The 135,880-nt window shown below is 41.4% G+C and overlaps 1 protein-coding gene across 1 annotated transcript; it reads right to left on the reverse strand.

The window, feature by feature from the left end:
* Positions 1-7,374: 7,374 nt before the first annotated feature.
* On the reverse strand, positions 7,375-119,216 carry rau (RA domain-containing protein rau). Its single transcript, XM_065224910.1, has 5 exons — positions 118,205-119,216; positions 54,879-55,052; positions 21,053-21,162; positions 20,775-20,921; positions 7,375-8,673 (listed from the first exon to the last, which is right to left on the reverse strand). Exons 2-5 carry the CDS (start codon positions 55,050-55,052, stop codon positions 7,605-7,607), a joined length of 1,500 nt encoding a protein of 499 aa, XP_065080982.1. The 5' UTR covers positions 118,205-119,216; the 3' UTR covers positions 7,375-7,604.
* Between the last annotated feature and the right edge of the window lie 16,664 nt (positions 119,217-135,880).

Raw genomic sequence — 135,880 nt, forward strand, 5'->3', positions numbered from 1 at the left:
CTGAGCCGAGCCTGAACCCCGAGATACTGGAGAAGCAAGCGGTTGGCCGATTCAAGAACCCCTTGCTTCCTCCGGTAAAGATACTGGCCGTTCATAGAATGAAGTCAGTATCGCTCAGCGAGGGTAAAAAGAGTTTTACCCCCACAGACTCGTTTCGGGTGACCTTTTCTGGATCTGCCCTTCCTCAATACATCGAGCTGGGAAAACTTCGTCTTCCTGTGCGGTTGTTTGTACCTCGGGTCATGAACTGCCAGCATTGTAAGCGGTTGGGACATACGGCCTCTCACTGCGGCAACAAGGCACGCTGCTCCAAATGCGGGGAGAAGCATGAGGATGGCGCCTGCGCAGCTACTGCACCAAAATGCGTGTACTGCAACGGAACTCCTCCTCATGCTCTCTCGTCGTGCCCGGCGTACAAACAGCTCGGAGACAAAATGAAACGCTCCCTTAAGGAACGTTCCAGGCGGTCTTTTGCAGAAATGCTTAAGACAGCCACGCCATCGACCAATGACAAAAATCCCTTTTCTCTTTTGTCAGATGACGAGACTGACTCTGACTTGGCTGAGGAGGGAACTTCTTTCAGTTTTCCGGAAGGTTCTGCACGGAAACGAAAGCGCATCCGTTCGCGGATTGTTGCAAATAAAGAACCCCAAATCAGCTTGCCCAAATCAAGGAGTGGTGGAAAAAAGGAGACTTCTACTCCTCCTGGATTCCGCAGAACTGATTATACCCAGGATTTTCCACCTCTTCCGGGGACATCCAAAACCCCTGATGCCCCAATTTTAAGAACAGAAAGCCCTTCTTCATCTGGGCTGTTCTCATTTGATGACATTGTGGACGGTATTCTCAAATACCTCAACATTTCTGATCCTCTGAAAAGCATTGTCCTCACATTGCTTCCCACTGTGAAATCCTTCTTGAAGCAATTGACTTAAAAATGGCCCCTTCTTGCAGCTATCATCTCCTTCGATGGATAATTTTCCAAACGAGGTCGGGGATTTGATCACTGTTCTACAGTGGAATTTTCGAAGTCTTATTCCGACATTAGATTCGTTCAAGTATTTAGTCCATAACAATAATTGCGATGCATTTGCCCTCTGTGAAACATGGCTCTCTTCAGAAATTGATCTCCCTTTTTATGATTTTAACATTATTCGATTGGATCGTGAGGATTCACGTGGAGGAGGGGTACTTTTGGGGATCAAAAAGTGCCATTCCTTCTATAGAGTGAATCTTCCCGAATTCCCCGGTATTGAAGTTGTCGCATGTCAGGCTACCATTAAAGGTAAGAGCCTTTGTATTGCTTCTGTATATATTGCTCCTAGAGTCTCTGTTAATCGCAAACAACTTTTCGACATATGTGCGGTACTTCCCGCTCCATGGTTGATCATGGGAGATTTTAACTCCCACGGTACAGGCTGGGGGGAGCTGTACGATGATAACCGTTCTACTTTGATTTATGATCTCTGCGACAACTTCAACATGACAATCCTTAACAATGGAGAAGTAACACGTTTGGCTGGTCCATCCTCGAATGGTAGCAGATTAGACCTCACCTTTTGCTCCAATTCACTATCGTTGGATTGTACTTGGCATGTAATCCAGGATCCGCACGGTAGTGATCATTTGCCGATCAAAATTTCGATTGCCAGTGGGTTCAACTCATCAGAATCCGTTAACGTCGCGTATGATCTAACCCGTAACATTGATTGGACTAAGTTCCGCGATAGACGATACAGTATCGTCAGTGGAAGAGCTTCCGCCGTTGGAGGAATATAATTTCCTCTCTAATCTCATCGTCGACAGCACACTTCAAGCTCAAACACGACCGGTGCCGCGATCGTCAATCCGTAAGAAAACACCATCGCTCTGGTGGGATCAACAATGCACGGAGGTTTACCGTAAAAAGTCCGACGCGTTTAAACTTTTTCGGAAACGCGGAACACGCGAGCATTTCGACGCATACACATCTCTTGAACGCGATCTCAAGAGCCTCATCAAGGCCAAAAAACGAGGTTACTGGCGGCAGTTTGTAGACGGATTGTCGCGCGAAACGTCTATGAATACGCTTTGGAGTACGGCGCGAAGAATGCGTAACCGGTCTACTAACAACGAAAGCGAGGAATGCTCGGATCGATGGATTCTTAAATTCGCGCGAAAAGTGTGTCCGGATTCCGTGCCGTCGCAGTTGATTCCTCGCGAAACCGCGAATTCGGTAGATGAAATCAGTCAGCCTTTTTAAATGGTGGAACTTGCACTCGCTCTCCTTTCGTGTGGCAATTCTGCCCCGGGATCTGATAAAATCAAGTTCAACTTGCTGAAAAACCTCCCAGACGTCGCTAAGAGGCGCATGTTTAACTTGTACAATCAGTTCTTGGAGCTCAATATTGTTCCCGACGATTGGAGACGAGTAAGGGTGATAGCCATTAAAAAGCCTGATAAACCCGCGTCGGATCACAATTCGTATCGGCCCATCGCGATGCTGTCGTGCATTCGGAAATGGATGGAGAAAATGATCCTTTTTCGCCTCGACAAATGGGTTGAGACGAACCACCTTCTTTCAGATACTCAATTTGGTTTCCGTAGGGGCAAGGGAACGAACGACTGTCTCGCATTGCTTTCCTCGGAAATTCAGTTAGCTTTTGCTAAGAAAGAGCAAATGGCTTCTGTGTTCTTGGATATCAAGGGGGCTTTTGATTCAGTATCCGTTGAAGTTCTTTCAGAGAAACTCCACGCTTGTGGATTGTCTCCATTAATGAATAATTTTTTGTACAATTTGCTGTCAGAAAAACATATGAGCTTTTCTCATGGAAACTCTACAGCTTTTCGATTTAGCTACATGGGTCTCCCCCAAGGCTCATGTTTAAGCCCCCTTTTGTACAATTTCTACGTTAGAGAAATTGACAATTGTCTTGCACGTTTAGACAACTTACAGATGACGGAGTAGTGTCTATGACAGGGCCCAGAGAGGCCGACCTGCAAGGACCCTTACAGGATACCTTGGACAATTTGTCTACTTGGGCTATTCAGCTAGGTATCGAATTCTCCACGGATAAAACTGAGTTGGTCGTTTTTTCTAGGAAGCATAGCCCAGCACAACCGAAGCTTCAACTTTTGGGTAAACCGGTCACTCATTCCATGTCTTTTAAATATCTCGGGGTCTGGTTCGATTCCAAATGCACCTGGAGATCCCACATTGAGTATCTGAGACGAAAATGCCAACTAAGGATCAATTTCCTTCGATCAATTACTGGAACGTGGTGGGGAGCCCATCCACAAGATCTTCTGACGTTGTACCGGACAACGATTTTATCGGTTCTAGAATATGGTAGTTTTTGTTTCCAGTCGGCAGCTAAAACGCACATCATCAAGCTGGAACGGATCCAGTATCGTTGTCTTCGTATCGCGTTAGGATGCATGCACTCGACTCATACTATGAGTCTCGAAGTGCTGGCGGGCATGTTGCCACTATCCGTCCGTTTTTCAGAGTTATCTCTGAGGCTCCTCACCCGTTGCGAAGTAATGAACCCACTGGTGATCGAAAACTTTGAGAAGCTTCTGGAGCTAAATCCTCAAACATGTTTTATGACTTTGTACTACCTATATTTAACACAGGATGTCAGCCCTTCAAGAAATATTCCCAATCGTGTAGTCTTCTCCGATTTCGGCAATTCAGTGAATTTTGATTTATCTATGACGCAGGAAATCCACGGAATTCCAGAGCATCATCGTCCTATGATTGCTCCGTCATTATACTCTGCAAAGTTTGGCCATGTTGATTCTGCAAGAACGTTTTTCACAGATGGATCTCTAATAGAGGAGTCCGCTGGTTTTGGTGTATTTAATGAATTTCATAGCGCCTCTCGAAAACTTGAAGCTCCTTGTTCTGTGTATGTGGCTGAACTGGCAGCAATTCACTACACTTTGGAAACTATTGCTTCACTTCTTCCAGACCACTACTTTATTTTTACGGATAGTCTCAGTTCTGTCGAGGCTATCCGTTCCATTAGGCCGGTAAAGCACTTCTCGTATTTTCTCTTGAAAATACGAGAACTGCTTAGTACTTTATCCGTGCGCTCTTTCATCATCACCTTCGCACTTGGCACTGCTTTCGGTACAGCTCAATACTAAGCATGGATTGAGGTGTTCAGAGTTGAATACCCCTTTTTAGACCTTTTTGTGTTTTAAAATAAAATAAGATTAGGAAAAGTTAATTAAACGGAAAAGAATTGTCACAAGTACCTATTTTTATTTCATGTGTGCTAGAATGTATGAGCTAGAAAGAAAATAACAAAACATACCCTCCCCATGGAAATGGAGGTTGACGGTACTGAAGCAAAGGGTTATGTTTAATTTCTTTATATTTGCAGCGATGATGATTTCCTATAGTGACGAATATCACCTTCTTAATGCTTCAGTATGCCTCAAACGATTAATTCTTGGTTGTTAATAGAACTTCCTTGATGCAATCGGCTGCTTCATGCAGACTAAGCAATTCTGATTATAGTATCAGATTTGTTCTGTTTACAGAGGAATTGGGAGGGCTTATTAGAAACTTCTCACCAATAAAGTAATGATCTTCTAGTAAATTTTGCATATAATTTTATTAATATTTTATTTTATTTAAGCATATTATTTTTGTTACAGTCAATTAGCATTAGCATACGATACAAGGGATTTAATATTACTTGCTCGTTTTTGCGTAAAATAATCAAAATTTATTTTACTTGTAATTATCTTTGAAAGTTTTTTCAAGTTTTTTTATGTGATCTGAAAATTTTCCCAGTTTGGTTAGAACCTTCGAAGCTAACGCATGTCTACAGGCCTAATAGAAAGATAGGCAGACAACTTGCTATAGATGAGTGATTTTCGGAGTTTTTAATTCGTTAGATGTTGTAATGGGGATTTGTGTTGTTGGATGTGGGAGGAAATTGGAGGGCGGGTGTTTGACGCATGGAGCCTGTCAATTTTGCTTTAAGAGTGTCACAGTCAGCGGTTTTATGATTCGTGAGCGCTCGTGATTCGTAGAATCGTTGATTGTGACTGCAAGTGGATTTGGCGGGTTTTGTGTGTCAGACGCTTGCTTTTTGGCCTCTTCTTGTGTCTTAAATGTGCAAAGTATCATTATAGCGTCTCATGGTTTTGAGATTCCTGGTTGCAAAATATATTTGTGAGAATATCTTTTTGAGATTTTAGTAGTCACGTTTTGTTTGAAGTTTATATTTCATTTATTTCATGTAATTATCGTAAATAATAGTTATTCAACAATAGATAGTGCATCCATATATTCGTACTTTGATGCGAAGCGCTGTGGATCATGAGATGCTCGATGACCCTGGAGGGATCGTTTTTGCTTACTGAGCAGAAAATCATGAGTTTAATCCCAAGCTCTCCGTCATGACTCTTAAAATCCATGATCACTAAACAAAATGAATATGTTCTTTCGATAGCCGGCTATCGAGAGATTAAATAAACAACAAATAAACAATACATCCTTTTGGTTGCATCGCCAACTTGAGGTGAATCCTAGCCGAATACCCTACCCAACCCTCCAACTCCGTAGCACTTATGAGGGTGTCGCTAAGTCGGTGGCCTCTCGTTAAGTAAGTACTACATCAACATTTCCTTCCCTATCCCTAGTAATGGTAAAGATGGGCGTGGCCGGGAATAGCGACAGTCATGCTTCTGTTACTCTTGTTTAGATTGGAACCAATGTTTACTCCTCAGCATTATTCCTGAAAGTAGTCTAACTGAGAATTTCAGAAGAGACGTGAGTGTCGCTAGTATCCAATCTATGAAGTATATCATAACAACGCTAACGCTAACGCTAGAAAGAAGATAACAAATCATAAGGGGGGGTTAGCAAGAAAAAATAGACCAGGGGTGGTTAAGACGGCTCTGGTGCCGCATGATGGGTCTGGCGCGTTTCAGGTCGATTCTAGTCTCACAACTTGTATATTTGCTGTGTACTGTGCACTGATTAGAAAGTAAAAACGCTAAAAGGCACAAGATACCTAAAACTTTTCAAAATCGTTCAAGTGAACATTAAAAAAAAATCCCAGAACAAAAACGACCATCACTCAACGACAGGCGACCCACCAAAATTCCTCACAACGACAAACATAATTGAAAAGTATCCGTGCAAGTTCCCTCCTCCCTGATTTACGGAAAGTTAAAAAGCCATCGGCATCAAAATATTCATCCATCACTTCTGGTGCCCTTCGTCGCCCACTGTCTGCTGTTATGCACGGTTGGCACCCCAGAGTTCAAACATATTTGCCCACCAACCGGAAAAAAACGGACAGCGACGGGAGAAATATCAACCGGAAACTTTTCCACCGCCGCAAAGATCCTCGCCTCCGGGCAGTGGAGAATGAAAATTGCAGGAAATTTCGGACTTGTGTGTAGAAAGAGTTAAAACTCAGGACACGATTTCATTTTCACTCAATCACTTTTCTATATTTCTTGGCGAGATATGTTTGACCTCATCAATCCTAACAGCTACCGTTCGTTAGTTCTGTTTGCTCGTATAAAATTGTTGTAACGTGAATGTATGCTCCTTCATACCTGTGCTGTGGAAAATCTCATCAACGTGAATAGCAAAGAAGAAGAAAAAAACGTACGGTCTTCTCAGAATATAACTTCGAATTCAATACAGGATAATATGAAACTGACTACGTGGGATATGTATGTATTATTATGCTCATGTCCACCGCAGTGGAAAGTTGCAGCTGATTGACTAACTCTTGTCTATTGGATGTAAGCGAACTGTAAATATTTGGTACAACGGATGTTCGATGGATATACAATAGCCTTAAAGAATAGCAATGGGAAAATTCAATTAGGGACAGGATCTCTTAATATCTACTCGATTCTTTGGCATGTAGCGCTTCGCTTCGCTTTTCAAAACGACTTGTCGCAGCCTGATAGTCATTTATCGCTTAAATTACTTTACAGATTCGATTTTCTCCTGCACAATCACTACGTAGGTACCCTATCCTATCTGTCTAGTAGCGAAGGAGGAGAAAAGTTACGTTGATTGGGGCGAGAGAAAAAAAAATGATACACCTTCTTACAGTCGATTGTCTGAGGAGTTTTTGATTTTATTTGGCTTGAATTACTTGAATCGCTTTGTTCTATTTCATTTCTACATTTGGAGATGCTCGTTTTTTTTTGGGTTTGCGCTAGTTGGAATAATGCCATTTGGTATATGACCTTCTATGTCAAAGTATCAAACGACGTAAGAATTATACCAAAAAAACGGAGGGATTCGCAGGACATCCCCGGTCGGTTTGGAGAAAATAACCTCTCTTTGATTGATCTTCCAGCGGGAAAAACAATACATGTATATACGAAAAGCAGCAAAAGGGGAAAAAACATCAAATAAAATCGATTTAATAACATTAATAACGGTGACTAGGACGAAACAAATGTAATAATAAAAGTTGTCATTTTGGCGCGCCATTTCGATTTCCCCCGAATTGGTTGGTGTGCGTGCGAATAATCGGTGACAAATAGCTGTTTTGATCGTTGTTTTCGATTTGTTCCCAGGCAACGCCGCACCGCAGGGACTCATCTTCCGCATTAATTCGATTGCCGTTCGTTCAGATATAGATGAAATTCCCCACCCCCTTCATGGGATCGGTGTTGACGGCCTCCTTAACGACGGTACTTCTCGTCACATTCCCCGTCATGCTGGCCGTGCTGGTCCGGGAATCGATCCGCTCGATATCCACCAGCTTTTTGTCGATTCCGAGTGATGAGAACGAGTTACACACGGTCCTTATCTCACGGATGTTGTACACCGGGCTGTACGAAGGTGCGTTTGGGGCCATCAGCAGCGATGAAGGCAGCAGCGAGGCTTTAGATGGCCGTGGCGGTGCCTGTAGGCACCGGTCGACGTTGCGGGCCTTGACTGCTGGAACGGCATTGGCATCGATGGCACCGTCAACCACGTCCACCGATCTACTGTGTTCGCACTGCTGTTGTTCCCCGCTGTATTCGCCTGCACTGGATTTGCTGCACTGCAGGCAACAGCTTCGTTCGTCGTTGTTGTTGTCTTCACTCGTTCGACTACTACTACTACTCGAACTGCTACTGCTGCTGCTGCAGGACGAAGACGACGAAGACGAGGACGCGGACGAGGACAGGCAGGATTCCCTTAGGGCCAAGCTTTTCGACTCCTTCAGATTGCTCAGTGAGGAAACTCCATCGACAATGTCCGAGATGAGGGTGTTGGTCGGAGTGGTGACGGCACTGATCGGGAAGGTCGACGAATGCAGCGATAGCCGGTGCTGCGTCAGCGACGACGGGCCGATGATGAAGTGTTTGTTGGACTCGGAGATGGGTGCTAGCATTTGGCGCCGTCGCGGGTAGTTCGGGTTCCGGCGCACCAGAAAGTGCATGATTTCGTTCTTCTGTTGGCGTTGGAGTTGCGTCTTCAGGGGGAGATCGTCCGGATGGAGCTTTCGTTGGTATTCCTGACCGGGGCACACTTCGTACAGGCTGAACTGTTCGACCGGTTCGATCGAGTTGTAGCAGGACAGGAGCAGCGCGAGCAGTTCATCCGAGGTGGTTTCTTCGGAGATGAGCAGGGACTTGTACTGGGAGTTGGGCTGCAGGGCCGATGTGTGAACCCGAATTAGACCGCCAGGTTTTTGTTGGAGGCAAAATCTGGAATGGGAGAAAATGAAAGGGAATGGTATTAGAAGGATTGTTCAACGGATTGCTGCTACTGGGGTAGGTGTACCATGCTGTACGTTCATGTTATTCAGAAGGACTACGCCAACTGACGCATCGGGAAAAACTTGACCTCTCCGATTTGCATGAAACTTTGTATAATTGCTTATTATGGGCAATGATGCACATTTTTGCTAAAATACGGCCATTTAGGATCTTGTAAACTTGTGTTGTTTTAGTTTGAAGCGAACCCCCACCCGGATTGCAACATAAGAGCTGTCAAACTGATAGTTTGAACGCCAGTTACCACAGGGAAAACGACTAGGTTCGAACCCGAACTTTTTTCGAGGTTCAGCAGTTTCACGCATAAATTCAAAACTTAAGGTATGGGTGAAATGTCAAAAAGGTAAACAACAAAGAATCAGTCAGTCAGAAAATAATGAATTGATATGAACTTCTAGATAAACAATTTACCTTACGATGGTATTCGGGTCTTTTTCGGCCCAAACGCGCTGTTTAAATGACTGTATCTCTGAAGCCAAAATCTCGATGAACTTGAAACTTGGCAGTCTGTAAATTCACAGAAATGTCTGTAAATCTGGCATCTCTGCGCCAAATTCACACCCTAGACAAGTCACGAATGACCCAAGAGCGTTAAAGTGCCTATGATAAAACAAAAACACATTTCGTTGTTCAACATTTGGAATATTTCTTTTAGCTTAGGTTCCTGAAAACCTCTCATGTTCCAGAATCTTGGAAAGGTCTCCATGTCCTGAATATTGAATCTAAAATAAAACTTCTTGAATATCTAGCACATCTAGAATTTTAATCTATTTTTAAATCTCGGATCTTAATTAATTGTTCTGCGTCCAGGATCTCGGAAAATATCAATGTTTGTGTTGGATGAGTTATTTTAGAAATCCTTCAAGCGAATCCTTTGATTTTGGGTTGGAAAATTGCTAAAATCTGATAATATATTTAGTACACAATTCAATAGACACATTTGCCTATAATTACATCTAGTTAACCTCTATTTCTCTTCAAATACAATTCTTAGTTGTATTAGTTCTACTTGTTATGTAATAGTAATAGTAAGAATGTATCCAATTCATTGAAGGGTTCATACATATAAATTGTAAAGAGATAACTTTAATAAGTATACAAATTCACTAGATTTCAACTGGTAATTTAAGGAGTAATACCAGTGATGGAAAAGTTCATCAAAGTTCTACTAAACGATTGTCTTCCTGTCAACGATTGTCACATTATGCCTCTGTACATGACTTACGATCAGGGCCCCACAAAGTCACTTTCAATCGAAAATCATGAAGTGACGATGAAGCTGTAAACCATCACTTTCAATTGAAAGTCATTCTGTCTTCTCTTCGAGCAGATCCCCGTCAACATCAACAGAACCACTTTCGATCAGTTTTCATGCTGTTTGTTTTGGCTTGACTCGTGTTCATTTCTTCTTTCATTGTCAAATGAACTTACTTTTGCATTGAAGCAAAACTGTTAGGTCTAAATTCGCGCAGCTTTTATGACTTTTGTTGATTGTTCACTCGGTTCATTTAAGTGTATGCACATAGATCTGTGCACGTTGATGTCAAATTTTTCACTGTCGGGTGGTTTGTTTACCCATCAATATGGGCATTTTTTTAATCGGTGTGACGTCTAGGAATCGAAAATTGATATTCGACGCCATTTTGAAATCCAAGATGGCGGCTTCCAGTTTAATAAAAAGTGGTAAATACTATCAAATTCCTATCAATAAAGGTATTTTTGGAATCGGGATGATGTCTAGGGGATGAAAATCGATATCCGTCGACATTTTGAAATCAAAGATGGCGGCTTCCGGTGAAAAAAAAGTGGAAATACAGTCAAATACTCATCAATATTGATATTATTGTAATCAGTATGAAGTCTACAGATCGAAAATTGATATGCGACGCCATTTAGAAATCCAAGATGGCGACTTTCGATTTCAGAACATATGGGAAATATTGTCAAATTCCCATCAATATAGGTATTTTTGGAATCGGGATGGCGTCTAGAGCCTGGAAATCGATATCCGACGCCATTTTTAAATCCAAGACTACGGCTTCCGATTTGCGGAAAAGTGTCTAATAACCCAAAATATGGTTATTTTCAGAATGGGGATGAGACGTGGATGCCAAAAAATGATGTCACGCCGTCTTTAAATCTAAGATGGCGGCTTTGGTCTAGTCTAGTCTAGTCTACACATACACAGCCAGTACTTGAAAGAATCCTGGAAATGATACATCTATCATTTTTCTTGTCATTATTAATGCCTGCTGCACATCAAGGATGTGAAACAAACAATAAAGCGGCCAGGCCTACTGTGTAGCGTTTAAAAAAAATCTAAGATGGCGGCTTTGGTTCAGAAAAACTGTGAAATACTGTCAAATACCGATCAATGTGGTTTTTTTTTTGGAATCGGGGTGACATCTAGAAGCAAGAAATCGATGTCTGACGCCATCTTGAAATTCATGATGGTGGCTTCCGATTTCAGAAGAAGTTTTAAATGGCCTGCAAATGGCATCGAATATTGATTTTCAGCATCTACGCGTCGTGGGAATCGTTAAGGTCCCCGTTCTGAAAAATACCCTGATATTAGGGTATTTAACACTTTTAATGAAACCTAATGGTCGCCATTTTCGGTATCTACACGTTGTCCCCATTCCGAAAATACTCATATTGTAGGGTATTTGACGCTTTTTGAACCCTGATGGCCATATTGGATTCCAAAATGGTATCTGATACCGATTTTTCACATCTACTCGTTGTTCCCGTTCCTAAAATACCCATATCTTAGGGTATTTGACACTTCCAAATCCAATTGTCACTATTTTGAATTTCAAAATGGCGTTGGTTATCGATTTTCAGCATCTACGCGTCATCCCCGTTCCGAAAATACCCATATTGTAGGATATTTGAGACTTTTCCTGACACCGATGGCCGCCATCTTGGACTCCAGAATGGCCTTGTTAATTTAATTTACGTTTAACATAAAATAATAAATTATTACTATTTATAATCCGGATGCCATCCCTATCGGCAACCGATATTGTGCGGATACTATATTTTGTTGCTTGAAGACGCGATGAGTGAAAAATCGAATGAGCCCGAATTGAAGTGAAAGTGGAAAAAACGAAGGAAGCAGTGTTCGAGTCATTCGTTGCATCAATTAAAACAAATCTTTGTTTCAAATGAAATGAACTGAAGCACTTGACGAGCGAAACAAGCGATAGTCAAATAATGTTTGAAAGGAGTTATGTTCATCGTGACTCGATAACAAGAAACACAATGACTTACACGAAAATGATATTGCTCGAAATGAAGCGATTCGGCGGTGATCAAAATTACGAAAATAGTGACCAAATGGTGATTTTTAAATAATAAATAAGTAACCAATAGTGGCATTTGGTTTGATATTAAAATTAGTTTATTATGTCATGCAACTTAAAATTACCATTTCATAAATTCTTCTAATTATATTGAATCTCACAAATGAATTTCCTATTAAGAGCATTTGAAGTGATTTGAATAATTTCCTTTTGATTACGTTATACATGATGACTAACAAATAGCACTTTCCGGATTTTCCCGGATTTTTGACGTAGGACTACGTCTTTGATTTCTATATGGGGGTACACTTTGTGAAAACCGAAAATGGAACATGTAACAAATTAAGAAAGATTTTGAACGTTAATAACTCAGCTGCCCCTGGTCCAATTTCATTAATTTTATCACCAATCGATCAGAAATATGGCTATGCATTGATAACAATGCTTTCGAATGTTGATTTTCAACAAGAAACTATTGAAAAACTGGTAAATGTCCAGCATTGTCCAAAAGCGTCGAATTAACTAACAAATCCACCAATTACCTACATGCATATGCTGCTTCCCCAGCACAGTCGTCAGAGAGAAGTAAGTAGACGAAACAAGTCGAAGTGGCATTCGCCTTAGATCCTCGGGCGCGTGCGAATAGGGAGGATGGAATTGCGTAATATTTTGCACACTCATCGCCATATTCAGAACCAAACGAAAATTCTTCAAGATAACCACCATCCGTTGTCTGGCTCGCCGTGGCGGTATCTGACGTATCTCCAGTTTGATTTACGAGGTGTGCTGAAGGTGTTCCTGAAAAATGAGATCCGTGATGCTGTCACCTACACTAAACACGCCAAGCGTAAGCGGCCATGGATGTCATCTACGTTTTTGAAGTGACAGAGACGCACTCTGTTTGGTTTCGGAGGTTAAATCATCACCAACATTGGAAACAAAACGGTTCTTTTCAGGGCCACCAAGCTTATTACAGTAAAGAGTAGGAATAGAATTCATCTGCCTGTTTGTCCATATTCAGAATCACTGACCACACAAAATGCTCATGTAATCAAACTGGAAGCAGGGATACAAATTATTTTGATCAACCTTGATCAACTTTGAATCGCCACGGCCGGATATTTTAGATGGAAGGAGCAACAATCTAGCATCTAATTCGACGAAGACGGCAGGAAACATTTCTGGATCAACAATAGAATAGGGCCCATCAGCATTTGTAAGCAAACCGTTCCAAAGTCTCACAAATCAAAGGCCGCTCACACAAACCAACACCAACATCTTGTAGGTAGAAGTTTCCCCTATCCAATGATGGTGTTGGTTTGTGTGGGTGGCCTTCGCTTTGTGAGTAAAGGGCTTTGGAACGGTTTGTTTACAAATGCTGATGGGCTCTTTTCTATTGTTGATCCAGATTTGTGAAGTCGAGTTATTTACGAGTGTCGATGAAGAGAATCGATCAATGTAGATAGGACCTATTGAAAAGTGACGCGAGATTTGTTTTCCGTACTGAGCTCCAATGCTACCGACGCCAGGGAGGCAGCTCCCAGAGATGTTATGCCTTAGAACATGCCGGTGGCGCCGACTGAGATTGAACCCAGGCCTGCTGGGGTGAGAGGTAATCATGCTAACCACCGGTGCCGATATCTATCACGGCGAATAAGAAAGACCCAAATTTGAGTTTAGTTATCTCAGAAATAAGAAATAAAGTACAGGAGCTCAGCGATGAATAAATTTGCCTCATGTTTTCCCAGGTTTTTCCAGGATTTTCCAGGGAAAAACTCCCGAATTTGAGAAAATTAAAGGTTGGATTCCCTCAGTCTATTGGTACTACTCCGAGACTGAATAAAATTTTCGTCAATTTCCTCATTTTGTGGCAGACTTTTTAGGTTTTCCACAGGAAATCATGAGTCAAATTTACTCATCGTTGAATTCCTACACTTTTGGCGATTATGAGTGAACTAAACTCAAATTTGAGTCGTTCTCATTCGCCGTGTACGCAAAAATAAAATAACCAGTGTCGCAACTTGATAGAAAACTACTCATAATGGGAGGAGTCTTTGTAGCTTTTATACCACTTGGTTGCACATCATTCTGCTTTAACCTGAAAAGATATAAAGCAGCGCTGCTGTCTGGTATCAGCTCATTTTCGCTTCGGACGGCGTGACAGTGTCTGGCGTATCTTCGGTCTGATCTACGAGGTGTGCTGAAGGTGTTCGTGGAAAATGAGGTCCGTGATGCTGTCACCTACACTAAACACGCCAAGCGTAAGTGGCCATGGATGTCCTCTTCAATGAAATGGCCCTTTTCAGGCCAGTAAAGAGTTGGAATATAATTTAACTTTGCTTGTTTGTCCATATTCATAACCACAAGCCCCCAACGATCATACAAACTTGGAAGCAGGGGTGCAAGTGATTTTGATTGATTCTCGTAATCAACTTTCGTTTTGAAAAAGATTACTACAAATTTGGTACCCCTACAATTCAAAAACGGAAAGAGTTGAGATAATAGATATTTGATCAATTAAAAGAACTTAATGCTCTTCACATTTATTCCGTCCACTAGCGGTCCTACGTCAAGCTTCCGTTCGTGCCCCTAGGCACAGACCCTTCTACTTTTTTTTTTTAAATTTTACTGGTTGTGCGATATACGTTTTCGTTAATGTATAAACCAATGAAGCCGCTAGCTTAAATAGGGTTAAAGAGATCATTACAATGACAGCATTTTTTGTTTTCGAAGATCTTGAATTTGATGCTACGTTCGAAATATTTAAAATTAGAGGTGAATAACTTTGATAATTCGCTAAGATTTTTTCACAAAATTTCTTCAGAATGATCTCAAAAACTGTTTTTTGAATCATTCCCCCCTCTTAAACTTGTCTCTAAAATAAGCTTAACAAAAATAATGTTGCATTCTTGAAATCCCTTGCAGAACAATTAATAAAATTCTTGTAAATAGATTATGTTCGTAGATGGAGATGCTTAACGTCAAATATCAGCCTTAAAGTGGACATTTTATACGATAGTTGGGGAGATGAAAGTATGGAGTTGATAGTTCCGTTAGGGTACGGCAATGTGAAAATTGTATAGAGAAAGTAGAATGTGAGCAAAGGTCAATTTTGATAAAGGCACGAATCGGATCGAGCATGATTTTTACCAAACTCACCCGTTGATGGATGGTGAGGGGTATTTCCCCCCGCAATCACTGGCAAAAGGGATGATCGCCGATGTGCGGAAACAGTTCTATCGATTGTTTCACACTCAAGTCGCCATCTGACATGCATCTACCCGATTGCTTTCCTCAAAATTGTCCTTTACTCGTTTTCTACTTTCTATATGCAATTTTCACACTGCCGTACTATATGGAACTATGAGCTCTATACTTTCATCTCCTCATCCATCGTAAAAAAAATGTCCACTTTAAGTCTGATATCGATAATTTCACGCATGAAGTAATGAAACATGATTGGTTAGAGTATTTTTGATTTTTTAATGATTCTTCCAATAATTCCTTGAAGGTTCTTACCATAAATCCATTTTAAATTTACTTGAACTCTTCTTAAAATGCCTATGCAATTAACCACAGAAATTTAATAGTTTTTTGCTAGGTATAAAGGGTGATACGGTCAAAATTTGGTCAAGGGAAAACGCGTGTAAATCGGTGAAATCGTTTATTTAAAAAATCAAATTAAATTTCTTTTTCAAGTTCAATTAGTATAAAATTCAGGAAAAATATTCAGTTAGGCTTCCGCTTTTCCAAATCCGAATTGCCGGGCCTTACGCTTGACCCCTGCCATCAGATTTTGTACAGCCACCTTGTCCACCTTCTTCGCCGCAGAAAGCCAGTTTGCCTTGAACTGCTGCTCGCCCTTAGCAGTTTTTTTGGTCTTCTTTAGGTTCCGCTTGACAATAGCCCAGTATTTCTCAATTGGGCGGAGCTCTGGCGTGTTGGGAGGGTTCTTGTCCTTGGGAACCACCTGCACGTTGTTGGCGGCGTACCACTCCATGGCCTTTTTACCGTAATGGCAAGATGCCAAATCCGGCCAAAACAGTACGGAACAACCGTGTTTCTTCAGGAAAGGCAGCAGACGTTTATTCAAACACTCTTTCACGTAAATTTCTTGGTTGACAGTCCCGGAAGCTATGAAAATGCTGCTTTTCAAGCCACAGGTACAGATGGCTTGCCAAACCAGATATTTATTTGCGAACTTTGACAGTTTCATGTGCTTGAAAACATCTGCTACCTTTCCCCTTCCTTTTGCCGTATAAAACTCCTGTCCCGGAAGCTGCTTGTAGTCGGCTTTGACGTAGGTTTCGTCGTCCATTACCACGCAGTCAAACTTCGTCAGCATCGTCGTGTACAGCCTCCGGGATCGCGCTTTGGCCGTCGTATTTTGTTTATCATCGCGATTTGGAGTCACTACCTTCTTGTAAGTCGATAGTCCGGCTCGTTTTTTGGCTCGATGCACGGTTGTAGACGATACACCCAGCTTATTTGCGGCATCTCGGAGAGAGAGGTTAGGGTTTCGCTTGAAACTACCGACAACTCTCTTTGTCGTCTCAGTGGCTTCCGGTTTTCGATTTCCCCCCGATCCAGACTTCCTGACTGTCGACAAACGTTCCCCAAACACTTTAATTACATTTGTAACGGTTGATTTGGCAACTTTTAGCGATTTTGCCAACTTTGCGTGCGAGTAGCTCGGATTTTCGCGATGCGCGAGCAAAATTTTGATACGCTGCTCTTCTTGCTTGGACGGCATTTTGACAACTGAAGAGTGAATTCCAAAATCAAAATAGGAGCAACATTCTACACACACACACCTTCAAAATGAGGGGTGTTCAGGTTTTTTAAATGCAAAATTGAAAGAAATACGTCAAGTTGATATTGACCAAATTTTGACCGTATCACCCTTTAATCTTGGAGTTCTCCCCTGAATTCTATTGTAAATTCAATGCGTATTTTCCTCAGAATTCCCATGGTATTTTCACAGAGTTCTCATACGTCAGAATACTCTTGAAACACTTATCAGAGTTCCTTTGAGATTGAACCCTCCAAATTCGATGCCTATGGAATTCTTCTCGCAATTTATTTCGAACTCTTTAGATTTTTCTTGGAAAAATCCTCAGAAATCACCCCAGAATTATTTTAGAAGTATCAGCAAAGATCATCTCTCAGAGCTCCCTTAAAAAATCAGAACCAACTTTGAATTATTATTAGAAGTATACATAGAATCCTCATCCAATCATCATAGAATACTTTCTATAATGCACATATAACTCTTGTTTCAAGTATATTGGAATTATTTCCAAAATTGATTCGGAGCTGAATTTAAACATTAATCAAAAGCGGCACTCGTATGTGTCAGTCTCAGGGGCGGTTTTTTCAACTTCGCTTAAGCCTTGACACAGGTTTAACTGTATTGGTAAATCTGATTTAAGATTTCGAGCGGAGGTGAAGAAATCGGCCCTCAAAGCACTTAATTTTACATGAGACTTTCGTAGTCTGTACTTTGGTATTACTTGCAGTCAACCCTAGAATTCTTTTAAAAGACTTCTGAAGATCTAGCACAGACAAATACCATTTAAAAGTTTCCAATGTTTAGAGTTTATTTTCGGGGAAAGGAGGTTTATTTCCCCGGTTCGTAATCGAAATTGAAGGCATTTCCCAGTATTTTTTCCTGGTTTTTTAAAGTCCCTTGAATGTTTGCAGTTCACTGGCCATCCTGGTTAAATAGATATAGGGGAATTTACGTATTCTCGTCAATCTAAGCAGCGTCTGCACTTCTACTAGCATTTTCTCAGCGTCACGCACATATATGATGTGTCTGTTTGTTTACATTCATCTGCTGCTTGCTTTTCTATCCATTCCAATCGACAGAATTTTTCAAAACGTTTTGAAAGCGTTTTTACAACGCTCCAAACTTCTCAGGTGAGTGTGACTATTGTCGGCAGCCTCTTTTTCTTCGGCAACCTTCCCATTAGAACTGCGTGTTAACCAGCTGTTCTATTATCGGCAACTCGAAATCAACCCCATTTTGTAGTGCGTATGCTTTATTTGAAGAAAAATGTAGCATTACTGGATTGCTCGATCGTTCAAATATAATCAGATTGAAGCTGAAAGGCTAAACAATCGTTTGGACACATTCAGGGAAGTGTGTTGATGGGAAAACATAGTGAAATTAACGTTTAAATTTTTGTTGCCGAAAACAGTCAATGGGTGCCGAAGCCAACATTTACCCTACATAATTTGTCATAACTACTGTAGATTTTCTTAGTGCCAAGTAGTCAATTTAAACATTTCGTTGATATTTTAAATTTCACTCTATTTTGGTTGTGAAAAAGAGTCTTAGTGACTATTTTTAGAGAAATAGTAGCTTTAGTGACTTTTTGGTTTAAAAAATGACTGTTTAGTGACTGACTTCAAAATAGTGACTAAGTCACTAAAAAGTGACCTGCTACCAGCCATGGGGGCATATCGGCAAAATTAAAAAATTTCTTGCATCAGCCTGTTTTCCCACAGTCTGTCGATCCTTTTCAAGCAGGAGAGAAAACTCGTAGAGTATATCCCCATGCATACCCCATTGCTCGAGACTATTTATCAATAATGATAGCAAGTGTTCCGTCAGAGAGGCTTTTCTCTAAAGCTGGTGAAACCACACAGAATCGATATCGGCTCAATGCAAAACGCATGGCTCAATAAGTTTTCTTTGAATCCCTCTCGGATGAGTGTTCGCCCTAATAAACGGGTACCATACTCTAACGATATCATAGATGGTACGACTATCCCACATAAAGTTGGGATGATATCCCGAATTGGTGGTTAGGCGCTTCTTATGGTTCTTGTTTATGCGGGCGGGTATCCGAATTAAGTACACTCCAACAATCTAATCGTTTTGTTTCATATGTTAATCTTTCGTCTTTTAAATCGTTCATTTAATACCAATATTATAACGAAATTCACACGACTATTATAACCTGTTAAATCATTCACTTAATCAAGAATCGTGAGAAAAAACTTCAGCATGTCAAAGGGGCAAATACATATTTTGGCCCGATTTGGCCAGCTGCCACTACTCCAAGGTGGTTCTGGAGTGGTATGCTGCCAATAAGATCGATTTTGTCGCCAACCTAATGAATCCTCCGAATTGTCCGGAATTTCGATCAATCGAAAAAATACTGGACAATTTCAAAGCAGCGACTTCGACGAAGCGGCGGTTCAGTCAAGGACATCCAGCAAATGCGGGCAAAATGGAAGAAATGCGCCGATTCCGTGTCCGTTTCCACTGTGCGGGCGCTGATGGGCTGCATCAAGAGGAAGGTTCGAGATTTCGTTCGAACTGGAGAAATATGACCATTGTTTATGCCGCCATACCGCCAATGGCGGTTGCCTCCAGCGCCCGGGAAAGCACCAACCGGGAAGGATTGAATTTCACTGCCTTACCCCGTTGGACGCACGTTTGGTCGCGGTTGCTTTGCTCACCATAGACAGTATGAGCAGATGTGTATGAATGGAACATGTTCAAGGCTTCCACCGGAATAGATCCCAATTGTGTGCATAAACCATGTAAATGGTTTTTGGCGTAGGACTACGTCTGTGATGTACGGGGTACACTTTGTGAAAACCAAAAATGGAACATGTAACAAAATTATGAAAGATTTTGAACGTTAATAACTCAGCTGCCCCTGGACCAATTTCAATAATGTTATCACCAATCGATCAGAAATATTTCTACGCATCTGTTATATTTAAGACTTTCATTTCTCAAAATGTCACTATTGAAAATTGCACGAGTGTGCAACTGTTGTTATAACCATCTAATGCTGTAACTTTGAAGTTTTAATAAAAGTACTGTAAAGCAACCATTAATGGACCTTTTAAATTTATTACATCATGAATTACAGGTCTTTTTGTGCGTACCAATTTACTTTTAGTCAGCCTTTAGTCTAGTCCAAGAGCCTCGAAATTTTTTTTTTCCAATTTGGCATCGAAGTTCACGAGTTAATCGCGATTTATTTTTCCGGTGACATCGAGTTTCCGTCATTTTTCGGTTTTATCGATTTCTCGGTTAACTGGTCAGTGTGTTTTACAGTTGAAACTGTACTCCTCAAAAGTGCGATAAAAGTGTACTTTGATGATGTATCGTCTTGGTTTCTTCTGCATACTTCTCGTTCGTTAGTTTACTATACTTCCAACTAGATAGCATACTGTCGCACTGTAACAACTTGTATTTATTTTTATCTTCAATGTAATTGAATTGCAGGAATGTCGAATTCGGGTTCCAATAAAACGCATGGGAAAAAAGAGACCATCGATTTTTTCCAAACCGACCCATGGGCTCAATTTGGCCTGATTTGGGGGGCGCAAAATCGTCAAAGTTTGAACTTTTTGTCATCTGAAAAATCTCTCAAGGTAGGATACATTAAATTTCTTATATCAAATTTTGTTTTGATGTCAAATGATCCAGTGTTAACTCGATTTTTTTTATCATGCATAAACTTGCAGGAACTGATTTTTAGCAAGAGCATTTTTTTTACAGATAACACTAGATCTCGCCGTCACCTCAAATTTTGCAAACGGTCTTTTTTTCGAGGCAACGTACATTTTGTATACGGTCGGTTTCAAAAGTTGATTATTGGCACCCTAATGCATACATTTATCAAAGAAAACACTTCAATTTACATGTATTCAGACAGGCTCAGTCACATTCGGATTAAATTAAATTACGATTCCTACCTGGAGTCCCCCTTGGGATGGCACGCTTGCAGCAGCGCCGGTCTCGCTTCGTCGTCCAGTTCCAGTAGCGATTTAACGCCGGGCCTCCGCACGGTCACCTCCATCGTCAGGTAGAACAGCCGCGGATCGCGATGTCGCATTTTGCATCTTTAAAAATTGAAAACGAAGAAAAGGAACATAAATTCCACCATCCCCACTTCGCGAGCTTTAAATTGAGCGAGCATCCACTAAGCCATTTAAGGCTGCAACTAGATATAGGGGATTCAATTTCAGCTTACCTTCTGAGCAGCTGCTGAACGACGCTCTTGCTGGTGGCGTCGTACGATATGCCGAGCGTTTTATACTCAATGTCCTGGCGGAGGCATGCCGTATAGATTTTGATGGTTGTCTGTCGGTGGAGAAAGGACAAGGTAACAGATTAATTTACAAGTTATTACAATTTCCCGTCGGTCGTGCTGCTGAATTGGGATGGAGAATCAAGTGGCAGCGCGGTCGCGGTGCGGCACGTACGGTGAGTCTAATTTAAAAGGGGGTTTAATTTAGATGCCCCACGGGGTTTGCACCTGCTGTTACTTTATAGCCGCGGATTTGGGAACTTGTTGTAGTTGGCAGTACGGCAGCTTTGAATTATGTGCTGGGAATTACAATCACTCCGCAACATTTCATTAAAACTACCTCCAACGCCATTTGCACATTTCCTTTCCAGATCCAATCTGTTAAATTAAAAACACTCATCCCGAAGTACCCGAACCCAAACCCGTCACTCCAGCAGAGTTGAACTCAAACTGCCACCATCTGGTTGATGAATGTGTCCCGTCTTCCTCGGAAAGAATAACATCAACCAATGTGGAAGGTACTTCCTCCCCCACAAGCTTGGCAGCAGCAGCAGCAGCTTCTCGTCGTTCATCGTCGTCGTAGAACATCTGCTTCCTCGCATCATTGGCTTACCGTTTTCCGCATTGCGAAATATTACCCGATTTTTTCTCCAGCTTCTCAAAGCAAATACAAGCAATTTCCTCTCTCATGGACCCTTCGCTGACCACAGGTTCTGCGCAAGATGAACCGAGCAAATGATGAAACATAAATCAACACTTCCCTGCTTCCTTGAAAGCCGGATCCCAGGAACAGGACCTTTTTGGACGCGTGAAAAGGAAGCGAAAAAGAATCGCAGATAGATGTAGTAGAGATCAGCTCCGTGGAATTTGTACGTTGTTTGTCGTTCGTAAACAGAGGAAGGTACTGATGTTGATTGAGGTCCGGATCATCTCTCTCCGTCCATCCGTCCGTCCGTCAGTCCGTCCGGTGGCGTTATGGCCAAAGGTCTACGACCCCTTCGAGTCGCATTATTGTTCAATAAGGTTGGATTGATTGCTTTCCACATCAAATTCGACAGCTGATTGCAATGCTAGAATGTTTACAAGTCAGAGCGTTGCATTTGGCCATGCAGGCGGTGAAATCGGATCGCCACACGTCCAATAATGGACATGGCCAACACTCTGGCCAGCGAAGTGGAAAGCCGCTTTGTGGTTTACGCGCACTAGCAGCGCGGTTTTTGGACAGCATTGTTCTGTGTCGGGCGGTTCTTTCGTCTTTCGCTAAAGGCCTCCGTATCGTGCCGCCACCGGCCGGGGGTCGAAGAAGGAGGTATGCAAATGTTGTTCTGCTGTAGGTCGAAAGTGTAGAATTTCTCTCTCTTCGGAGAAGCGAGTGCGGTGAGTGAAGGGATGCGGAAGATGGTGCAAGTGTTGTGTTTTTGTTTATGCCGCTATACCGCCAATGGCGGTTGCCTCCAGCGCCCGGGAAAGTACCAACCGGGAAGGATTGAGTTTCACTGCCTTACCCCGTTAGACGCACGTTTGGTCGCGGTTGCTTCGCTCACCATAGGGCAGTATGAGCAGATGTGTATGAATGGAACATGTTCAAGGCTTCCACCGGAATAGATCCCAATTGTGTGCATAAACCATGTAAATGGTTTTTGGCGTAGGACTTTGTCTGTGATGTACGGGGTACACTTTGTGAAAACCGAAAATGGAACATGTAACAACATTATGAAAGATTTTGCACGTTAATAATTCAGTTGCCCCTGGACCAATTTCAATAACGTTATCACCAATCGATCAGAAATATGTCTACGCATCAATAGCAATGCTTCCGACGGGTGATTTTCATCAAGAAACTATTGAAAAAGTGGTAATATGGTAATGGGGTCACTGTTTTTAAAAAATAAACGTTTTTCCCAAACCCAAGCGCCACAATCGAGTGCTACTTGGTTGCACATCATTCTGCTTTAACCTGAAAAAGATATAAAAGAGCGGTGCTGTCTAGCCTCAACTCATTTTCCCTTCGGACGGCGTGGTGAGCAGGCAGCAGAAGCAGCAATAGCAGCAGTAGGAAGATGGTGGCAGGTTAGGTAGTCCATTATTCTGCCTAACAAGCAACAATGGCTGGTCGTGGCAAAGGAGGAAAAGGTCATGTGATTTTGATCGATTACCTTCATCTTTCGCTAATAATTGCCCTTTACTTTGAAGGATTGGCATTGGCAAACCACGCAAAGGGAGAGTGTCGCTACTTGATAGCAAACTACTCATGATGGGAGGAGTTTAAGTAGTTTACCGGTGGGTGCAACAATAAAGGCAATCAAAATTTCATTTTGTAATTGTTTACCAAACACAGACATCATATTCAAACACCATCGTGATTATGCATTGTAGTATTCTCTGTATATTCCAATTGGTACAGTGTTTACAATCCGCGTTTGAAGTGAATCAAGTGTTTATTGACAAATTCTGTAAAAACGTTCAAAATATCTCAACACATGGCTGCAAAATAGCTCCGCGATTATCGAAAGCGCGTGAGAGACCTGGAGGCAGGGAAACCTGCAAAACAGACGCGGACCGTTACTGAACGCGTTCAATTGTGTCGAGCCAATAAGAAAGCGGCCAAAGGTAATCCTAATTCTAGGATTTATTCAATAACCGTCCAATTTCAAAAAAATTAATAATGAATTGTTAATTTTGGAGTTAAGTTTCTAAACCATTTATTTTATTATTAATATATTAGTGAATGGAGCATCAAAAACAATCTTGTAGATCTACGTCAACAATGCGGTCGTGCTTTGGACACAACCCTTAACTTTTTTTTAAATGTCTCTATTAAAAATTGTACAGCTGATGTTGAAGAAGGTGACAGTCAGCAATGAAGCGGATTTGTAGGAATATTTTGAGGTCATCTGCATATGATAACCGAGGAGCTTCGATGACCAGATGCACGTCGTTGAAGTAAAGTATAAAAATCAACGGTCCCAGTTGGCTTCCTAGCTGATCTGCAATCTCCTTCGGCAACCTTTGGTTGGCGACCGGTAAGATATGATCGAAGATTACCGCATACACTGAGTCTGCCGAGTTTAGCAATCGCAATGGCATGGTTCAACTTTTCGAATGCTGCGGTTAGGTCTGAATAAATAACGTCCGTTTGAACCCGATACGACACGCTTTCGGTTATATACGATGTAAGACACAGCAGATTGGTGGTCGTAGAGCGGCCGACACTAAACCCATGTTGATCAGCACTCAAATACTGCTTGCAATGGGACAGCAACGGTTCCATAATCACTAGCTCGAATAGCTTCGAAAAGGCACTTAACGATGTAAATCCTCGATAGTTATCCACAGCTCGTTTCCTTCCTTTTTGTGGATGGAAATATGCCACTAGAGACATGCGGAACAGGCGATGAAGCGGGATTAACAAGCTAACAATATGTCTCTTCAAAAATACAGATGAAACTCCATCAGGTCCAGGATTGAAGAATGACTTGAGCAGAGTCGCGTCTTTAGAAATCATCTCAGCCCTAACATGGCAGCCAGGTTAATATGGCCGTCAGTTATTCTATCATTAGTGAATACACTGGCAAACTTGTCGGAAAAAAGGCGGCATATATCCTGAACGGTGGCAGCAACTTCTCCGTTGAATCCCATAGACGATGGGAGACCGGATTCCTTGCGTTGCTCGTTCACGTAGTTCCAAAAGGATTTCGGGTGTAGCTTAAGTTTGCACTGGATGCCTCGCTTTCACGACTGACTCGCTGGTACATGCGATTCAGCCTCACATAATGTAGTTTCAGAGGAAACGTGAGATACTTCGTAAATCTTCTCAATGCTGCTCTCTTGTTGACTTCAACCTACGTAGCTCTCTCGTCTGCCTGGGAGGGTGAGACACTTTGTAGTGAGTTCTTTTCGGGACGTGTCTATCAATGACATATGCCAAGACATTTGAAAAGGTTTGCGCTACAGCCTCAACGTCATCTGGATCAAGGATGTTCTCCCATACCAAGCTAGACAATACATCTATGATGCTATGGTGGGCAGCTTTACGGAATTCATAAGAAACCGTAGCAAGATAATCGTCTAAATCACGCACGACTTTGTTCTCAACAGTGACAATTAGAGGATGGTGATGTGGAACTAGCTTAGTTAGTGCACAAGGAGCCAAGGAAATTAATGGAGCCCTGTCCTGTATGCTCACGAAGCATAGGTCCAAACTACGATCATTTTCGTTAACTACATGCTGCGCTGTAGTTGTCGAGAAGGCTAATAGCTCCTGCGTGAAATGTAGAGCTATTCGGATCTGGATACAGGAATCCGCTATGAGGTGGACTCCACGAAATGCCTGCCAGATTCAAGTCACCCAAAATGAATATCTCGTCAACTGGAGTGGCACTTTCGACAACTGTGAAAACTGACCGACAGTGAGTATCGATGAGTTCATTGTCCTGGACTCGATCAGGTGGAATGTACAGAGCACATAGAAATAGTGTGCAATCACCCAGATCGATGTCCTCCAAACAAGAACACCTCCACCAGTAGATTTACGGCTGTTGTTAGGATTCCGATCGCAACGAAAGACCTCGTAGTCAGGACCGAAGGTTTGAATGGAAAGCGTTCGACAATCAAGCCACGTTTCCCACAGGACAATTACATCGTAGCAACAATCCGATACAACTAGGCGGTACTCTTCAACATCAGAATTCATTCCACCGGCGTTTTGGTAGAAGATCACGACGTCCTGCTTGCGGCAAGGAGTCGAACGACTGCTCTCCCTGGAAATCATAGATACATCAGGCAATAACTGACCATCACCAAATAATCACCAAGCCCCCTAACTACCCGATAATCGCCCTTTTTGCGATAGTAGGTAAATATAGGGTTTCCTAACTTTATATCCGTCGTACATCAGCCTTATATTGCAAAAAGGGCGATTAGCGGGCTTGTTGCCTACTTGGGTCATGAAGTCTAATTGAATACTCGCCATAGTGAGTGGGTTGGAAGACCCCCTCTCCACTTGCGACAGCAAATCCAGAACGACTATGATCAATGAATGCTGCTGATGTTGTTCTAAGATTTCAAGAACCAATACGCCAGCACAGAGAAGTTCGAGAACTTGGCCGTTCCTTCCCGACTCATCGCTCGTCATGCAAGACTAGACAAAGACTTTGCCATGGTCAGTGTCATCTCCCGAGGAATATTTGAGTTCAGTAGCGTCCTGTTCCGTCATAATCCGCAATCCAACGGACAGGCAGAGCGCTTCGTCAGTACAATACATTAAGCAGGCAATCCAGAAAATTAGATTTTGGAGAGGAGACATCCAGGTAGCTTTCTGTTAACCAGTCGTACCACACCCGATTCCTCAACTTCTGATAGTAAAGCGCCACTGGAAGTAATCTTCGGACGACCAAAACTGCCTGGAACTGGTGCGTCCTTCAGCTGTTCAAGTAGAGGAAACCGACGAACAAGGAGGCAAGCTACGATCGTTCAATAATGGAGATCCGGTGTACGCCAAAGTCCACTCCAACAACACCTGGAAATGGACGCCTGCTGTAGTTTGACTGTGGTGCTCGAACGGATTGGAAGCACTATTTACAATATTTGAGAACAGACGGCTGTTGCGGTCCCAACTAGCTACGAAGTCGATCACCCTCAACGAATACCGCTAGTCAGTCGACGGTGCATCCTACCAAGTTTGTGGAAAAACTAGTTCCTCTGGACGTTCATTTGAGAGAATGAAATTTGCACCTTCCAGAAAGGTCAGCATCACTATAAGCAACAATCATCACATAGTGAGTCTACCCTATGTGAATCACCAATACAATCAACACCACTGATGAATTCTACCGGTGATAAAAAACGAAAAACCGATCGGCATGAGAGTTCCGCAATTCTGTCGTTTACAAACTCATAGCTGCATCCTGCACTTCCAATTTTAGGACAACGTCATCGTAGTTCCAGAGCACTTCCGAGCGCAGTCCAGCGGTGCAGCTACCAAGACACTTTTTGAGAGTTTGAAGACAGCCTCAGTTGTCTTAGAAGAGGAATGTTGGGACCGAGCTGTTTTTTACCGAATTTCAAAAGTTTGAACTGAATGCATTGCAAGTTTAAGACTATTCATAGCAGATGTTTCCTTCTTTGGGGGAGAGGTAGCTCATCAAAGCAAATAGCAAAGGACCCTGTCATTGAACGTCGTGTGAAAGTGGAACTTAATGAAGGCCTAAGTACTTTTTCGTAGTTTTTAGTTTTCGGATTTGAAAGATCGTCGGTAACCGTGGCCTGTGGCCTGCTTACTTAGCAGAAAAACGCGGTCCCAGGTCCTTACATATCAAAGAGATTTATGGTAAAATCGCTTGTGTATCGTGTATCGAAACTCGTTGTTGTCGTTGGTTCCGGGTTTGAATGGATACAAAAATTTGAGCAACGGTATTATGTGATATGAAGGGCTCGGTGGCCTTAGAGCAACCGTTTTTGCTTACTGATCAGAACATCATGAGTTTAAACTCAGGCCCATTCACATTCAAGATTCGTCAATCGTTTTATTTATTAATATGACTACATGTTAATAACAGCAACTCGGTGATTAAAAAGGTGCTCGTCTGCCTAGGTGCAAACGTTTTTGCTCACTGAGCAGAAGACCGTGCGTTTAGTCCCAAGCTCCTTCGCGTTATATGATCGTTAGGACATCAATTCAACTTATCGTTTACCAAAACGAACCCTGCTGCAAACCCAACCCTCTTATCCAACATCCCAGTGATTCCTCGTGGAAGTGCAGAGGTGTTCTCGGCTACCATCAAAGCGAGTGTCATGTCAACACAATTCTTCCCATTCCTTTCATGACCTGTGTTCGGGCGCGGCCGGCGCTGGTATTGCCTAATTTAAGATCACCAGTTTTTCCACATTGAGGATGATTGCTAGTCCCAAGCATCGTTTATTGGTTCTCTGTGTAATTACAGCTGGTCTGGCAATAACAGAGTAGCAACCGTGGGCGGTCAATCAAGCTCAAGCTCAGATGTTTCCTTCTTTGAATCATGAGAGGTTCTTTCGGGGTGTATATCAGCAATGATTTTTTTGAAATTCAGTGCAGCAAAGGGTCACTTTTAAACACTGTTTTGAATAACACTTCTACTACTACTAAGCACTACTTTTCGACACTCTCTTAATTGCATAAAATGTCGTACGTAACTCGTTGCCAAATTCGATATTTTCAGCACTCGTCGTAAATATCCAAAAAAACAAGCCTCGTTGGATAAACTACGACTCATGCAGAAAAAAATCTTCTTTTTGCAACTTGTACCACAAATATCTATTATCATCTTGGATCAACAATGCATCAGCTTTTGTTAAAACAGAACAATATAGAAGCGTCATGATGAAAAGTGAACAACTATTAATATATCGGCCTAATGACTCAATTAGTCCCTTGACCCATTTGGCCCAATGAAATTCTGTCTAATGGCATTCGGCCTAATGATACTGGTGGACTTCAGAAAAATTAAAAGAAATTTGGAGAAACACAAGGTATTTCATTGTAGTTTAGAAAGTCTCATCTAAAGTCAAATTTTCCTAAGTTCCTTGGAATAATTTAGAAAAATTATAGAAAGACAGTGTTGATAAAAATCATTCCTTCTACACTCAACATAGCTGAAAATGAAGACAACCTTAACAGATAGGCCAACTACCTGCATGAATCTGAATTTTGACATAGCAACATTCTCTTGATCAAGGCAACCTCTGAGGATCGAACTCAACATTTGTTTTTCTTCATTCGTGGTTGGATGTTCATTATCGCCTCCGTTGTTGTCAATATTAATATTCGTCTTCATCTTGGTTGCGATGATTTTCAGGATCAAATGCAAAATGATTATTTTCATTTTACTCAAGTATAGCACTGAAGGACGTGTCGTGTTAGTTTTTACACACAAACCGATGGCAAATGATTGCCTCAAGCTGAACTGATGATAAAATCCCGGTTTTAGGCTCTGGAGTCGACAATATCCAAAATGAATTTGATGTTTTTGCTTTTGAGGATCATTTCTGATTTTTACAATTTTGGGTTGGATAATCAAGCACTGGAGAATATCAACAAACGCGTACTCGTTGGTGGATAATGAACTCATTTGTTCATTTCGCTCGTACGTAACAGCGAAGATTTTCAAAACAAACGCAATTCTTCTACACTGGGTTGAAGCGATACTCCTTGCGTGTGCTGGTAAATGATAAAAACAGGCACTGCCCTTAAGACAAACTTGTGAGAACTTCAGAGAAATTTAAGCACCTCAGAAAGGCCAGCAATTTTTAAGGTAATTTGCGAGAAGTTCAAATATACCATTGAGTGAAAAAGGATTCTTCGAAGAAGTTTGACGAACTTCCTAGGGGTACTCAACACATGCACATATCAATCTGTGCCGAGTACAACTTGTCGAAGTGTGGTAATCAAGCTGTCGGTCTCAGTATTCCATGAGTTTGGCAAGCATTTTTAGTGTCCATTGTCAAGTTCTCATCGATGGTTAAACGAACTATTTGTGTGCATGAGAGTGATGCAAAATTTGAAATTTTCGCTCCACAATACTTAAACGATTCCAAATCGGATCCTGATTAACCTTTCAAAATTTGAACCCATTTGGTGAGAAACTGAGATGGCACAAACCATTTGAAGTTTGTATGGGAATTACTATGGTAAAACCAAGATTTTTGTTCATGTCTATCAAATAATTCACCATATCGGTCTGCTTAAAAACCTTGCTCAAGACCTTTTTTTAATTAGATGCAAAGATCGAAAGTTATCAATGGTTCAATGCGCTGATGTCTAATGATCATGCTCAATCAACTGCTCAGCAGGCAACATTGGTGTTTCTGGGGCGTTGAATAGGACACAAAAATCATGGCTACTATGTCACACTGCAAAATACATTGTTGCCTACAGAGCAGCTGCTTGATCATGTCATAAGTTTACCAATCTCTTAAATAATTATTAACTTTTTCCTGTCTCGGTTTAACATAGAAACGATCTTCAGCAAAATTGTAGCTGAGAAAATTTTCTTTAATAATGGCTATCGAACTGTTTCGCAGCTCAATATGGAAAAAGACTAGAAGGCAATGAACAAAAAGTTGAGATTTCCCATAGTAATTTACATGTAAACTTCAAATGGCTTGTGCGAAGTCTGTTTCTAACCAAATGAGTTGTAACTTTGGGAGGCTAATCAGGACCCGATTTGGAACCATTTAAGCACTGTGGAGCGAAAAAATCAAATTTTGCATCAGTCTAGTGTGCATATTGCATAGTATATACGAGGATAATCGCTGTGCCGGGCCTGTTTATAAGTAAACTAGCATCAAATAACACGCATGAACATTCATTCCTCTTGGTTGAACGATGCCAAACGAATGAGAAGATTGACATACGCTAAATCGTCGGCCACTACTGGAACTGTTAGCCAGTATACACTGACCGTTGAACCTCGAAGTTCAACCCCTCCTCGGTCCATCTATGAGAAGTTAGTTCGATACCGGGCGGCATTCTGGTAGACGTGCGCCGAATCCTGTATCATAAATACTCAAATGGCGAGTGGAAGATGTGCGTCTTAATTATCAGCATGATACCCGGGCAATGATACAACCTAGAAATCAGGAAGGTTTTAACCTAAAATTCCTACCGGCGATAGTCGAAGCAGCAATATACCTTCAGTAGCTTCCTAATGCATTCGCTGTTGGGTACTGAATTCGTCTAACTGAGCTACACATTTTTTAGTGAGATAGGCAAACGACTGCATCCGTTGCAGGAGGCACAAACCGCTAAGATTGGCTAGTATTGCTCTTCTTCTTTCTCATGGCTCTCAACCTCTTACTTTTCAGCGACTAATTTACAACAGCATCTTAAGGCTGGTCCAGGATCTTGGTACCAGATGCCAACGTTTAATTACTACCTCCTCTTTGTCTCTGCTTGTTGTTCCTTCATATGTGCCATCTTTGCTTAGACTCGCCGGAATTGGCTTCAGATTCAGATTGGCTCCGTTACCTCCGGTGTGGTTACCTTTACAATTATGTAAGCAGAATCCTTTTTAATGCTGCTAATATGGGATCCATTAACTCCACGAGCCTCCACAGTCATTCGAATCTCCGAGATCGTTCAGTACATAGAATGAGCTGTACGGTTGACTGACTGGTGGACCATCAATCGTACCGAGTAGTTATCCAGGAGAAGCTGCTGCGGTTCGGATCCTATGGCCATCTGGGGTTAATACGTAAGCAGGCCTATTCTGCGTGGCATGGTGACTCTGACTAATTTGTTTAGGTTTCTTTAGAGGTCCATCTTCCAAAACGCATAATGGCACGGAGAGTCTCATCAATTGTGCAATCTTTCATTATGATTTGGGATAACCTCACTGGAAAATCGACAAAACAAATTACACTGGAAAACAAAAACTTCCCCCGACAGTGTTCACTTGGCTGTCGACAGAAGTAGACGACTCTCGATGTGTGTCACGCGATCGTCTGTTTACTCGGCAGCAACCATTGTGTGGTCCTCCTCATTGTTCTTCATCAGCAGTTCTTTCGGTCGATGCGTCGTCGACTTTGTAAAGCAACCGTTTCGTGATGAGTGTGTGAGTGATTACCACGTTTTGCCTCCATTGCTAGAATGGAAACACTCTATCCCCCGTTGGAGATACTGCCATACAATGAAATCGGCACTGTGTGCAGAGTTGATTACCCCTTGTAAACTTCAATATTTAGTTTAGGAAATCTTAAAATTGCTTTGAAATACTATATTAGGGTCTAAGAAAATCGCAGCAAATTTAGGGAAATAAATTTAGAAAATCTAATAATAACGTTGTGAAAGTTCGGAAAATTCTGGAAAAGCTCAATATACGCTAAAATAGGTTCATCCAGAATTTCCAATAACTTCTTGTTTATTTTTGACGTAGGATTACGTCTATCGGCAACATATTGGGGTGCAATTTCAAAAACCAAAATCGACCGCATTACGAAAAGAGATCAGATTTTGACCACATATAACTCTGTCAATAGTAGATGGTTTTTAATTCTAAACAAGCCAAACGATTGAAAATTTATCTACCAATCTGCTAAAATGAACACTTTTTTAATTTTCAATAGGCCACTATTGAAAAATACACAAATGTCCAACTGTTGCAATGGTGAGTAAAATTATGAGCGATTGCATGCAAACAGCGCATTTCCTAATACAGATTTTAAATCGAATTCGATCCTGTCTCACTGAACGGCGCTCATTCAATCACCGTGTGTGGTGGTGTCCGATCATCGGTGTCCGCAGCAGCAGCAGCAATGCTTTTGGCGTGTGGCGTTGAACATTGTTCTCCAGTACTCAACGAAAGGCAGCCTGCAAGCTCGCTAGCTGCAGAGCCCACATGAGCATTCATAGAAGGAGGAAGAAGCCGCACCGCTATGGATCGAAATCACTTTTCTCGTGAGTAGCTGTGGGTCATCAATGCCAAGCGCGTCAAACTTGCTCCAAGCAACATACAGATCGCCAGCCTAATCCGTGTTGAACACCCTAATTGCTCAGCATTACTCAACCATTACGGAAAAACGGTCGTTTTTAGGATCACCATAAATTATTGTTGTTTTAGAGTTCATTTCCATTGAACGTTCGTTCGCCTTTCTGACAGCCACATCACCCTCAAAGCACTTTGATAATGTACCCAGCAAACGTTTGTGGTCAAATGCGTAACAATATTGAAGTAGTGCATACATAAATATTCTCGCAATGACCGAATACCACATGACCTTGTCAATTAACCAGAGATACTTTGTAGGGTTTTCTGCAGGACGCTCGAATTTGTATGATTGATCGCGATCGGAAAAATTTGAGCAAGAAATTCGTTCTACCAATATTCGCTTTTTTATTATCTATTGAATGAGCATGAGCATGATTGACCACCCACGGTTGCTACTCTGTTATTGCCAGACCAGCTGTAATTACCTGTAATTGCCTCCCTTAGCTCAGTCGGTAAAGGCGCAGCTACAAAGCAAGACCATGCTGGAGGTGGCTGGGTTCGATTCCCGGTTCGGTCTAGGAATTTTTCGGGTTGGAAAATGTCTCGACTTCCTTGGGCATAGAAATATGATTGGACTTGCCACGCAATCATATCAATGCAAAAATGGTACAGGCATCAAAAGCTCTCCTTTAATAACTGTGGAAGTGCATCTAGAACACTAATTGAGAGCACGCAATAAGCTAATCATGCAATGTGCAATAAGCTTGAAATGCGAAGAAGAAGAAGAAGCTGTAATTACACAGAGAACCAATAGACGATGCTTGGGACTAGCAATCATCCTCAATTTGTAAAAACTGGTGATCTCGAATTAGGCAATACCAGCGCCAGCCGCGCCTGAACGCAGGTCAAGAAAGGAATGGGTTAGGAATGTGTTGACGTAACACTCGCTTTGATGGAAGCCGAGGAGTCCTCTGAACTTCCACGAGGAATCACAGGGATGTTGGGTAAGAGGGTTGGGTTAGCAGCAGGGTTCGTTTTGGTAATGTCCTAACGATCGTATAACGCGAAGAAGCTTGGGATTGAACCCACGGTCTTCTGCTCAGTAAGCAAAAACCTCCTCCTTTTTAATCATTGACGAATCTTGAATGTGGATGGGCCTGAGACTAGACTCATGATGTTCTGCTCAGTAAGCAAAAACGGTTGCTCTAAGGCCACCGAGCCTCTCATATCACATTATACCGTTACTCAAGTTTTTAAAACTATTCAAACCCGGCACCGACGACAACGATATGTTTTACAAAATACACGATAAACAAGCGATATTTTAATATTTTTAATATGAAAGGATCTGGGACCGCGTCTTTCTCCTGAGTAAACAAGCCACCGCAAACGGACGATCTTTGGAATCCTAAAACTAAAAGCTACGAAAGAGTACTTAGGCCTTCATTAAGATCCACTTTCACGCGACGTTCAATGTGAATCAATCAAAAAATTTGTGCGTTTTGTGCACGTAAATGCGTAATTTTGTCATCAGAAAACGAGGCGTTTCCGTGATGGAAAAGTGGTTTCCCTAACACAGTCGCCAAATATTGATACCAAGAAGTGAGCATGCCAGACGGTGCCAATCTTTATGCATTTCGGTGCAAATATTAAGCCCCTCCTATAAGGAGTATTAAGCAAAAAAAAAAACTCTTAAAAGAAGGGGCATATAATTTGCATAAAAAAAATATAAACGTTGGTACTGCCCGGTAGACTCAGATTCTGTGGTTGATGTGTTTTCTCTAATAGGGGAAATGGTTCTAATGTTGGCCTATGGATCTTAGATTGGGCTCATCGCTAAAAATCAGCTATTTATCAACTTTATCTAGATGAACGCGTCATTGGGACGGTACTAATGGATATTTTTGGTCGTTATTAAAAAATTTAGTCGATTGCTGAATTTATGTATGGGCCAAAATAAGGGACATTTAGGCCGACATTACATGCATTTCCCCTACATATTTCATTTCCGCACCGCTATCATTTCCTAAAACATCGAGGAAAAATTTCCACAGTATTGTTCTGAACTAGCTTCCAAGCTTCCAACCCATCGGTCCTTTTCAGGACCACAAATAAAATAAAAGAGTAAACTAAAGAGTAAGACCTTGAATCCAAGACCAGGATTGGCTTGTACTACATGAACATCGACAAAGTACCTTAAAAACAGAACTCTCAAATTGCTTCCGAATTTCAACCTATCGAAATTTTTCACTGATAACGAGTTAAGCAATCAATTTAATATTTACTATACTTTTGCTATGACATCATAGCTGCCTTTCATAATCCTACGTCAAATCTACGGTCGTGTCTTGGATAGAACCTCTTACTTTTTTATTACGAAGTCTACCCTGTTTTTAAACATAAAAAATAATCTTTTCGAAAGCGATCAAATTTCACATTGGTTGGTATCACTTTTAGCTGAAGAGAACTGTCATAATTTTGATCAGTTGTTAGCTTTTTTCGAAAATTAATAATATCTGCTTTAGTGCTCTATCAAATCATTAATCATTCCGATAAAATGATAAAAAAAACTAAAAGCATCTTTAATTTAATAATATATTCTAAAATTAAACCGTTTTTTATCATATAACTCGATCTTCTATATCGAGTTAAAGAAAGTTAACTGCAAGATTTTTTTCCACTCACTTTGCTGTAAACAATATTTTCCTATATAAGAAAAACATTATATGTTATAACGATTTTTTGTTTTGTTCTTACAATTTACAGAAAGAGGTTGTCAAGTATGTATTTGACACATAAAACCTGTTAATTTCGGTGTCTCTCTTTACGCTCACATACTCGCTAATTGTGACTCTTTGAAAGTGAGCTTATGATTTCTTATTTCCCAAAAACATGTTCTATAGTGAAGTGAGCCCAAAGAACATTGGAAGCAGATTAAGAGCTTATTCAGGCAAACATATGCTTTTTCAGCTAAAACATGACCTATCAAGCCTCTAATCAGAACAAACTGTTTGTTGGGAGTGGAAGAAACATTAGTTAATTGTATATAGATAAACTGATTTACAAATGAAACTGGCCCTTCCGTAGAGTCTGAAAGTTATTGGGAGAAATCTCCTATAAATTCTGTGATCCTCCAAAACTCAAGATGCCGGTAAAATATTTAAAAACTTTAACAACATTATCAGAAGTTCCCTGAGATTTTTTTCGAACCTAGGTGAAGTCCTCCTGAAGTGCTCTGAAGTTCACAGAACCTTTCAGAAATTTATCGCAACCCTCTAAATCATGCTTTGGACCACATAAATCCATTGTGCCTCTCTGTTTTTCGAAGCATCATCGTTTCAGTAGCTTTCTGATCCTTTCAAAAGTTTTCTGAGAAGCTTCAGAGAAGTTTAAACATATCAATCTACAATGTTCAGGGATATACAAACAATCGGTCTTGTCCAAATACTTCAAACCTGTCGTATTTTCTGTGCTTTTGTGTATTCGGTACAGCTGTTATATTCTCACTAGTTGGGCTGATGTTTCCATGTAGAATGGTTATGGGTGTTATTTGTTTTTCTTTAACTTTCGTGGCTACCTTTACAAGAAAGTTTCTGATCTCTTGTGATCCAGACCATATAGCAGATAACCGTCATCGACAACGTTGTACAGGTGACCATTTCTTCCAGTGGACTCTTTAATTGAAATTCCTAAAAACGTGCACTTCCCTACCAGCTAAAAATAGAAAACCTCCTACATCCAACTTTCATCCAGCTCCCCTGTTTTGGACGCAAAACCCATTATCGGTAAAATCACATCCACTAAAATCCATCAAACCGTGTAGCGTTACCACTTGAAGTTTTTCCCTCCGAAAAGGGCAATCCAAACTCCGGCATCTCGAAAAGATCTATTCGCCCTCTCGTACAAGTCCCCCCTCGACATCCGGCCACATGTATGCGCATTCGGAAAACCTTTGCCGCACGTGTTCAGAGAACTCATCAGCACAATCATAATCACCATCGGAGCACACGCGCATCCAAATATGGCATCCAGCATTCATTCACTATGCCCGGTACCTAGAATAATGTTTTAATTTCAAACCCCAGCTCATATTACTGCGTCGTCGCCGTGGCTGCGCTTTTCCTTCCAATGGATATGCATATGCGATGCGGCCCCCACAAGACCGGAAGGACGCTTCTTTTACCATTATTAGTTCCATTCGTTTTCCACACAGAAATTTTACGACCCGAGAAGAAGGATTGGATTGTTGTAGTGTTTTAAAATCTGATTGTACTGCGCTGCAGAAGGGTCTTGCTCGAGGAGGGCTACCATCCGGAATAATTGTAAACATGCACGATTTGGCAGATGCTGCACGTGGTTTTCCGCTCGCTGGCTGGTTGATTTCAATGGTTGGTGCGTGCCATTGTCATTTCCTTTCGCAGTCAGCGAGCTGTTCGCGTGCCATTCGAATAGTCATTCTTTGTTTCGGTGGCCAGCCCAATAATGGATGGAGTCAAGCGTGTGCCATGCGACCATTAAAGCGTGTCCAAATTAGTTGGTGGACATCAACCTAACCCGCAATGGCAACAACAGCATTGTGGGGTGATGATGATGATGATGACCGGCGCTGAGGTTGGTTGGTTTGGTGGCTCTCTCATTTTGGCATAGCGCCACCACCACCACCAAGGCTGGTGGCTAATCTGATGCATATTCATGAGCTGGATGATGTTTATTTTTTTCGGTGAATTTGTTGAACGAGCGTGCTTTCTATAGCGACAGCACTGCTACGGTGAACATTCGTCTAGTTCCTGGAGCCGCGGAGAAGCAGTCACTTTTAATTCAATAAACTAATGCTGACAGATGGCGGAAGCTGCTACTCTGACAGGAATTTCAATTAACGTTTGACCTATGACTACCCGGCCCATTTGCTCTGCGATGCACTTTGGAATCACCGTGCCCTCACGATTCTTCCTATCTTTCGCCCGGCTTGTTGAGCTGATTGGATTGATTTGTAAAATGAAAGAAAGCCGAATGTTTACCCTTTTCGGTGAAATATGAAAAACGACAGAAACTTCAATAGTGTTCATAACTTCCGGTCGAATCGCTGACTTTTCTCCGATGTGAAATGTTAAGCGACCGAAACGGCATTGGAAACCAATTAATTATTCGCTAATGTCTGCTTAACAAAAGTGTCCCCGGAGGCAATCAAGCCTGTCGCTTCATAACACTGACTGCGACGACGCGACGACAGTGTGACTAATTCCAGTGAGACGAAACCCATTTGAGGCATTTTCACTTTCAACGGATGCATTCCAAAACACCGGCGGCCGTCGCCAAGTTTTGATACGCAGTTCGCATCGGTAGATACCTGCCTGCAAGTGCCAATCTCTCGATACGGGTGGCAGGTATAGGGCAACTATTTTCGGAAGAAAGTAACCGCAACAGCCAATAGTGGACACAACACCACGCAGAGTGGCGGTTGTCGTCGGTGGAGGGCTTTTGATGATGGGCTACCCATATTTAAGATAATTTCGAGCAAACTCAAGGAATGCGGCACTCAGACCGATAGCAGGCCGTAAAATGAACTGTAATTAGTGGGAAGATGCCGTCCTAGCAGGTCTCGCTCTCTCCATCTCTCGAGGCAGAAGGAAGAAGGGTCAGATGGCACGCAAAAGGGTTTAATTGAGATTTATGACAGTAACTTTCCCGATGAGTTACGGTTTTGGTGCACTGTGGTTACTCGAGGGCTTTCTGCTGATTGCCTTTATGTTTTCTTCGAGGGCGTTTGGAAAATTTAATAGTACGATAAACTAATTCGTACAAGCACATTTAATTACAACCATCTTTGGACGGGAACTTACCAAGAAAGGAAAACCAACACCGTGGATTATCTAATCACCTGGAATGATTCAATCGGAAAAGTTCACTTTCATTCGCATGCAATTAATTACCCCCACACAACCCTCTGGGCGGATCTTTGCAATCACGCCGTCCCGTACAAGACGTTGGTTGCCTTTTATCAGCATCCAATCTGCTAGCTAAACGAGCAAGCTTTAGTTCAAACTTGTTGCACACATCTACACATAGGGTTCAAGACTCCTCCTCCGTCGTCGCCGTTCGGAGATGAATGGAGGCAATGGAGAAAGCGCGAGAAAATCGCTCGCGATCGCTTTTAATTTATTTCATCAGCTTGAGCTTCGTGCAAAGTCATTGTTTTAATACAAACCCCCCTTTTGCTAACCACTCGGCTCATTGTCTAAGGTGGTCGAAAACCGATGCCCAAACACGCAGAGAGCGTCGTGCGAAGGCGTGGGAAATTTGAGCAATTTCGCGTGCACCACTGACGGCTGATGGCTGCTGACGGCAGACCAACCGAAGGCGTCTGCGGTTGCAGGGAAATTAATTTATTAGAGTTGGAGCAATCAGAGACACGGTAGAAACAAGACTCCATCTAGACAACTTACGCGAGGAACTATGGGAAGCTGCCCGAGCCACTAATAGCTCTGGGAAAATGTTGAAGGTTTTTCGGTAATGGACGAACAATAAAGGACGTATGTGGCTGCGGGTGATGGCGATCGCAGAGGTGCAGTGCAAGCTCTAAGACAGTTAGTCCTGGTTGAGGTCATGGAGCTGCTGAATGGAATTGAGAAAATGTTTTTGTGTCAACCTGTCATTCACAAACCCATGGTAATTAGCATGATGTAAACAGTTTTTCGGTGCTGATTAACATAGCCGCATCATTTGCTGGCACAAAACTTGAGCGGATTACACCAATTTTGGTTAATCAGCATTATGAACCAGCTCATATGTAAAGACCATAAGACTTGGAGAAATGATCCGTAACTGCGTTGACAATCAGATTTACTGTCCTGCCCGGGCAAGTGTCTAGAATAAGCTTCTAAAAGAAGATTCTAAAGAAAAAGCTTCTTAAAAAGATTCAAAAAGAATCTTACCGCGTAACGTAGTTTATAGAGGGTTGGAACTGCTCGAATTTCTTATCAGTAGTCATCTCGCTTTTGCCGACCTTATCCAACCATCGCAGTATCCGATCTAGGAATCGCACATTACTACTTTGACCATCTTCCCACAGATCGATAAAACCCGATAGCAGTAGAGTTTGAAGTTAAGTTGCCAATAAACATTCTATCGCATCACATCTGAATATCATCACTCAGTGGAGTTCAAAAATAAAGTATCGTTCTTTCGTCCAAAAATCGAAGCACATCTATCCAAATTCGAACGATTCCTACATAAAGCATGGTCCTTCGAACCGGATTTTCGCTTTTGGAATTTGTGCTTGCGATTTCGTTGTCATCGGTTCGAAGTGATTTCTACCGGTTTGTGACAAAAACTGTGAACTGATCGAGAAAAGAAACACTAAAATTGCGTGGCTAAAATGAGAATAATAAATCGATGTGGCTGCTGTGAGATAGTGGTTGGTGCTAACAGTTGCTGATTGTGTAATAATCCGCCAACGAAGAATCGTCGCTTTACTAGGAGGTGCTATTGTCGTTGGATTACGCTAACGTGGCTTGGGTGGCGTGAGTATCACCGCTTTGCATGGCTAAGGTTCACCAGCGAACACTGTAAGTAATACTATCTGCATGGAACATGCTACAGGTTTTCTGCATCATAAAATTTTTCATCACTTTTGCATGATCTACTTGGTTCGATTCCGGGAGATTTTTGTAATTCGACTGGAGTTGGTGCACACATGTTTCACACGAGTTTCCTGGTTTGTTCTAGTGCAAGCAAGAGTCATTATGCCACCGAATGTAAAGAAGTTAACGAAGAGTGAGAGTTTCTGTCAAGATTCGTTGGTGAATTTGGCATATCTGGTGGATAACTATCAAGAGCATCGAGATAGGAACATGCTTGAAGGCTGGCAGGAACGCTTACAGGAGATTTTTGAGGATTACAAAGAGACTAGGTTGCAGCTAGAAGTGTCCGAAGATTTCCAATCTTCATTGAAGCAAAAGTTGGGATCGGACGCACTAGAACAAGCGAAGGAAGAGAAGGTAGTTCAGTCACAGTCTGTGGAGCAAGGAAATAGAAGTGCTCGTGCGGCAATTGAAATTTGGCAAACTCCCAATTTTCGATAGAACTATTAGAGAATGGCCATCGTTTCGTGATTCATTTCGGTCACTTATCGACTCAGTGACGTGACACTCCTAATTCAGTGACGTAGACAAATTTTCTTACCTTCTATCATCTCTGTCGAAGGATGCAAAGCGTGTGGCCGAAGTGATAGAAGTTACGTCAGATAATAACATTGTTGCATGGGCACTCCTTGAAAAGCGATACTAGAATAAATACTTAATTTGTTAAATCATATGTTGAAGCTCTTTTTATCATCGATCCAATAAAAAGGGAATGTCATGAAGCTTTGAATCGTCTAATTGATGCCTTCGAACGTAATTTTAGGATGCTAGATAAAGCGGGAGAACAGCTGAAGAATTGGAGTACGTTATTGGTATTCATGATCAGCTCTCGTCTAGATCCAGCCACCCTGCGTCACTGAGAGACGCACAGAAGGTCAACGGTGGTGCCTACATACACCGAACTCATTGAATTTCTACGCAGTCATAGTCTCGTGCTGGAATCAGTCGATACGTTTAAATCTCGATCGTCAGATGCGTCTCGTTCCTCCTCACAGCATCCCACCTCGTTGACTCCCAAGCAAAATGTGACAGCTCAGAAATCCAGAAATCTCTCCTGCAAGCACTCCGCTCATTCACCATTCCAATGCGAAGTCTTTCGAAAAATGACTCCTACGCAGCGCATCTCGTCAAAACTTGTACGAGTGGAACCTGCCGGGTATGCCAACAGAGACACCATATGAAGCTGCACCAAAGAACTATCGTCCCAAATCGATCCAATCCTCCACCAATTCTTCGTCATCGGATTCACCCTCAACATCATCGTCAACTCAAAAACTCAAAACGAAGAACCAGTCTCGACCAGTAGAAATCCAAACCCAAACCCCCCAAACAAGTCACTTTACGATACCCTTCGCCGAAGCTCAACTCAGCGTTCCTGCAACTGCATTGTTGTCGACGGCTTTTGTTAAGGTTTTCGCTTCGTCTGGTTCCCTCATATGGGCTCGCGCGCTGCTGGATTCCGGATCACAGCTCAACTTTGTTTCGAAGCAACTCGCACAAAGGTTGAAGCTACGTCGCAGCAAAGAATTCGTTCCAATTAGCGGTGTCGGCCTTTCGACTACCTCATCTAAACACACCACCATCATTCGCATCCAGTCTCATCGTGCAGATTTTGAGGAGAATTAGAAATTCCACGTACTTCCGAAGCTGACACTAGAAGTGCCGAATCAACATGTTGCCGTCTCCACATCCAGTTGACGGGTCCGACTTTCAACAAACCAGGTCCCATCGATTTGATTTTCGGCGTTGACATCTTCTACGACTTTCTTCGTAACGGTCAGATCAAACACAGTACCGGAGCACCCATTTTGCAGAATACCGCCCTGGGTTGGGTAGTTTCAGAGAAGAGTCAAACGCAGGTACCTTCTACACTAGTCGCTAATGTCGCACATGTTTCGAATAAACCATCAAACGAGGATCCTCCTGGCAGGATTCTAAAGAAGCTTCTTAAGAAGATTCTAAAGTAAGATTCTTAACACTCCGAACAAGATGGCTCCGTTAGAATGTGTAACGGAAAATTTACAATGTTTGAAAAATCATTGTTCAGCAATTTATCGATGGATTTCAAATCTATTGATATCAAATAAACTTTTAAAATCTGTAGTTTCAATGCGCCATTTGAAACTACAGATTTTAAAAATTTATTCGATATCAATAGATCTTAGATTTGAAATTTTTCAATAAATGGCCGAGCTATGATTTTTCAAGCATTTGCCGTTGCACATTTTACCGGAGGCATCGTATTCGGAGTGCTAAGACTTTAAAAGTAACTTCTTTTAGAAGCTCATTCTAGACACTTGCCCGTCGCTCCACTCCCCTAACTAAAAAAAAACGCGCACAAGGCAGTAAATCTGATCCAGTTGGACGGACTTCCTCGAAAGCATAAACGCCTCACAGTCTTCGGCGGAGCTCTGGGGTAAGGTCAACGCCCTCAACGGCAAGCACCGCACGCCCCACTGCATATACAGGTAGACGGCACGGCAGTCTCTGACCTGGCAATTGCTGCTGGTAAACTTGGCGATTCCTTCGCCGACCTCTTGGCGTTTTCCAAGTACGAGGAGACCCTCCAACGGCAAGCAAACCCATCGACTTCGCCCGTAAGCAGTTTTCGCGTTCCTCCGGACACGAACAACCTGAGGATCAACCTGGCAGAAGCTTCAGTTCACGCTTAGAAGAAGCAACGGGAAGTCAGCCGACCCAGACGAGATTGACTACCCACTGCTCAAGAACTACTCCGGGTAAAGTAAAAATGCTGGAACTCTTCAACCAGCTTTGGCGGACAGACTCGTATCCAGAGCATGTAAACCTCCCTAATTATGAAAGTCGATGTAACTTGCTGAGCCTACAACTCCTCAGTGTTCACCGTGACGTCGCTAAGGCTGTCTTCATCGCCGATGTCCTGCGTTCGGACATTGACTGTAGTTCACTTTTTCAACAGCTTAAAATTAATATAAGACGCCTCAATCTGCGAACCCACTCTTTTTTTAAGATCCCGACTTCTCGTACAAACTATGGTGCAAACGAACCAATTACTAGCATGTGTAAACATTTTAATAGATGTTATAACTTTTTTGACTTCAATGCTTCCCGTGTTAGGCTTAAGTATTTATTCTATAATGTTTTATCATCCTGATTAAGTGAAAATTAATGTTTTCTGATTTAGTTTAAGTATATATTCAGCTGAAGGATTTTATGTTATCTGTTCATACGAAACGAAGAGGTTTTGGTCCTTCTGAAGTGAGTTTTTCCCTCTCAAATTAATAAATAAATTGGGGGGAGAGCTTGGTTGTTCCCATTCACAAAGAAAACGTGGCGAAGTTCCAGCTCATTGCGCTCATCTGCTGTATGGCAAAGGTGTTCGAGCGGATGGTCAACCGACGCCTGAAGCAGTTTATCGAGGCGGCGGCCTTCCAGACCGAAGCAAGGCCACGTTACATCTACATATTTAGTGATGCTAGGAGAGCTCCTCAAGGACGCCAAGGATTACGGTCTTCATACGGAGTTGGTTTCCCTGGACATTGCGAAAGCTTTCAACCGTACATGGACGCTCTTGGTACTGAAGCAACTCATCATCTGGGGTCTTAGCGATCATATCGTCCATTTCGTCCGAAATTTCCTGACTAGCAGATCCTTCCAAGTCTCGGTAGGTTATACCAAATCCCGCAATTTCTGCGAGGAAACTGGCGTTCCTCGAGGTTCATTGATACCTCTCATCTTGTTCCTGGTAGCCATGAACAGTGTCTTCGAGCTGTTACCAGCAACTTGCAAGCATCTTCATCTTCGTGTACACAGACGACATGCAAATCGAAGCCAGAGGTCATACTCCAGGCCGTACGAAGATTAGGGCTCAAGCAGTGGTTTCCGCCGTGGAAAGAGCGCTAGGTGCCACGTTTGCCAGTACCGACATCGGTGATCAAGCCATACCACTGAAGAAAACTGTGAAACTGCCGGGGGTTGTCATTGACCGGTCGCTGAGTTCAGACCAGCCCCTTCAAGGGATCAACCTCGTCTGCACAATATCCCGTCTCACCGCTCCAACAACAGAGAAGTACGTTTCTGTCTTGCCTGGGCCATCGTAGACAGCCAGCTGATTTATGAACTCGAGTTGACCTGCATCGCCACAGACAAGGCAATACAAACACTCGCTCGGCTTTACAATAGCTACACGAGCATCATCTCCGATCTCCGATGCCAGCTGTGTCGGTACCGCAGCCATTGTCAACAAATCCGCTGCATTTTCAGCAAATACCGCCGGAAGCGACAGAATCTGCAGATTTCTCCGTGCAAACGCCAACGCAGAGCTCCCCCAGTGGCCAAGATTCACTGGTACGGATATAAGAGTTGGCAATCTTCCGCACCAAAAATCGACAGTCGGGTAAAGGAATAGTTCAGAGCCAGGGAAAATTCCGTAGCCCTTAGGAGATCGGTAGTAGAGCTGACCGGATCGTACCTCAACTACATGCATAGCTACGCGGATGGGTCACGATTGAGAGCAGGATTCGGAATGGTAATCGCTGGCTGGTGACATTTCCCCAACGATTAGAAGTCTGCAAAACCATGTTCGGTGTTCTCGGCAGAAGCATCGGCTATTCTTCATGTGGTCACGGTTCCTGCGGATCGTCCAATCCTGATCCTGTCGGACTCCCACAGTGTTATTCAGGCCCTTTCGTCGGAGTTCCCGGTCCACCCCTGGATCCAGAGCATCCTGAAGGTTGCGCCACCAAACACTACCTACGCAAGGATTCCCAGACACTGTGGGATCCCAGGGTAAATCGAGGCGGGAAACCATCTGGTCCTCGGTACTCGCACACGGTGCCCTTGCAGTACGTCAAGAGATGGATCGCTTGCACAGTGCGGACAGCGTGGACAACGAAATGATCCTGTGCCAGACTTCCGTTCATTAGAAAGAACAAAGGTGACATCGGAAGGTGGACGCACCTTGCGAACCTACGAGACCAGAGGATTTTTCCCAGGCTCCGGATAGGGCACGCCCTAATCTCACGGGATTTCAGCGGAGGATTCTTCACAATTCGAGCATCTTCGTTGCCTCCACGGTGTGCCCTACAGCGTACGGGACATGCTAGGAGATGTGCCCTCAACCCAAGCAGCGGTACTGCACTTTTTGAAGGCGGCGAAGCTATTTTTCAGGATTTAGCACCATCGATTCTTTCGGCCGTCGGGACAGCCCCGCTGGACGGGGGCTTCCACGAACCTCCTACAGTGGAGCTATGTTTTGTTATTGGTACCTTTTTAGTCTGTCTTCTTCGTATGCTGTTTACTGTGTAATTGTACTAGCTGTCTATACTTTTAGTTAAGTAGATAATGAAATGTTGAAGAGGCATGCTGGGGAGCCTCTTTCAAAGGCTTCCCACTTGAAACGATAATTTCAAACGTCAATTTGTCAAAACTCGCGCAACAGCTAAGTTTGGACAAATTTTGCCCTATATGATGACGGTTTGACAGTTTTGACAGTCTGCTGTTTGAAGTCAAAGGTTTACCACAGCAGTTATGGCTATTTAAAAATTGGTTCTGGAGCTAATTTGCCTCCAAGTTGCTATCTAATTTTCCTATTTAAGAATTTCCTCATACCCGAAAATGCTTTAGATTACAGATTTTGAGTGTCAAACTTTCAGGAATGTTCTGGGTGCCCCTACGATAGGGACCAAAATATTCAAAAATGCTTCAATAAGGTAGGTGGGTTAGTTAGAGGTTTAGGTTACTTTAAGATTCAACGTTTTAAAGAACCATTTTTGTGCTGTGACGCAATTTTTTGTGATCTATCCCATCTTTAATTTAACCACAAGTAATAATTTTGGTTTTATGAGGGTTCTGTAAACCACGATTTAGACTTGTATAATGCTTTACAACCTCGGTAAAACATGCAATGTTACTTGGGCATACTACTTTTTACCCTTACAAAGAAGGGTATAGATATCACTTGAAAAACCGACTATCGATCCGAGGCCCGGGGGGCCGAGTGTCATATACCATTCGACTCAGCTCGACGAGATCGGAACATGTCTATGTGTGTGTGTACGTGTGTATGTGTATATGTGTGTGTGTATGTAACGAAATGAATGCGCTCACGTTTCTCAACAACCGCTCAACCGATTTGGACAAACTCGGCGCCAAATGATAGGTCTTGGGGTCCCATTGAACGCTATTGAACGGTTTTGGAATCGGTGAACCGGTTCCGGAGATATGGCCGGAATAAGATCCGGTGAATATGGGCCTTCACGCTGGATTTAACGGAAAACGTATCAAAACCATCATGCGACACATCAAATTACTACAGAATTAAAAAATAAGATCAATGCAAGTCGTGTTAAGTGTTCCAGATCACATTGGACACACTTGGACATGTTCCGGGTACCCCGGGGAAGTTGCTTGAATATGAATTGAATTAAAACCCATTAAATCACATTAAAATACGATGATAAGGTGATTGGTAGCCTCACCAAATATACTACACCCGGATATATTCCGGGTACCCCAGGCAGTGGCGTAGCGTGGGGGCTTGGTCACTGATAATGACAATAAAATAAATAAACTTGAATAAGTAAGAAGGGTCTGATCACACCATAGGTGGATAAATTCGGGTTTTTTGTTTTATGGATACTAATGCGTTTTGATGGCCCTGTTCAGACCATTTTTGTGTATTTAGGACGTTTTGGACTGATTTCTTGATTTACCGCAATTTTGTCATTTTAAAGTGTTAAATGTTAAAACACAGACAAGCAGACCATCACCATCACATTCCTCGCAAATAAGGTTTAAGCTGGGAATGTGCTCGCATTTGCCATGTTGGCGCCACTGAAGCGTTAAGCAAGCCACTACATTTAGAACTTATCAGAGATGCCAGTTTTTTTTTCAGGTCAATTTAGTAGATGTCAGCTCTTGAGAATAATAAGGGGACCAAGGCGTCCCACTGGAGACATATACAGTAATCATCCGATTTTTTCAGCCCCCTTTTTGAAAATCTTTTCTAATGTTCGCCGAAACCCATGCACTTTTTCAGTGGTCTTATTGCACCAAAGTACACCTTAAACACACATCTTGAAGATGCATGAGAATGATTTGGAATTACGATTTTATGAAATTATTTAATGATAATGGGGTGATAACTGTACCACATACTAATCTGACGAATACAGAAAAATAAAATTTGTTGAGTATTGCACCCAAACAGTCGATTGGTCATTCCGCTTGTTGTGTAATATGACGCAGTACGAGGTACACAGAATTTGTGTGTGGTGTTCAATACATCATGAATAACATAGATTGATACATATTGTTTGCTATGTACACATTAAAGTGATGAGCGGTGGTAGAAAGGGCACTCATTGCTGATGCATAACCACGCTTAAAAACTTGTTTCCAGAAAAAAAAATTACGCTAAACAATGTGAATTTCTTCTATGGAACCGTATTTCTGCAGAATTCCATCAATTCTAAAAATCTACGGAAAATTTCGTAGAACCGATATCAAGCCATCTGTTTTTATATTTACACAGAACGAGCAAAAAAGCAACAAGTGAAAAAATTGCATGCTTTGGTTACAAAACAACGCTTGGGAATGGGCATGATAGAGGGTGCTAGTGTACATGCAAAAAACGATTAACGAAATTTTTTGAAGAATTTTCTTTAAAGAGTAATGCTTATTTGTCTGTGGTTAAAATTTGCTTAACATTCAAAGTGTTTTTTATGTTACTTCATACGCGAAGTTAACGATTTTCAGAGTTGATTGGAAATGCTAACATGAAGCTTTAGTGTGATGATTTATTAGCTAGAGAATGATCTTTAGAAGAGTGTAGGTGGATAGTTCCTTAACATTTTTTTACTATTTTAGTTTTTTTTTGGCATTTTGAAAATTTTAAGGTAATTTTGGCCATATGGTGGGACACGAGCTTATGGAATTTCTCGCAATCAACAAAAGTTTGAGATCTTTTGCTCTACAGCCTTAATTTAATAATTAATAGGTAGGTTCAATTATTTTGTTTTAAGATAGCCGAGGCGATTGACGGTCGAAAATACTCGAGGGCGTTATTCCTCGATCTTAAGAAGGCTTTCGATACTATAAGTCATAAGCTGCTTCTACACAAACTCGAGAGCTATGGTATAAAAGGGAATGCATGGGTGCTTCTAAAAAGTTACAGGGCTGGTAGCGATCACTGCTGTCAAAAATAGTGATTTTGGAGACCATGTTCAAGAAATGAGTGACTTATAGTTGTAAAAATAGTGACAAAAAATGACCTTATAGAAAATATATGTTTGATATTTTAGACTCATTCATACTTATTGAATACTCATAAACACTTATGTACGATATGAACCTTTAAAGCAAAAGATTCAATAGAAAGTTTATGACCAAACCCACGGTATTAGTCAGGGTGTCTACTAACTGCAAAAAACCTGGAAAACCGGGACCCCTTAGGAATTTTTATTTTTCCTTAAACTAACTGGAAGACTCAGAGAATTTAATAATTTTCTTACTAATGATATTTAAAAAAAAAGAATGAATTTTAAAATACAAGCATTTAAATTTTCTCGTTTTTTTCATTCACACTTTGAACTTTATAGATCCACAGTGGACTAATCTACCGTCACAAATAAATTTAAAAAACAGAGACTTGAAATGTTTTTTTTTTTTGGAACATGCATATTTCCTAGAAATTTTAAATTTGAACTAGTTCTACACTTAAAAGCTATAAAACTTTAAGAAATTTTCAAGAATCTGGACTCAAAATCCATACACAGTTTTAAAAGCTCGTGGAATTTTAATATAATTTCTAAGGACCTCATTTCAAGGAAGTTCTGGGAATAAAAAAAACTTTCAGAAAAACAACAAATGCATTCTGCTTTTAAGGTAGTTCTGAGAAATTTTAGATTTATTTCAATACCTATTTTTATTTTAATAGCCTGATAGTTTTGAGTCGAATTTCAAGTAACCCGGAATTTAATCAAAAGCAATGCTTAATGAAAACTTTGAAAATTTCTGAGGAGCACAACTCCATCAGAGCAAAATTCCAAGGGCCTTTTGAGGATAATTTTGTGTTTGTGGGAGAAACGATTCTGGAGCATAAGTCCTTGGAATACTTTTGAAAAGGAGTATTACAATTAAATCTGAGAATAACTCCAGAACATCTTCAAAGGAATTTGGAAAATAATTTCAGGAGGGCTCGCCTAACAAATTATGATAAGAAATCTAAGGAATTTGTGAGGAGAAATGCCGATGAATTCTTAGGAGACTTACAATGTGAGTAGAATTCCAAGGGAAGTTTTGAAGTTCTTTTGAAGTTTGAGAAACTAGCCGGATGTTCAACTTCTCATCAAATTCTTAAACTTCTGTGAATTTTCCGAAGTTTTTCTAAATTTCTGGGACTTTTGTGCACCCGCAATGTTCATGGAATTAGAACGAAATAATTAATATAATTCTATAATTTTCACTGAAGTTCTCAAGATATTTTTTGAAGCTCATGAAACTTCCCTTAAATTATCGACACTTATTTAAAACTTCTTCAATAGTCTAGACTTTCTTGCCTAAACTATTATTGAATTTCTTTAAAGTTCTGTTGACTGCCCTGAATTTTCAGTATTTTTTTAAGAATCCGGAACTCTACTGAAATTAAATGATCTGCCTTGAAGTTTCGACAATTTCTCTTAAGTATCCATTATAAAGGCTCACTAATTTTCCCTGAACTTATATATGGTCACCTGAAGTTCTCTAAATTTGATTAATAACTCGGAAAATTCTTGTAAGTCTCTGCTAATTTGCTTAAGTAATAGGATTATTCTGAAGCTATCTGATCGTCCTTGAAGTACTCGGAACTTTGCTGAATATCTTGAAACTATTGAAATTATCTAAATTGATTAGAAGTTCTCTGGAATTTCTTGAAGATATCACTGCTTGCTAAAAGTTCTCGTTTTTTAATTAACTGAAATGTGTTGATTTTCTCTAATCAATTAAGCTAAATTTTTGCGTTTTTTTAAGTTCTTGATTGATTGATTGATTGATCTTAATTAAGGAGGCTTTCAGCCTGAGGCTTTAAGTTCTTGAAATTTCCATGATATAACACGCTTAAAATACTCTCACGTTTTCTGGATGTTCATATAATTTTTATCACGTTCCAGAAATTCTCTCGGTGCTGCTGAAGTTTTCGGAACTTCCCTGAGTTTCTCGCAACTTCTTTAAGGTTCCTTGAAATTATTTGAACTGCCCTTTGATTCTCTAATCTGTCTTGAAGTTCTCGAAGCTTCCCTCAAGCTTTCAATTCTATTGAAGATTTTGGTTCTGCTGCTCGGAAATTAATGGAATTCCCGTAAACACCTTTGAATTTCCTTGAAATTCTCTGGACTTTTGTGAAGTTTCTGAAATTTTTCTGAAGTTTTATAAATTCTCTGAAGGGCTCTGTACTTCCCTGAAGTTCTCGGAACATCTTAAGGGTTCTCGATTTTTTTTCAGCACATCATAGAACTATTCTAAATTTTTCTAAATTTACCGATTATAGATCTTTAAACTGCTCCAAAAAGTCTGGAAACTGCTATTAAGATCTGAAATTCCCCAAAAATCTCTAGATCTAGCTTTTCTGAGGTACTTGGAACTTCTTAAAAATCTGCACAATACCGCTCATGTTTTCTATATTTATCAAGATTGCTTGACACCTGTAAAGTTCTCTGAAATTCTAGGAACTTCATAAAAGTTCCCCAAATTTTCAGATGCTAAAAGAACCGCTTTGAGGTTCTTAAAGCTTTCAGTAAGTTCCTCGTAGTTTAAGCTTGGATTTACTCAAATTAAGTAAGGTTTTAACTTTATTAAGTGAGAAATTAAGTAAGTGTTAAACTTCAACAGTCAATATATTTAATTGTTAAGCTGTTTCTTTTAAACTGATTGCCATGTCTTAAAAACGTTTGGGTAAATTGCTGTTATTTTTGGTCCACAAAAAAAAGCATATTTTTAACACATTTCAAAATAGCTTTTTTATTATAAAACTGGAATTTATCCGTTAAAGTACTGGAAAAACTTGGAAAACTCAGGTAATCAGGGACACCTTGTAGATAGAGAAAGACGATTAAACGGCACAAAGCAACTAATGATCAATCTTGAAATAAATTCACGCTAAAAAAGCTGAAAATAGTGACTGATTACAAGAAAAAGTGACTTTAGTGACGTGGCCTTACAAAAAAGAGACTTTTAAGTGACCGGCTTGAAAAAAGTGACCAAGTCACTAAAAAATGACTCGCTACCAGCCTTGAAGTTGCCTATCTTAACCGGCAGCAATTTGTCTTTGTCAACGATGGGAGAAGTGATCCCAAGAAAATATAATTTGGAGTTCCACAAGACAATAACTTAGGTCCGTTGTTATTTCTGGTGCTCATAAACAATCTATCTCGCTTGAATCTTCATGGGCGAATCCAGCTATTTGCGGACGATACAGTTTGTGGGTACAGATCTTCTGAGGTTAATTTAACAGTACAATACATTCAAACCTTTTATCACTTAACCTGCAAAAAACCACATATATGGTTTTCCACTCTTCAAGACGACCAGTTCCAGAACTTCCGAGCGTACAAGTTGAGGCCATTGAAATTTGTAAAGTGGACCACTTCAAATATCTGGGTCTCATTTTGGACAGTATCCTAAGCTGGAAGCATCACATTGAACAAACAACAACAACAAACTGTCGGTATTGTGTGGAGTGTTTCGAAAAATATCACCATTCGTTCCAACGAACTGTATGATGAACTGTTATTATTCATTGGTTGACTCGTGGCTACAATATTAAGTGGGTTTATGGGGAACCGCATGCATGTCCAGGCTACGAGGACTTCAGGTACTACAAAACCGTAGCTTGAAAGTCATCTTTAAAAAACCGCACCTTTACCCAACGGAACCTGCAGAGCTCGCTTTTACCAATTCGAGGACTTCAAGTGTTCCAGACATTAACACACATGTAACAAATCCAGCCACACATCTCAACACGACAGTCCCAATGAACCTTTCAAAAAGATTTAGTAGATTCAACGGTAGCATTCGATTGGTCCGAACCCATTCAGAACTCGGAAAAAACGGTTTGGTTACCATGGTGGTAAACTGTACAACGAGATCCAAACAGTAATCAAACAACAACAATCCACTGATCTGTTCAAGGCGAACATATAAAGCTTCGTATCTCGCACTATCTACGTTGCCGTAAATCGCCGGCGGCCATATCTTGCCTTCGACCTGCTTGAACACCAGTTCTCTGCCAGGTAACTAAGACTGGTGTGATACTGCGCCCCTAATGGTTTGTCCAACAAATGGTTTCAGATCCACATGGTAGATGGTTTGGCATCCTATGCTTCCGACGATTAGCTGTTCCAACGCTCTCAGCGGTCTGAATGAACACTAGCTCTCTATCAGCATGGCATTCTACGCTTCCGATGTCTATCTGAGTTAACGCTCCCAGCTGCCTTCATCTGTCCTTTGGTCTGGTTCAACACCAGATCTCTGTCAGCTTGGCATCCAAGGCATCCTACGATTTCGACGTCTAGTGGAATCGTTGCTCCAACCGGCCCTCATCTGTCATTCGATCGGTTTGAATATCAACTCTCTGTCAGCAACATTGATAGCATGGCATCCTACGCCCCGACATGTAACTGAGTCGACACTCCAAGCGGCCATCATCTTCGGTCTGGTTGATCATCAGCTCACTAGCTTGGCATCCTTCGTTCCTGACGTTTAGCTGTTCCAACGCTCCCAGCAGTCATCATCTGCCCTTCGGTCTGATTGATCACCAATTCTCTGTCAGCATGGTATACTAAGTTTCCAATGTCTAGCTGAGTCGACGCTCCCACCGACCCTCATCTGCTCTACGGTTTGGTTGAACACGAGCTCTCTGTCAGCTTGCTTTTGCAACAAATGGCTCCAGATCCACAATGTTAGCTTGGCATCCTTCGGTCCTCACGTTTAGCTGTTTGAACATTACCAGCGGTAATCATCTGCCCTTCAGTCTGATTGAACACCAGCTCTCTACCAGAACGACAATATCTGCTTCACTACGACATCTTTAGCTTGGAATCTCTTTAAAAGAGTGCAAACTCACAAGAGATGTCTCTTGTCATGAGGAAATATAATTGAACTTATTTTTGTAATTTAAGAAATGATGAGGAGGTTTTATGTCTGCTAGAAGATGGGCTTCATTGTAATGTTCTACTCCAGTGGGCCTTTCCCTGCTCCATATAAAAATGAAAAAAGGGGTCAGTTCAGTTCCGTAACTAACCGATTCATTCAGAGCTCCTTACTCCAATAAAACTTCATTAAACTACCATCCAAGTTCAAGGTTTACTACTTCAAATCACCTTGATCAGATAGCTGGCTAGCTTCCAATCAAACCAGTTCGTTGACCACCACAAAACTGTCGCAACCACATCGCTACCCAGTTCGCCGAGTACCAGACTAGCACCAGCACCGGAAACAAAACTTTCGATTTTCATTGGCAAAAAAAATGACATCCAACAACCGTCATCCTCTCTTCTATCGTTCCGCGGCATTCACTCTTACTGCGGCTGGGTATTTGGGCCATCATCGCTGTCCCCCGTTGAATTCCTCGGATTCTCAATCACTCATACAGCCTGGGAAATCTCCGTCGCTGGCAGAGTAAACAGGGGCAAACAAAAAAAAAACTATCAGACTCAAGATAAGCCCATCCAACCGAGGAGATGTGGAGCAAAAATTGCAGCCGCAAAAAAAAAACGAAGCCAAGCAAACAGCAGAGTGAGATTTAATTAGTCATATTTCGCAATTATGGTTCATTGGTGGAGCAACCGCGCGGCCGTGCACCGCAGTTGATGGAGTTTTTTTTTGCGAAAACAAAAGACGCATGAACTCTGCTCCCTCCGATGAAATTACGACGACCGCAGCGCCACCCCATATTGGCCCAACAAATTAGACCCATAACTGTGTTACGTTCGCGTGTGGGAGATTGAATACTACTGAGTGTTGTATGTGTGCGAGTTTTTACGCGGATTCTGTATTCAATTTTGTTACAATGCAATGCCACCACCGCAGTTCTAGGGAGGGAAGCTGCATAATTAAATTTTGCCACAGTCAGACCGATGAGCGGCTTTGGTAGCTCGTATACTCGTTGAGCGAAGGGAGATTCTTGATTGCACCAACAATAGATAATAATTATGAACGACGCCGATGAGCTTTTGGCCGGTGGTGTGCAGGTTGCAAAAGTTTCGCCTAAATTGTTCTGCCCTCCGCCTGGCGAGTGACGGAAGGAGGGCGCTAGAAAAGCACTTGGAAGTATTCATCCTCCCCCGGCCATAATGACAATAATTAAGGCCTCATTAAAATCGAGTGCTTGCCGAAAGCATCCTTCAAAATTAAGTACTCTATTGTTGGAGTGGTGGAACCTGATCTATTGACAGGAAAAATTGTGCTGCGGAACAAGGTTTGCCAAGAGGAAATTGTCATTAGGAGAAAAACGGCTGCTGAACGGTGTCTTTATCAGTTTTTGGACGCTTACTGTTAGGATAGGGCTTGACTCTCTCGATGATTTGACACTCAGAAAATAGTTTAAAAACACCGATGGAGTGATGAAGATGCCCTTAACGTACGTTCCATGCCACTTGTCACTTGATTCCTAACCGACTGCAATGATGCACTTCTGCGATTTCAACTCACCTGCGGAATGGTTTCGTTCAGGCTGGAATAGCTGGACGCCCGGGAGTGGCTGCGGAGCTGCTCGTTCGGTGGTTCAGGACTTCCGCACAGAGAAGACGCACAGGAGGTCGACGACCGCATCGAGAGCGAATCGGACCGGCTACGCATTGGCGAAATCTGCACGTGCTTCAGCATCTGAAAAGTGAAGGCAAACAGAAGAATTTCAATGGTTAGTTTCATGTGGGTTTGTGTTTTTTTGAATGTGGTTGCCAAATTCCCGGAGGCATTCGAGCAGCAGTGTGCCGCCACTTGGTGCCCACCGCCGGCGTCCGACAACTCGTTAATGATGGATAATTTATTGCGTGCAGTTTTACCCGCGGGGGTAAACTCCACGGTGATCGAAGTCTTCCACTGACTGGGAGAAAGAGAGAAATGCTTGGTGACGTCTTCGCATACGACACTACCTTGTTGGTGTCGAAGCATTTGAAGGCTAATTGACCAATTACAGTAAAAACCGGATCGTTTTCCGCCGCTCTAACGTTCATTCACCGTGGCCTGATTTTTCACCGCATGCCAGGGGATGCAGCTGAGCTCAACTTTGCGGACCAATATGACGACGACTGCATTCTTCAATCAACTCACACGTTCAGTACTAGCGGCTAGTTCAATTAGCTCACAATGCCATCTCGCTCAGCGAACTCTAAATTGAAATTAAAAATTCCTCCGCTCACAATAGGAAAAGCTTCTGAACTAAGCTGAAGTGGCAAAGTGGTGCTGCGCTACAACTCTTCGAGAACTCTTCAGCGAACGAGTGCTAACAACTTGACCACTCAATCTCAACGGCCATCCATCCGGGGGGGCCGGGCCGAGACTCTCCAGTTGTGGAGTATGGTTAGACAAAAAAAAAATGAAGAACAAACGACGATGAATGAATAATTACGCTTTTTTAAGATCCGCTTGAACTTGGGGAGCCATCAGGGCGAGGAAACAATTCCATTCTATCGGAGGCGAGCGGAGGGCGCGCACTTCCCGGTAGATTAATTAAATTAGGGAAATTCAAGAAAGGGAAACAACAAGTGTTCGCGTTTGTCCCTTTCGAATCGGTGCCAACATTCCCACGGGATGACCGTGATGATGCTTCGTTCGTTTGTTCGTTCGATTAGGGTTTTTTGTTTTGTTTTTCGTCGATAACATTCCTCCCCGAACGCGATTCTTCCGGAATTGATTTGTGTTCGCTGTTGTTATTTTTGTTGTTTTTGTTTTGAGGATGACGGTCTGTGATTTATTCGGTACGAACGGGCCGTAAACAAGTGCTTCCGGCAATGTTTTGGGTGAACGGTCTCAGTCAATTCGGTTCAGGAAGTTGATCTTGTAGCTTGTTACGATCTTTGAGTGAGAGGGGATGGTGCATTTGATTTGTTTGAATTTCAATACAAATAAAAAAAAACAGTAGATAGTAGCTTCAAGATAAACTCAACCAGGAAATGCAAGATTCTTTTGCAGGTATGCATAGGAAACATGGGACATCTATTATAAATCATCGCATACACAGATGCTGTTCTGTGGAAATTGGGAAGCAGTGATGCCAGTTTTGAAGACATGCCTGTAAATGTGCAGACTTTTCATTTTTGACAGTGACATTTACAGATTTTTGCAAATTATAGTCATGCTTTAACTTGTTTTGACGTAGGACTACGTCTGTGATTTCTATATGGGGGTACACTTTATGAAAACCGAAAATGGAACATGTAACAAAATTATGAAAGATTTTGAACGTTAATAACGCAACTGCCCCTGGACCAATTTCAATAATTTTATCACCAATCGATCAGAAATATTCCTACGCATTCTACGCAACACTTTATCATTTTAAAAATGTTACTATTGAAAAATGCATGAATGTGCAACTGTTGATATGATACTTAAAATTATCACCGATTGCCTGCGAAAAGCGATATTCCTAACACAGATGTCAAAGTTGAATTCCATCCGGTCTCACCAAACGGTGTTTATTCAATCCCCGCGTGGTGAGTGGTGGTGTTCTCCAGTACACAACTAAAGGCTCCCCAGAAGCAGCTAGCCATCAAAGCTGCCCTCAACCGCTGATCGGATTCAGTCTAATCACCGTGTGTGGTAATGTCCAGTCGTCGGCATCAGCAGCAGTAGTGCTTTCAGCGTTTGGCGTTGAACATTGTTCTCCAGTACACAACGGAAGGCTGCAGTCAAGATTTATTATATAAGACCACGTAGTCCTTCGTCGCCATTGCGTTCAACCCCATAGGGCTGTCCCTTGTAGTTTTGATTTATTTGATGCATGCCGTGGTTTTATTTTTCGTATTTATTACCTTCACCTGTATTCTTATTTGTATGTATTTTATATAATTTTCGGTGCCTTAATTTCACGTTCTTTATTCAATATACAGTTACACCGAAGCCAACCACCAATACAATCCCAACCATCAACCCTTAGCAACGACAACGAGTTCAACACAGTCAACGAAGCATCGAAGCCGATCACTAATATCACCGCAATCACCGACCCTTAGCAACATCGAGTTCAACATAGCCATTAGAGTGATGCAAAATTTGAAATTTTCGCTCCCCAATACTTAAACGATTCCAAATTGGATCCTGACTAACCTCTCAAATTTTGAACCCATTTGGTGAGAAACTGAGATGGCACAATGGCATTTGAAGTTTGTATGGGAATTACTATGGTAATTCCAAGATTTTTGTTCATGTATATCTAATACTTCACCATATCGGTCTGCCTCAAAAACTTTCATTTGTACTTGTAGGAAATTTTCCCAGTTACAACTTGCTCAAGACCACTTTTTGATTAAATGCAAGGATCGAAAGTTATCAATGGTTCAATGCGCTGATGTCTTATGATCATGCTCAATCAACTGCTCACCAGGCAACATTGGTGTTTCTGGGGCGTTGAATAGGACACAAAAATCATGGCTACTATGGCACACTGCAAAATACAGTGTTGCCTACAGAGCAGCTGCTTGATCATGTCATAAGTTTACCAATCTCTTAAATAATTAATAACATTTTCCTGTCTCGTTTTACATGGAAACAATCTTCAGCAAAGTTGTAGCTGAGAAAATTTTCTATAAGAATGGCCATCGAACTGTTTCGCTGCTCAATATGCAAAAAGACTAAAGGGTGATACGGTCAAAATTTGGTCAATATCAACTTGACGTATTTCTTTCAATTTTGCATTTAAAAAACCTGAACACCCCTCATTTTGAAGGTGTGTGTGTGTAGAATGTTGCTCCTATTTTGATTTTGGAATTCACTCTTCAGTTGTCAAAATGCTGTCCAAGCAAGAAGAGCAGCGTATCAAAATTTTGCTCGCGCATCGCGAAAATCCGAGCTACTCGCACGCAAAGTTGGCAAAATCGCTAAAAGTTGCCAAATCAACCGTTACAAATGTAATTAAAGTGTTTGGGAAACGTTTGTCGACAGCCAGGAAGTCTGGATCGAGGGGAAATCGAAAACCGGAAGCCGCTGAGACGACAAAGAGAGTTGCCGGTAGTTTCAAGCGAAACCCTAACCTCTCTCTCCGAGATGCCGCAAATAAGCTGGTTGTATCGTCTACAACCGTGCATCGAGCCAAAAAACGAGCCGGACTATCGACTTACAAGAAGGTAGTGACTCCAAATCGCGATGATAAACAAAATACGACGGCCAAAGCGCGATCCCGGAGGCTGTACACGACGATGCTGACGAAGTTTGACTGCGTGGTAATGGACGACGAAACCTACGTCAAAGCCGACTACAAGCAGCTTCCGGGACAGGAGTTTTATACGGCAAAAGGAAGGGGAAAGGTAGCAGATGTTTTCAAGCACATGAAACTGTCAAAGTTCGCAAAGAAATATCTGGTTTGGCAAGCCATCTGTACCTGTGGCTTGAAAAGCAGCATTTTCATAGCTTCCGGGACTGTCAACCAAGAAATTTACGTGAAAGAGTGTTTTAATAAACGTCTGCTGCCTTTCCTGAAGAAACACGGTTGTTCCGTACTGTTTTGGCCGGATTTGGCATCTTGCCATTACGGTAAAAAGGCCATGGAGTGGTACGCCGCCAACAACGTGCAGGTGGTTCCCAAGGACAAGAACCCTCCCAACACGCCAGAGCTCCGCCCAATTGAGAAATACTGGGCTATTGTCAAGCGGAACCTAAAGAAGACCAAAAAAACTGCTAAGGGCGAGCAGCAGTTCAAGGCAAACTGGCTTTCTGCGGCGAAGAAGGTGGACAAGGTGGCTGTACAAAATCTGATGGCAGGGGTCAAGCGTAAGGCCCGGCAATTCGGATTTGGAAATGCGGAAGCCTAACTGAATATTTTTCCTGAATTTTATACTAATTGAACTTGAAAAAGAAATTTAATTTGATTTTTTAAATAAACGATTTCACCGATTTACACGCGTTTTCCCTTGACCAAATTTTGACCGCATCACCCTTTAAGTCTTCAACGTGAAAAGGGAGGCATTTTTTGACTTGTATTGTAACATTGGGCGAAGCGAAATTTCTATTGTATATCAATATACCGTACTTAGTTGCATATCTAGTTGACTTAACAAACATCAACCAATTCGGACACACGAAACTAAATCACCTTCTCACTGCCAGTTCCTAAAGACCTAGAGCGACGACATAGCCAGCCTCTCACTATTGGCGCAAACCCTCGTAAAAAGACGGGTGAAAGTAATTAGACTGAATTAATCCGGCAGCAATTTCACTTTCATCGGACCTCTCCACACCAACGGAGAGCAGTCAAAATTTAGAAGCCATTGTTGTTTGCTCCCGAATATCCGAAGTAGTCGAAAGTAGCACCACTCGTGCTCGAAAGGCATTTCAAACTCCAATTCATCATGTTATTTGTTTACACCGCCACCGCACTTGGGGGGAAATTCATAGCTGCCCTTTAGACGTTTGATAGTTTTTTTTGCCCGTGGCGGGGGGTGATTTACCTTTGTGTTTACATCATCACCACCGTCAACAATGAACGAACGGTGGACGGACGGTCGCAGTCGCAAGCAGACAGACCGAGTTTAAGCTTCCGCCATCTTTGTCCGAGTCCATTGGAACCTCACCGAAAAATTAGCCGTCGTTGCTGCTTGTGTTGGGAGGGCGATTTTTCCCACCGCCTCCGCACAGGGAAGGGGCTGTGAACAATGGGCGAATGACCCTGGCGACGTGAGTTGCACTTTTCAGCTGACACTTGTAACATGAACTTAACTGAATTATTAATATCTCCCAACGGCAGGTGCCAAAAGGAGCTGTATGGGAACTTTTCCGCTCGTCTGTTTTGTTGTACGGGACGAGATTTTTTTGCACGTAAATTAGCATCGCAATATTGAAAAAGTTCTCGTTTCATGTTGGAAGCGAACTCACAATTTTGCGCAAACTTTCGGCGATGTCATATTGCGACATGTGTCGGTTAATTTTTCGAGATTGCAAAAAAAAAGAAAGAACGGTTCGGTGTTAGATAATCGCGTGCGCAATCGTTACATACTCACACACACACAAATAGTGAGAGAGAGAGGAAGTCATTTCAGATGACCAAATTCCGGTCCACGAATTTCGAGAGCCACTCGGAAACTGATGCGAAATTGTGTGTCTTTTTTTTTTTGTTTTAATAGATTTGAAACAATGAAAAACGACAACCACTCAAAACTACGGCGCGGGAGCATTACGCGACGTTAAAATTAATTAAAATACTTTGTCATCATGAGATGTCCGGGGTGCAACACTTGCGGATGGAGGGAGCAAGAGCAAGAAATTTCCATTTAATTTCGATGTTTTTCAGCGGTGTGTGAAGGTCTGGTGTGATTTGAATTTAAATTAAGGGGTTGCTACCTAATCCCTTAATTTAAATTCAAATCACATCAAACCTTCACACACCGCTGAAAACCAGCGGAATCAATTGGAAATCATGATGATCCTGCAAGAAATTAAACCACAATTATAAAGTTATTTGATAGCCCAATCCCAAATGACTGCTCACGCCAGTGCATCTCGTCGTTCGTCTTTTTTCTTTTCTTTTCGACTATCATGGTACTATTATGGGTACATTTTCGTTGACAGTCTCATTTGTCGTCTTCGTAATAGTGTGTAAGTCCCCGTAAGCTGCGAGGGAGACCACGTCTTACATCACATTTTTCTTTTACGAGTCAACATTCCAGCGCCCATCGTTAGATCCGTTCTGCCGAAAGAATGAATGAATAAAAATCTACAAAACCCCACGCTCTTCCCAGAACACGCTGTTGCACCCACAGCAGGGTGGGAAATTGACGGCCAGGCCTATCGGTCATCTCCCGGCCCGTTTCCATTCAACCCAGCAGCACGAAATTTCTACTCACGTCAGGAGTGAAATAAAGCCTTCGAAACGACCTTTGAAGGAATTCCAACACCCGAATGCCTAATCTTCTCCATTTCCCGCCCGCCGTCTCTCACACGCCCATGCATAGGACGGACACATGTCCAGCTTCATTAGTCAACCCGACAACATCGAAACAAAAAATAGCCGGGCGTGGTGGCGCAGTGCAGAGCGGGGGAACCGGAGATGGGAAAACAAACGAGAATGGACCCCGGCTGCCGGGGTCGTAAAAAGAAAGAAAGAAAGACCGACCACGAGTCACCCAGCCGTCGTAGATAGACGCATAAAAATCATCGTTACAATTCCAAATAGCTTCCTCTTTCACTCGACACCGTCGCAGTCGTCGTTGTTGCTGGAGTCAGATTGGACCGCATTCTTTCGTCGGCGTTTTTTAGGTTATTTTGATTGCTTCCTCCATTCACAAGTTCCACATTGTCTGAATGGGCAGTTTTGAGCCTACATAGAACGCATCAACGGGCTACAACTAAAGTCAAATTTTTGGAAGGTCTATTTTGGCAGTTAACTCCGCTAGTTCACCAGAGCAAAAGGTCGAAAGAATTTCGCGTAACGGCCGCTTGTGGCCGGGCGGAAATGGCATCCGTTCGTGCGTGGTTTTAGCTTTATGGACTGGACACACCCGGCGCAGTCTTTCTCACCGGTCGGTCGGCGGAAGAGTGAATCTCCCCGGAACGCAACGGTTAGTCGAGGGGCGTTAATTTGCATAGAATTTCGAGCTCCATCACCTTAACGCTGCCAGGTTGACCCAGTTCGAGTTGCGATTCGAACTGATGACGGTGGGAAATTGGTTTTGCCCGCTGTGTGGAATTTGCTTGGAAGGTGAGCTCTCAGGATTCCAGACAAAGGCCTCGCTAATGATAACATATTTGAGCTTTGAAGCGTTACGTAAACTAAAACATTCTGTGTCTGCGGGTCCGGATGATATTCCTGCATCCATCTTGATACTGTTTGAATTTTCAATCGCTCATTGCAAAGGATGACAGTTCCTGCCGGATGGAATACTTCATCCCAGGCCTGTCGTGGTGGTTTCTCTTGACTACTTTCGGAATTCCGATCCACATGCATTTCTCTAATCAAAGTTGAATTGGTGGACGCCCAACTAAAGGCAGACTAAAAGTAAATTGGTACGCCCGTCGCGCGCCGCTAGCACGCCTCTAGTGTTGGGAATCGAAAATCTTTGACAGTGGTTTGTTTACACTTTTACAGAGAGCAACTGGTGCAAGTTTGATCAAAGTAGTCGATCGCGTTCAGAAATAACGTCAAATGGAACTCAAAAGTAGAAAAATATTGTGCACAAACGCCTGGAAAATCCAGAGTGGTCCGGTTCCAAGTGCTGAAGATGCCGAAAACAACAGTTTGTCGAGTGTTCAAAACCTACAAGAAAACCCTGAGTGTGGAAAGGAATCAGCGGACCTACGAAAAAACTTGAACCAGGGTGTTGAGGTACATCCTTGCCAGGGAAGGATACAAGTCGTACAAAGCCAGTAAACATCCGAACCGGCACATGAAGCAGAATTCCGTGGCCAAAAAGCATGCAAGGCTCTTGAACGACCGTGTTTTGACGACAAACAAGGGCTGCACTTTGATCGATGACGAAACATACGTCAAACTCGATTTTAAGCAGCTTCCCGGTCAAATGCATTTTATTTCTGGCCAATGCAACACAAATATCGAGATTACAGCGCTTGCAGAACATAATAATGCGTTTGATTTTGAAATGTAATCGATTTACTTCCTCAACTTTGATGCTAGACGGTTGTCGGTTGTCGGTCAAACAAAGAATTGTATATTTGACTATGGTGTTTATTTTTAAAGTAGTGTGATTGAATTGAAAGAGGAAGTTACTTTCATCGATATAATACTAGAAACGCGGTTGAAACATTTCTTGACATGTGCTTCACAAAATCCATTATATTATAAAGGAATAAATGTTTTCAATTCGATGCCTAGACATATCGAACGTTCAGCAACACTTACAGACCCTGCATTGCACACGTCAAAACTGTCTTTTGAACAGCTATCCAGTGATCCAGTGAGACTAGCCGCTTTTTACCCAAGGAGTAAATAATTATTTTAAAATTGTTTTCTTTTATTTTTTAAATCAATTATTTCAAGTCACCCCTAATGTTGTTTAGCACGTTGAGAGTTTGTCTTTTTAATTTGGCGCTGTCCACTGTGGTACCTTCCAGCCATTTTGTTCGATTAGAATCACGACCGCAACAAATACACGACCGTTCGCTGCATCCAAAGTAAGCACTTTAGGAGAGAGAGAGGGAGGGTGGCATCAAGAAAGTTCAGACTGAATCCAAACGCCTGTCAAACAGCATCCAAGTGAAACTGTCAAAGTACAGCCGGCGTAAAAATATTCCATCAAAAATTCGAAGTTGCAAAGCAAAACCACCGTAATAACGGACATTTGTAGATTCCATCAACCTTGCCATGATAAACATGATGTTAAATTTCATTGAGATAAGTAGCAGATCTTGTGGAAAGCCCTTAAAAAACTCCTTGTCAGCTGGAACTATGACTAATTCTGTGTTTTATATATGAGTGTACACTTTACGAGAACGAAAAATGAACATGTAACGAAAATTGGTCAGGTTTTGAACGATTATAACTCGGCTGTTTCATAATACATTTTGCATATTTTTGCACCAATCGATCGGAATTTTGCCTACGTATCGATTCCAACAGGTAAAACTATTGATTTTCAATATTATACTTTTAAAAACAATGGTAAACGTTAAGCATCGTCTAAGACAACGCGTAAATCAAAGAATTCATACTTTCGTGATTAAGGAGTAATTGCTTTTGCAAACAAACACGCCAATCTCCGATTTCTTGCGAATTAAAGCTCAATCTAAAAAAATCTAACAACACAAACACTTTCGAGGAATGATTCCTCTATCATTTGGTATAGTTTGTTCGTGAGATTGAACTTTTATTCGCGGGGAATCAGAGATTTTAGGCCTCAGAAAACCCCGGCGACACCGACTGGGATTGAATTCAGGCCTTTTGGGGTGAGAGGTAATCACGCTTACCACTAAACCACCGGCGCCACTGTATGTATGAAGAGTTAGGTGTAGAAAATATTTTCAGTAGTAAAATTGCAGAGGGCGCTATTTATTGATTTGCAAATGCATAGTCAGCTTTCTACACATACGACATTTTTTTTGCATTTCATTTTTGAGTAGCGTGAAAGTGACAGGACCAAAAAATTCTAGTACATGTTAAGAAAATGCTAGTACAGTCCAGTAGTAAATTGCAATAGCAGGTTCGTCACCAAAGTTTTCGAGCCGCTCCGTCTGTCACTTCGTTGATGCTACAACTCAATTCAAATAGTTAATAATGTTCACAACATGTCACTTAAATTTATCTCCATCATTTTCCATACAATACTCTATGGAACCTTTCAAGTCCATAAAAGTTGACATAGCATTCGCTTCAGAATGTCTCTGGAATCATGCTCAGAATTGTCTGTAAATTCTCCATAAGTTTCCTTTCCGGATTTTCTTGGAATGTTCTTCCAAGCAGTACTGAAAATTCTTAAAATCAATTGAACATTTTTGATGAAAATGAGACAAGAAGCTATTCACTATCAAAGGGGGACCTCCTTCGAATGAATGATATCAGTTGCTTAGTCATTTGATGAAGGCATGGATCATTCTCATTTGAGAAACGTTTGATATCATTCAATTGATTATAACCTTCACATAAATGGAGCTCTGGATGACATTCCGGCGAAAAAGCTAAGCCAACCCGACACCAACCTGACTTCTATCAAACCCTCTACTCGATGTTGACCCGAAATTTATCTGACATAAACCCAAAATACACCCGACAAAAACACAACATTGGGTCGACATTGACCTTAAATTGTCCTTTCATTGATCCGACATCGGGTCGACTTGTCTGTTCGGGATAATTTTTCTGGGTTTCTTTTATGCTCCACCGTCGTATTTGAAATGATAGTGAGTGACTCAATCGACAGTGACAATAAGCTTCGAATGAGAAAGGGCCTCTGCATATTATGGTCATGCGAGAATTCGTTTTCACAGAATTGATTCAATGGTTGTATTGGTTCATCTTCAATCGAATGATATGAAAATTAACAGCTTCTAAGTTTTGTTACAACTCCTAACGGAACTCCCTTAAAACTCTTCTAATAACTATCTTGAAATTTAGTTAAAACCATCCTTAAAACTCCTATGGAGCACTTCATAACCTAAGTAACATGGTAAGTTTTATCGCATTCTTTAAAGTCTTTCACAAAAAGACCCTTAATTCGTGATTCAATAAGTTTAAAAAGTCCATTAATGGTTTCTTTACAGTATTTCAAAGTTACAGCATTAGATGGTTACATTTCTCCAGTTCGAACTAATACCCCATTCACATTACAGCCTATATCACGTAATATAGACTGTCTCGCACAGTGGAAACGAACACGGAATCAGCGTATTTCTTCTATTTTGCCCGCATTTGCTGGATGTCCTTGACTGCCCGCCTTGCCGCTTCGTCAAAGTCGCTGCTTTGAAATTCCCCAGTATTTTTTGGTTGGTCGAAATTCCGGACAATTCGTATGATTCATTAGCTTGGGGACAAAACCGATCTTGTTGGCAGCATACCACTCCACAAACACCTTGGAGTAGTGGCAGCTGCCCAAATTGAGCTAAAAGATGATTTTGCCCCTATGCTTGTGGATTAACTGCAATACACGCTTTATCAGGCATTCTTCGATGTAAACTTGGGATTTCATGTTCCGTTTTCAAGCCACAACTGCAAATCGCTTTCCAAATCATGGCTTTCTTCGCGAACTTGTCGGCAAACACGAACTTGAATCTTCCCGGCACATCCCCACGTCCAGTCGCGATGTAAAACCGGGAAGCTGCTTAAAATCGAGTTTGACGTATGTTTCGTCATATCATCAGATCAAAGTGCAGCCATTGTGTTTCGTCGAAACACGGTCGTACAAGAGCCTTGTACGCTTTTTGGCCACGGAATTCTGCTTCATGTGCCGGTTCGAATGTTTACTGGCTTTGTATGACTTGTGTCCTACCCTGGCAAGGAAGTTCCGCACCGTTTGAAAGTTGGCGTTGTACCTTCTGGCCACATCTCGGATCGAAATATCGGAGTTGGCTTTGATGCACCTCAACACCCTGGTTCAAGTTTTTTCGTACGTCCGCTGATTCCTTTCCACACTCAGCGTCTCCTTAGAGGTTTTGAGTACTCGACAAACTGTTGTTTTCGGCATCTTCATCACTTTAGCCAGCTTGGAACCGGACCAATCTGGATTTTCCAGGTGTTTGTGCACAATATTTCTTCTTTTTTCGAATTCCACTTGTCGTTATTTCTGAACGCGATCGACTACTTCGATCAAACTTGCACCAGTTGTTCGCTATAGAAGTGTAAACAAACTACTGTCTAAGATTTTCGATTCCCAATTCTAGAGGCGTGCTAGCGATGCGCGAGGGGTGTACCAATTAACTTTTAGTCAGCCTTTAGTGGTGCAGAAACCTCGTGAAACCAACATTGTGACTTAGGTAGAAGGGTCTCCTGAAATCTCTTTAAACTATCCTAAAATTTTACGTCTTCGTCAGAATTCCTTTTGAAACACCTTCAGAATTCGTTTGTCTAAATTTCTGGTCAGTATTCCTTCAAGTTATCCTTAGATAAATGGTCTGGAATCAGAAGACGATTAACTTCTTCTTAAAATTTACCTGAAATTCAAATTCCCTTCAGAATACTGAAATGTCCAAGATCGCATTATCTATACTAGAATTACGAGTGCTCTCTTCAGAATACCCTCGGAATCATTCCAATTCCGAAAGCATTGGTAAGAAGTTCTGAAGCAAATTCGAAGGTAACTCTGCAATGGAGGACTTCAGGTGAATTCTACAGAGAATTCTAAGGCAGTATTGAGTAAAATTACATACTTTAACTAATCATGCTTTATTACTTCATGCGAGAATATAACGATTGGATATCAAATATCTTACTTAAAGTGGACATGTTATTAGATAGATGAGGAGATAAAAGTATACAGTTGATAGTTCCGCTATGGTACGGCAGTGTTAAAATTGTGTATAGAAAGTAAAACGTGAGCAATGGACAATTTTGAGGAAGGTACGAATCGGGTCGAGCATCCCATTTATCAAACTCATCCGTTGATGAGGGATGGTAGGGGGTGTTTCCCCTCGTCACCACCACCGGCAAAAATGATGATCGCCGATTTGCTCATGTACCTCCGATGTGCGGAAACTGTTCTATCGATTGTTTCACACTCAAGTCGCTATCTGACGTATGCACCTAGTCGATGGGATTTTAAATTGAACCTATTGTTGCCTCTACCACTGTATATGCTTCTGTCATTGTCAACTTAACGATCTCCAGGAGACACGGGTAGGGGAGGTGCTGCTACTGTACCTTTCGATCATTATGTATGATTGATGGTAAGCTCCCACCCAACTAACATTTTCAGCTTTGTAAGCCAGCTTTTCCAGTGTTGTGCTGTAAAGTAGCTGAAAAGAAGCTGCAGATACAGCTGCAAGCAAAAGCTAGCAAAATAGTTTTGGAGAGCGTTTACTCAACTTTCTCACAACCATTAATCAATTTGTCAGTCGTACTGAATAACATCAGCCAATAAACGCTAATGTCACTTCTATACACACACTAATCAACTTTCAACTTGTAGCTGCAAAACAAAGCTAACAAAGTGAATATATTACTCATTTGATGGCTTTTACACAACCAACCACTCTTGCTGAATAACATAAACATCAAAAGTGCTTTTTCAACAACTAAACAACCTGTACTCAGCTTATAAACTGTGTTAGAGCAACTTCGGAAACATTTTCACAGTCAACTAGGTTTATTTTTAGACGTGTGCAGTTTTACAGCTTTTACTCTGCTCTTTTATAACTAGTCGAGAAAAGTGATTCATGTGCATTATGATAAAGCCTCTACTCAGCGATTTTGTTGTAGAAGGGAATGTTGTTTACATAAGTTCAAAGTGTTGGCGTAGCGAAGTTGGTAGTGTCAAGGTTTACCAATGAGGTCGTCTCGAGTTCGATTCCAGGTTCGGGTGCAGGGTAAATAATTCGGTGATGATTTGTTGTAACTAATTTCGATTAATTTGATTTCACAGCAAAATAAATTCAATAAATTCCTTCATAAAAAAGCGTAAACAGTATTTTACCCGGCTTCAAGAGAAAGCTGTGTAGTGATTATTGGATAACCAGGAAAAGGTTGAATAAGCGCCTTTCAAGTTCACACACAACTAAACAGCAAGCGTTAATGGATATGCAATAAGAGCTTCTCCCGACCGTTCCAACAGCCCTAAGTAGCTGACTAAGTTCGCCAGATTTGCTTGTATAGAGGTTGAGTAAAGGTTTCCTCATATTGTATAACGTTTGAATACAGCTTGAGGCTGTATAAATGAAATGAGTAAAGCGTTTACATTGTGAAAATTGTTAGTTGGGCATCTAGTGTTATGTTAAAGTACTTAACGATTTGCATAGGGGAAATGTTGGCTTCGGCAATACCTTAACCTATTATCGTCAGGGGGTAAACAACGTCCTCGAGAGCTCTATTTTGGCATGTCAATGCATTATGTTTCAGAGCATCTATTTGCCAAATTTAAGTGCTCTAAGACTTTGTTTACCCCCTGACGATAATAGGTTTATGTATTTCTGAAGCTGACATTTCCTCTAGTTGAATATTCCAAGTAACCATAAGCATTAGTATGTAGCCTCTAATCGGCTTTATTTCAGCATTACTAGTGTTAATAAGCCCTCAGTACTGCTAATGCTGAGAAGCCATTAATCAGCATTGCTAATGCTATAAGCTTTCAATCAACACTCCTAATGCTTTCTGCACATAATCCTCTTTATATGAGCGTTAGAAATGCTCGATAATATTTTGACAGGAAAACCACGTAGTCAGTATTTGTGAGTTGTAATGAGTTGTGTCTCTCAAACATGTTCACAAGCACCAACATTGAAATTTGACAAAGATTATTGAGTAAACGATTGATACATGACTTTTCACACGCGATTTGTTTAATCACTTCGTATATTCTTAAATCTCTAGATCTACATACTGTATGCATTTGAAAATAAAACTCAGTGCTTGAATCAGGAAAGTGTGCATAAAATTAAATTATGAGAACATCACAGCTTCTTGATGATGAGATCTGAGACCATGAAAACGCGAAATGGATGACCTCCACCAATCGTGTGCTTATATAAGCCAATTTAAAAAGCAATTACCATCACGATCTATAGCTTAGGGAGTACAGGCACATGATTGTTGTTCCAGAATGTCCATGATACAAAAAGGTATCTGAACATAAAGAAATCATTAGTTATCATTTTTTATTCCGTTTACGAGTCTACTTATTTTTGGCATCGAGGCGGTGGGTGGTATTTGTTTACTCAAACAGCCCGGTTATTTGCAATAAATAGGAAAAAGTTTCGCCCGGGAATGGAAGCGATAATTTTTGACGTTTCTCACATCAGCCCTAAGTAAGCATTATCAGTGCTAGTAATGGGCTACCATACTAGCATTATAAAGGCCCGTTGTTTTGCCTTTTTAGCATTATATCAGGTCTATATTAGCATTAAGCACTTCCTATGCATTGAATGACTGCTTCATATTCGTATTTAAAGTAGAATTAGGGCTACGTTTTAATGTTTATCGGTTACTTGGGATGCTTAACGTCATCTCCTCATTGATCGTATAAAATGACCACTTTAAGTCTGATATTTGAAGTTTTAAAGTATTTATTTATTAGGAGCAGGCAAAAGTCCATTTGAGTGGACCTTATATAAAAAACTTTTTTTTTCTCAAATGGGAATAAAACCTCCACATCTTTTCGCATAAACAGAACAGTGCATTCCACATTAACTTAAAACTTAAGACTAAACAAAATATCACTCACTCCTGGAAAGTTTTGTTAAAAAAATAATAATGCGGTTTTTACGTTGCAATGACAAAAACAGGTTATTGTTTAAAAATCGGGGGAAGATCCTATAAAATCATTAGAAAACTGATAAATAGAATTCGACACACATCATTTTAAAAAAGTGTCCAGTTCATTTTCAGTGTGATGCTCGAAGAGTTTAGGAATGCCGAGGAGAAATCCATGACAATTCTGAGCAGAATTTCACGGCAATTCTGCGGACAATTTCATAGTAATAGTGAAGGGTGCCGTCTAAAGTTATAAGCCCGACTCTTGTTCAATGGTAGGAACACTCATATTTCACATGTTCGTTTAATTTCTACAAAGCTTCTTACGTAATGTTTCGAACAATACAAATCTGCTCACGTTGTCAACGGAACCACCGAAAACGACCGTCACCATAAAAATCCATCGCGACTTTTTGTGTGTTTCATTGCTCCCATGCCAACACAAAGCCCTTTTTTACGGCGAAGAAATTTTTCGCTCCATTGCCTTTTCCTTTTGCCGAGTCCTAAATCGTTTCGGTTGCGCAAAATTCCAAATTTCCTGTTTTGCTGTTTTATTCTTTGGATTCACCCAGCAGCAAGCGAGGGCGATAAAAGGACATCTGCTTGGTGCTGCAGTTGTCCGACGGGTGGTGATGGACAACAATTACCCGAGTTTTACTGAAGTAAACTGGTGTAACTTATGGCCGGTTAAAAATGGCTTTGTTTGGCGTTCCGCGACCGGATGCCGTTAAGGGATTGGAGAAATTCATCTGCAAGCATTGTCCGTGTCCATCGGGGGAATATGCAAATCTCATTAGCCCCCTACCATGGCGACGGGTCCGACGCGCGTCGGTCGGTATTCCAGGTCACTCCCGAGGGAGATGGTCAGCCCAGATTAGAGCGCTCCAATTTAGCGAAAAGTCCACAACCGACGAACAAAGAACCGGTTGACATCCCGTGTCTTTGTCCGGTGGTGCAAATTTACTCCGTGGCTCGGAGCCTCTCCCCAGCAGCAGGAAGCGAGACAGTTCAGAAATCAGAAATCAGATAGCACACGGAGTAAACGGATCGAGTTAATCGTTCGGGCTATCCAGAGAAATAATAAGGAAAAGAAGAACGACAGGGGGAAAATATTATGCGAGCAAGGTAGCAGAAAATGCATAATAACCAGAGAAGATCCCGTTTGGTGAACGGGCGATCGGGTTGCGAACTGATGTCGTTGTTGGCCTTGCCAAGGCACAGAAGCAGCGGGGAGCATAGCTTCGCGTGTCAAACGAACCGATCGCCGTCATTGAGATGTTACATCTTATAAAACCAGTTTGGCCACCGCGGCTGCGAGGATGTGGCGCACGCCATCCGGTCTCCGTCGGCCCGGACCAGAATGTTGCAGCCGCCGAAGAATTTATGCTTGTTTCGTTTTTGTGTTTGCCCATGCTGTCCGCCATCCTGCGTCAGTCAGTTAGTCAGTCACTTACTTTTTTTTCGCCAGAAGTAGTACTGTGTGTTCTCGGTGCATTAAGACCGAGATATGAATGACAGCTATTAACAGAAGGCCGCTTGCAACGACAGAAAAGGAAACGACTCGCGCGAGATGACAATAAAAATGTGAACCATTTTAAATTGACTCTTGCCTTTCTCGTCCGCCCGGCCGCCGCAGATTTCCCGTTCTCGGAAAACTACCGGAAAGGGTTATCAGCGATCGTCCGCAATTAAGACCGAAACCGGCGACGATCAAGACTCGACGAGGCGGAGTAATGTAACGTTAACTTTCATTACGCGTTTTATTGATATTTATGACATTTTGTTTCATCTACTCCTGCGTCGGCGCTGATGGGACTTCATCCGAGAGAGGAGTTCGGCGATGCGTACCATTGAAAAAAAGCAAGAACGCCCTTCCGACATCCGGAGCTGTCAGTGCTGCTGGGAAGAATGATTCCGGAACCACTAGCAGCTACAACCAGAACCAACTCAACTTCAGCGGCATCATGATTGTTTACAATGGAATTAACATAAAAGAGTGGGGTGTTTCCCAAAAGCAGCACCGGAAGTTCTGCGTCCACCATTTCAATGGAACCGGTCTCGCTTGAATTCGGTGCCGTACCTTTGTTGTTGGTGTTACGCATAGAATATCAAAACACAGCCGTAATCGAATCACGTTGCACACTGCATTGCATTGGGTGGATTTGATTGAATTTATGAAAATTTTCAACCTTTCCGCCCTATTCTCCCGCTTTCGTGTTTTGCCACGCCACGTTCTAAACAGACTCATGGGACCTACGTGCATGTGGGACGACTAGGTTTTACGTTGTTTTGTTTATGTTTACGTTCCGTTACACGAGTTCCCGGTCATCGGCGACGGCGGCGGCGGCGGCTTGGAGGAGCGGAAGCGTTCGACGAGAACGGAAGTTTTACTTCGAAAAGTGCATTGCGATGAGGACGTGAGAAGTTGGTTTTGATTGAAGTTTCCATAGCACACATGGGCGGAAATGCACCCACGGGAATGAACGAACTACCGGAAGAGAGTTGGGATTTGTTTGAGGTAATTGGTTGAATTTAAATATTAAATTATAATTTAATAAAATCACGCCTGTTGGGTGCTTGGTGCCACCCATATGGTAGTTTGAAATACACGTATGTGTGATATTTAAGGGTAAGGCTCAGCGAGGATTCACCTACTCCACCTCACTCCACTTCATCACCAAAAAGCAGTGCAGAACTGAAAACTAAGCTTGCTGCTTGCTTCGCTGCAGTAAATATTTACACTGAACCAATATGACATATTCCTGTTATGTGGAAGTCTAATAAATTTGCGCTTAAAGAAAATCCAATGAAAACGTTATGATTGAAAATGCGTAGTCAATATCCGACTTTTTTGAGTGTGGGAGCTATCTATCAGTTTGTTATCACTAAAAAAAAGTCCACTCGGCTGATCGAAGTGTTTAGACACTTGATTTTTCATATGCACAATCTCATTTATGTTAAGTGTATTTCACCATGGGTCAATGTGTTCTACACGTTGATTTCTAGTGTTTGAAACATAATATTTCTCTACCAATTCAAGTGTATTGCACATTGAATCACACTACCATTCAAAACAGATTAAGTGGTTTTCATTTCAATGCAATGTGAATTGCTTATTCTGCAAAGTAAACATCGAAAGCATGAGTTGCGATTTCATCCTTATCAACCAGCCTTATGAGAACAACCGTGGCCAAGTGAGTTTGAACGAAGTCAACGGTAGCAGCATTATTTGTTTTTCCCTGGATTTGTTTTCCGTCGATCTTGTTTTCCGTGCTGAGCACCAATGCTACCGACGTTAGGGCATGCTTGGCATACACAGTTTTGGTCACAAACTGCTCATTTGCTAATAACTTTGTACACAGTTGACAAAACGTAGTTCTGTTTGAAGCAGTAGATATAATAAATTTTAAGCTTGTAATAGGTACGTAAGAAAAGGTAAATTTTAATTCTAGTAATAAACTGTATTTATTTTTGCGTTGTAAAATTAAGTGAGAAATGCTCGCTGGCACATCTCGAACATTAAGTGTAAAAAATCATTGGTGTTGATTCAAATGTAAAGATTACTCTTTGTATATCTATAGTAAGCTATGATCCTAATCTATCAATTTATTTAAAGAAAATCAATTTTCAATAACTGAGTGAAAAGTTATTAACAAGTGAGTAGTTGATGTGTACAACTGTGCATGCCAAGCATGCGTCAGGGAGGCAGCTTCCACACCTGGACCTTACACTGAACCAATATGGCATATTCCTGTTTTGTGGAAGTCTAATAAATTTGCGCTATAAGAAAATCCAATGAAAACGATATGATTGAAAATGTGTCAGGTAAATTCTATTTGAATATCTGATACATGGTAACTTTTATATGATCGTCATATGATAAAGGAAAATTGGTAAAATTATAAGAATTAAGGGAAATGTATTTGAAGCCCACAAGCATAAACTTCACTACAATATCATATACTTGTCATAAATCAATCTAATTAAAATTTATATGAAAATCACATGAAATTTACTTGCTTGACACATATATTTCATCAGTTCTAAAAATAAATCAAAAATAAACCTCAGACAGTGGGAGGTGGTGTGCTTTTTTATTATAGCTTATTTGGGCTTCGATCCAGGACTGTTGAGGTGTGATGCTGTCGGTGTCTTCGCTTGGTTCCACTGGGCCACGGCTGGCTTCAAGATTGAACTCTTTCAATTAGCATGAAGTAAGAACAGCTCTCCCGACATGGAATTTAGTGCAACGTTATGCTCGTTTTGCTAAAGTGAAGACAAATAGTTCAAATCTTTCTTAATGCACATGTGTGCAATAAAACAACGACTAAATTATAAGAGTTGATGGAACTGGCTCATGAAGTTCCCGTTCTAGTGCTGGAATCTGAATAAGCCGTGTAGAAGACTTATAATTAGAATCTTAGCAAAGTAAATATTGCAGTAAATCATGTTTATTTTCAATCTCAATACATTATTTTCTGGAACCCCTTATCTTATGGGACAGTAACAAATAAAGATAATTCAATACAGTATCATTGTTGTTAGCAATATTTAGTTCGAATAACAATCATGTTCAATGAGTGTACGATAACATCGTTGAAAATTATTTCAATAATTTAGGCAGAACAATCATATAATATGTAAAACCATGCCAAAACAAATGTTTGCCGTTGGGTTTCCTAAAAGGTAAATCTATATGACTATCAAATGATTGGGATAGATCTTTTTACAATCTTCAAACGTCAAAAATCAAATGTGGATATTTCAATACGATATACATGTTTTCCTATAGTGCAAACTTTAATGACTGTCTTATAGTTACTACATGTCTGTTTATAGGCGACATATCAACAAACGTCAAAAAAAGTTATAAGCAACTTCAATGAAATATAGGGGAATTTACGTTTTCTCAGCAACCTAAGCAGCGACGTTCTTTCTATAACCTTTTTCTCTAAGGAACGCACACATATGCAGTATTGGTTTGTTTGTAATCTTTTGCTGCCAGCTGCTCTAACAATTTCAGTCGAAAGAATTGTTAAAAACTGTTTTGAAACGCTTTTACAAAGCTCCAATCTTCTCTAGTGAGAGCGAGTATTATCGGCAACCAGTTTTTCTTCGGCAACTGTTCCATTTGAACTGCATGTAAATCTGCTGTTCTATTATCGGCAACTCGAAATCAGCTACAATTTGTAGTGCGTGTGTTGCATTTCAAGAAAACCTTGCTAGATTGCTTTTTCTCAGTGGTAAAAATATAATCAAATTGAAGCTGAAAGCATAACGAATCGTTTGCATGCATTCAGCGAAGTGTTTTCGCAAGAAAATCCAGTGAAAATAGTGTTTCAATTTGGGTTACCGAAAATAGTCTGTCATGCCGAAGCCGTCATTTCCTCTACATGATTATCTTATAAGACATATTTAGAGAGCAATATTCATCACGAAAACAGGTTTATTTTACTGGATTTTATTATAGTGAAATTCCATTAGTTTCTAAATATCTGTTCCCATCCATGACATAGTAACAGTTTTTCACCATAATATACATCAGACAATATTCATATAGGGGAAATGTATGTAATGTCAGCCTAAATTTCCCTAATTTGGGCCATTACATAAATTCAGCAATCGACTAAATTTTCAATAGCGACCAAAAATATCCATCAGTACGGATGGGCCCAATATTAGATGCATAGGCCAACATTAGAGCCATTTCCTCTACACCTTACCCATCGCTAACCACGTTCAAGGCAAAGGAATATCATGTACTAAGTATGTGAAATTACGATAGAAATCATTCCATACCGCAGTCATAGGTTTAAGTGATAATCCAATGGAATCTATTAATCATCACATAGAATAAATAAATCTGCTGACGTTGCTATGTTATAACGATCCAATAAACCGTACAATGTCGATTTGTGTCAGTGCACCTATCGACCCATCAACTCATGTCATGAACCGGGGACCAAAGGCCCGCAGGCCTGGGTTCAATCCCAGTCGGCGCCGCCGGGATGTTCTGAGGCATAACATCTCTGATCACGCCTTCCTTCGGAGGGGAAGTAAAGCCGTTGGTCCCCGGTTCATGAGTTGATGAGTCGATAGGTAGGGTCCAGGTGTGGGAGCTGCCTTCCTGGCGTCGGTAGCATTGGTGCTCAGCACGGAAACAAGATCGACGGAAAACAAATCAAGGGAAAAAAACCAAAGAATTATTCCAAAGATCTTCTGATGTCCAATAATTAAAATCATGTCTTTCAGATATTCTCTTATGATACCATGGCTCAGAAATTATTCCAAAGGCCATCAGGTGATCAGAGATCTTCATTAAATCGTCAGGATATTTCTTCAAACCTTCAGGTTAAACAGGTAACAATCTAGCAATTCAAATTGCGTCTTTCAGAGATTCTCTTATCTCTTATGATCAGATGATCAGATAACTCAAAAAAATTCTTTGGATATTTTTTCAATACTACAGTATTATCAACAATTTTGCTGAAGATCTTTAGCTGTCCAGCATTTGAATAACGTGTGTCAGAAATTATTGAAAAGATCATCAGATGCTCATAGGTCTCCAAACACATCTATGAATATTGTTTCCAATACTTCCCGGTTCAGTGCCCACCCTGCATACTTCGACAGCAGAATCTTCGTGGTTTGAAGTCGCTATCTGACACTGGATTACGTTGTTGTAATCATCTTGTTTCATTAAACATGTTCTTGAATTAGAATAACCTCTCCGTTCGAGCTAAAATCACCGAAGCAAACAAACTTTGAACAAGCACACATAAGTCGGGATGAATACCCAACATCTTTTAAAACTGAGCGTTGCGCTGATCCAATGACATTTATATAAGGTCTGGGCCAACAGCCAGCTTGCTGGTGTTAGAAGCAAAAATGTTGTAAACATTGCTGATCATCTGCGATCAGATAGAAATACGTCACTGCCAACAGCTGTTTTGTGTAAAAAGATAAACATTGCAATGAAATACGAACACCACTAAACATTTGCACATTTCACTAACACCAATGAGCCCTTTGGCCCAGACCTTATATAAACGTCATTGGCGCTGATCGTGTTGGAGTTTCATTTTTGACAGTTTCACATTTTAGAACTGTCGAGTAATTTGAAAAACAAATGAAACTCTGCATTGCGAATGGCCTAATGACATTCAAAGATCCACTTTAACTTTTTCCTATGGAATTGCTGTATTGTGAAATATTGATTAATTATTCAAATTCCAATAAAACATTAGGGTACGTGAGCCAGTTTTGGCCTTAGCATCAGTATTTGGCCCTAGTAAAGAATCATTGTAAATACAAATAATCCACGAACGTATTAGGATTATTTCGATTCAAGATTAGTAGTGCAGCATGTGCTGAGTGTATTTATTAACATAGCAGACCACGTTTTGTTCATTAAGAGGTTCAGTATTGATTTCAAATTATTGTTTCTCCTAATGGGTAGTCTTCTTAGCAATTTGGCCAACAATCTGATATTCTATTTCACAAGTGTTTGAGCAAAAAAGTCAACAAATTAATGACCTGAACACACAATATCCACCGCAGATCCTGGTTCGGTATTCCAACAGTGGTTTATCTCCATTGGCCGTTGCGTCCTTTCGATAAGATCCAGGACATCAATAGCATACAACTATGTAAAACTTTTCACTTACGGAATACATGACTTCTTCTTCTTCTTCTTCTTCCTCTTCGCATTTAAAACTTATTGCTTATCGCATATTAACTTATTGCGTGCTCTCAACTTAATGTTCTAGATGCACTTCCACAGTTATTAATTGAGAGCTTCCGATACCTGTACCATTTTTGCATTAGTATAATTGTGTGGCAAGTCCAATCATACTCTATGTCCAGGGAAATCGAGAAATTTTCCAACCCGAAAAATCCCTAGACCAGACCGGGAATCGAACCCAGCTACCTCCACAGCATGGTCTTGCATTGTAGCTGCGCCTTTACCGACTGAGCTAAGGGAAGCCCACAGACGAAATAAATGAATCAACCGCACATTTGCTTTAGGTTTTCAAATATTATCCGAAAGTTTCTCCCAAAACGATTAAGGAATCTAGTACAGAAGACTCTATCGCAGCGATATCTCCCAAGTAACAATTCTGCAATCATTTGACATCCACTCTGATTTATAATGGCAATCAACAATTCATTTAGTTTAAATAGAACATTTCACAGTGTAAAACATTCCTGCTTAGTAATTCACCTATTCGCTGTTTTAAAAACCTTTTATAGTCTGACGAGAAGGCAAAAACTGTCTTGTTTTAAAATTAAAGTTAAAGTAGCGCACAATCCCAACATAAAAATGTTTTGTAAATCAATCATAAACTTCATTAGCGATGTTTTTATTAATGTTTTGATAAACTACTCTATAAACGTGATCTTTCATTATAAAAGCAACCATAAAGCCATTTGGTTTTAAATGAGAGCAAAAAGCACAAATTATTGCCTTTTAGGAATTTTAAAATGCATCATAAAATCTCCTCTGTTTAGAAATTGAACTTCAAAGATGGATCCTCATAGTGAATAAAAGCCAAATTTATGACAAGGTTTTCTCGAAGGATAAACGAAGTAGGATGAAAAATTCAAGTGATGGTAACGACCGAAGGGAAGTCGATTTTAGTCAAATTTATATAGATCTTTAGATGAACCAGCACGTCTAGCTGAACGGGTACCATCAACGACTGAGCATCTGGTGGAGAAGAGTGGTCCTTGAATTCATAAAACATTGTCAAAACAGTCTGAAAACAGATCACAGCAAAAAAATAATTTTAATATCACATCAAAGTGGATGCACTTCAATCGTGTCGAAAACATGGTGTAATATTACTTGCCAAAAACGACAAAGTTATCATTATTACAGTGCATTAACTGAAATTACGCTGCTTTTCCTGGATTTTTTTATTGTTGTGGCAATAAAAACTACATGAGATTTTTGACATGATTGAAGTGCATCCTCTTGGATGTAACATTAAAATTTATTTTTTGCTGTGTTCTCCAGACCTAGCGAATAGATAACGATCGGAATAACTTGCATCAGTACCAACAGAAAACCACTGAAACTGTCAGTTAGCGGACATTAGTTGGTTTCCGATCCATAACAGGGATTTTATGCGGCGAAAGAGTCATCTCCTCGAAAAATGTCATTCAACCGTACATTCCTGCATCGTTTGATGGTGCACTTCTAGAACCATCCGGAAGAAAAGGATCTTTTTCGGGAATGATTGAGGTTGCAGCTGTGCAATATGCGAAATGTTGTAAAACAGTATCGCACACTTTCAGACTAACTGCATCCAAGCCATTGGGAGAGAATCGCCTAGAAGAACGCTGGATCTCACAGCACAACTATCGAAAGATAATCAATTTGTGACGTTTAACATTTTGTAGGCCTCATTTCCTCCATAAATGCTACCGCAAATCTTAACGGGTTGGGATCAAGCAAACTTGGCTTTAGATAAATACAATTCAGTATATAAGTTTTTTTTTTTCATAAAAGCCAAAAAAAATCTCGGCTAAGCTAAATGATCGATCTGAAGAATATTATTTTTTTCTTAATGTAAAATAATTAGTAAAATCGACATTTTCCGTGGACGGACTGTTTTCACGCACACTTCACATCAAATTTTAAATGGCACCTAAAATTAGACCACTTCATGAGAACTATTTTATAATTTTGTAAATTTGACAGAATTTTTATATGATCAGTTTATATTTCAATTATTTTGTAAAGATAGGATGGTATTTATGAATCCTATTCTATCTTGATTGATGATTTTTCTTTTGGATTCAGCAATCGACTAGGAAAAATGGCTTGAAAAAGGTTTTTATTGCTGCCAAATAGCTTTTATTTTAGCTTAAATACGGGTTTTAATTGGTTCTCAATACGTTTGTAATAAAGGGTGATACGGTCAAAATTTGGTCAAGGGAAAACGCGTGTAAATCGGTGAAATCGTTTATTTAAAAAATCAAATTAAATTTCTTTTTCAAGTTCAATTAGTATAAAATTCAGGAAAAATATTCAGTTAGGCTTCCGCTTTTCCAAATCCGAATTGCCGGGCCTTACGCTTGACCCCTGCCATCAGATTTTGTACAGCCACCTTGTCCACCTTCTTCGCCGCAGAAAGCCAGTTTGCCTTGAACTGCTGCTCGCCCTTAGCAGTTTTTTTGGTCTTCTTTAGGTTCCGCTTGACAATAGCCCAGTATTTCTCAATTGGGCGGAGCTCTGGCGTGTTGGGAGGGTTCTTGTCCTTGGGAACCACCTGCACGTTGTTGGCGGCGTACCACTCCATGGCCTTTTTACCGTAATGGCAAGATGCCAAATCCGGCCAAAACAGTACGGAACAACCGTGTTTCTTCAGGAAAGGCAGCAGACGTTTATTCAAACACTCTTTCACGTAAATTTCTTGGTTGACAGTCCCGGAAGCTATGAAAATGCTGCTTTTCAAGCCACAGGTACAGATGGCTTGCAAAACCAGATATTTCTTTGCGAACTTTGACAGTTTCATGTGCTTGAAAACATCTGCTACCTTTCCCCTTCCTTTTGCCGTATAAAACTCCTGTCCCGGAAGCTGCTTGTAGTCGGCTTTGACGTAGGTTTCGTCGTCCATTACCACGCAGTCAAACTTCGTCAGCATCGTCGTGTACAGCCTCCGGGATCGCGCTTTGGCCGTCGTATTTTGTTTATCATCGCGATTTGGAGTCACTACCTTCTTGTAAGTCGATAGTCCGGCTCGTTTTTTGGCTCGATGCACGGTTGTAGACGATACAACCAGCTTATTTGCGGCATCTCGGAGAGAGAGGTTAGGGTTTCGCTTGAAACTACCGGCAACTCTCTTTGTCGTCTCAGCGGCTTCCGGTTTTCGATTTCCCCTCGATCCAGACTTCCTGGCTGTCGACAAACGTTCCCCAAACACTTTAATTACATTTGTAAAAGTTGATTTGGCAACTTTTAGCGATTTTGCCAACTTTGCGTGCGAGTAGCTCGGATTTTCGCGATGCGCGAGCAAAATTTTGATACGCTGCTCTTCTTGCTTGGAAGGCATTTTGACAACTGAAGAGTGAATTCCAAAATCAAAATAGGAGCAACATTCTACACACACACACCTTCAAAATGAGGGGTGTTCAGGTTTTTTAAATGCAAAATTGAAAGAAATACGTCAAGTTGATATTGACCAAATTTTGACCGTATCACCCTTTACAACAATTTTTGAGTAAATTAATCTTGAAGAGCTTCGAGAATACACCCTTCAGAACCAGATTCTAGCATCAATGAGGTTTTGGTGGATGCATTAATGGCAAAGCAGTATTGACCAGAGTTTTATGAATGTTGTTTCATTCCCCTTTTGAAATTGTGTTACCCAAACAGATGTGATAAGAGGTAACCAATTAAGGAAAAGGTTAAAATTTAAAACAACAGTTTCTTTCAAAATAGAAAACAAAAATACCTCACGCACATAAGGGCTGAGGTGCATTAATTAACCCCTCTTTTTCTTTGTAGTTATGCTTAATTTTTCCAGTGTTTGTGTTGATTGCTATTCATGTACTATGCTTCAGAATATCGTTAAGTTCATCGAAGTATTTTGTGTGGAATAATCTGTGCAGTATCAGGACTCGAGTTTCGAAACCCGTCGGATACGGTTCTGTTTTAAGTTTGCTCTCTGTTTTGTCCGTGGGTTCGCTGTGATTGTGTTCGGTTGCATTTGGCTGATAAGCGCTGGCACTCTGCCTCCCCGACGGTTATGCGTGTGTGATTGTGGTGGTTTTCTCGCTCTCTGGAAAGTTTTCGAATCGAGAAGGAAACGTGCTTCATCGTGTTTGCAAGATCCGAAGAGATGTCGCTATCTGCATACTTGTTTGATTTTCTTCGCATCTGCTCCCGGACGAGAAATGTGTGGCATAGTGAGGTGGTCGGAGGTGTTGGGTTTTCTAATCGTTCTATGATGGTGTTGGTGATCAGATGTACTCCAAACACTGAAAGGTCTACGCATTCTGCTGTGAATCCTGCGGTTTGCTTCCAATACAGTAGCACAGGCGAAAGAGTGATGAATGATCTCAATACTTCGGTGTGAAAGGAAAACGGTTGCCGGAGAGTATTGGCAAGGAAACAGCTTCGAAAACATGGACAGACAGGCTTATAGCAGATAATTTTGGTGAGATCTTTCTTTTTATATTAATTCCTAAATATATTCCATTTCCTACTATCACAAATTTTCCCTCCCGTGGCATCTATGAAGGTAGTATGGGTTCCCTGCACCTTCTTAAGTAGATGTTGGACTAATTTTCCTTCCTACCCCTTGCGATTGTAAGGATTGTGGCCAGGTGCATAATGCAATGCTTGATTTGTAGATTTTAATGCGTGGGAAAAACCACTAGTCCCAAGTGTTTTTTCACGGCAGCACATGATATTTTCTACAAAATGTATTGGTTGACCATTATTAGGGTCACCATATGATATCCCAAAGGAGGACATGACCTCCGTTTTCAATAATTTTTCTACATCCTCCTTTCTATATCCTCCGGAAAGGTCCTCCTTTTTAATCCTTGCTTTTTTCCAGTAACATATTTATAAAATTGTTTTCAAAGAGCGTTGTTTGCAGAGCTTATTTGTTTAATTATGTCGCAATCTCATCTTATCTAGCAAATGCCATTCGATGGTGGGACTAGGAGTATACTACAGCTGTCAACCCCACTACATTTAGACTGCGGTCTATTTGATGAATTTCAACTTATATTTGACAGATGGAAATTTTTCAAATAAACCAGACTTATTTCAGACAAACTAGGAATCAATTTTGACTAACAATTTCTCGAAAATTGAACGATCAACCGACAGAGGGATTTTCGAACATTACAATTTATTTTCGAAGTGTCAGTGAAAGTTCATCAATTTTTAAGAATTTTTTCTTAAATTTGACATTTCGAAAATGAATTATAATGTTCGAAAATCTCTCTGTTATCGATCGTGTGTTTTTCGAGGTGTTTGTCAAGATTGATTCCTGGTCTGCCAGAAATAAGTCTGGTACAATAGCAGGTTTATTTTAAAATGTTCTATTCGTCAAAATTAAGTTAAAATTCACCAAATGGAACACAGCCACACAGATTTAATCCAACATGTGTTCGATTTTGACGTTCTGGTTCTATGGGATTTTAGGTATTTCAAGCATAACTATTCGCCGGCGCCGGTGGTGTAGTGGTAAACGTGTCTGCTTTCTCACCCCAATGGGTCTGGGTTCAATCCCAGTCGAGGTCGGTGGGATTTTTCTGAGGCATAAAAATCTCTGGTCACGTCTTCCTTCGGAAGAGAAGTAAAGCCGTTGGTCCCGGCCCATGTGTGTTGTGAATGGGTGCGATATCCTACGCAGGTGTGGAAGCTGCCTTCCTGCACATTCGGTTGCCGTCAATGGATGGCAATCGATGTCCGTCGGTGATTGGCACTAGATTGCGGAACAGAGACCGACGTTAAATAAAGGAAAGTAAGCATAACTATTCAAGTCGACGTATCTGATTTTGTAAACAATCACTTCATTCGACAATTTGCGGCAACTGCAAGCTCACTCACAGAAATTAACAACACCAGCTAGAAGGCGAAAGTTTCCCCTACTTGACGATGGTGTTTGTTTGCGTCGATTGAAGAGATTGTTTACATAAGCAGATACGTCGATTTGAATGGCTACGCTTGATTTGTTTCGGCCGCTGCCATACTGAAAGGATAGAGGCGAATGTAAGGAACAATATCAATAATGGGAATAATTCTTGAGTATAGAACCGAAGACAACAAATCAAGAAGACTGGCAACTCTTCCATTTTCTTAAACGACCGGTACGAGACAGGTACAATCACGTCATCTGCCGCTCAAAGGTGAATGCTTCGAACGAATTGGATAGCAAAGATTACATCCTCAGAAGAAAGGTTTGTGTATTTGCTAATTTTTCTATGCGTTGCTTCCACCTTCACTCAAGTGCAGCGCTATTGTATCTGACATGTGTCCTGATTTTTGTACATGATAAAAGTTAGGATGGTTTTAAGGCTGTAAAGCTATAGTTTTCATGCAAAGCAGCTAGACTAGATCATTTCCAAGTTTCAAAAATGAATTATGAAGGCTAGTTTGATGCATTTTTCAGAAGTATAACGAGAAGATGAATTGAATTGGTAACGACTACAAGTTATGAACAATCTCAATTGAACCTTTGCAAATCATGAATTTTTGTGATAGCGCACATATTATTAAAACGTTTGATAAAAACTTACTGTGCTACTTTAATGTTAAGAAAGGAATTATTGTCCTCCTTAATCTCCAAACCTCAAATGAAATGTCCTCCTTTTCAAGTTTTTGATATGGTAACCCTAACCATTATATAGCCCCCCACGATTTGTGCAATCGCTTTATGCTACGCTATGCTATGCTATGCTAATAATCTGTGCAGTATGACATTTACTTACTATTTTAAATGTTTGAGAGATTACCGACGAATTATGTAAATTACAACCTGGTTGTAAAAGCATCCATTACATAAAGGAAAAACATTTCCTTTTAAATAACCACTAAGACCAAAAACTGCTACGACCAATAAAGGAAACCAAAACCAACAGTTTTAAAATCATGTTTAAAGTTACTTGTGATAAGAATGGTATTGATTGTCTCATTCCATTCTAACAATGCAAAAACTGGCCCACTTCCCTATACAGATCATGAACAAGCGATCATGCGTGAAACAATATATGAAGGAGATCGAAATTTTCTTCATACAGTATAGAAAAAACATAAAGTACACATACTTTCATTTACTTCCCGCACTTTACCCTCTTAATGTTTGATGCGGGGTGCGGGTGACAATTGTAAAAATTTGTCCCGGTCGTAAGACACACATTTTTTACAGCGAAATGAGTGAGAGCAACCTGCTTACAAGTAGGTTGATAATTCCATAATTCCTGACACAAATGTTCATAGCGAAGTGAGACGATAACGCCAATTGTTGAAACCTTCGCAAACATTTTTGTAACACTCAGTGAGATTCGCATGCTTCGAAAAACACTCACGCAATCTACCTTCCCCTTAGAACCCATATGTGCAGTATACCTGCATATTTTCGAGGACGACGACGACTCTTGCCATGGGAAAGCAAAGTGCAGATCCTTTTACAGGCCCACCGAGAGAGCTTAGAGCGAGCAAGTGCCTGTCAGCACGAAATTCTCACACATATTATAGCTGGCTGCATTAATTTCAGCACAGGTTTCCTGCCCCGCCCCTCCCCGGAACGTAGAGGTAGGCAGTAGCATTTGCTTTCACAAGGGTTTCCAGTTTCCTTGCATCTTCTTCGTGTTCTCCTTCATCGCATTTGGCACTGGGTGCACTCAGCCGAGCAACTGGAGCACGTCTTTGGGCTTCCTTTTTCCTTTCTCGCTGTGGATTTTGCTTCCTTGCATTCCGGTGTGTAGGCGGAAGCTCGACTGGATAAGTGGCTTACTTCAATATTTAAAGGCTTTTTCCGGGTTGCATACAAAGGTACGCACAAACACTGCAATCGTCACCAGATGCGAAGATGGTAGCATACTTTATTTGCCCTCCGGAGGGAACGACTGCGCCTTGTACTTGCAAGAGCTTGGCCAGAGTCGTAAAGGCGGTCATTAGTTCAGGCTAATTTTTAACCTGCATCGGACGGGTACTTTATGCTCCCATTGAGCGAGGTTAACAAGCTGAACTGATTGTGCTTAACGATTGTTAACATTCTCCTGTAACAAGAAATTATGCTTTCGATTCGCTTTCGTGAGAAGTTTTGAGTTTGTAGACCATTGATTTTCAAAGTTACTCCACTCGAATCGTGGAATCTGGTAACCCTGAAGACGCCAATCTATGGCTTTAATATCCAGCATGATATTTAAATCACACCGATCTTATCGCCATCACCCGCTGTGATGCTTTCCCCATTCAAAAAAACCAAATCAGTGGGCCATCAAATATCGAAATCATTGACTCAACCGCGCGAGTTCATCAACACCAATCGACCGACCGACCGACCGCCCATCACAACAACAACAACAATATGATAAGCCTCCCCAATTTCCTGCTGTTTACACCCATCTGTCAAAATATAGCCTTCGGAGGAGGCTTCAATCAATGACGGCGATGATCGGCTTGCACGCGCCACCAAGATCCATCGGATTTAGATTTGGAGTGGTCGATTCGAATTGAATATTTTTTTACAACTCAATTTCCTCGCCCTTTCCTACGCTGACTGACTGCCGATGGACGGATGGATCAGCAGAAGAGGCCTATTCGATTTGCCACGGTCGTCGGTGAGATGGGGCACACCCAAACCGCGTGACTGGAATGTCGATGAGAGAATAAAACCTTCTTCTCCCCCAAACCCGTCCGTCCGACCGTGCGTCCGTCGCGTCGTCTAAGTTCTTCGGAGCCGGAATGGGTAAACAAAGCAGGAAATTTATTTTCATATCATAATTCCGATGATGATGATGATGACGAGCAACGCCAAGGCCCCATGGATCACGGCAATCAGAAAAGAATTAACAAAGCGATGATGATAATGATGAAGATATGAAGACCGATATTACGATTATAAGGGTGGCAGAAAATCCTTCGAAGCGAACCAGATCGATATTTTGAGTCATTGTCAACGGCATTGTGCCGTTCGTGTCCTTGCCCTTGTTGACATCGGATTATCGTACGGTGTGGTACAAATAACAGTTTTCGCTGCAGGGTTCCAGATAATTGGAATTGCGTACCGTAAACTTGACGATGGACGTCAACGGCGCGAGTGGGTTAATCCCGTGAGTACAAGGATCTTAACACTATCATAAGCCCGAAATCCGAAACATGAGTAGGAAGCTCCTATCATTATCTAATGACTCCCAACGTAGTAAAAGTGTATGCTATTGATAGTCGGGTTGTTACGCTCAATTAAATCGGAGAAGCAAATGACAAGGGGGAATGGATTCTATTTTGGAATGGACATCTAACCGATTGTTACCAGTTTGTTATCAATCAATCACTGTTTCAGGACTGCCGTTGAAGGGTGGTCGTATCAGCATAGAAAAGCACTGCAGACGACCGATGATGATGGGACATGGGACACATAATTGCAGCTATCAATCTGGGTTGCAGTCATTAGATATCGAAGTCACGCTCGTTCTTTAATTGGTATCGCAACTGGAGCAGTTTGATAAAAGTCTAAGGAAATGACAGTATGATGAAAGATGATTCAATTCAGACCCGTCATGGTGGTAGCTCATGAGTTAGCAGCTCCCAAAACCAATTTATTTTATATTTTTTTATCAAAAAAAATATGAAATGTCAATGCAAATTACCCATTGCAGACGTTCTTGATTTAATCAAATGAACAAACATTTAATAAATATTCCTTCTACAAATGTACTATAGAAAATGTCCTTCACTCATATATAAAATTCGTTCCACACGTCAGGTACGAATAAATAAATAGATTGATTTCATTTGAGCCGCTTTCTGCGCATCCCCTATATTGATCTTCCCATCTTGGTTATAAATAGTCGTTTGAAAACAATTTCGCCTACATATGTAACATAAAAAATGTACTGCGCTCTCTAGGCATAACATTTGTTACGTCCATCAGATACAAACAGTTGCCTGTTGATTTGAGGAAATATCTCAAAACCCCTCACCCATCAAGGTATGAGATAGGTAAAGGAGTGCTCTCCTTTGGAAGGGAAGTAAAGCCGTTGGTCCCGGTCCATGTGTGTTTGAATGGGTGCGATATCCTACGCAGGTGTGGAAGCTGCCTTCCTGTACATTTGATTGCCGTCAATGGGTGGCAATCGATGTCCGTCGGTGATTGACACTAGATTGTGCAACAGAGACAAACTTTAAATAAATGAATGAACTTCTGTTCAATTTTTCCACTGCCGTACTCGGAACTATCAATCTATCCTCTTCAGAACTTTATCTACATAATCAATTATTACACTATTGCTTCATGTAGATATTAGTATAGCATGAACTCTGACAAACAGTTTGATTTTATTTCAGTTAACCAAAACTGTGCACAAAACTTCCTTAAGTTCTACAAAATCTCCTCAACTTGTACGAAGTTCTCTGAATTTATTCCAAATTCCATATTTTTTTTCCATCTCGCCTAATTCTACAAAGATATCTGAACATCTTTGAACTTCTGGAAGGACCCCCAGAATCTACAAATATTCTTGAGCTTCTGCAAAGTTCCTTGAAATTTTACGAAGTTCCCAAAGCGTCCATGAAGTTCATTGATCTTTTTTAAAGAAGGATCTCTGACAAACTGCAACAAAGTTTCCTAAACTGAAGCGAGGATCTCTGAAGTTCTTAGAAGTTTGCTGACCTATTTTTAGATCTTATTCAAAATTCAAGGCACTTATATGAAGTTTTATGCAGCTCCTCAAAATGCTACGAAATTCGCAAAACTTCTAGAAAATTTCTTGAACTTGTACGTAATTCCCTGAACTATTCCAGACTCATGGGGCTTCAAAAAAAGTATCGTGAAGTTCCTTGAAATTAAATAATGTTTAACTTCTACGAAAATCCCAAAACTTCAATACACACTACGAAATAGACATGTAAATGTCCGTTCCCTGAGACCGACACATGTAAGCGGTCCTTTTGACATGAGAATCAGTTGAAAGAAACGAGAAAATCAGTTCAATCAAACGTTCACTTCGTCGACTTGCATATGTTTCGGTTTGAGAACAATTAATTTCACATGAAATGTGAATGAAGAGCTTTAAGTGTGTTAAGTTAAGACTTCATCAGTGCCAGTGGTGTTGAGTACTTGGCACTGATAAAGTCTGCAAGTAGTAGACGAAATACGCGTATGTGTCAAAAGATAAGTAATTGAAATGGAATTGAAAAGAAATAAGCCAACACACTCAAAGCTCTTCATAAAGGGATTCCGTTAAGAGGCTCGACAAAATTAAAAGAGTGAAATGATTGTTAACGTTACATGATTTACGTCCAATATGGATTACGTATCGTTAAAACTTAGTCATTTCTAAGTGTGTAGAGTTTTCGTTCCTACGCAGCTATCTAAGCTTTTCCATAGCTCTTGTAGAATTTTTCTGAAGCTCTTGTAGAAGTTTCCAGAATTTCAACTAAGATTCGAAATTTTTTACAATTTTCCCTGAACTTCTTAGAAATCCTTGAAGTTTTACGATGTGCCTTGGGTTAAAGAAAAATCCCGAGAAAGAGCCTGAAGACGTCTTGTTATGCTATCGATTAAATATGTCGATATAATATAGATTCTCGAAATTGTTTCTTAAAACGTTCACAACGTAAGGAAAAATTTCAAAAAATCCATAAAATGTAACCTCGCAGCAACTTAACAAAATCCCTGGTTAAAAAAAAATCATTAAAAATTCCTGAGGGGGGGAGGGGGAGATAATTCTGGAAGGGGGCTGGCCCCATTGGCACCCCCATTAGCTACGCCAATTTATATTGCTCCACCCCTAGTGATAAAAAGTGATTAATCCAACAAAATTAAAAAAAAAAACTTTATAAAAATTCTGAAGTACAGAAAAAAATAAAGAAGTTCAGAGCTCTTTAGAGCAATTTTGAAAACTTCAGGAAAACTTTGAATTCCTAATAAATGTTATAAGACCTTTTGTGAATATCCGACATATTCAGAGAGGTTTCCAAAACTTCTTGGAAGATTCGAGTATCACAGGGAAGTCCAGAACTTTGGGGAAATTTAAAGAACTATACAAAAAAGTATCCGAGAACTTCAGGACAGTTCCATGGACGTCAAGAAAAGTAAGTGAACTTAGATGTTGATCTGAGAATGTTATGACAGTTGTTTTGACTTCAATAGTTCATGAACTTTACAAATCTCCAAGAAACTCCAGAAACTTCAGTGAATAGATCTTTGGGAAACATCAAAAATCTTCGGTAAAAATCTGAGAACTTAAGGGCAATTCCAACAACAGCTTAAAAATTGTGGAAATTTTAAGGAAGTTCCAAAAACTGCAGGAAAATTTTAAGAACTTCACTTCGAATAACTTCAAAACAAAACAAAACAATCAGGAATTTTACAGAAGTTGGGAGCCCCATCAACGTCACGAAAACTGCGAGAACTTTAAAGAAGGTCCCAGAACTTCAGGAAAGTTTTGAAAACAATATGAAAGTTTCATTGACATCAGAAAAGTTGAGAATTAAAAAAAAATCTAGGATTTCAAGGAAAACTTCAAAATAGTTCCAAGGGCTTCAAGAATATCTACAGGGAAGTTTTAACATCCTTTATGTTAGATTCCAATAGCTTCAGAGTAGTTCCAGAGATTTCAGGTAATTCCAGAAAAAAAATCAGGAACATTTTCAGGAACTTTACAGAAGTTTTCAACATTCCAATTGAGTTTAAAGATCTTTAGGGAAGCTCCATGAACATCGGGACAGTTCAAAAAACTTCAGAGCAGCTTTATGAATATCAAAAAAAAAATTGCGCGATCATCAGGAAATTTCTACGAGTCTTAGGTGAATTTCAAGAATTATAACCAAGGTCCCCAAGTAACACAGCTGCGTGCATTTGTGTTGAGACAACTTCTTTTCAACCAAAACCTGTCGTATAACGGTTAGAGAAACTAATATAGAACTTGTGTGTAACTTGGATCCTTAAATTCAAGAAAATAACGATAACCTTCAAGAAGTTTAAACATTTAAGATAGTCCAGAGCATCAGGGATGTTTAGAAAGCTTAAGAAATCCGGAGTGATTTGTGATTGTATTTATAAACAAACAGGTCAGTCGCCGATTTCTCGTGAACAAAAGCGCAATCTTATAAACAAACTATACCAAATGATAAAAGAATCATACCTCTACCTCATAGTGTTATTAGATTTCAATATTGAGCTTTTACAAATACAATTACGCCCAAATCTCAAATCACTCCGGAAATATTTTGCATAGTACCGTGAATTTACGGAATTAGATGGGGCAATTTCAGTAATTTAAGGGCAACTCCAGGAAACTTAAAGAAGCATCGCTGAATAAAAGGAACTACCAAAGATTTCAGGGAAATTTCATGAAAATACTGCGGTATAATAATGGATGTTCGGAGAACTTTTGCACATTTTAGAGCCTATAAGAAACGCTTCGAGAACTTCAAATCGGTTCCATCAGCTTCAGGTAAACTGCACGAACATTTAAGCAGTTCTAAACACATCTCGGATACCCAGAGTACATCAAGGAAGTCAACCAGATTAAAATTTTAGAAATTGCAAGAGTCTCTCCCAACAAACATTAAAGGCTGACAAAAATATGCTTCTACAGGTAAAAAAATAGCTTTTTCAGCTTTTAATCAGTTCAAATTGAAAGCTGGGAAGCAAGGGCTAGATATCTTCAGAGAAGCGCAGAGATCTTTACTTACTTAAGCACCCTGGGTACCTTCAGTGCTGCAAAGGGCCAACGTGAAAGACTTCATAGCATAGAGATCTTCAAGGCAGTCTCAAAAATTTGAAGAAAGACCAGGACTTTTGGGGAAGTTTAAAGATCTGTAAAGGTTAGCTTCGATAAATTCAGGTCAGCTGCATAAATGTCAGGCAAATTTCAAAAACCTTTAAGAAGGCAAGGTTAGAAAACTTCAAAAAGACCAGAGATGTTCCAAGAAGTGTAATGTTTTCTAGGAGTGGCATTAATTTCAGGGCAGCTCCAAGAACTTCTAGATAATTGCGAGAACTTCACTACCGTTATACGCATAAGAGTCCCACGGTGCATAAGGATTGCATAGAATATGGGACAGTTATGCATATAACGGCAGTTCAGGGTAGGTTCGAAAACATCAGCAGGAAATATCAGAGTACTCAGGGCAGTTCGAAAAACTTCAACGAAATAACATAAGCTTTACAGGCGGTCTGAAAAACGCAGGAAATTTCCCAATACTTCAGCAAAGTTCCGAGATCTTTAGGGAAGTACAGAGCACTTCAAATATGTTTTGATATCTTTGGGCAGTTTTATTATTTTCAAGGATGTTCCGATTACTTCAAGGAAGATCAGAGAACTTTACAGCAGTTGCATTCCAGGAAGTTGCAATAATGACCCAAAAATTTCAATAAATTTTATTCCTCGTTTCGAGATTTAAGGGGAAGTTGCGTGGAAGACTAAGTTCAGGAAAAATTAAGGTGAGATTCCAAAAAAATCTAGAAAGTTTATGGAACTTCATCATGAAGGATAGACTTCAGGCAACTGCAGGGAAGTAAACTTCGAAAATTTCCGGAGGCTTCCAGGAACTTCAGGAAAGATCCAAGAACTTTAAGGTCTTTGGAAGCTTTTTATATTTAGAGAGGAAATAGTTTAAAAAAACGCATGCCAAATATACATTCTCCCTTAGCTCAGTCGGTAAAGGCACAGCTACAAAGCAAGACCATGCTGGAGGTGGCTGGGTTCGATTCCCGGTCCGGTCTAGGAATTTTTCGGGTTGGAAAATTTCTCGACTTCCCTGGGCATAGAGTATGATTGTACTTGCCACACAATTATACTAATGCAAAAATGGTACAGGCATCGAAAGCTCTCAATTAATAACTGTGGAAGTGCATCTAGAACACTAAGTTGAGAGCACACAATAAACTAATATGAAATGCAAAGAAGAAGAAGAAGAAATATACATTCTTTTCAGAATAAATTATAAATATGACATTCCCGAGAAATCAACTCTAAAAAAATTCATTCGAAGCTGATAGAAGCTTTCTGGAGCGGCAGGAAAAAGCTTCCAGAGCAGTCAAAAAAACTTCCGGAGAAATTTAGAACTCCCAGCTGACAGACTCCCGACATCGAAGACGGACGAATATTCCGAGGCAATGGAGGGTAAGGGGGGTTGAACCTGCACCAATGAAGCTTGTTTATCAGGTACAAGTATAGTTTGCTTTAATTTGGGCCGCCTTATGTGCATATGCGCTCAAATTTCCGAAAGCTTCAGGACAGTCCCAAAGATTTAGGGAAAACTATTTCCAGTGATGACCACGGAGTTCCATTTATATCAGGAAATCTACAAAAACTTTCCAGTAAACCTTGAGGCAGTGCCATAAATTTCAGGAAAAATGCGGGAACTTCAGGGAAGTATGAAGAAATTTTGGTACGTTTCGAGAATTTTAGGACAGTTCCATTAATTTCAGAAAAACAGCGGAGACGTTCAATATTATCCAAAAGTTTAAGCATAGTTCAAAGAACGTCAAGCCAGTTGAGTTAATTCTAGAAAAAATATTGAAATTACATAGAAGATCCAAGAAATTCACGGAAGGCCAGAGAACTTCAGGGCACTTTAGAGATCTTTAGGGAAGTTCCATTTAATTTTAGGGTAATTCCTGGAACATGACCAGGAGACTAGCGAAATCTTCAGGGAAGTTCCATGCATATCAGAAAAGATTAGAGATCTCAGTCACATTAATTTCACAAAAATTGAAGGAACTTTAAAAAAGTTCTAAGGAATAAATGCAAATGCCGGAAATGTTAGGGAAGTTTCATAAACAAACTGCGTGAATGTAAGGGAAGTTCCGAAAACTTTTGGAACACTATGAAAAGCTCAGAAAAGTTTCATTAACTTCAAGGTGGTTCTATTAGCTTCTAGAAAACTGCTGGAACTTTGAATATGTTTTAAGAATTTCTGGGATATTCGAAGGATTTTAGGGAAGTCAAGAGCACGTCAGAGAAGCAGACAGAACCCACAGGAAAACTAAGAGTCTTTAAAATAGGTACTTATGGGGGGATGTTCAGAGATCTCAAGGAAGGTTCCAATGATTTCAGGGAAGTTCCAAACACTTTATGAAAGTCCACATCAGTAAGAGGTACGTTCCAATAATTTCAAGTCAGATCCTTTAAGAAGTCCTGGGAATTTAAAGAATGACCAAAGAACTCCACAGAACTAAAGAAAACTTCAGTCATATATATATATGTGGGAAAGTTCACAGAAGTTTAGCGAACTTCAAAAATTTTAAAGGGTTTAAGGATAGTTTTCAGGATTGCTGCCACTCACTTGCTATAAAAAAAAGTTTTTTTTTTAATTATAAAATCATTAGATATCATAATGATGTTTTGAACTTGTCAATTACAAGAAGAGGTTGTAAAGCATGTGATAAACTTATAAACCCGTTAAATGTCACATTCAGAGCGTCACAATAAGCGTCACAAATTCGTGATTATGACATAGCCGATTAAGACCCACTGAAAGTGAAATTGACAGATTCTTTGTGTTAAATACGTGCATCCTTTGTAATCATTTCTTGTAGCTTAAAAAAACCAATTTTTATAGCAGGCGAGTGGAAGCAACTATGTTCAGGAGTATGAAGTACTTCAGAGATGTTGAGAGAACTTCAGGGAAGCTCTGAGAACAACAGGACAGATCAGAGAACCTGAGGGCAGTTCAACCAATTTCAAGGAAAGTGCTGAAAATTTGAAGAAGTGTTCCAGAATTTTCAAAAACTTCCGCAAATGTTTGGAAAGTTGCATGAAAATCAGGAAAACATTAGAACATTTTAAGGGCAGTTCCGTGATTTTCCTCGTAGTTTCAAGAACTTATAAAAAATGCACGTTCTTCAGCGAAACTTCAGGAACTTCTGCTTTCCTGAAAATTGCGAGAAATGTTAAGATGTTTCTAAATTTGCATGGTTTGAGAACTTCAAAAAAATTAGAGATTTTAAGATAGTTTCATTAAATTCAGAAACTTTCCTGTTCCTTTTCTAGTAGTTTGAGGACGCACAGAGACGAAGTCCCATTAACTTTAGGAAAAATGCAGGAACTTTCAAGGAGTTTCGAGGAAATATGAGATCCGGAAAACTTCAGGAACACTGTAGGGTCTCCAGAGGATTTTCGTGAATATCAGGAAGATTTCCGAAGTATAAAAAATCTTCAGGGATGTTCCGAGTTTCCTAAACTACAGCAAATTTGTAGGCAATTCCGGGAAATTTAAAAAAAATACAGGGAAATTCACCAAAATCCAGAAAACTTAGCGAAGTTTGGAGATGTTTTGTGCAGTTCTAATAAAATCTGGAAAGCACCTTCAACATCTAGAAATCCTAGAATGTTGAGGAAGTTTTAAGATGTTGAAGAATTAGTTGCGATAATTTAAGGCAATTCCATTAACTTCAGAAAAAAAATGTTGTTCTTATTTCTGCACACTAAGTTTTTTCTACCGAGCTCGGCTGTGCAAATCTCGGCAAAATAAGTTCAACTGAGATCTCAGCAAAAGTGACATTTGATTGCTGAGTCTCGGATAATACTTAGCTGAATCTCAGCAAACAAATGAAATGTTTGCTGAGATCTCAGTAAAACTTTTTTTGCCGAGATTTGCACAGCCGATCTCGGTAGAAAATTCTAAGTGTGTGGTAAAAAGTGGGAACCTTTGAAAATTTACGAAAATTTCAGGGAAGTCCAAATTAATCCAGGAAAGTTTTGAAATATGCGGAAAACTTTAGAACCTTCATAGAAGTTCAGAAAACGTTAGGGAATATCCGAGAACTTCTGGAAAGTTCATTAGAAAAATGCGGAAGTATTTTAAATAAAGTGCCGTAAGCTTCAAGGCAGTTTAAAAATTTAGGGCAACCTCACCCAAGTAACATTGCTAGTTTTATCGAGGTTTTAACGCGTTCTACAAGTCTAAAACACGGTCTACAGAAGCCTCATAAAACCTAAATTGTTACTTGGGCAGGGAGATCATTGGAATTCCATTCATTTTTAGGAAAATTACGGAACATTTTCAGAGGTTTCCAAAATGTCAAGAAATCTAGAGCACTTCCAAGAAGTTTAGAAATGTTCAGAAGAATGTTTTATTTATTTATTTATTTAAATAATGGTGAGCATGATTGCCTCTCACCCAAAGGGCCTGGGTTTAATCGTAGTCGGCACCGCCAGGGTTTTATAAGGCCTAAAAGCTCTTATCATGGGAAGCAAAGCCGTTGGTCCCCGGTCCATGAGTTGATGCGTTGATATGTAGGGTCTAGATGGGAGGGCTGCCTTCCTGGCGTCGGTAGCATTGATTCTCAGTAAGCAAAAACAAGATCCATCGAAAACAAATAAAAAAAAGGAGTTTCAGGAGAATTGGAAGAATTTTAAAGAAGATCCGAGTACTTCAAGGAAGACCAAGGCCAGTTCCAGTAACAACAGGTAATTAACAAACAAATTGAAGAAGTTTCGAGAAATGGTTTAAGCCTCAGGAACCTCCTGGAATTCCAGAAAAAATGTCGGAGCCTTCAGAGAAGATCCATGCTCATTAGGAAAATTGAGAGTCCAGAGAAGTTCAGAGAACTGCAAAAATTTTAAAGAAAGTTCCGTGAGCATTAGAATAGTTTTCAAAAGAACTTCAAGGCTGTTCTATTAACTCCAAGAAATTTTGAGAGAACATCAGGGAAGTCCAGAAAAATACACGCAAGTTTTTGGAATGTTTATGGAAATTCCAATAATTTCAGAGTAGTTCTTTAGAACTTCAATCCCTGCAACTCCTCAGTACGTGATTTTCATTGGTATTGACGTGTTGCAAGGCTATGATCCTAATCCAAACTAGGAATCGAACCAAAAAACCCTCCTCATGAGAACTGTTAATTTGTCCCAAATTAAATACCAAACCGAAACTGAAACCGCCAATTAAATTCCCACCATCAAATTTCGATTTCCCCGATCACCCAGCCTCAATTCGATCAGCTGTGTCCCAGATCGACTTCCTCCCGGTAGTACCCCAGTGCCATCAACCACTGACCTATTATACAACCGTCATCTCTACCCCTATAAACTGATGTAGGATTTTATGTCATCGCCCATTAATTGGCGTACCCCAGCCTAGTAGCAGTGGACGACAATCTGCCGAAATTCACGGAGCAAGTCGACAACGGGGAAGTGAAATGCGCAACTCACCGTTAGAAAGCATCATTCCTTGGAGCGACTAATTCGCCTCTTTCGAGCCATTAGCTCATCCATCCATCATGTGCGCATCTCAATCAAAGCCTCATCATCACTTGGACGAAAGTTACGCACCAGTAGTAGTAACTGTGCTACATTGCAGTAACGTTCGAGTCAGGAATTCAAGTCGTCTAAAGTGAATAAGTGCACGTTCGTCCGTAAATTATAAATTGGAGCTTCCTGTCCTCGCTGCGGCCGAGGCGAGCTTAGTGTCTTAGCCGAAACCTAACCGTCATCGTAGTCGCGTTGGGTCGTGTGCACGTTGAACTTTAAATTTATCGATTCGAGAAATTCTTCCCAGCCGGCAGTTTTATGGGATCATTTCGGGCAACACTTTAACCAAACAATTTTGATCTCCATCTCGCCAAGATAGGCAGAAAGAACATCATCGAATAAAATTCGGCCTTTGTTTCATTCGAATTCCCCCCTCTCGGACCCGGAGCCGCCATTCCGGGCAGTGTTCTGACCCCGGCCAAGCCGAACCCGAAGAAGGAAGCGAATTATTGATGATGATCATAAAGTAGAAGAGAAGATGATGATGATTATAATTACGACTGCTTTCCCGGGTTTGCTACTAGGCTCCGATCGAAAGAGTTTCGATTTTTTGGACCTGACCACGGCAGGAATGTGGAATGGCTACTACTAGATGGCTGAGAGGGAGGCAATTTCGCCTTAATGGATCTTGTGCTCGGGCCGTGGTGTGCGTGAGTTTTTTAAGGGATCAATTTGCATACCATCGGCTTCCGTTTGCGGTCGATTTGGCTTGAAGTTGAAAACCGAAACGGGCTCAAAAAGTGACTATCTGTAAATCACCGAGTTGCAAATGCTCAGGTGGGACACAGCTTCCCAAGTGAAACGCGAAAATAGTGTTCGAATTTCTTTCCGGCACCGCCGCCGGATTTATGATTTGGACAGCAAAAGCGGGATAACGGTGATGCATTCCATCCGAGTGAGAATGTCTCATTATTCTCGCATTAATTATTACGTTGCCTCTCTCCTGGTGCACAATCACAATGGTCCGATATGGGAAGCGAGCGAGCCTTCCGAGTGCGAGGGGAATAATTCATAGGTGCATACGTGTGGCATGATTTATTCCGCAGGTCACCGGAAGAGAATGGCGCTCCACAGCTGAGCGGAGAAATGGCATCTCGGGATTGGGGCGTTTGACTATTTATCAAACCGTCCAGAGATAGAGAGACCCCTTCGGGTGGTAAAAGGTACTGCACGTCCGGAAGGCAACCGGTGAAGTTTTGCCGAAATCATCCGCATTGTGTTGCACCACCCAATTAGGCTAATTTGATGGGGGACACCACACACGCCGGGTGAAATGGTCGATATCCGTTTTAGGTTTCTGGTGGGCCAATCAATGAATTCCGAAATTTTCAAAACAGCTAAAGGCTGCTTCAGTGCTTGTGATCGATGGCGGAAATTTCCATTGTTTATGGTCGAGTACCATGCGAATCGGATAGCTGGTAGTTGAGTTGATTCATGGGTTGGTCGAAGCTGTAAAAGCTCCCAGTTCTTTTTGAAACAAGGAAGACGCAAATGTGCTACCCGAAACATTAATTTGGTAAACTTTGTGAAAAGGTTCGCCATTTGATGAAAGTGCGGAAGGTCTTGGACCGCAAAGACTTCAAATTAGAAATTTTCAAACTTTGGTCTAATAGCCCATGTGAGTTAATGGAATTTGGCCTGGGAGTTTCCTCCTGGTGATCCCGTTTAGTAAGTTTTAGATGGCCACAATGCCCGCGCCGGTGGTGTAGTGGTAAGTGTGACTACTTTTCCATCCCAATGAGTCTGGGTTGAATCCCAGCCGAGCATGGTGGAATTTTTCTGAGGCATAAAAATCTCTGGAAACGTCTTCCTTCGGAAGTGAAGTAAAGCCGTTGGTCCTGGCCCATGTGTGTTTGAATGGGTGCGATATCCTATGCAAGTGTGGAAGCTGCCTTCCAGCACATTCGATTGCCGTCAATGGAGAGCAATCGATGTCCGTCTGTGATTGGCACTATATTGCGGAACAGAGACCGACGTTAAATAAAGGAAAGAAGAAGGTTGACATTCAGCTAATATAGAGCTTCCGAACATAATATTCACCGTATATCAACAATATATTGCAAAGCGTAATTGAAAATAAGCGGGCTTGCTGGTATACTTGTGTTCCCATCCCATTCCCGTCGGGGCAAAGTGCTCTGGTCGATTAACCCGGATCTGGCGACCACTATCAGGTACAGATTCGGTTATCCGCTGCATCGCCCCCAGAAAACACCCGAAGACCGCAGTGGTGCTACGGGGAAGCTGATTGGGAGGGTTTTCAGCACACGTACCGAGCCCTCGCGCAGAACCAGGAACCCACGACCATCCCAAGCATCACGGAAATCATCTATAAAGCCACAAGCACCAGTATACCAAAAACTGGCTGTGTCCCCGGGCGGAAGGCACTCCGCTGGTGGAACGACGAAACCAAAAGGGCAGTAAAAGCCAGGCGAAAAGCACTCCGGAAGCTCAAACGCACCTCTCCAAACGATCCAGCAAGAGAAGAGGTCCTATCGCCAGCAGCATAACAAATGCCGACAGGAGATCCGAACGACGAAACAAAATTGCTGGTCGGACTTTCTGGAGAGTATCAACGCCGAACAATCGTCAGCGGAGCTATGGAGTCGCATCAACGCCTTTAGCGGCAAGCGGCGATCATCTCCGCTTCAGATTCGAACAGACACCGTCACCATCACTGATCCAACCGTCGTAGCAGACGAACTGGGCAAATACTTCGCCAAACTATACGGCATCTCGGAGTACAGCGAAAGCTTCCGACAGCGAGTCGGTTCCTCTCTGTCCTCTGTGTCTGCCTTCGGAATTCCTCCAGACAACGACGACCTACCGATCAAAAACCCATTCTCCTGGAAAGAACTCGTGTTCGCTCTCAGTCGGAGCAACGGGAACTCGGCTACCCGCTGCTAAAGCACCTTCCACCCGAAGGCAAAACGAAACTTCTCGACCTCTACAACCAACTCTGGACCGCTGAAGAATACCCGGAAAACTGGAGAGAAAGCCTCGTTATACCGTTACCGAAAACCAATGTCGGGACCAAAGACATTACTGGGTTCCGTCCCATTGCACTGACCTGCTGCATGGCGAAAGTCCTGGAACGAATGGTCAACAGGAGGCTGAAGCAATATCTTGAGGCCAAGGGGCTGCTTGACCATCGGCAGTACGCCTTCAGGCAAGGGTATGGCACCTCCACCTACTTCGCCACTCTTGGGGAAGTCCTGAAGAAGGCAAAGGACCAAGGTCATCACGCGGAGATCGTCTCGCTGGACATCTCCAAAGCGTTCAACCGAACATGGACACCAGCTGTATCTTTTCGGGTTTCGGTTGGAAACGTGCAATCCAGAAGTTTCAGTGAGGAAACCGGAGTGCCACAGGGTTCGGTGATCGCGGTTACTCTCTTCCTGGTGGCCATGAATGGGGTCTTTGACCAACTACCCAAGAACGTTTACATCTTCGTCTACGCGGATGACGTCCTCATTGTAACGGTGGGTCCCACCCTGCAGAGGACGAAACTGAGAGCGCAAGCGGCAGTCTCCTCGGTGGTCAGATGGGCTGACTCTGTTGGTTTCCAGCTTTCCGCCGGCAAGAGCGTGCCATACCATATATGTACCACCAGGCATCGCAACAACGGACGCCCATCATGATTAAAAAACAAGCAATACCGACTAAAAACACCGTGAGGGTCTTGGGTGTGCTCCTCGATCGAAATGTATCCTTTGAGCCGCACTTCCAACAAGTAAAGAAGGACTGTCGCAGTCGGTCCAACCTGATTAAGACCATCTCCCGCCCCCACCGATCCAACAATCGCGAAATCCACTTCCACGTAGCTAGAGCCATCAGCGACAGTTGCCTACTGTACGGTGTAGAGATTACATGCCTTGCCGCCGAGAAAGCCGTCCAGATTCTGGAACCGGTGTACAACGGCTACGTTTGAACATCTTCGGTCTCCTGCCCTCTACCCCGGCCGACGCTGCATGCGTTGAAGCCGGTATCCTACCTTTTCGGCTCGTTTTCACCGCAGCTACTGCTACCAAATCCGCTGCCTTTCTCGCTAAATCGTCGGGAAACAACAGAATCTTTCTCCTTGACGAGGCGAACCGACTTCTCCACACGGCCGCCAACGTAGATCTCCCTCCAGTGGCCAGGGTCCACTGGCACGGAGATAAAAGTTGGCAATCGCACAAGAACAAAATTGACAGCCGAATCAAGGACCGCTTCAGGGCAGGAGACAACTCGCTGGCTTTACGCCGGACAGTTGTCGAAACTCTCGGGGCGCACTACCAAGGTTATGAAGTTAGGTACACCGACGGCTCTCTCTCAGGGAGCGGAGTGGGAATGGGGGTCTCCGGAGATGGTCTGCTTGTGAGCAGATCGCTCCCGACCCAATGCTCGGTGTTCTCAGCTGAGGCAGCGGCCATTCTCCACGCGGTTAAGCTATCGGCCAACCGGCCGATATTATTCGTAACTGACTCACACAGCGTGACAACAGAAACACCCAAGCATCCATGGATCCAAGGAACGGTAAAGCACGCGCCGCCCAACACAGTATTCATGTGGGTACCCAGTCACTGCGGGATCCAAGGGAACCTAATAGTCGACCACCTCGCCGGCCCAGGCCACACCGGACCCAGGTCCACCGACAATGTACCGCTCCAAGATGTCAAAAAGGGGATCAAGCGGACGATTCGGAGAGCCTGGGACACCGAGTGGAGGAACAACAGGACACACCATCTTCGGAAGATCAAAGCGACCACCGGAACCTGGAAGGATCGACCAAACCTACGAGAACAGCGAGTGGTGTCAAGGCTGCGCACCGGGCACAGAAGAGTCTCCCACAACTTCGGAGGAACACCGTTCCGGAGCACATCCTCGTGAACTGCGTGGAGTTGGAAGACCTTCGGGCTGCCTTCGGCTTGGAGTCAATCAGTATTCGGAACCTGTTGGGCGACGAGTCTCCGGCAGCAGCCACCCTCATCACCTTCCTAAAGGAGGCGAACCTTTACCACAATATCTGAGTGTTCCTTGTATGTATTTCCGTTTTGTTGGCCCTTTTGGCAGTTTTCTACACCTTTTCATTATAGCAAGATAAATGTACCACAGCCAAGATTGGGAATCTCCTTCTGAGATTTTTTTCCATTTTTTAATCTTAAGAGATGAACTAACCATATGGTTAAAAATCTCTATAATAAAGAATAAAAAAATCATCCCATTTATGACGGGATGGTTGATTCTGAAAAGTTTCAAGATTTTGCAACGAACCACAAAAATTTCAATTGGAACATTGTCATGCTTGATTCAATCCTCTTGATTACGAAACCTTAAACTCGAATCGATGGATCGATTCTGTTCGAAAATGGGAAAGATCGAAATGCTCTTCTGCCTAACTGATGGCCAACGTGCAGCCGAAGCACGGCACGGTTGGATGGCTTTCAATAAAACAATAATAATTCACCGGAAGGCGTGGCTCCGGGAGCTACGGATGAAGAGAGCTTGCTTGTGTGAGGGTGGGTGCGCTATGGAACGGGTGAACTGCGACGCAATAAATGAGTTTTGGATTTTCGCAAAGTTCTTCTGGGGGAAAGTTTACGCAGCGAATGCGATGAAAATTGTTATTGTTTTTTAAATGGAAACTTTACTACGCTGTTGAACAGTTGCTAGCTGTTTCGATGCGAGAGTTTTGTAAGCGACGAGCCCTGAAAAGCTGCGTTGATTCTATACTGTAGGCAATGAGATTGATAACTGCCTGTGCAAAGCCGAACTTTACAATCACAATCGCATACTGGAGCAAGTCTAGTGAGTGATTTGGGGAAACCTGCCGAAGGTGAATACTGAACGGCGTACTTAAAACTAAGATAACTAATCCTAGGTGCTAGGATATAATTCCTTAATTCGTAGAATTGATAGAATGGATAGATTGGGTTTCAGTCTAATTAATCATATTACCCACACAACATTCTGAGATTCAAATTCACCTCCATAACTTGGAAACTGAAATAATGTCCTTAGTGATTATCATTCGCCGAGGCCATTAAGTCTTAAAAAACGAATCACCTTTCCAGATTAAGTGCCTTAATGGTCAAAATCTGCTTCCGGTTCGCGAAAAACGCTCACAATAGGCATTCGTCAACGTCAGTTTTGCGTCAGAAGGCACCAAAAACCCACCCATGTTAATCACGATCGCATTTTCCTCTGTTTTAAAACAAAAAAAGCAACCTCCGGACAACCGCAGAAAATTTTTAACAGCCAACCGAAGCCACCGAACAACTCGCACTGTCTGTCTGTATTGCAAAAACTAATTACCAGTTCCATCACAATCCCATCACCCATCAACCGCGGCAGCGGCAGTAAACCCCATTCACGAAGGGAAGCACTAAATTGGCATTGGAGGAGGAGGAGGAGGGACAAAAAACCGCAATGGCATCCGCCGGTTTCAGCACAATCTAACTACTCCACCCCACAGCACAGTGAAGAGCAAAGTCACACTTTGCATGTCACCCGAATCCGTCCATCAATAATGGGATGCGATCGATGACGGCTGCTCCTGCCACGCGAAATGTAACTTAAAGTCAAAAACTACCCCCCTCGCGGAGTCAAATCTTCTGCGGCAAGGAAGCGCGTGTTTCTGATTGACTGCTCTCGGCAGACACTTTCCGTGGGTTGACAAATCGAATAACCATGTTCGATTTGTCATTGTAGGCAAAACCGCGAGGGCGCCCGAGATTTGGGGAATTGCTCGAGCATTTATCACAATTTCGCTCCCATCGAATGACACGAATGATTTGTGGCTGTCAGATTCAAGGAATCAAGCCTCTGGATGCCCCGGGAACTGAAACGAATTTGACTCTCGCGGGTCTGCATCCCATCACACAAGTACGCTTTGTGTGTGCGGTGATGTATAGATTTCAATTTGTCCACTGGTTCCACGCCAATGCAGAACGTGAATGTGTTTGTGTGCGCGCAGGGAAAACATCGACGGAAATCAGAGCCATATTTCTCCCTTCGGCAGAAAGCCTGAACTTCCTGTTCATTGAGGATGGGTAGCCAGGTCAATGGACAATGTTGGCTGAGCGAAGGAAGCCAAAGAAATATGTCGGATGAAGAACGGAAATAACACAGTCCCGGAATAATTCCCTTTGTCAATCATCAGAGTGTACACCCAATTCCCCAGGCCTCACGATGGGAAGCAAACAAGCTATAACATAATAAGAAGGCTGATCAAGCGTGTGATGATTGAACTGGATTATAGTTTTCTATTGTACGACTTGCTTGGCAAGGGGAAGTGTGGCCAGATGTTACGGATTCAGCGGTTGTCGATTTATTATGACACAACGAAACAAGTGCTGCCATATGAGCTTTTGGAATGAAAACATTAATGGCTGTTGAATGTAGTGCTCAAACGTGTTCCAAAGCGTGTCTTGAATAACTTCCCAAAATTGAAACAGATTTGCTCGTGAATCTGACTTTGCACAAACCATTTGAAGTTTCTATGGAAATATCTATGGAAAAACGATGTATTTTTTATCATATTCTTCTAGCTTTACTATATTATCCGAAATTTTGCCAGCTGGTTTTCAATAGTAACATTTTTACGACTAAGAAAACCTGCCATGTCAGGTTTTTCTTCAAATGAAATATCCGAACTACAAAATGCGGCTGATTTCGAGTTGCCGATAATTTTAGAACAGCAGTTCAAATGGGAAGGGAGCCGAAGAAAAAGAGGCTACCAATAATAGTCACACTCATCTGAGAAGTTTGGAGCATTGTAAAGACGTTTTAGACAACTCTGGCGATTGGAATGGATAGAATAGCATGCAGCAGATAAATTTAAACAATCAAACACGACGTATTTGTTTGTGACGCTTGGAAATTGCTAAAAGAAGTGCGGACGCTGCATAGATTGACGAGAATACGTAAATTGGGTGCCAGAAATTCTTCAAATCATCGTCAGGTTTTTGGAGTTACGAGTGATCTGAAAGTATCGTTTTGTATGGAAAATTAAAGTAGCTTAAAGTCACAAATTCTAGGAGTCTCGACATACAAAAACTCTCAAATTGCAGTTAGCTCCTGGAGCTTGTGGAAATGTGAAAATGGAAAAGTATAGTGAATTGCAGAAGAGCTTCATGAGTTAATAGAGCTCTCAAAGTTCCGACAGTTTTGGTGATGTTAAAGGTTAACTAGAGTAAGATTAAGACAGTGTAGGACGCTCATGAAACTTGAAGCCAGCAGTCAGCTATTCGGCGTTACATTGTGCAGCGGATAGATTCACATCGAAAGCTGTTGTTCCAGTTGAAGGTAGGTGAGAAATTTCCAGAGTTTTGAAAGATCTTGGAATTTGCGCAACAGTCCCGGGAATAAGCATGCCAGACAGCAGATCTGAGAGCCTACTAAGAATTGTTTTAGAGCTTCAGAGCGGTTCGGAGATCTACTGAGAAATTTGTTAAGTTTCAGGGTAGTTCGTAGATCTTGAGAACAGAACTACAAATTAAAAAAAAAACTTGCAGAAATTCTTAAAAAAAAATTCACAAGAGAGATTGATCTTCAAGTAAATGTTCTAAGAAATTTTCAAAACTTCAAGCAAGCTAAAATATTTTCAGATCAATTTGTAAAACTATAAGCGAAATTTTACAAATCCTTAGGGAAATTCGCATAACTTCAGGCAAGTCCAAGAATCTACAGTGAAAAATAAAGTATTTCACAGAAGTTTGGAGATCTACTGAAAAATTATTCAACATCCGAAAAGTTCGTAGAGCTTGAGTACAAAGCTAAAGAACTTTGAAAAAACTACAAGGGACAGCCCTATGGGGTTGTACGCAATGATGACGTAGTACTTCGTAGTCTTATATAATAAATCTTATTTTTTAACTGCAGCAGGAGCTTGTGTTTTGTGTAGGAATAGGAATTTTAGTTGGATTCCCTCTGTTATTTCTTTAGTTCTTTAGGAAAATGTGTAGATGTTCAGAGATATTTGCAGATATTCATTGAACCATGAAACAGAGAAAATTACAGAACTGTGGAGAAGTTCGTAGATTATTAGTAATTTTGTGAACATCAGAGATAATTGTTGATCTTTAAGGATCTCAAATCTGCAGGGATTCAGGATCTTTGTAGATTTTTAGGACAATTTGCAGAACTTGAAGAACGCATAGAACTTCAAAGAAATCTGTAGAACTACAGATCTTCAGCAAAGTTTGTTGATCTTTAAAGATATTTTACCAGAGAACAGAAACAAAACTTCAGGGACGTCCGAAGGTCTACAAAGAAATATGCAGAATTGAGTTCTTAACAGAAATTTTCAGAATTCAAGGAATCATGTAGATCTCATCATAGAGAACTTTTCCCAGTAGCTTGTCGAAAGTTGGTATTGACATCCTGGCTTCCCTTCATATCGCAACTCTTGAAGGACAAGATGAGCCAGATCCCGGCCGGTGTTCCTCCTGAGCAACCATTTCCTGCTCCACAAAGTTCACCTTCTCCTTCTTATTTTATTTAAAACAATAAATGCAAATACGTCTGCCGAAGGTTGAGCAATTTTCCGGTAATTCATGATGATCTTTGAAATTGACGGTTCTTTCGACATGTGCAAGCAGTGTGAACAGCAGCAAACAGGGGGGGTTCGACAAAGTGTGTCGAAAGTAAATTCGAGCAGATTTTTCATTATGGCGGCGGTGAAAATCAAACCAAGAAATCAGATAGTCTAAACGGGCCTTTAGTCAGAATTTGTCCGACGCAACACGGACTCCGGAGTGATAATTCTCAAATTAATGATTGAGCCACTTGATCAAACATGTTTTCGTCAAATTCCATACTGATCCACTAGCTTTGGACGACCTTGCCCGGCTTTCGGCGACCTAACGAGCTGGCTGGCACTTTACATTTAGCTCATTATTCGCTCTTTTCGCGCCAACCGGATTATCATCGAGCAAATTAGACCACCAGCTCCAATTGACTCTAACAAGCCTAGCGCACTCGCACTCAGAAGCTCATTACGAACGAACGGCTGCAATAACCCGAGCTAATGACACGACGCACCTACTCTAGTGGTGCCTCGTCGTTTTGATACCTAATTTGAATCATCTTTTTTTTTCCCTCGCAGTGCAAATCCTTTCAGAAACCCATTCACGCTTCGCGTACTCCCATTTTCAAGGTCCACCATCCTCGGTCTACATTTCCAAAACAATCGGATAAGATTTGATTTTTTTCGCTTCGAATTTGAATCTCACTCTCCACGTGCTCACGAAAGCCAGCAGTTCTTGACCCCCCCATCCGAAGACACGGACGCCCCCCGGACGAAGCCGGTACCGATTTGGAAAGAATTTCCAAATTGCTCTCGAGCACACCGAAAACGAAAAGGCAGGGGGCAATTATCCGAATCATTGGTTCTAAAATTCTTCCAATCCCAGTCCAATCCAACTTCCAGGTCGAATTCTTTAATCTTCGACTCTCGTCCGACTATTTGCTTGACTGACGATGGGTATGGGTGAATCACTCCCACAGCATCCAGAACAACCTAAGCCCAGCACGGACACCGACAATCGAATTTAATCGGACGGTGGTGGCGCAGAGATCAATTATCTAAGAAAATAGAGGAAAACAAAGGTAATTATTAAAACATTCCTCTTGCCTGTTTGGTTTCTTTTTGGATTCTGCTGGTGTGAGTGCACACGGGTCGAACTCCAAACTCTATTTTTAGAGGAAGGTTCAACCGAAGGCGACGTTTGGAAAAATGACCATTAGACGACTCTCACTGGAGACTGTCGAAATTGGTGGTAATTTTTCAGTTAAACAGTTGCGTCTGGTGTCTGAGCGAAAGTGAATGAGTCGGTTTTTCTAACTAGTTGGAAGGGTATTTTTCCAATTCGGGTTTTCTATTGTTAGTGGCTAAATAGCATCTTTGGGTGGGCGCTTAAAGACGATGACTCTTCTGGGAGAGTTGAACAACAATTACGATAATGAGTGGCAAAAGGGTTGCTCGGGGTGATTAGTCGGTTCAACTAGGCGTTTAACAAAGATCAATGCAATTATACGAAAGTACTGCTCGAAAATCAGTTTACGATCAATTATGAATAAATTATGAACGATTACGTGTGAACTGGAAGGGCCAGCAAACGGTCAATGATCCGTGGTTTATAATTCAAACAATGAGACCATCATTATGTCGATAATTGGAAGCTCAAAAAAGGGCGTTTTCCGCTTGAAAGAATCCCATTTTCCGCAGTATCTATTTTATCACGAGTTTCATATATCTCCTGCCCTGAATCCTCAGTTCATTTCAAACAGATAAAGGAAGCTAATTATTTCCTTCAACTGGAAGAGATATCTCCTCAGCCTCGGGTACGACAAGCGTGATCGTCATCATCATCATCGTCATAATACGACGGGGGGAACCATTTATAATCCACTTGCTAATCGGCTTACCCACTCTGCCAGCATCCGTTTCGGCCGACTTCCTTCGAAAAATAGCCTCACAAACAGCGAGAACTCTTTCTCGCCTCATTCTCACTCATCCTCCTTCTGCCTCCACAAAACGACACAGAGAGACACAAACACAATAAGGCGGACCACCACCATCGTCTTTCTAATCGACGTCGTCACCAGCAATTATCTCGATCACCGCACACCATTATCGTCACTTCGACGACGACCTCCGGTTTTGAAAATTCCTTACACCCTCTCCTTCCTCCCTGCCCGATCGAAATCCAATCAAACTCATCCATCAGGATCAGCTTTCCCTGCGAAGGCTCCGAAGCAGGATGCAGGACGCACTAGCCGGGGTTATTTTGAGCTGGAGTTGTTTACCAATGAACCAGATTGCATCCCACACCGCTCGTGCTCCCTGTCCTAGTTCCTGTTGTAGAGCTGGCGTGTGGAGGATGGAAATCTGCAAACTGAAATCGATATTCAATGGATCGAAAGGGGGTTTTCAGTTATGCTGCGTGGGTGCGGAATGAATCCTTGTAGCTTGCGGTGGTTTTGCTGTTTTTTTTATAGGTTGTTTACTATGCAATCTAGTTGCATTTAATTATCGTGGATCTTTGGAAAATTTTCCCGTATTGCGAGTACGCGACTGCACTAATTAACATACATATTGTGGGGCATTTGACATTATTTTCCAGGTTTTCTGAAACCGTATGCCACCATCTTGGATTTCAAAATGGCGTCAGACATAGATTTCCAGTTCCTATACGTCATCCTGATTCCAAAAATACCCATATTGTGGGGTACTGACAGTATTTTCCAGTTTGTCGGGAACCGAATACCGCCATCTTGGATTTCAAAATGGCGTCAGGCATGGATTTTCGGTTCCTACATGTCACTACGATTCCAAAAATACCCATATTGTGGGGTATTTCACAATTTTCCCCAGATTCTCAAAAAAGCAAAAAAAAACTCGTTATTTGGAATTTACTTCGTAAAAAGAGCAGTGGCGTCGCGTCCACATGTGCAACCTGTGCACGACACAGGTGTACATAATAAAAAATAAATGTATTTAGATTTTTTATAGATTTTATGGTCACATTATAGCTGTACTTCTTTACTCCAGACCACAAGTGACCATGAATACACTATTTTATATTGTGGCTCAATTAAATCTTCGACCTTGATTTACTTAAAAAAAAAGATTAAATTCAGTTCGGATGGCCTGCCTAATCCCTAATGCATTGATTTCTTAGCATGTCGATTTCACTACCATGACAAAACTCGTTTTTTAGGAGGCGGGTGGCAAGTTTGTGAATGGTCAAATGCCTGATGTAAGCCAAGCAGCCCTTCTATCACCTCTTGAAACATACCACAAATTTTCCACAATACATGGCGGTTTACATAACTAGTTGTAATTGAAACTTTCAGCAGTCTCGCGTCAAACGGGAACAACACGGAAACAGCAGTCTGATACGCTTTGAACGTGTATCATGCTTGCAGACTGGTTTGAATGTGTGAGTTTAAATTAGAAGAAAATTTGAGATGTATGGATGCCTAAAGCGTGCATTTCTCACTCTGCACTTGGATATCTGATTGCAGGCAAAGAGAGTAATGGTGAAATTAAGCGTAAAGTGGACCCTACACGATTGCTTTTATTGACAATAATCGTATTGTCAATACATTCTATATTGACGTCAATACATCGAGATTGACAATATTTCTGAATTCACATCATCAATATTATCGTCAATAATTCCCCTTCGAGTCAATATATTGATGCGTGTGGGGTTTGCTTAAAAGCTCGCTCGCACTCTCTTGTGAGTTGCAAATTTCTCAATTACCGATGGTTGCGCCGATGCGCCTGTCAAAACTTATAGGCGAATCCAAAAGAAACTAAGCGATCATTTCAGCCTCTGGCGGTTATTAGGGGAACCCTCAAAACAATGATGAGGGTGGAAATTTTCACCGTGAGGGCAATATTTTCAACTTTCTTGATTAATTTATCCTCCGCAGGTGCTTGAAATCATCATCCACGTGGAATATTTTGTTTTCTGTATCGGGTTTGCAGTGATCCGGCTGGTGCTTCCATATATTTTTGATGAGAAAAATTAAGATTTTTAAAATTGTCCCAGCGGTTATGTTCTTCCGGATTTTTAATGTGTGGTTATTTCAGCTGGAAATCAGTTCAGATCTGTAGATGATCAAAAAATACAACCATTCCCGATGGAAATTTGCAAGTTGTGCAATAAAATGTACATTTTTTTGAGTTTTGAAAATCGTCATTATGATGTAAACAAATGGATTGGATGACATTTCTTTAAAAATTGGCTAGCGCACTCTACATTGATGGTGCATGGAAAGAGCCTATGAGCTTCCCCTGGTTCATTCTGATAGTATTGTTCTAATGAATAAAGAGTTGATTAATTCAGGATTGCTACCAAGGGGACTTCATGAATTTTCTCTAGATTTTGACACTGTTTTGTATCAAAAAATGTTTTCGGAAGTGTTTAACGGATATTGTTTATTAAACTTCAGTCGGAAGAGTTAGCCTTGTGATAAAAACGAGCATTAGTTAAGTTTTGCGATTCCTCCTACTTCGGTTGGCGCGAAAAGGGCGATACAAGTTTTGTTTACTCGAGATGATAGGCTCTTCAAATGTTACGCTAGGTAGTGATTAATATAGTAATTCAAGACCAACAATTGAAATGGCGACAGCTCCATTTTGTAAACAAACCTTGTAAGGCCATTTTCACGGGAACCGAAACCTACATTCGCAATCCTAATCCACAATCGGGTTTGTTTACAAAATGGAGTTGAGGCCTTTTCAATTGTTGGTCTGGAATTGAGAATACGTCCCTCGAATTAATGGAGCATTGAAAAATAAAACAAAAACTAATATGTGGTGGTAAACAGTAACGAACAGATTTTGGTGCACAGGTAAGCAAATGAGGCACGCGTCGCCTCTGAAAAAGAGGGACGTAAATTGAATACTGCTTAAAAAAAAAGACTTCGTAAACGGAGGTGTCAGTGTATTTAGACTATTTAATTTGAGGTATCAAGCATAAACTTATCATTTAGTCAAGGCTATTTTTCACGCAGATGACGCTGTTCAGTTGGCGGTAAGTAATAAAAACTCCCATAACTTTGGAGTGCCCCAGTGTATTAGAGCCCCTCTTATTTATTATGTATAGTAATGACTTGCGACGTATTTCACGATTTTGCGACATTAATCTTTTTGCAGGTGATGCTGCGTTTTTCATTGCAGCTAAGGATGCAGACTATGCCGTTTTACACTTGAATGAAGATTTGCATTCTCTAAGCTAAGATGGTTGAAAAATAGGCAATTAGGATTAATATTAGTAAAAATAAATTCACGGTAATTTCGCCGAATCGAGTAAACGTCTCCGTTGTAATTGATGATGAGGTTATTTATCGCGTTTGGGAGATTTAATATCTTACCGTGATTATTGATGGCAAACTTCAGTTCAACTGTCACATTCACAATGTCATCAAGAAAATTGCCAAGAAGTATGGAAATCTATGTCCATTGAAAAATGATTTAATGAGCTATAAAAATCTATCATCTCTGATCATTTAAACTTTTGCCCTTCCATTTTATATTGGTTAATGCAACACAAATATCGAGATTACAGCGCTTGCAAACTAAAATAATTCGTTTAATTTAGAGATGTAACAGATTGTCTTCCTCAACTTGGATGCTGGACACTTTGAAATGGTTTTCGGTGAAGCCAAGTATTGTATATTTGACTAAATATGGTGTTGATTGTTAAAGTAGTTAACGGATTGCCACCTCGATTTTTGTTTGGTCGAATAGAAAGAGGAAATGACTTTCATAGATATAATACTAGAACTGCGAATGAAATAAGAACATCACATTTCTTGACTTTCTAAAGGAATAAATGTTTTCAATTCGATGCCCAGACACATTCAACTACAACTACTCTTAAGCTGGGTCAAGTCAAATGATCAACTCAGTTGAATTAAATTGGCTTGAAAAGTTGAGCCTGGTTCAACTTTTTTCAATTCAAGTGAGTTGATCAAGTCAGTTGAATCGCATGGTTTACACGTTCAATTCGCGTTCAAGTCAGTTGAATTCAACTGAGTTGATCAATTGACTTGCCCTGTCTAAACCCAGCTTTACAGAATGTATAAGGCATTGCATTTCACACGTTGAAGCTGTCTTTTGCGACTGACGAGATCGTGGTTGTTGGTGATTTCTATCTTGCTTCAGTCAATTGGTCATCGAATGAAGCAGGGTTCTTTCATCCTCGCTCTAATGGCTCATACATTACACCTCTAGTAGCATCTCTCCTAGATTGCTACAATACTGCTGATCTTCTGCAACGGAACGGGATCTGCAATGAAAATCATAGACTGCTTGATCTATGTTTCCTAAGTCGTGAACTCCCCTCTAATTGCTCGGTCCAAGAGGCACCCGCACCACTATTTAAACGTTGTAGACACCATTCACCTCTGCAGTTATCTTATATCAGGCTTGCACTTTTCGGGTCACCGTGGATAGCGTATCGTATGACTACCGAAAGACTGACTTCGAGAAAATGGCAAACTTTTTCGAAAACATCAGCTGGGACGATGAACTCCGAAATCGTGACGCGAATGCTGCCTCTTCTGTTTTCTCGAATATTGTCGTCTATGCGATCGGCACCCATATCTAGAAACCCTCCTTGGTCCTACCACCGAATCAAGCGACTGAAGTCATCCAAACGAGCTGCCTTGAAGAAATTTTGTAATCTTCGAACGGAGGCATCGAAGAGGAAGTACAACCTCGTTAACAAACATTATAAGCGGCTCAACAAGCAGCTTTATCAAGCCCATAAATTTACCGAACGAGCAGATTGTAGCCGCCGTAAGCAATGTTCCCGTATGGTCTGCTCGTAGAGCTGGCCTTCGTTTGAAAAATTCTTTTAGCACGGGACAGCAATTCTTTCAGCACAGGCAAACGGACCGCTCAGTGAGCTGCAGTTCACGCTTGTGGGCAGCCTTTCGTCGTGTACTGGAGAACAATCTACAACGCCACTCACCACACGCGGTGAGACCGGAGTGGATTCGATTTTGAAATCTGTGTTAGGGAAAGCGCTTCTCGCAGTCAATCAGTGATAATTTTCATTATTATAGCAACAGTTGCATATTCGTGCAATTTTCAATAGTGACCTATTGAAAATTGATAAAGTGTTCATTTAAGCGGATTTGTAGATGACATTCCAATCGATTGGCTTGTTTATAATTAATATCCATCCGCTATTGACTGAGTTATAAGTGGTCAAAACCTAACCACTTTTCGTAACGCGGTCGATTTTGTTTTTTGAAATTGCACCCCTAATATGATGTCGAAAGACTTAATCCTACTTCAAAAAAAAAATTCGTCCAAAACAAATAATATGTAATTCTAGATGATTGTTTTAAGTTGGGAGCTGGCTAAATGCTCACTACAGAAGCGTTAAAGCCGAGAAAACGTGAATCGTACTCAATTTAGAGTTGTTTCATGTACCGTGTACCACCAAAATCTGTCATTTTATCTGTTAACTCATCATCTAAACTATCTGGATCTTATTTACTGATTAATTTTTATGAAAAAAAAACGCAATGGGTCTATCGTTTTGCACAGCTTCGGTTTACTAATAGCGAATTTGTTTTTGATTCAGTTCCAACCTGGATCGGGTATCAAGATTGGGTCTGCTTGTTGCCTTTCAAACGTCAGTGTTAACGTTTGTTTTTTGCAACCTGGCTCGGGTTGAGGTTTGCGCTGACAATAAGCTCGGGTTCACACGGGTTGGAACTGGAAATTCGCTATAAATTTTAGTGAACCCGTCACTCAGCAAGAGCAGTCACGTTTGTTCTTTGCCCTCAACTTTATCATGCTTGTTTTGGCGTATGATGGAAGAAGGAGCTAGTAGCTTGAACACCATGTGAAAAGGTCCAATTACTTTAAACGTCGATTTCTCGTGAATCTAGACTCATGCTGGCAAACCAACACCAGCATGTTAGAGAAAGTTTAGTTTGTGTAGGCGAGTTGTAATTCGTGAACAATTGATGTTTAAATGCATTGTTTACGTTTGGATTGTATGCCTTTTTTACATGTTGATCGAGATCGTTCTGGTGAACTCAAATCTGTGTAAATCGAATACCCCAATTTTGGGTTGCTCGTCAACTGGGAGCCCCAGCCCCAGCCCCAGCAGCCCCAGGAACAAGCTGAGCGATATTGTAGGTCTTGCAGACCGTCGATGTACGTGCACTCGCGGTGTTCCGAATGGAAGATCTTCCGTTGCTGATGATTGGCCATTTGCGCCAGGAATTGAGCTGCTCGTGAAAATAACTTCTTGAATCTCGGCTTTGGTGGCGACCCAGAACCGGGCAATCGAATCCAGGTCCATCTATGGTAGTTGTTAACCGGATCAGCACCCAAGTATCAATATAACACAGGTCACTGGAATTTCGAATCGCGGAAAATGTGCTCCAATTACGAGACAAACTATCTCACATCAATTTTAATTTTTAATTTTTCCAAATTTTCAAACGCGACAAAGAAAACAAACGTCACGGCCGTACGGACGCACAGCCTACTCCTCTCGAATTTATGACGCATCCCTGTGCCTAAACTGAATTTAATTGTGTTTTGTTTTCTAGTTCGTCTATTTGGAAGGCTCAATCGCGTTAGCTTTACGGAGCTGATAATTCGTTGTTCATTGTTTGTAGCAAAATTCACTTATTTCTAAGTCTAATAGGAGTTGGGCCGTATACTCGTGGCTTATCCGAGGTCAGAGAGGTACATTGTCGAAGGGTATGAATTTACTTATCCTTCATTTGTGTTGAATACTTCAACATAAGCGAGAATAGATCAGCAATTGATCATAAACTTCGAACAATTTCTGATGTTCCTTTTGCATTGATGATCCGTTTTAACAGAAATTGATGCCGGATGTTTTGAAATAGAAAATGTAGTTCAAATCACTTCCTGACAACCACAGCCACAAGCCCTCTAATCATATTCCTCCTAGTCCATCGCACCTAGTCAGTTCGCACCCCAAGTGTGAGTTTAGATCCTGTTATTTAACTTCAACCCACCTCCAGCCCTTTCTCTAAAGTGCGATCATAAATTCAAAACATCATTTACATGACTTAGAGTCAGCAGCAGCAGCCGCAGCCATGTCTGCTGCCGTTGGCAATTCTCCCGGGTGCCATCTTCATAATAAGCAAATCACTGCGCCAAACCCCGTTCGTTCGTTCTTTCTTCATCGGAGGAGCTTTAATACAACAAAGTGCTGTTTACATATTCCTGTACGCACGGAATGGAACGCCGAATTAATTATTCATATTCTGAAAACGTTTACGCTTTAATATGCACATAAATTCAGCGTCAGCAGTAGCCGCCTTTTCTTCTGGATGGATTAATTCAATTCGTTAAACATTGTTTTCGCCGATGATCGTCGCCTTTCTTAAAGGGGTTAGAGAAAACCTTCGTTAAATGGAGAATAGAACCGTTGACGTTTAACAGACAGCTCCATCCATTGGCGGGGAAAATTGGAACCTAAAGCACATATTTAACATTCAATTTTGTATTTGCATACATACATTTATTCCCACCGGCAAATATGCTTTTTTGCAACGCACGCTCATTTACTCCAAAGGATGATTGCGGCTGGCCAGTGCCGAACGGCGACCATAAATCAAACCAATCCTCAACCTCGGTTGAAGTGACAGCAGCGGGCATTGTGTTTAAGAAGATTTCAGTTGATTCAATTTTATGACCAAAAAAGATTTGGTGCCATAAAACAGCTCTTGAAAGTTATGGAATAAGTGATAATCGACTGTTTGCTTTGCAAACGATGGAAATACTGTTAATGTACAGAATTCAAAACGATTGATGCCAACAAATTAAATCACTTTTGATACCAAATAAGTTCTCAGAACTTCACTCAACTCCTTGGAATCGCCCTGCCTATCACTCCCAAATCAATCGGCCACTGAACCTGCATCAATCAACAAGAACCCCGATCCAGTTAGCAGTCCGTTCACGCTCAATCAACCCGCCAAGTCAAACATCTGGCCAGCCTGACTCGGCAGCGCTGAAACAGTGCAAGAACTGCCCAAAAACAAAAACCCAATAACTACCGATCTTTGAGCGATGAGAGAAAAAAATCCATCATCGCTTTTTAACCGGTGGTCCGGAGAAGGTCTTCTTCAAAGAACGCACTCTACTCTTCCAATCCGGAGGCCAACTTCTGCGCTTTCGGGTGCACCAGTCAATTAGAGCTCTCTACTTTTGCTCTCCCCCAAACTTCTCTTTCGTTGTGAAAAAAAAAAGTACAAGTCTGGGTACTCGGAAATAACAGATCTTCAGAGCGTCCGCGCCTGATTAAGGCCTTGTGTTGTTTCCCTGCTTCTTAGTCGGGGTCTGTGTGTTTACCATTTTTGTTTGGCCCTGCTTCATTTTTCACGCGTACGAGTAGCCAATGCCCTCGGTTGCCCAGAAGACGATCGCATGTTCAAACGAAATGGGCCTCCCTTAGCTCCATCGGTAAAGGTACAGCTATAAAGCAAGGTCATGCTGGAGGCGGCTGGGTTCGATTCCCGGTCCGGTCTAGGAGTTTTTTTTTCGAGTTGAAACGTTTCTCAGCTTGCAACACAATAATACTAAGACTGCAAAAATCGTACAGACTTAGAAAGCTCTCAATTAACAGCTGTTGAAGTGCTCAAAGAACACTAAGTTAAGAGCGGACGTAAAGTCCCAGTGGGGTCGTAATAAAGCCAAGTAAGAAGAAGATGTCAAAACGATACCAATGGTAGCCCTATTCCCCATTTGGATTCCTCTATTGTTAGGGGCGACGAGGGCATGCGAGGTCAAAGATTAAGAGCGAATTCTTGATCCCCCCTCTTCGTGCCAATCAAAGCACCATCAGCGCGCCGTAAGAAGCTAGTGGATCCATAGGGCCTGCGTGCCAGCTAGAGCGTAACATCCGCCCGCCTGCCGGAGGTTCTAGCGCTTCACCTACAAAGCAAACGATGCGTAACGCGAAGATGAGAGACGACTTGACCGAAGGTAGTTCGCTCTCTTCGTTCGCCTCTCTCTCTCTCTCTCTCATTCGGTTGTTCTCTTCGGGCTCACGAATAAATTAGACATAAATTACGCGGTTGAATATATTTCGGGTGTGGGGTTAAGAATTCCGAGCAATTAAAAATTCGAATTCCGATAGAGAAGAACAACCACAAAGTATTCTCGGAAGGGCCGGGTAGATCAGAGCAGGCTACGACATTCGGTGACATCGTTAGCTCGCTGTTTGACGCAACCGAGCTGATGTCACGTTCCCGCTCATTCACTTGCTGCTTGAATTGGATTCTCGGAAGAACAACAAGTGTTAATCATTCATTACCTATTTTTAAGTGGCTGAATCAATCCGGAATGCCGATGGAGAATCAGGTAAGCATATGAATCTGTCAATCTGTCAATGTCCAACCCCCAATGGATCTAGCAGAAATATTCGCATTGCTACTGCTGTTCCAGTACTCCCCCGAAGCGAATATCAATTAGATTCCAACCCTCATCTGCAATTCGTATTCAATTACTCACCTTTGGAAGCTGTCAGTCGCTCGGTTCAGATCGCAAATGTATTTAATCCAAAAGGTTATCTCCTCTATCCACCGCCGTAGCGTCTTTTCTTTATGATTGTTTCTCGATCTTCGTTGTGTTGCTCCTTCCGTGAGTAATAAGCGAAACAATTTGTTCGTTAAATCATTTTATGACAGTTGCACATTCGCGGCCAGATCCGACCACTTCATAACAATTTCTTCTTGAAATTCACAACTTTTTCGTTTTGTTTTGCTTTCGTTGGTTGTTTGGTTTCGCTCAATTTACGCTTTGATTGCACCACTCTCACTGTCAAAGAAAGACCGTTTTCGCAACTTTTCACAGATCTTCCTGAACACCACTTTTTTTTTTGTTTTGCTTCACAGACCAATTATTTCCGGTGCATTATCTCATTTAAACTTTCTTATTGCTCCAAAAATGCTCTTTGTTGAAAAAAAAAAGAATTCGTTTCTACACATCAAATCACTACCAACAGCAGCTCTTTTCGGTTGTCTCACAAATCACGCAATTTCGTTAAGCTTCACTTCAAACGACATGGCATTCGCTCTTCGCCTGATTCAATCCAAAAATAGCAAACCACAGCCACTATTTCTTCTTAGGCACTCATGCAAATTTATAAAAAAAATCACAAACCCACAAGTCGCACAACTCCAACTACTGATAAAGATGCCGCCATTCATCCGCTAGAACCGAGCCAGCCAAGTTCTGTTCCCAATATCACTACACAGTACGACCCGCAACTAATCACAACAGTGTACTATCAGCACTTTTCTTCGATTTGTCTTCTTGTTATTCTTGTCTGCTCCGTCTCCTCGTCGTAATAGCACTAAAAATTCCGAACAATGCTGACGCTGTTCAACAACCGACCGGACGCGTCCTCTTCGTCGTCATCAGGCAGCACCGTAACCGTTTGTCAACAACATCTCCGTCCGCAGTTCTTGCTCGCAATGAAACTATCAAATCACGCACAAAACACTTCCACTCACGTGCACGGTTTAAGCTGGACTGACTTAACGTCCCTATGCGATGGACTTAAGCGCCACGGCTCTCTCTCTCTCTCCCACTCACAATCCCTTCGACCGACCGACGCTCGTTCTCTCCGATGATCGACTTTCGCTCTTGATCGATTCGCTTCTCGCTTGAAAGCGTGAGCGATGCTCTCACGAACGGGAGCACAAAGCGGAGCTCAATGATACACCCTCGCTCACGGGCTTACTGCATTCTCCGGCCAGTGTGGTCAAGTGTACGGGTTTTTGGATTTCCTACAGATTTTCCAGATTTTCAGGGATTTTTTTTTTACTCTAGGAATGACGGTTTTGGGAAATAATCATTAGATTATTTAGCGATAATCAATGCTGTGGAAACAAATTTACCTATCCGCGGTTTCGAACTCCATGAAAAGTTAACAACACTATCCCCAGCACTGCCGGCCGCCTATCAACCTATCAGGTAGTACGGAGTTGACAGAGGGCAGACAGTTATGCATAACTCCAGTACAATAAAAATGCTACCATACCGCTGCTGGAGTTGCCACTGTTGCTGATGATGTTATTCCTTGCGAACCTGCACTCGGACTGGACCGGTCGGTCGCGGTCTCGTAGATTGAAGGGAACGCACCGCTGAACATGGAAGCATTCAGTGGAACATCATGCTTTCTGCCGTGGCATTTTCGTCGTGGTGCGACGGACGACGCGAAGTTTTGTTTGTCTGAGGCTGTCTCTTCCAGTAGGCCTTCAGCAGGGGCCGGGATTGGCACAAGCAAACATGGGAGAAGCAACACAACACAGGAAGGCGGAAGATTGATGTTTGCGACGAGCTTCGAATAGTGTGCATACAGAACGAAATGTAATATGTGGGTACCTACGAGACCTGCAGGGGATTAAGTGGGAACTGTTCGGTGAACTGTTTTTGGGAATATGCATTGATTTATGATATATGATGAGGATGACATATGGCATGGTTATTTTAATTTCTAGGAATTCCATGATTTCCATGAATTTCAGTGAACTTTTATGAAGGTGAAGAAATTGGAAGAAAATTAAAGGGCTTCCGGAAATATTTGGATAAGTTCTGGAATTTTCAATGAAGTTTTAAAGACTTCATAGCAACTAAGGATAAGGTTGGGCCTCCCATAGCTCAGGTGGTAAATGCACAGCTATAAAGCAAGACCATGCCTGAGCCAAAGAAGAAGACGATATACATTTAGTAAGAAATGTTATTCCAGCGCATTTTAAAGACACATGAGAAGTTGATGGCAGTGCTGAGATTGTCATTGACAGACTTTCGCGCGATATTGACAAAATTGTTATTCACTTAGTCACTGATAGACTTGATCCTCAAAAAAAAACTTTTGTCAAAATCTCATTCATTTTTAGTTAATGACAAAGATTCACATAGTCACAATGAGTGTAATTGTTAATTTTGAGTCACATTATTGTTATCCTAGCAGTTTAGGACGTAGATACTTGTTCACTTTAACGGCTCCATTTTTTGGTCAAGTCATTTAATTTTGTTTCAAATTTAGCTAATTTATTTATTTATTTATTATTAGTCTATCTGACTTTAAAGTCTTAATGAAACACTTAAAGCTTAAAGTAGTCATACATTAAAATTACCCGACATTAAGCGATTACGAAATCTGGATGAAGTGATGCCAAAATCGAATTGGTCGGATACCACGTTGAATTGACGAACCATGGCGACAAGAGAGCTGTTAGCTGCATAATTGGTATTGTGCGCTTCCACGTGTAGCAAAGCTCTCGGACGGAGTGTATGAACAGGTGCATATTTAGAGATGAACTAGCCTAAGGCTAAAAATCTCTTTAATAAAGCCTTAAAAAAACAGGTGCATATACATTAATCTTAGCCAGTAACTCCGGCACATCATATTCAGCAAGCAAAACTTTGGTAACGAAGACAGCCTGCGATGCGTTTCTCCGCTCAACAAGAGTATCCAAGCCCAGCAAACGACAGCGATCAGCATACGGTGGTAGATTAAGCGGGTCGCTCCAAGGAAGATAGTGCAATGCGTATCTGAAGAATCTACGTTGGACAGCTTCGAATCGTGCAATCCATACTGCACACGCAAACTCAAGCAATGAGCGCACCGATGAGCAGTAAAGAGCTTTCAAACACAAAGGATCCCGGAATTCGTTTGAGATTTTGAACATGAATCCTAGTTGACGGTTCGCTTTGTCGATGGTGGCTGAGAAGTGGCGAGTGTAAGTAAGCCTTTCATCCAACACGACGCCAAGGTCTTTTACGTGATCAGCACCCTGGAGTACAGTGTCAGCAACATTATAATCGAACAAAATAACATGTCTAGTTCGGTGGAAGCTAATCACACAACACTTTGAGACGCACAGGAACATAACATTACGCACACACCAATCATGACAGATCTACAGAAGCTTTTGTAATTCTAAGCAATCAGCTTGGTTGCGAAAAACAATGTAAATTTTCAGGTCATCAGCAAAAAACAATTTACCTCCGCTAGGCAGGATAAACGTTGCATCATTCACAGATAGAGAGAAGAGCAGTGGTCCCAGTATGCTTCCCTGTGGAACTCCGGAAGTGTTCGAGAAGCAGTAAGATGAGTAGTTTCCGATGCAGACAGTAACTTGCCGTTGTACGAGGTACGATCTCAGCCAACTGCAGAAGGGAGCAGAACATCCAGTCCAGTTTTGCTAGTAGAATCCACTTGGAGTTTCTTAGATACATTTTCCATGCAGAAAGACGTAAAGCTGACGAGATTCGTTTCGACGGAGCGGCCATGTTGGCAGGTGCTAATGTAGTTTTCGCAGGAACCAAACAATCTCTCATTGACCAGCGACTCGAACACTTTAGATTCGACCCCGAGCGAGGTAATCCCTCTGTAGTTTTCCACATTGCATTTGTCTCCTTTCTTGGAAACAGGGAACATAGTAGAGCATTTCCAAAGCGTGGGAAACTTACGCTGATGGAGCGATAGATTAAAAAGCAGGGTCAGCGGGGCGGCTAAGATATCACAGCATTTTTTCAGCACAGCAGATGGCATAACGCTCGGTCCGGGTGAAAAAGAAGATTTAGTTTTCCTTATCGCAGAGAGAACCATTTCAACATGCACAGTAAAAATCCATGTTTACGACATCGGTTGGCACATCGCGGACTGCTAGATTTATTTCAGCTTGCGATGGTGAGTCGTTCGAGAAAACGCTCGAGAAGTGCCTTGCAAAAAGCCTTAATTTATCCTCAGTTGTCAATGCTACGTCGCTGCCCAGAAACACCTTCGACGGGAGACCAGTTTCCTTTCTTTTAGTATTCACGAACGACCAGAATCCCCTAGGATTGCTTCACAGATTGCGTTCAGTACGAATTACATACCGCTGGTAGAGAAGCTTGTTGTAGCGGCGATAGTTGTTGCTGGCAATTGAAAAATTCCGTTTGGTCAAGAAACACCGCCGATGAATAAGGGCACGAAGTGTTCTAGCACGTGCTCTTTTCAGGTTGCGGAGAGTAGTGTTAGTCCATGGCGGTTTTCTAGGAGGTAGGCACTTTGGCACTGAAGCAGAAATACAGTCGCGCAGAAAGCAATTATAGCGATCGACAGCTATGTCGATCTCCAGGTCATTCAACACGTTCCAGTCTATCTCGGACAAGGAACGTCGCAGCAAACGTAAATCAGTCTTCCGGAAGTTGAGACGATAGACAATCGAAGTTTCGTCAAAGTGAAGTTGAGATCTATTTGCGATAGAAATATCCAAAGCAGGATGGAAGCTGTCAAGAGGAACGATGACATCAGGCGCCTCAGTAACGGTACAGTCAAGAAGTGAATTTTCACTAACGAACACCAAGTCAAGGAAATGAGACTGAAAGTTGGGAACTAGATTTATCTGCCTCAATCCATGAAAACCAGTACCGTCCACAAGCAAGCGGCTGGCCGGAGTAGTAACAGATGCTATTGGATCTGGATATGCAAATCTCTGACCTGAGTGCGACCAGATAAGCCCAGGCTGATTGAAATCACCGAGCATAAGAATAATGTCCTAATCATTAGCCATAGAAGAAGCAAATTCCACAGCATCCATATGAAGTTGCATTATGCTACAGTCGAGACGTCGTTCAGGGGGAATGTACACCGCTCCAATAAAAATGCTCCGTGAAGCGAGGCTAATTTTCACCCAAACAGTCTCAATCGAAGTATGTATATTGTTCATACGCGATCTGGCAAGAGGCAAATGCGTTGGAAACAGTTACGAGAACACCACCTCCGCGATTACGAACACTGTTGGCAAGATTACGGTCCAATCGGTAGACATAAACGTCAAACTCCTCGTCAAGCGCAGCAAGATAAATATCGTCCAATTTAGTCTTGAGTCCTCTGGTGTTTTGATAGTACACACGTAAACCGCGTTGAGATACAGCGTGTGTCCCGCAAGAAGGTAAACTGCAACTCGAAGAGGTATCAGAACTTGACAAATATTCATCTATGCAACTGTACTTGCCTGTGGTCACAGGTTGGAAGACCCCGTCTCCATTTCCGAACTCAGGACCGGGACGACTATGACGGCGGGATCCAGCAAGCTCGACTGAGTCGGAGGGATTAGGGGCTTCCAATGTTCTGAGTGCAGTGCAGCCCGGTGAAGAAGTGAACGATGATGAAGGAAGATAACGTTGAGGTACTCGTTGCTGCTCTAGGTGAACCATCCTGGTGTTTGGTTCGGAATTGAGAATTTTGTTTTCGTTAGAGTCAGGCCGTAACGATATCCTGGAAGCCAAAGAACTATCAACCAACGAATTGCTGATACGTGCACCCAACCGGTGGATGTAAGATTCGCTTACAATTATGTGGGATTCATCATCAGAGGATGTAAGTGGAGACCGCATGAACCGAGGATGCGATATACCTAACTGCGGTCCGATGTAAGAAAATTGGAGACCGAAAAATGTAGAGTGTATTAGTGAGTGAAATTAATTATGTCGAAAAAAATAGAAAAAAGGTTGCCGACTGGACTCGAACCACGGACGTTGCGACTATCAAACCTGTGCTTTCTCCACTGCTCTCTCTATGCTTCTGAATATGGTCAGCCTAAAAGCAAATATGAAGCGCTCATTTTCTCGCATGCTCGACTTCGTATGCTTTTTCTGCAGGAGAGATTCGAGATAAGTGTGTGCGTCGTTCTACAATGTTCTACAATGTACGTCGTTCTACAAGCTTGCTGGTATAGTCGAAAGCGTAGATGGAACACGAAATAAAAAAAGACAAAAAACCATTACATCGCCTGCATGGTCAATTTCTAACATTCGTTGCGATGTTCATGAACAGAGGATGATAGGAAACGGAACTAACATTCATTGTAATAGATTTTTGGTTTGCGTGTGAGGAATACTTGCCTGTAAGAGGGTTCTGGAAGACCCCGACACCAACCTCGACCACTGGTCCAGAACGACTGTGGAGGCAGGAACAAACAGCAAGCACGACTGGGTCGGGAGGACTAAGGGCTTCCACAATGCTACAGGCAGTGCGTTCTGGGTTGATTTCAGCAAGCAGCGGTGAATTGATTGATTCCAATGTAGAGGATACTATTGGCCACCGGTATCCGCTGGTGGTTTCGCACCAATACTGATGACTTGACGGTTTTTGAGCGATTTTCAAATTCACGGAAATACACGTTCTCAGGCCATGTTTCTTCTGACAATGCAACGTCCTTCAAAAAAAATCTGCACATGTTCGTCACTAACATCATTGTCACTGACAATTGACATGGTTTGCCTTGACGGTGACTGTTAGCGCAAATGAGTAACCAAAGCAGAATTTTGAATATCGCTGTGTATTGTCGAGAGCTTGCAGCACTGGTTGAGGATAATTGTAATGATTGTTCTCCAATTTTTTTTTAAATTTCAATTCTATTTCAATAATTTAGCACTTATATACCCAATTCTACTTACCTTTCTGATCAGCGCTACTTTTGTTTTAAAGATCGACTTGCATTGGTTTGATCCCGATTGTAAATGCTAATCTTTACTGCCAGTGCTTTTCGCTCAATTCCATCAAATTCACATGGGTAATCCACTGGCTTTGGTTTTTTTTCGAGGATGCCAGAGAAGAAACGGTTTCCGTTCAGTTATATTTCTGGTAGTGTTTGTGTCGTCTTTGTTGTCCCGCTAATCTGGACCCACCAAACCGGGAGTGATTGCCTTGTAATGGTTTCGCAGCGTGTACAGCTATGAGGAACATGATCCTTCTACAGACGGAACAATATATTGTTTGTATTGCATCAATAAGTAAAATTCTTAACAACTCTTCTCAAACAGAAACATTAACTGATTTGACTCAATTTCCGATGATATGATTCTGTAGGGTTGCATGCTCAGTTTGAACCCTAAAAAAACATTGTTAAAAATATTTGTTGAAGTTCTGCTGGGAGCATCATATTTTTTTTAATTTTGAAGAAATCTCAATAATTTGTCATTTAAAAATTAAGCTTTACTTACTGTGGTCCTCTCACCCTTGGAAATTAGCCACAGGTAATCGTTACCGGATCATACCCAAGTAACCAAAAGTTCTGATAAAAGGCTATTTGTGGCTTAAGCTGTTTGGTTGAAGGTGGTCTATGGAATTCTAGGCAGCCTCATTTTTAAGTCGTTATAAGACCTATAAGAACTTGAATGTTCCGGTACCATAATTTAAGAGCATTCTAAGCAGCTTCTGGCGGAACTTGAACGGAACTTTTAGAAAATTAATTCAAAAAGGTGTTTGTCCTCTATACCAATTCTATTATATTTAGTTCACACTTTTATGAAAGTTATTTCTAAAGGCAGGTATTAATGTGTATTGATTTATCAGCATTAGTAGTAGAATTGGAGCTGTTTGAAGAATTAAACCCAATCCTTCTGCGTGAGAGCCGCAGGACGAACCGCTACGTCATCTCAGATATCTTAAAGTGAGCCTACTGTTGGAGTTTTCAGTGCCAGCTGACTGACTTGAGAATGAAACACAACACCTTGATGAATTTTAAATTGGTGTTTGCTGGCATGAGATTCCAACACACTTGTGGCATAGAGGTAACTCTAAGACCAGAAGGTCCCGAAGAAACGTGCTCAACTTTTTGGCTCAGCTCTGGTACTCTCTTCGGTCCCAAGCTAATCGATTCACCCCTCGAAACATAGGAAAATTCACTAACCCCTTATTTTATCAGTCAAACTTTCGTAGCGAATCAAAACAAACATAGTGTAGTACTAGAATTTCGACTAGAATGGGATACGTTAATCAATTTGCTTGGGACCAATAGGCTAGTCAAGTAGTGAGCCAATTTAAAATCGTTAGTTTCGTATTGATTGTTGCTTGTGATGCAGAGGTTAGCAATCGTAGATAGCGCCGAATACACGGGTTCGAATCTAGGAAATTACTTTTTAATTTTTTTATGTTTTGATAGAATGTTGATGCACTGCATAAATAAAAGAATTATGATTTATTTTGGGCCACTGATCATTTCATGTTTACGTACATTAAATTTTGTTACTAATAAAGATTTGTGCGGATTGCTTCATGTGGCTTGAAAGTTCTGTCAGAACTTTATTCGAACTTTATGGAACTTGAAAGTTCTGTCGGAACTTTATTTGAACTTTATGGAACTTGAAGATTCGGTCGGAACTTTATTTGAACTTTATGAAACTTGAAGATTCGGTCGGAACTTTATTTGAACTTTATGAAACTTGGAAGTTTATTTTAATTTTAATGATTTTAATCGTTGAATGCGGAACTTTTGGTTACTTGGGTATTATGTAAATGTTCACACTCCTGTTCACTCCGAGTCACTAAACTTAATGGACTGACAATAACAATGGTTTGCTAAAACCGAAGATTACAAATCAAGAAGACTGGCAACATTGTCAAAAATCAGGAGACAGTGGCCCTTATTACCGATGTCACTACACGGTGAAGTGACAGCTTGTCACTCACGGTGAAGTGATTCCCATTTGATTTACACGGCAATCACTTCACTTCGTTTTCACCGTCAAATGACACCCGTAATCACATGCCTCTTCTGAACAAAAGTGGAACTGGGAGACGTCCCGATGTCAATCCGGATGAGGAAGGCGTACGGCGTAATGCAAACGGCGGTGATACGGCTTTCGACAGTTGCAGCGAATAAGCTGTTGGAGACGGGCAAGGTCAAGGTTGGGTGGTCAGTGTGCTCGCTGAAAGCCATTCCTCGGATTACCAAGCAACGGGAGCGATGCTTTAAGTGCATGGCTTTCGGTCACCAGGCGAAGAACTGCAATGGCCCTGACAGATCTGATCTGTGCAGGAAATGCGGAGAGAAAGGTCATATTGCAAAAGGCTGCACGATGCAACCGAGGTGTATGCTCTGCAAAAAATAGGACGGAAACGATCATACGACGGGAGGCTTCAAATGCCTAGCATACAAAAAGGCGATGGCAGGCCAACAGTAACCCAAATAAACCTCAATCATTGCGACACTGCTCAGCAACTGTTGTGGCAGTCGACAACAGAAACAAAGTGCGACATTGTAATCATTGCGGAACCGTATCGAGTCCCTTCCGATAACGGTAACTGGGTGGCGGATAGAGCTGGGATGGCGGCTATACAAGTTATGGGCAGATACCCTATTCAAAAGTGATTGCGAGCTCATACGAAGGTTTCGTGATCGCCAAAATTAACGAAATCTTCTGATTGGATGACGACCGGCAGTCATCGGAGGAGACTTCAATGCTTGGGCAGCGGAATGGGGAAGCAGATGTTCCAATGCAAGAAGGCACAGTCAGCTGGAAGCTCTGGCAAAACTGGAAGTTATGCTGGCCAACGCACTTTTCGCAGAGATGGCCGAGAATCCATTATCGACGTTACTTTCTGCAGTCCGTCACTGGTGGCAAACATGGATTGGAGAGTTTGCAAAGCATATGCCCATAGCGACCATCAGGCGATCCGATATGGCATCAGCCAACGGAATACTGTGGCAGTACGGAGGACGAAAACTTGTGACCGAAAGTGGAAGACGAAGGCTTTCGACAAGGATCTTTTCGTTGACGAGCCCCGTGGTTCCGAACGTGGACGAGTTGACAGAAACGTTAGCTTGAGCTTGAGCTTGAGCTTGATTGACCGCCCACGGTTGCTACTCTGTTACTGCCAGATCAGCTGTAATTACACAGAGAACCAATAGACGATGCTTGGGACTAGCAATCATCCTCAATGTGTAAAAACTGGTGATCTTAAATTAGGCAATACCAGCGCCGGCCGCGCCCGAACACAGGTCAAGAAAGGAATGGGAAGGATTGTGTTGACATGACACTCGCTTTGATGGAAGCCGAGAACACATCTGCACTTCCACGAGGAATCACTGGGATGTTGGATAAGAGGGTTGGGTTTGCAGCAGGGTTCGTTTTGGTAAACGATAAGCTGAATTGATGTCCTAACGATCATATAACGTGGGACTAAACCCACGGTCTTCTGCTCAGTAAGCAAAAACGTTTGCCACTAGGCAGACGAGCACCTTTTTAATCACCGAGTTGCTGTTATTACCATGTAGTCATATTAACAAATAAAACGATTGACGAATCTTGAATGTGGATGGGCCCGAGATTGGACTCATGATGTTCTGCTCAGTAAGCAAAAACGGTTGCTCTAAGGCCACCGAGCCCCTCATATCACATAATACCGTTGCTCAAATTTGTGTATCCATTAAAACCCGGAACCAACGACAACAACGTGTTTCGCAAAATACACGATACACAAGCGATTTTACCATAAATCTCTTTGATATGTAAGGACCTGGAACAGCGTTTTTCTGCTCAGTAAGCAGGCCACTGTAAAATATCAAATCCGAAAACTAAAAACTACGAAAAAGTACTTAGGCCTTCATTAAGTTCCACTTTCACGCGACGTTCAATGACAGGGTCCTATCCAGGATTACATCTGAAAAATCCAAATCTGGCCAACGCCCACCTAAACCTGTTCTAATCCACCTGAAATGACTAACGAATGGAAGACTTTGACTACCCAGCCATGCAATAGTCTCATTCCGTGCCTTATGGCAACTTGATGATTCTATTGCGCTCATCTTCTGGCACCACCCAGGGGAGACTTGGTCCTGTACCCAATGCTTAACTTATCTCCATTCCACTCAGCTACTCGCAATTTCTTGTGATATAGTGGGCGGAATATTATTATATGAGACAATTCAATGCAGACGTCTTTCCAAATTTGGCAGATCGACAGGTAATCGGTGAGTTACCACGATAGTTGCTATTCAACAACTCGACAACGTCCCATCGTCAACGCCTGCTATGAGAATTTCCCATTGCATACGTCAACGAAATTACGTCATCGAGCTATCGATCAAGTACCCTGGTTATCGCCTGGTACCTTATAGCACGATGCTAGGAGGCGAACCGGAAGAATCGATGAGCTACCTCTCCCCCCGTGGACGAGTTGACAGAAACGTTAGTGAGAGTATCTGACAAGACCATGCCGAGGAAACTGGAGTCAAATAACAGACGGCGTCCAGTTTATTGGTGGAACGAGGGACTTTGCACTATCCGCGTTAGTTGTTTCAGAGCCAGAAGACGTGTTCAAAGAACAAGAACAGAAGTAGACAGAGAGGAACGAAGAGGAGTGTTTCGAGCCGCCAGGGCCGCACTTAAACGAAAGATCAGAGCAAGCAAGTCAAACTGTTTTAAGGAGCTGTGTCGAGACGCTGATGCCAATCCCTGGGGCGACGCATACCGAGTCGTGATGGCGAAGATCAGAAATGTGCCCAGAGAAGCTAAAAGTCATCGTGGAAGGACTTTTCCCGAAGTACGACCCAACGACCTGGCCACCTACACCGTACGGAGAAGGAGAGCGAGATAACGTCGAAGTCACCAACGAGGAACTCGTAGCAGTGGCGAAAGGATTGAAGGTGAAGAAAGCTCTTGGTCCGGATGGAATCCCCAACGTAGCGTTGAAAGCGGCGATCCAGGCATCTCCGGACATGTTCAGGATGGTGCTGCAGAAATGCCTTGACAAGGGTCACTTCCCTGACAGGTGGAAGATACATAAGCTGCTGCCGAAACCAGGAAAACCACCGGGGCATCCAGCATCGTACTGGCCTATGTGCCTGCTGGATACACTCGGAAAACTCTTGGAGAGGATCATCCTAAACAGACTGACGAAATCAACGGAGAGTGAGCACGGATTGTCGGAGAGGCAGTTCGGATTCCGGAAAGGAAGATCAACGGTGGATGCAACGTCTATAAAACGCCGGAGCATGTGGTCTTCGACTGTCCAAGGTTCGAGGCAGTGCAAAGGGAGATGCCCGTCCTTAACGTGGAGAATGTCGTCGTAGAAATGTGTCGAGAGGAGGGCACTTGGAATACCGTCAGCAGGGCAGTCACGCAGAATATATAGGTTGGAGCTGCAGCGTAAATGGAGAGAGGAGCAGCGATCTAGCAATGCTAGCTAGCGCTGACTGTACGACAAGTGCATGAGTACAGCTCCACACCTCCCCCCCCCCCCCCACAGTGCACAGTCGTCCAGAATGCGGATTTAGGTGGAATGATATGTTTTGAGCCTGAAATTGAAACTTTAGACTAAAAGTCTCTTCTACAAAGTTGTTCTTTACAGTTAGGCCCTCATTTTTATGACAATGAATTCTAGGGTAGTTCCTATTATCATTAAAATCAAAAATCTTACTTTTTTGTTTGAGTAAATTAAGGTAAACATTTTTCGGCAAAGTTATAGCTGAGCTTATTTCAAGCAACTTTGTTGAAAACAACTTTTTTGTATCTCTTAAATTGGCCGATTAAGAGCTATTTTCTTGAATTGAGTTAGGGTGGCTCTAAAAAAAACAATTGTTTTGCTCTAGTTTTCTTATTTTAAATTTCTTTTTTATTAGAAGAGATACAGACAACAAATATCGCTATAAAATATTCGTTTAAAGAGTTTTAAAAGTCTCTAGAAGATTACTTTCATGATAAATTTCAAATAAAAAAGTTACTTTCAAAAAATGGATTTCATAGGACCACTCTGTCCTCCTCATTGTTCTTCATCAGCAGTTCTTTCGGTCGATGCGTCGTCGACTTTAGAAAGCAACCGTTTCGTGATGAGTGTGTGAGTGCTGACTACGTTTTGCGTCCATTGCTGCAATGGACGCGCTCTGACCCTCGTTGGCGTACAACAATTTGCCATACAATGAAACTACTGGAAGCGACTCCAGTTCTGATGGAGGAGGCTTTTTGGATAGCGGAAGATAAAGTGTTTATTGTGTTGTACCTTTTGACTATAGCTTTAAGATGTATTGTATAGTGATCAAGAATCCTCGGCTCTGTAAAGTTAATTCGGTTGAGCCTTATCAAATAAATTAATAAACAAAAAAAAAAAAAAATAGGACCACTCTAATGACAAATTTAAATAAAATGTGCTAGTACATTTGTTTCAATATTTGGACATTTAGTGTCTTGGAAGAAGTTTTTGTTCTTAAAAATTCCCTTCTTTTGGTGTTTGCAAACGTCAGGGTGGTCCTCAAATTAGGAAATTTTTAAAGCTAACTTTTTTGTTTTACAAAATAAAAACATGTGTTGTTTTAAAAAGTTGTAGTTAAGTTAATTGCAAGCAACTTTGTCGAACAAAACTTTTTCTATCTCTTAACGTTCTCAGTTTAGGGTAATTGTTCGGAGTTGACTTAGGGTGTTCCTGGAAAAAAATAGTTTTTTAGCTCTAACTTTTTTTATTTGAAATTTCTCATGAAAGTCATTTTCTAGAGACTTTTAAAACTTTTTAAGACGAATATTTTATAGTGAAATTTGTTGTCTGTATCTCTTCTAATAAGAAAGATATGTCCAAATATAGTAAAATATATGAATAAATTCAAATTCATGTTATGCGAGTTTAAAAAATAAGATACCTCTATTTTTTCATATTATTGAGAATAACATACGCCCTTTCAAAAGCCGTAAAAAAACTTTTTTTTTATTTGCCCCATCTAGAGATATTAACATTTATTTATTTTAGTATAAAAACGTCAATAACTCTTGATTGGCTAAAGATATTGACAAGCTTGTGGCAGCAAAAATTTGCGCCTTCTAAAGATCTTAAAGTTATTTCAAGACACCTTTGCTGAGAAATTCGAAATAAGAAAACTAGAGCAAAATAACTGTTTTTTTAGAGCCACCCTAACTCAATTCAAGAAAATAGCTTTTAATCGGTCAATTTAAGAGATACAAAAAAGTTGTTTTGAATTAAGTTGCTTGAAATTAGCTCAGCTATAACTTTGTCGAAGAATGTATACCTTAATTTATTCAAACAAAAAGTTAGATTTTTGATTTTAATGATAAGGGCCTAACTATAAGCAACAACTCTGTAGAAGAGACTTTTAGTCTAACGTTTCAATTTCAGGCTCAAAACATATCATTCCTTCTAAATCTGCATTCTGAACCACTGTGCAGTGGTCCAGGGGGATCCAGGTAGAGGAGAGAGTAAGGAATGGGTTTTAGTGGAGCTGTATAGTGGCTTGATTAGCATTACAGTGATGGCTTTAAATTTTGTTTTGAATTAAAAATGCGTAGTTTTCAGAAAAAAACACATTTTACTACCTGCCAATTTTGTTATTGTGTTTTGCAAAAACATGGATTGCGGTTCTTTGATAAAATTATGAGAAATTCCGTTAATCTATAGGCAAAAAAGTATTCGTTTGACTTGATCATATACCGTCTGTGGCTGTGGAATAGTTTTAGCGACGTTTCATCACTACCTAAAGCCCCAATTTATTAGTGAACACTTTGCGAATATTCACCAACATTAGAGTCAACTGTTTTTGTCGATGTCACTGATGGTACATTTGCCAAAGATTCCTGACTTGCAATATTCATGTTGAAATCTTGTCCATCACAGCACGATAACTGATCACAACTCTAGAATTCGGTACGTTTGGACAGCTGAACTGCCGCTCATCGCAAGTCGCTCCCATTTGCGTTTTTGTCAAAAACTTTGTTCTGGAAAGATTTGGAAAAACAACCAAATGGGTTGTCTCATTACATAAGAAACAATGGAACGAAGCGTACTTAAAACACGTTTTTCTCGGTTTGCTTATTTGTGCTACGGGCGGACTTGTAATGAGCGGCAGTGTATACGACAAGAATAGGCCCTTTTCAAAAAGAAGGCTTGATTCAAAATTGAGATTTTAAGATGGAGAATGGCATTGTTGGGCAAAAGGAACGTTTCTGAAAATTTTCATCCCAATCCAAAAATACAAGAATAGGTGAATTAGCGAATAAGTATGGAACCGCTAAAAAATCCAAAACGTTATTTAATGCATCAATCCAACACCTCCTCAATCCATTTTTGCCATATGAAACTAAAAAAAAATCGTAAAGCATCAGCAATGCAATTAGGCAAATTGAAAAACGAGCACGGAAGGCAAGCAAAAAAAATATGAACGAATAAGGCAAACATATATAGTGTATAGGTAGTTCTGTGAACCTCTCCCCCAAATGCCTTCTTTTTTTCCCCATTAGTGGAGGATAACCTACCACCGTTCGTATCGCTGGCAGCTCCCCTGAGTTTGCATTTCGCTCGCTGCTTTCGTACGCCATGGGATGCGTCGTGTGTTTAACACCAGTGACTAGCCGATCACAAAGACCAAAAAAGTGTAGGAATGAAGAGGATTTTTGTTTTTGCTGGGTTTGCGGTAATTCTACTTTTACCCTTCCTTCGTTTTTGTTTTGTTTTTGCCGTACGAATACCACTCCTACGCCCGCACTAATGGAACACATAAGGGATCGGCTAATTTCATAATTTGATTGTCTAAATGTGCTTCAGTTAGTTCTGAATGTTTCTGGCTCTGGGGTTATAAGGGTTAACTTGATATCGCATCTTGATCTGGAACTGTAAATTGGTCTACGTTATTTTGATATTTTGCACTCAACTTTCGTGAGAGCGTGGTCTTAACACCAGCTTGGACCTAACATTACTATTGTTGTGTCCTATTTATTCATTGTTGTTTAAAACGCGTCACGCATTCAATCCTCCGTGTTGCATTCGAATGTAACCGAACAAAATTCATACGCTTGGTAGACTGAGCTACGGTCTGTCAAGGTTTGAGCAAAACTTGGTGCCAACATCACGTTGCATATCAACATGATACCTCAACGGAGTTAATGACGTCTGCCATTTGCCTTTTGCTTGAAACTGTTAATTTTAGCAAGTGCATCCGGAATTTCAATAACGTTTTAAAGTCCTGCAAATTACGGTACTCTAAGAACATTCCAAATGTATACAGCTTCAAGAACTTTCCATCTTCGGGAACTCTAGAAACTCCAACACCTGTCGAAATACTTAACATTTGAAAAACCTCTGATCACTACTACTCCAACCCAATAACATCAACTTTATGAAATGACACCTCCGCACGACCTCCTGCAAAGACCGCAACCACAATCAACTTGACAAAGAAACTTGTCACTCAAATCAAAATACGGGCCACGTTGTCTCTTCTTGTCGTCGGTCGTCGGTCGTGTGGGTTCATAAAACCGATCAAGCCCAAGCGAAAACATGTAGGCATATTTCCGTGCAATTACTGTTTCCTTCTCAGACAACAGAAAAACACTTCAAAACAATAAAAAAAAATGCTATCAAGATACTCACTACACCAACCGTGGCTCTAAGAAGGGCTTTCGATCCTACACAAAGTTGTTACCCGCCAACTCACAACCTTACCTTTAAGCCAACGTCGTCTGAAATTTTGCGACAACCGACCGACTGCGCGCCCATGCTCTAAGCTGGCGACAACATAATTATACTCCACGCAGGCAGCACGCGATCAGAGAACCACATAAAGCTATATCTTCCCCCCTACGCACTCACATCAAAATCTCCTCATTCAATCATCGCGTTTGACGACGACGTGACGTTGAAATGTGTTACGAGTTGCGGAAGGTTCGTGATCGCAACGCGGTGATCTGTTTATGTTTTATCAAATTTCAAGCCGGGCGCTTCCCTATAATGGCACACCATGGACTGTTCTCTGTCACAACTTCCATTTTCCTCAGGATTATTAATAAAAGCGTCATTTTGATCGCGCCATAAATTAGAAGGTAATAAAATCTATTGCACTGGCGAAGATCGTTGATGAAAGCAGCGCTTTTAGTGCGACACCTACTCAATCTGGGGAGTCGGTAGGGGTTACCAGGTTAGTTCGGAGAGCGGTTGTTACTTCACGGAAAAAGAGTTTGGCCACTCTAGTCAACCACAGCAAAATTAAGACCGTATGCTTAAGATCTTCCAGACCACACCCGCACGGGTAGTGAAACATTGTAGGCAGTCAACACTCGCAATCCATCTTCTGAAACGATGTATCTTTGACGAGTCCATGCCGCCCCAAACCGCAAACTCCAGCCGAAAGCATAGTACAGCTCACTGGATCGGAAATGTCGTCACCTCAGTTGAAGAACGGCTCCCCGCAAAGATAGCAAGAAACGTACCTTTACGTGGCGAAGCAAGCAGTGTAGGATGCTGTATGAAAAAAAAGCCGACGATCGGCTTTAGATCTGAACACAATGCGGAGGAGTAATCCATCTCCTATGGGCATCAATAACGCAATAACTGATCGATAACACTCACGCGTCTCGTTATGATCTATGCTACACACTCGGTGAACAATCGACCTTGGATTCGCTGATAGA

Source organism: Ochlerotatus camptorhynchus, unplaced genomic scaffold, assembly GCF_037179485.1.
Source record: "Ochlerotatus camptorhynchus isolate MF236.1 unplaced genomic scaffold, CSIRO-AGI_Acam_v1.1 ptg000217l, whole genome shotgun sequence".
In the NCBI taxonomy this organism is placed as follows: domain Eukaryota; kingdom Metazoa; phylum Arthropoda; class Insecta; order Diptera; family Culicidae; genus Ochlerotatus; species Ochlerotatus camptorhynchus.

What these genes read in the sequence shown, in the direction of transcription:
- rau (XM_065224910.1), bottom strand. Translation starts at nt 55,052, where the DNA reads ATGCTGAAGCACGTGCAGATTTCGCCAATGCGTAGCCGGTCCGATTCG. An exon ending in TGAACGAAACCATTCCGCAG is followed by an intron (nt 21,163 to 54,878) that starts GTGAGTTGAAAT and finishes CTCCACCGACAG; the next exon opens with ACAACCATCAAAATCTATAC. An exon ending in GTTCAGCAGCTGCTCAGAAG is followed by an intron (nt 20,922 to 21,052) that starts GTAAGCTGAAAT and finishes CAATTTTTAAAG; the next exon opens with ATGCAAAATGCGACATCGCG.